Source organism: Myotis myotis, unplaced genomic scaffold (assembly GCF_014108235.1).
Source record: "Myotis myotis isolate mMyoMyo1 unplaced genomic scaffold, mMyoMyo1.p scaffold_m19_p_15, whole genome shotgun sequence".
In the NCBI taxonomy this organism is placed as follows: domain Eukaryota; kingdom Metazoa; phylum Chordata; class Mammalia; order Chiroptera; family Vespertilionidae; genus Myotis; species Myotis myotis.
The window spans coordinates 48121669-48265315 of NW_023416319.1; the positions used below are offsets into that span (position 1 = coordinate 48121669).

The window sequence follows — 143647 nt, forward strand, 5'->3', positions numbered from 1 at the left end:
CACCATGGCTCCTCCAGTGAACTCTGCATCTCAGGGCTGTGTCATCATCCCTGAATCCATTCTGAGTCCATTAGCAGCCTGTGCTGGCGCTGAGGCCCCCAGACTCCTTGGAACCTCAAGAGAGAATCTCCAGGGAGCTGACTCAGCCCTTTGTCCTCCAGAGGCAGGGAAATTGGATTCCAAGCCACAGAGGATGCTGGTCTGCATCGGAAGCCTGGAGTGACAAAGGACTGCTGCCAAAGAGGAGAGCAGTCCAATGTCCCCATCTAGAGCAAAGGTGAAGCTGAGGAAGGGGGGAGGGAAGAGGGAGGAAGGATGGGAAGAAAGCAGGGAGGGAGAGAGGGAGGGATAGAAGGAGTGAGGGAGGGAGGGAGGGAGGGAGGGAGGGAGGGAGGGAGGGAGGGGGAAGAATTGATTTACTGCCTACAATTCCATGGCAGGTGCATGCCACCTCATTAATCCCAACAATGACAACCTTTCAAGGTAGATATTATTATCCCCATTTTACAGCTGTCATAACTGAGGCTCAGACCATGGAGTGACTTATGTAGCATGGTGAACTTGGGGATTTGTCTTCAGATTGTCTAATCTCAAAGGTCATACACATTTCACTGCTCCATGCAGTGTCTCAGGGTTGGCTGCCAAGGAGGGTCTATGATGAGAGAGGAGAGGGGTTCCATGGTCTGGCTGGAAAGACAATCGCCATATGAAAGGCAATTGCCACGTGAGTGGCCCTGGACTGTCACCTGATCTCACCGGGATGGTGCCTCCCAGATACCCAGGTAGGGCTTGCCAGATCCTGAGAAATGTAAACAACAGACCCTAAAAAGGCCCCTGTGGCTGCTGGGCCTGGGAGATGGATGTGCATTTTGCTCATTAGTGCTCACTGCTAACCAACTGGCAGTAATGTTACCCAAAGCACAGAAGTGAGGATCCCTCAGCCCATGGGCACTGTGGGCTAGTCTCATCCATAAAACAAGTGCAAATGTGAAAAATCCCGGCTCATGGGGAATCCCCACTGACCCTCTCTGACTCACCAAGCAGACTCACCAGGATAATCCCCGCCCTCCAGGGAGCCTCGTATCTGGGCCCGTCTTCAGCTAACTGTGCCAGACGTGACGTCTCTCCCACCTGACTGTGAGCATCTTGGGGATAGAGTTTTGTCTCCTCAGCTCCGCAGCCTCCTCACTCCCATGCCAATCAGCACGGGGTGCAACAGAAGGAGCCTAGACCACAGCTGTCCAGGAGACCTTTCCCTGCTGTCCACATGGGGCAGCCACCAGCCACGTGTGGCTGTTACACTTGTGAAGTTTGGTTGTTGCAAGTGAGGGACTGACTTCTTTATTTATTTTAGTTCAGTTCATTTAAACTTAAGTGACTACAGGACTAGACACTCCATAAATATCTGTTGGATAAAAGAGAGAAGGAAAAGAGAGAGAGGGAGAAGGAAAAGAAGACACTGAGGATATAAAATACATAGTCAGAGCAACAAAGAAAGGAGGGAGGGAAGACTGAGGCAGGAAGAGGAAGTACTGATAGCAGCTGCCAGCAGACCACCCAGGGAGAGCTGCAGGCTGGGGTCTGGCCCAGGTTGGAGCCTTTGCTGTTTGCCTTGGAGTGATAAAGACAGACGCGCAGACCAGCGGAGCTCCCCTCCCGACGCCTTCTTAGCCATGGGTGAGCCTAAGGTTACAGACCTCGAACCCTGGGACCTGAGAGGCTCCTGTGTCAGACAGAGGTCCTCTCAGCTTGCCCGCCCTCCTGTTGTACAAGTAGGAAGTGAGCCCAGAGGTGTGGGAGGAGTCAAGCTCCCGCCCCACCCTCACCCTCCTCCCTCCCTCCTCCTCCCTCTGCCTCCATCTCCACATTAGCAATACATTTCCAGGACACTCTAATGAAGTACATCTTGAGTCTCCTTCTCATGGCTAATGAGGAGACAACAAGAATTTGACTAATACCAGGACAATTACTGGAGCAGTGAAGCGAGGGCCTCTGATTAGACGTGATAATTTGCGAGGCTGGGCTCTTCACATTAAGTTTGCAAACAGTTTAAAAATCACTTCCTCTATTTATCCAGCTAATCCCTGTTTAATGACTCCAGACCCAAGGAGAGAAAGGGGAAATGTCTCTTTAAAAAATAATAAATAAATAAATAAATTAAGATACGGACAACCCCACCCTTATTTGCCCATACAGGAGGGATGGCACAAGTGTAACCTGATTGTCATCTTCTCACACAGGCTCCTTTAAGACTGCAGAGCTCCAGAGGAGTTTGCCATCCCCACACCGTCATCCTGCATTTGTTCCGGATGCTCACCCAGCCAGGCCACTCACCCCGCCCAGCCAGGCCACTCACACAGCCAGGCTTGGCCATTCACCCAGCCCAGCCTGGCCATTCACCCAGCCTGGCCACTCACCCCGCCAGCCTGGCCACTCACCCCGCCCAGCCTGGCCACTCACCCCGCCCGGCCACTCACCCAGCCCAGCCACTCCTACCCCTAACAGAACTGCTTGTCCCACACGGAAGGACAGGCTACCTCCCTGTTGAGGGGTTCAATGACATCATTCAGGAACTGCTGGGGGTGGTCGCTGGTCTCCAAATGCTGTGGAAGGATGGACACAGGAGAAATTCCATTCTAGCTGAGGATTCTTTGTAATGTCACCCCTCAAAGTGCGGTCGGGGACTGGCAGCATGGGTGTCACCTGTCACCTGGACCCCCAGATGGGTGTCACCTGAGAGCTTTCTACAAATTCAGAACCTCGGGCCCCACCAGACCTGCCGAGTCGGAATCTGGATTTTCACAAGCTCCGGGGTGAGTGCACGTGCGCCGGCATTTAAGGGCACGGCTTTATGACATGTCATTTGCCTGGCGCAGAGGTGCCCGGAGACACATGGTCTTGTAGATTTCCATCCTATTGATTCGTGGCTCTGCGCTTGTCAGAGTGCCTCCACAGAGATTTACAGCGGGGATTATGCAAAAGCAAAGTGCGTTTGGAAATGCTGGGTTAAATCAAAGTGAGTTTATTTGTTCACTGCAGGTTTTCCGGCCTCTTTATATACCAGTGAGCATTTTGATGCCCATAGGCTGACACTGTCTGCAGTGTTTCCCAAACTCAGTTGAAGCAGGAACTCCTCTTGATGAGTGAGATGCCTTGCAGGTTCCCCCCGGCACCAGCTCAGGAAGCACTACTGCAGACAGTGGGCGATTTCATAAGAAACATGGGCTTCTCTGGCCCCAGACATGGGCGGTCTTCTCTACAACAGAGACATCCAGGAAAGCAAAGCCAGGGGCTCCATGGCTCTGCCAAAGCTTTCCTCTGCCACGCCTTCCTCCAGCACTTTCCACCAGGAAAAGCCACCCAAGTCCCAGGTGCCCAGCGGACAGCATCAGGCCCAGGCCTCTGGGAAAGGAACAGGATCAGGAGGTCGGAGGTGGGGGATGCCACCCTCCTCTTCATAATAATGTGCCTTAGAGGTGGTGACTCTCATGCTATTTCTCCACTTCTTGTTGAACTAAGAACTGATCATGTGGGACATGCGAGGTCACGCTGTGCCAGGGGCTTTCTCTGCTGAGTCCATCAAATCTCAGTGAGAGCATGGAGGTGGCCACTCTCATTGGCCCATTTCACAGGTGAAGAAAACAAAGGCCACTGAGGTTATACGGGTTTTCAAGTTGACCCAGCGAAGCAAGCGGTGGCACTGGGACTCAAGCACAAGCAGGGCTACTAGGCCCTGCTCTCTCCATGCAAAGTGTGGAGCCTCGATTGTAGTTAAATCCTGATTAACTCAAGCACCCACATGCTCCAATATATGGCCCTAATCCCCAAACACTCTTGCATAAAATTTAATTCAGGTTTGCATAGCTACACAAATATACATACGTAGGACAACACGTAGGGACATTTCTTTTGCCTGCAAAACTCTGAAATCACAGAATTGGGAAGAGCTTGGTACAATTTCCAAAGCGTGCAGCTCATTTCATCCTCATTATGCCCCCGAGGGTAAAACAGTCATTCTTATCCCTACTTTATGAGAGGGAAACTGAGGCCAGGGGGAGGAGGCGATTTGTCCAAGATCTCACACTCAACCAAAGGCTCAACATAAGTTTAGCGTGGATTTTAGGGTCCCTGGGGTCTGAGCCCACACGCAGACCACTAGCAGAGGCAGCTGCCTACCTCAGGCCATTTCGGCTTCATACACCAAAAGAATCTAAGAGCCACTGAGGACATATGGGACTGTGACACTCTGTCTCTGGGAGACATAGAAGGGTCCACACCAAGCGCTCATGGAGTAAAGGCTATGGATCTATGTTTAACATTCAGCTACCACACACACACACACACACACACACACACAATACACACATACACACACAATACACACATGCACGCACACAATACACACATACACACAATACACACATGCACATGCACAATACACATATACATGCACACACAATACACACATGCACACACAATACACGCATACACACAATACACACAATACACACATACATGTACAATACATGCATGCACATACAATACACACATATACACAATACACATACACAGATAGTACACAACACATACATACATAAACAGTACACACACAATACACAGACATAAATAATATGCATAATACATGCATAACACATGCACATGCATGATACACATGTAGATGTGTGCAATACACGCATCCAAAAACAGTGCACATGCATACACATAATACATGTGCGTGCAATATACACATGTGGCATGTACATACACACAATGCACACATTACATGCACTAATGGTACATGCTTATACACACATACACACGATACACAGAAACACACATACCCACATACACAAACAGTACACACATACACAGAATACATACATAATGCGCATATGCACACATACACAAACGGTACACACATACACGCACAATACACACATGCCCACACACATACATGTGCACACCGCCCTTGTGTTTTACTAGCACACTGCCCACAGTTATTTCAGCTGCTGATTTTGCCAGGTTTCATGCACAAGCCACCCCGCTCCCCACTGCTGGTGGAGGCCAGTCTTAGCCAATGAGCATTCATGAAAAAGGGGGCTCAGGACCATGGGCCAGAGCTAGAGGAGCCAGGAAATGGTCATCATGAAAGAAGACAAGAGGAAGCTTGAGAGGGACATGCACAAAGTGAGGACGTGGGAAAAGACAGAGCACTGCCAGGTAAGGAGGGTGCTGGGGGGGGGGGGGGGGCGGTGCTGGAGGTGGGGCAAACTGGGCTTGGCCAAACCTCAGACTACAGTTGGGGCCTGGCCGCCGCCCAGTCCTGCGGCAGGAACACTGTGTGGCCTTTCTCCTTTCTCCTGCCACAGGTGTCCATCTGCACAAAGAAGCTGATAAATGGGTCAACAGTGAGCTGCTGGGAGTCTGACTTCAAGTTGGCAGCAGGCAGAAGAGCTACCGTGAGCTTGCAGCCCTCTGACCAGGAGTTCAGGGAAGGAGAGGAATCCTGGGTAGCCCTTCGCCTATGGAGGAGCTCTGGTGCTGGGCCTGGTGGAGAAGTGATCCCTGACCTCAGGGAGCCACTGGTGTGCAGCTGTGTGAGCTTGACCAAGTCACCACCTCTCTCTGGGCTCAGGAGCTCCGTCTGGCTCCTGGAGATGGATGACTAGGTAGCTCTGTCCTCCCCAGCAGTGTGACATCATAAAGAAGGATTCTAGAGGAGCCTGATCTACATTCAAACCCCAGACTTCATCACTTACTAGCTATCCCTTAGGTATGTAACTCGATTTCTGTTCCTCAGTTCCCTCCCCTGGAATATGTGACTGGTAATGACCACATGGGAGGGAGGGAACATTGAGGGAGGCCGTGGGAAGCAAAAGGCATCAGCAGGGCAAGACTCACACTTGGGGCAGGGGGGCTCCTCGGAAACAAATATACAGAAAGCCTGGCTGGGAATCAGCACAGTTCTCAAAGGTGCCTGGGTTTAAAAACTGAAATAACTGTGGCACAACCCCTCCTAACAGGGCTCTGTGCAGACCTCGAAATCACCGGTGTGGAGTGATCTCCAGTAATGGGGGCAAAATGCAAAATGATGCACACAAAATGGTCCTGCTGAATAAGAGATGCGAGAGAGCCAAAATGCAGGCATGTAGCTGCCTGTTTTGCAAATAGAAACACTGGGTGAACAAATAAAAACCATGGGGGCGAGGGGCCATGGTGGATGAAGCCGGCTTGAAGGGAGTATACCTTTCCATTTAGTAATCACCTTTGAGTCACATTCAAAAATAAAATAGAACGAGCTCAAGCTGCCTTATAGTAGGCAAAGGGCCGAGGGACTGGTGTGAGCAGCCAGTTTCTCTAATCCATATGGACAAGCAGACAGACAGATAAACAACCATGAGACCAAAGCCCCTGAGGGTTGAGGAATAGGCAGGCAGCCAGCCAACCACCCCCTGCCCACCCGAACCCCACCCAGCAGGCAGCCCTAAGCCCTCTCACCCCTGCCTGCGGGAGCATTCCACTCCTCAGTTCTTCCCGGAATGAATGCTTTCTCTAAACTCATTGCAAAACATCTTGGCTGGAGCTGCAAAAGGGAATCCAGAGGCACCCCCTGGAGAGAGGTAACCCGCTTCCTGAGGACATTCGGCCTCTTTGAGGGCTGCATCAGGAGCGGGCAGAGCAGGTCAGGCTGCCATTCCCTAGGCAGAGCTTGGGGCCCCACAGCGCAGCCACGCACCAACTGGGTGCCCTGCCTAGGCTGGACCAGCCACCAGGTTCAGGCAACACTGGGTGTTGGAGAGCTTCCCCAACCCCCAGTCCATATTCATCCTTTGGGGCTTGCCCACCGAACAGCCTTAAAGGCTATGCAGGGCTTGCTGAGGGAGAGGAGAGAAGAGACCCCTAATATAAGCTCCATCAGCTCCCACCCACATCTCCCCAAGAATATAGGTAGCATCATGTCACAAGGCAGAGGACTGAATCTACCACCATGATGGGTCATTCAGGCAGGTCTCTTCTCTCTGGACATCAGTTTCCCTACCTGTATCAGGAAGGGGTATCTTAGCATAGAACTCTATTTTCAAATGTCTTACTTAGGACCTGGCATGTAGACAGATCTATGCTGACTCTTCTGGAAGAGCTGGGTGGGGAGCAGAAGCTGCACCCCAGTGCCCACCCAGCCCCTGGGCAGCTTCTGGCACTTCCTTGGACCCCTGGCTTTCTTTGCAATTTCCATCCCCATTCTGCCTCTTCTACACACCTCTCAAGTCCAGGTAGTCACGAGCACCCTGACGCCTGCTCTTGTGCGTCTGTGCACTCTCAGAGAGAGCGCTTGCCCCCACTGCTTCGCCAATGACTTTCAAACCTTTGTCTTGCTGAGCTCCATACCTGAGTGCTCAATGCCTACTGGACACCTCGCCTAGAAGCCCCAGGCATCTCAGACATGACTTGCTCAAGAGAAAAACCATCTTCTCCTCCTATGAACCAGCTCACCGTGGCTTCCCAGCTCAGGATGAGGGGAACTCTAACACTCTGGTCATTCCTCTCCCTCATGCCCTCCCCTATCCAAATCTGTCCGGCCATTAAATGCTTTTAAATCAACTCTTCCTCTTCGTCTCACCTCAGTTGTCCACTTAGAGCTCACCATCAGCATCAGCATCACCATCATCATCTCACCATCATCATAGCCACCATTATCACCATCATCATCACCCTCCTCACCCACCATCATCACCATCACCATCACCACCATCCTTACCACCTCCATCACCATCTCACCATCATCATAACCACCACCATCACTGTCATGAACCTCATCACCACCATCATCACTATTGTTACCATCATCACCACCACCACCACCAGCAAATATCATCACACCATTATCATCATCATCATCATCATCATCACCATCATGATTATCACCACCACCATCACCTCAATATCATCATAGCCACCATCACCCACCATTTTCACTACCTTCATCAATATCATTATTATCCTCACCTCCTCCTCAGTCTCCATCATTTGTATATGCCCTTACTGACCAACACTCTACCAGGCATGTTCCTTCTGAATCACAGATATGACCATGACCATCATGGTTTGTAACTGCTCACTGCCCTCAGGAAAAAAAAAAAAATGCAAATGCCTTGGCATTTGGCCATTCACAATCTGAGTCCAACCTAGTATTTCAACCCCATCTCCTAACAAGCCTATCCTGTACCCCAACACCACCAAACCCTTTCATGAGCATACCTCACCTTTCCCCCTCTGTCTCAGTACATACACTTCCCGCAGCCTAGCATCCCCATCCCCTTCTCTCACTCCTGAATCCTACTATTCCCTCAAGACCCAGATCCAATTTCCTGCCTCTAGGAAGAAAGGCCAATCTCCTCACCTGGGTTCTGAGCCCTTGCTCTAACTCCCACCTGAGAATCCAGTTATGTTCACAGCACCTGACAAAACTATCGTTATAGTCAGTGAGCTCCTGTGACCCATGGACTACACTCCTCTCTTTGGTATTAGCTTTGCCATATTCCATTCCAGCACTGGCCTGACACAAGGCAGGAGCCTGAAGGAAGTTTAATAATTAGGGAATGGATAAGAAAGTTGGCACAAATGGAGGCAGGGGAAATAAGGAAGGAATTTTTCCCTAACTATATCTATAGCAGACACAGTATCCAGCCCAGGTATGAATCAGCCACTTTCTTAGTGCCAAACTCCAGAAGGTAGGAGAAGCTATGGAGGCCACCCCACAGAGAAAAGAAGGTCTCATACCTCCCAGGTTCCTCCTCAAACACAATCATCCTTCTATCGTCCCAGATCATGCCTGAGGAAGGGGCTGCAGAAGGAAACAGAGGGTTCATGGCACCCAGTAGCCTAAGCCATGGTGCTGGCTCCAATTGCCTGAGCTTCCCACAGTGGTGCCATGTCCAGACCCTCTGCATGGAGGTTGTGTCGAATTTCAAATGATGGATTAGGAAACAGAAGCATGTCGAAAATGAGGCTTTTAATAACACTCTCAAGAGCGGGCGTCCATTGTACAGGAACACACGTGGGGCAGGGAACATACCCTATTTATTTAGACCCTCCTCTAGTTCCTCATTGGCTGAGAACTATTTCATCACCTATTTCCTAATAGGTCGCCTAGGTCTTGCTGTCTCCCATTGGGTTATTTAAAAAATGTGTGGGGCCTTCTCTAGTCGCCTCCACCGCCCTTTGTCTAAGGCGGTGGTTGGCAAACCGTAGCTCGTGAGCCACATGCGGCTCTTTGGCCCCTTGAGTGTGGCTCTTCCACAAAATACCACGTGCGGGCACGCATGTACAGTGCGATTGAAACTTTGTGGCCCATGCGCAGAAGTCGGTATTCTGTGGAAGAGCCACACTCAAGGGGCCAAAGAGCCACATGTGACTTGCGAGCCGCGGTTTGCTGAGCCGCGGCTTGCTGACCACTGGCTAGGCTAGGGGAATCTTCCTAGGACGTGTGCTATCAGCCACATGTACAGCTCTCATCCTTTCTCCCCACCCCTACATCCTCTTTGCTCTGGGGAAAGTCAGCAGCCACCTGGCCACATGCTGTTTCTTTTCTATGAAGATAAATTAGAGGCATATTTCTTACTAGGTGAATCCATTCACAAATATTTATTATGCACCTGCTAAGTGCCAGACCTTGAACTAGAGTTCAGCAGAGGTTGACTCAGGCTTATCCTGCCTTTTTCAGTTGGATTTTGAGCGGAAGACCAGACACCATCACTGCTATTCTCACCACCTCCATCACCCCCTTCAGTTCTGCTCCAAGAACTTGCACACCCAGTACCTCCATATATCTCTCCTCAGGAAAGGCATCCCGTGTTGCTTAAACAGACCTTGGAACAGGCTATTGTCACCAACATTCTCAAGTCAAAAGACTTGCAGTTCTGCTCTGGTTCTAGAAAAGACCACCTAGTAGCATGACCTTGGACAGCAGATGTGACCTCTGAACCTTCTGTTTAAAAAGATGTCCTCCCGCCCTAACCGGTTTGGCTCAGTGGATAGAGCATCAGCCTGCGGACTCAAGGGTCCCAGGTTCGATTCCGGTCAAAGGCATGTATGTACCTTAGTTGCGAACACATACCCAGTAGGGAGTGTGCAGGAGGCAGCTGATTGATGTTTCTCCCTCATCGATGTTTCTAGCTCCCTATCCTTCTCCCTTCCTCTCTGTAAAAAATCAATAAAATATATTTTTTTTAAAAAAAAAAAAAGATGTCCTCCTTCCCCCAAACCCAGAGGGTAGCTTGACTCCTACCCCCAAGAGGCCCCAGATCACTCCAGCTAGAGGTGCTGCTGGGAGGCAGATGTGAGCCTGGGCAGGAAGGGGTGAGAAAAGTGTCTCTTCTCTCCAGCCCCGCCCACAGGAATCTGGCCACAACCCTGGAGAGAGGGGGCTCCAGCTGAGGGAAAAGAGGACACTGTGACCTTCAGCCAAGTCTCCTCCCACTCGCTTCCCTTGACCTTTGCACGGCACCCCAGCCCAGTGCGGGCTCCTGGTGTGGATTCCTCACTAAGCAGGGTCCTCCCCTTTAAAAGCAAAGGCCATGTGTGGGTCTCCTGGCTCCCTGAGCACCTCTCTCAGGAGCCTCAGGTTCCAGACCACAGCTATCTAGCTGTCTTGGGACCTGGTCCAGCTCCTTACAACATAATACTGACACTTCAGGAGTCACCAGGGCCCCAGTCTTTCCTGGGCCAAGATGGGGAGGAGACCAAATCAAGGGGCTGGAGGGACTGGTGGACAAAGGCCTTGAGCACAATAAGCAGGCACTGGAAAGATAGGTAAATCAGCTTTAAAATAACCATGGCAAAGGTTGTTGGTCGTGGCTGCCCTCATTCAAGGAGACAGGGCATGAAACCAGGCTGCCTGCATCTCAGAACTCACTATCAGAGCCTGGAGACAGCGCCCATTTGCAGAGGAGAAACTGAGGCCCAGAAAGGAGGACTCTGCTTAAAGCCATTCAGAGATGTAATGCAGGCGAGGCCCTTGGCCAGGCACCTTCTGTCACACCCACCTCTGCGCAGAGCCCGCCCATGTGGCAGCAGGTCGCTTCCCTTCAGAGCTCAAGGCTTCTCATTGGGCCTCTCTGAGGGCAGGATTTGGGTGTGTCCACTGGTGGTGGCGGGTTTGGGGGCACAGCAAGACGGCCTTACCTGTAGGTAGCCCTGAGACACCTGGCTTCCAGCTCAGAGCAGGCCAAACAGGAGAAAGGCCAGGGCCAGGCAGCACCTCACTCAGAGCAAGGGCTGGCCAGGCTCTCAGTCCCCCCATTTCCTACCTCCCACGCCTCCTATGTCCCCATCTGTCCCTCTGTCCCTAGACCCCTTTTTTGACATCTCTTGATTTTCCCAATTCTCCTTGCCTCTCTTCCTTGCCAAAAAGTTCCTTTCTCTCTCTCTCTTCCTCAATATTTCTCTCTCGCTCATATTCGTGTAGTTCTCTCTCCTCATCTTTCTCCTTGCTCTCTCCATTTCCTGCTGTCCATCACCCGCCCCCTCCCCATACCCAGGTCAGCCCTCAGTGGCATGGGAGGCCCGAGCAGAGGGCACACAGCTTGGAGAATGAGGCCCCCCATGTTGCTGTGTGTGTCTGTGTGTGCACACGTGTGTGCATGTGTTCATGTGTGCTTTGTGGGCTGGATTGTTTACGCTCACAGAGCAGTAAGTACAATTAAGAACACATTTTCCCTATTATTGCCTCATTTTCTCCTGACGAGTCTGTGAAGAAGGCAAGGGAAAGGACAGGATGGGTGATTATTTCTGTGTCCAGGGGATGCAGAGGCCCAGAGAGCCTGAGAGACTGTCCAAGGTCACACAGCTATCAGGACCGCCTCCCTACAGAGCATCAGCCAGTACTGATCAGAGCGTCTGTTTGCCCCATGGTCTGTCCTCATAAGCGCCCAGCACTGCTCAGCTGCCTCCTTGTGTGGCTGCAATGAGCTACCTACACCCTGAACTTCTCCGGGCTCATTCTGACCCAGAGTCCTGCAGATCAGCCAGCCTGACTCCTGCGGGACAGTTCCCCGTCCCCAGATGACCTGGACATGCCGGTAACTGGCCGAGCAGTGGTTCCTGGAAGTGAGACTCTGGGGACCATGGCCCAGCCCTGTGGAGGGGGAGAGGCATCTGGTCCCAGGGGGGGCGAGCAGCCGCTGGGCTGCGCTGGTGAGCAGCCCCCGTAGAGAGCAGCTGGGCCTGGAGTGGCGGGTGCTTTGTCCTGGCCTGGAAATTGGCCAGCTGCTGAGCAGCCCATGAGGGACCTGCACTCAGAGTCACTGGGGAGGCAGGAATGACAGCATCATTCCCTGCTTGGCCACTTCCTGTGGTTCCACCGGCACCCCCAACTCCCCATCATATCTAGACTCAACTCCTCCTCCAGCCACCACTCCCGACCCACTCTCCCTGGATGCCCCTTCAGAGAACAAAAAACACCACCACCCAGCAGGACCCCAGCCATCACTCGGGGCACATGGAGGGCTCCTTCAAACCCTTCACCCCCAAGCCATGCCCCATGCGAGTCCCCTCCCCACAGGCTCTCCCTCACCTGCTCTGCTTCTGCGCTGGCCTCCTGCCTGGGCTCCAGCCTCGGCCCTGCCCTCCCTGCCCGTTGCTATGCAGGAGCAGGACAGGAGCCAGGGCACGGGCTTGGTGCCACGGCCAGACCGACCTGTTCTTGAGCTCCCTGACACTTTTATAGTGTGTGACTTGGGGAAAATTACTTACTTTCTGATCATCTTGACACCAGTGAGTTCTCTTTGAATCTGTGCTCATGCTGACCAGGTGACCTCTGATTCTAATTTGACTTCCTCCTAGAAACATCCATGAGAAGAGAGGATGCAGAGTAAGGAGACGCTATTCTACTCCCCATGACAAGTGTAGCTCTCTTCATAACTCATTAGTTGGTATTCTTGTTTGCCTAAAAAATCAAAGAGAGAATAAGATGCCCAAATTAGTTGGAGAAATCTGAGGATATGCACGTAACAACAACAAAAATGATGAAGGCAGAGAAGGAGAGTTTGTATGACTGCACTGCTGTGATAGATAAGACTTAGGTTCATTTTTCATTTTTGCAGCCTTCAGACCCACATGTGGACAGATTTAAACTGAAGTAAGTACTACCTTGCTAAACAAGTAGGTAGTGAGCTGCTTGTCATTGGAAGTATGCAAAAATAGGCTGTGCCAACCTCGGAGGGGATGTTGCAGAGAGGCGTGGTCCTAGAGGCTTCCCTCCTCCTTTCAATTGCTAGCACATCCACTCAGTCATGAAGGACTAAATGATTTAAAGTTGTCTGTCCTCCTTCCCACAGCTACCACCTGGGCCAAGCCACCAGCCCCTCCTACCTGGATGACAACAGCAGCCCTGGGATGCTCCCTTGCATACAGGCTTGCTTCCTCCCCTTCATAATTCCTCACCCAGGAGCTGGAGTCTTTGTCCTAAAGCAGGAATAAACTAGTTCTGTTCACCTATCTCCACCTACCGAAGCCTCCATTGCCCTCAGTGTAGAGTCTAAAGTTCATAGTGTGGCTACCGAGGCCTCCCTACCTGGTCCTGACTACCTCTCCAGTTCACTGTCATCACCACACCCCACACAGGATGCCCAGCCAGACTGAACTCCCTGCTGCTGCAGCTGCCACTGCTGTTACTTCTACCTCCTCCTTGACCTCCATTTCCTTATCCTTCTCTTCCTCTTTCCTCCCCTGATCTCCCCACCATCTCCAGCTCCAGCTCCATCTTTATCATGATCTGGTTCTCCATCTCTATCTGCATCTGCATCTCTCTTCCCCAATTCTGCGTCTAGCCTGCTGCCTGTCTGGGTTTAACTCCTGGCCCCTCACACATATCTGTGGGACTCTGGGCAAGGTCATCGCTCTGTGCCTCAGTTGCCTTTGCTGACACCACTATCTTAGCCTGCCATGCTCTCTATTTCACCCATCCCTGCCTGACTGACTCCTATCTGTCCATCATATCTGAGTCTCCGCCCCTCCCCCAGAAAGTCCTCCTAGGTTCCCCATACACACACCCAGCCTGGGCTAGGCTCCTGGGGAAGCTTGTATTTCCCTGCTTGCAGTCCATGTCACGCTGCATCCTACGTGCCTTCCCCCAAGAAGCAGAATCAGGCAGAGGTCAAGGGCTATGCTAGCTTCACCACAATGCCCCCCCACCCCCTCGCCTGACATGCCGAATCAGTCAGGAGTGGCTGCTTAAGGCAGGCAGGAAGGGAGCAAGGCAGGCTCCATGGAGGAGGTGATGCAGCCAAGCTAAAGGCTACCCAGACGTCCTGCCTGGCCTGTTTTCCTAGAGCTCACTTTTGACCACAAGGAGGGAGAGCTTGTCAGACCTGGTTAGGGCCCCCAAAATAAATTACTGCACTGCCCCTTGAACTGCTGACTGCCCAGGGGTGCCATGTCGCCATGCAGCAGAGGCCAGGTGGGAGGGGGGAAGGCTGTGTGCGCCTCAGCCCATTTCCTGGGGGTCTCAGGCTCAAGCAACAGTGCCAGGCCCAGGCCGGTGCCCAGCTGCTCCTAAGCACCGAGGCCTCTGAGCACCATTTGGAGCCCATCACGGCCCCGGCTGCGCGGAGCACTGGATCTGGCTGACATTACCGCGAAATTTGCAGGGCCTCACATGTATCCCCGGCTGGTTCCTGGGGAACAAGGACACAGAGACAGTCCACCTCACTCTGCATGCACCCACCAGGGGCGGCCTGCAGGGCTGAGAGGAAGGGAAGGATGAAACAGGCTGGACCCCAGGCCACAGCTCCCCATCTGGGCCCAGGCCCTGGGCCTTTAAGCAGGAGCCAAAAAAAGCCAGAGTAACCACCCAGTCCCCTCCTCAGACCCAGTGCACTCCATTATGCTACAGCTACCACTGATTGGCGCGTAGAGTGCCAGACCTGATCTACACAGTTTATGCTATAAATGTATTTACCCTACAAGAACCCTATGGAGTAGATGCCATCATTAACCTTGTTGCACAGATGAGGAAACTGAGGCACAGAGCGATGACCTTGCCCAGAGTCCCACAGTTATGTGTGAAGGGCCAGGAGTTAAACCCAGACAGGCAGCAGACGAGACTCAGACTACTGTTTCTGGACTTTCCTTAAGCACTATAACCAGAATTAAAGGCCACAGCCAATGTTGAGTCCTTCAAACTTGGGCAACGACTGGCATTCGTGGGCACTTTTCTCAGCCATCCTCTATGGCAGGGGTCCTCAAACTACGGCCCGCGGGCCACATGCGGCCCGCTGAAAACATTTATCCAGCGCGCATGGGGGCTTTTGCTGCCGCTGCTTATTGCTTAGCAACCGACTAGTTTTTTTTTAAACTATAGTCCGGCCCTCCAACGGTCTGAGGGACAGTGAACTGGCCCCCTGTTTAAAAAGTTTGAGGACCCCTGCTCTATGGGATCAGCACCTTGCTAGGTGCTAAGAACTGAGAGCAGCCGTCAGCCTCGGGGGCTAAGCAGTTTACAGTCCCGCAGACACCCGTGGGCGCCGTGCTGGGGCTCCCCTTTCTTTAGCGTGGCAACGCGGCTCGACGGTCACAAAGGAATGATCAGAAAGACAGGGATGGGAGGCAGCAGTGTGATCCCGGCCTCGCCTCCGTCTCACCAGTTCACAGCCCCAGGCTGCTCATGGCACTGCACTGAACCTCAGCATCTGCCCTTGTAAAGCAAAGATGAAACCAACCTCCTGGTGAAAAGAGAGAGAGAGAGAGAGAGAGAGAGAGAGAGAGAGAGAGAATGACTTGGCCAGTGCCTGTGCAGAGTAGGCCCTTGGTCAATGTGCAGAGGTCTGGATGTGAGAACAAAGTGGACACAACTTGCACCCCTCGGCCCCCCTCCGCCCGGGCAGCCGGTGCTGGAGAAGAGACACGGAGAGCTGGCAGGCTGTCCATGGGGAAGGAGGCAGCGAGGCCCTTGGAAATGGGAAAGCCATGGAAGGGGAGGGGACAAAAGCCCACAGGTCCCCTCTTGGCTTTCGGCCACCTTTGAAGAGTCGTCCGAGAGCCCATTCAGCCGGTGGTTTTATCTTGTGACAGCCGAGGGAAGGGAGCTGCAGCCCATTATCCTCCACCCCACTCTCGGCTCACAAAGGAAATGTGGTGTATCGGGATTGTCCATCAGGGCTGGTGACCAGGAAAGGGGGGAGCCTGGATCGCAATCCCAAGGGGCACTTTCCAATGCCCAGAGGAAAGGCGTGCTCGGCAGCTGTGGGCGCCTGCACACAGGAGGCAGGGGTGGCCAGAGCCGAAGGTCCTGCTGCAAGTACCGAGATTCCCCCCTCCCCGCCACTCTCCCCCCCCGCCCCCACCCACACACACAACACTGAACACAGGGGAACACGGGGCCACAGGGAAAAGGACCGGCCAGGGCACCCGGTGACGTGGTGTCAGAGCCGGGTCTAGTCCAGGGCCGCCCAGTCAAAGCCGTCTCCTCCCGCCAAGGAAATAACCCCTCAGGGGAGGACCCCACAGTGGAGCTTGAGAAGCAAGTCTGTGCGCTGAGGGGATCCCAGAGGTCCCCTGCCCAAAGCTCGGAGCTGTGGGGACCGACAGGGAGACTGCCCCACGGTGGAGAGAGGACGGGGTCTCAGGCTGCCTACTTCCACCCCTGCCTCCCCCACCCCGGGAGAGGTGCGCCAGAGCCTAGTACCTCCGCCCTTGGCTTCCTCGTCCAGCAAAGGGAGGAGGGTTGTTGCTTCTGAAAGTTTCTGGAAAGATTCATAACCTGCAACAAAGCACATCCCGAGCCAGCGCCCAGCCTATGGAGTAGAGCCGATGCTGAGCGGATGGTTCCCACACACAGCAGGTCCCACTGCGTGCCCGGCGGGCTGGGGGTCCAAGCCAGGCACCTGCCTAGACCTGAAGGGGTGCTTTCTCCTGATGGTCCGAAGCCCAGCCTGCCAAGGACGGCATCCATCCTGCAGGATGGAACGGTGCAGCAGAACGGGCACTGAGCCAGAGTCAAGACATGGTTTCCATGCGTGAGCCCCGAGAGTGGCTTCCCCTCTGTGAGACTCTGGTCCCCGCTCTGCAAAAGCAGATGTCTGCCTTTCACCCTCTTAAAGTGCCATCGCTGCTCTAACATCACAATATAACCAGGAAACCACACTGCTCCTTCCTGAGCCTCAGTCTCCTCCTCTGCAAAGTGGGCGCAGCATCACCTCCCCCTCAGGGTGGTTCTGCTCCCAGCTGCTGTTGATGTGGGGGAGGGCACAGCCCTGACAACACAAGTGTTGTGAGGGGCCCTTTCCTTACAAAGGCTGCTCTTAGACATCTCCCAGAAGATACCAGGGACAGTACGGCCCACGGGCGAGGCTGCAGAGGCATCAAGGCCTCCGCCAGCCACCAGACCCCCCATAGTCCAGAACCCAGGCCTCTCCACCATGCTTCCTGGCGCTTCTCACACCAGTGGGGCCACCTGAGCAGGACGCAGCATGCACAGTGCAATGAGGAGGGAACCAAAAGACAGGGCAGGCACTGCCTCAACTCTTGTCTGGGGACCAGGAGGGCCTGTCCAAGGCCCCACTGCCACCTCAGTACGCTGGTGCCCAGGGGTCAGTCTCCCTGAAGGCCAGACCCCTCATCCAGCCACCAGTGGGCATCTCTTTCCACCTGTGCCACAGACAATTCACACTCGGCTCAACCAAATCCCAGCTTCCCGTCTGACCCAGCCTGCCTCTCCTTCTCTCTGTCTCTGCCTCTCCATCTCTCTGTCTCTCTCTCTCTACTCTCCATCTCAGGGGCAACTCCACCATCTAGACACAGGACAGTCACTCAGAGTTCCTCTCTCCCTTATGCCCCTCCTAAATGAACTAAAGATGGTCCCTGAATTAGTATGGTTCGACTTACAATTTCTGACTTTATGATGGTGTGAAAATGATACTCATAATAAATTGCATGAGATATTCAACTCTTAATTATAAAATGGGCTTTGTAGTAGATGATTTTTTCCCAGCTGCATGTGTTCTGAGCACATTTAAGGTAGTCTAGGCTAAGCATGATGCTCCATAGGTTATGTGTATTAAATGCATTTTCGACTTATGGTATTTTGAACTTACTGTGGGTTTGTTGGGATGTAATCCCATTGTGAGTTGAGGAGTCACCAGCTGGGGTCCATTCTGTGGACGAAAGGGGCCACATGCTGACCTGACAAGCTCAGGGAAGGCCTGCAAGGCGGTCTTGCAAACTCAGAGACCTAAAGTAACCACAAAGGATGGTCTGAAATTAAACTTTAACTAAAAGCAGTTATGGTGGGTGGTTATGTCCTAGGCTGGTATCTTCACAAACAAGGTCAACCTTTACCTTAACTGAGCCTGTCTGTCTTTTTGCATCTATGATAACATACCCTTGAAATGTCTGGGTAACTTGTAACTTCCCTTTTTCTGGACCTAATGTGCCTGAGTGCCAGGACAGATACCACAAATTCCTTCATTGTTATTGTGTTAATTGTTCCTGCACCCACCTGAGTGTGTGCCTATCATTTCACTTTTTATCCAAGTGGTCCCCCCCTCCCCCCGACTTTGCTTTCTCCCGCTTCTCTAGTCTATCACCAATGGATTTCATGAACCCACCTATGTCCCTCCTTTGATTGCAATGTGTAAAAATAGAGGAAAATCCGCCATTCTCTGGAGCATTATCTCAATCCGTTGAGGTTCTGCGTCCCGGCAATTGTCCACAGTTTGGCTCAAATAAACTCACAAAAATTCTTTACAGGTTTGAATGTTCTTTTACATTAACAATTCCAATTCCTTAACCTCATCCCAGGCCCCCTCAACCCCTCATTCAGGCCTCATCACACAGTGGCCTGTTTGCTCTACCAGACTGAGAATTCCTGGAGAGATGGGCAATTTCTCACTCATCACCTTACCCCTAAAGCCCAGATCATTGGTATCCAGTAGGTACTTAATAAATGTTTTCTTAATGTTGGAGACACTTAAAGAGACTGTAAAGAGTGGAAGTTAATCCAATGCCCCAAACGGAAGGAGTGTTGAAACCAGGCCCTCTGGCCCCGTCCCCAGGCAGAGGGACCCACTGCAGAGCCTTAGAGGTGTGACGCAACGACACCGGGTGAGGCAGCGGCCAGTCCCTACAAGGCCTTGAAGGCTGCACTAAGGAACTGGTTGGCGGAGGGCTGACTTTATTTACTTTTCTTTTAGATTTGTCTTTTAGGCAGAGAGCACTCTGACAGCACTTGAGGAAGACAAATTGTGAGACTAGACCAACACTTGGCTCTGAAAATCCTGCCCTGGCCTCTCATGAGATCAGATTTCCCTGCTTTGGGCCAAATGCTTTAAAGCACTTTGGCATTGGGTGAAAGATTGTCAGGGCCGAAGGGCTGGCGGGGGGCAGCTTGGATGACGCCCAGGGTCACACTGGTGCTTTGCCCTGCTCCTGCCCTTCTTCCCATCCTGGTGGCTCCTCTGAAGCAAGGAAACAGGGCAGAAGCAGCTGGACTGGGCACAGCGGTGGCATGAGAACCACGAGTCCCACCCGGCCAAGGGCGCCTGCTGCTGCAGCTGCAGGTGGGTGGCCCGGCAGCAATTGGAAAGCTCCGTGCTTGACCCCTTTGCTGAGTGCCACCAGCTGGAGCAGCCTTCGCCTGCTCTGAGTCCATCTCCAGGATGTGTCGGCAGCCTCCGCCCATGCTGCCTCCTGAAGCATGAGTCTCTCTAGAGTAGACACAAGCAGCCATTAACCACATGGAACGACGCTCATGGAGATGGTGACCCCAGCATCACTTCCCCTTTCATCGCCACCCAGCTGGACCATGCACGGGGCACACACACGCAGCAGGGGCCTTCCTTCCCTGAGGTCCTGGCTGCTCTCCCCCCCGCACCCCTCCCCTTCCTCCCCTGCCCTCTACCAAAGCTCTGGCTCACTGCTCTGAAGTAACTGAAGGACACAGGCGGCTGTGCCCTCACTAGACTGCGCTTCTGGAAGGTGCACCTCACTCATTGGGATGCCCTGAGCCTGGGACCAGACAGGTGCTCAGAGATGTCCCCTAAGCCCAGCACTGGAGCCTATGCGGAAAGGTGGGGATGGTGGCCGGGGAGGAGGGGCCGAGCTGTGGGGGCGGAATAGTGTCAGCCAAACGTGAATGGAGGAGGGCGTGGAAATGACCGGCTGGGTCAGTGGTCCTCAGATTTGCCCAGAACACAGACCCCAACCCAGAACTTCTGATCGGCAGGTCTCGGCTGGGGTCCAGGAACTGCTGATGCTGATGCTGATGCTGCGAGTCCCAATAATTCTGAGAACCTGTCGGGTGAAGCCAAGAATACAGAAAAGGATGAAGAAATCAAAAAGAGGAGGGCTGGAGCCATGCTGTGCAGGGCCCTCCAAGGTGGCTTGGGATGTCACAGCCACAGCAAGGACAGGTGGACAAGGAGACCAGAGAAGCCCTGTGCCCGAAGGCCGCCGGAGGCAGAGACACAAACAACTGTGGGCCTGAGTCTCCGTGCCCCCTGACTCTGTGCGGCATTGGCCAGCTCCCCACAGGGGGCCTAAGTCCCCTCCCGTGTGAAAGGCATGCAACCCCTCCCAGCCCACCTCCTCAAGGGGCAGGTGTGCCTTGCAGGGAGAAAGGCCACAAGAGGGTTTTGCACACTGCAAGGCCCTCAGCAGATGTGACAGTGATTATTATAATCCCCCTCCCCCAGATGGCATGGTTGCCCCCATCTCCGCCTGCCAGGAGGCCCCTCTCAGCAGTCCCCAGGGATGTAAAGGGCCCGCAGGCCCCTGGCTTCCTCCCGGGCCTCCAAGCTCAGTGTGGGCCAGCCTCCAGCTCACAGCGTCTTTCTTCAGGTGCAGGGACCCAAGTAGCTGTCAGCGGGCGGCTCCTCTGCAGGGCACCTCGAGGGGGGGTGTCAGGGGTGGCTCTGGCAACCCTGGAACAAAGGCCGGCTGGGAGCTGGCAGGGCGCCATCAGGGTTCAATGCACAATGGCCCCGGGGGCTGGCGGCTTCGCTCCTGGCCGGCATTTGCATAATGTCTGGGGCAGGAACAGGTGCCCGGTCAATAGGCAATTGTGAGGCTGTTCTGTCAAAAGAGAAGGGGCCTGTATTGAAGGCTAGGCTCGCCTATTGCAATGCAAATAGCATTCAAAGCGGACCAGCCCAGCTCACTCCCGGGAGCTCCAGCTTCTTGAAAGCCACCGAGCCTGCCCGGCTGCTGCCGCTGCTGGTGCCCGCTTTGTCTGAGGCCAAAGGGTGGCATCAGCAGCAAGAGCTGGGAACCCGCAGCAGGGAGCAAGAGCAGGCCAGCCTGCCATCCAGGAGGGCTTCCTGGAGGAGGAGCTGATGGCACTGAGCTTTGACCAAATATTAGAATGAAGCTCTGCAGCTTCTGTGAAGAGCACCCCAGAGTAAAGCTACTACTCTAGCTGCTTTCGCCATGGTGACATACGCAAGGACCCCCAGGCCAAGTCACACCTCTCTTCCCTCTGCAAGGGCCCAAGCCCTGAGATGCAAGGTCCTTTCTGTCATAGCTAACACTCACTGACTGCCTACGTGGGGACATGAAAAGATAATTTTTCTCCCACCTTCTAAGTCCTTCTAGCTGGGCTAATCAAATTAACAGAGATAATTAACAGAAGAAAATCAAATTTTAATGTGTGTGGGGGGTGAGCGATCCACATAAGCATGAAAATGCCAAAGACAGTGAGGTAAAATGAGGTATATATCTCATTTTGAACAAAGGAGAAAAGGAGGGAGGGGTCTGGGATTTCTAAAGGAGAAATAGGTAATTCGCAGGTAGCAAAGAAAGTGGCAAACAAATTCTTGCCAAGCAACTCAGAACCATGGGTCAGAATGAAATCTAACGGCCAGGTTTTTGCATGGACCCTCCCAGTCTACCATACTTAATATGTTGAGGTGATTATGCTAAAGTTCCCTTCCTGAAGCACGTTTTTCTATCTGGATTTTTTTAAGAAGGAAAGGGCGTGCTTTATAAAATAATAATAATAACCTCTTTGATTTCAGCTCAAAATAACCTGCATGCCAGGGGGCACCTCCTGGGTAGACTCTCCTGGCCCCCACACTATATGTAGACCCGCCCTGTTGTAGTGGCTTCATATGGGTTAGCGCCCATCCAATACTCACAGCAACCCTGTGAGGTACAGGCGTTATTATCTCATTTAACAGATGAGGGACTGAGGCATGGAGGAGCTCAAGATTGTCAACTAATCTGTGGCAAAACTGAGGGAAAGCGCCCAGGCAGGCTGGCTCCAGGAGCCACATCCTCACGGGCTGTGCTGGGCCGCCTGTAGGGTCCCCTCACTGTTTGATGCGGGGACGTAAGTCCAGAGGGAGCAGGGACCCTCCTTCCGGGCTCCCCGTACGGCCTGTTTCTTACTGTACAGCTGCAGGCACGTCGGGGAGGTCAGGGCTCAGGACGAGCGGGGACGATCACCTGGATGGCGGGAGCAGGGAAAACCCCGAGATGATGTTCCCCAACCTCAACGGTGAGAGAACACTTCAGTTCATAGAAATAGTCTAAATTGGGGCGGGGGGGCTTCCACTTGGCACGTTGTGCTTGTCTCCCCAGAAAAGAGGGGACCTCGGAAGCTCAGTTCCATTCCCTGCTTTATCACTCACAGGCCAGGTGACCTGGACAACGTGTGTCTGCTCTGTAGCTGTTTCCTCATCTGTGAGTGGGGGATTGTGACAACTCACACTCCAGGTATGTGAGGTGACGCCTCCGCACAGGAGGGCCCTGCTTGTGTCGGCTCCTGTCCCCACACAGTCGGGTCGGCTCTGGAAGACGGAGCTGCAGACATATCCTGCCCCACCCAGTTTCATGTTGACGTGAAGAGGGAGCACAAGCATGCGTGTGGGTGTGAATTCATTAAGTCACTCGCTTGCATTCCATTGACTTTGCAAGATTCATTCCTTTTTTTTTTTTAATTTCGTAAAAATGTTCAGGGAACTCCCCAGTGGAAGACTCGAGTGTCTGCCGCACAATACTTGAGATGCTTGAACCAGATAAAAGGAAACTCCCTATTGCACTGGGAGGACCTAGGGACTCTCCGGGCTCCCCTCCAGCCAGGGCCTCACCCCTGCACCTCCCTTCTCCAAAATGTCAGGGAACATCACAGCTCAGCCAGTTCAATAGACAACAGGTTTCTCCCCCAGCCTCTGTGACGGGTCGGAGGCTGTGTTGAGAAGGATTCTGAAGCAACGTCCAGGTACGGCAGGAAAGAGTGCCGTGACCTAGGGATGAGGTCTGCTGCCAGCCCTGCATGGCATAGGGGCCGTGTCCATGCTCTATACATTTGTCATTCTTGGTAGAGTGACTATGTGGGGAAACAAAGCCAGAGAAGAGAAATGCCATCCCCCAAATCATATGGTGACAATGTCAAAGCTAAAAATCTTAAATTTTTTCTTAAAAAATATCCCCTGAATATTTTACAGTGAGTCTATACTACTTTTAGGATTAGAAATATAATAAAGCACTTTCAGTTGAAAATTAAAGAAAATCAAGACAACCCTACTATGACCATCAGAAAGGAAGGCACAGTGTGGTTGGGCTCCAGTGGGGTCCTGAGGGTGGTATTAATGGCAGGGATGGTTATGTAATTACCACTTTTGCTGCATACACTCATACACACTTTGCAATTTTCAAATCTCATCCACTTAGCTAGTTGGTTCTCCCTAAAATGCTGTAGGTAGGAAAGCAAGCAGGAGTGACTCCCATTTTTGCATATGAAAAAAATTAAGGTCAGATACTTGACAGGACTTACCCAAGGTCACAGAGTGAGTTAGTGGCAGAGCTGAGAGCTGAACCCGGGGTAGCATTTTGGGAAAAGTCAGGAGGAGATCGAGGAAGCCTAGAGGCAGCCTGGGGACCTTCCATTCCCACTGGGAGAGTTGCAAACGAAATCCCGTCCTCCCCCCTGCCCCCCAAGCAACCGAGGAGGACCTGCTCACACCGGGAGTCTGGGCCTTCCCCAGAAGTAGACCAAGCGGCCTCTCCTTCCCAGGCCCCTCCCAACCTCCTCGGCTGACCTCACCAGCTCCCAGGACACAATGCACCCTTCTTCTCCTGGGGCACCCCTCCCCCAGCTCTTAATTAAACTAGTCGGTGATAGTCTTCCTAGCAGAGGCCCAGACAGCCCTTGTTCCTGAGCTGCCCATTGTCTGCCTGCAGCCGGCCCAGCCTCCAGCAGGCACCCACCCTGCCCCGGGGCCAGCAGCGGGCTGATAGCCCTGACACCTGGACACAGTGAAAATACCAGCCTCACAGGGAATCTGGATTTCTCTTCACCGAAAGTCTGTGAAAGAAATCACAAGCCGTTCATGGGTTTGTCTCATAAGAAACCTAATAAACCATATTAATAGCAAGAAAAGGAAGTGGCTGGGCTAGAAAAATCTGGAGTCCAAAGGCAAGGATTTGAGACCTGATTCTACCATCGACAAACCAGGTGGCCTTCGGTGAAGTGTTACCTCTAGGAGTCTCAGTTTCCACATGGAGAAAATGGGGGCGGCTGATAATGCGGGCAGAGAAATGAGAGGAAAATGCAAACCAAATGACCAGGAAACGTAGAAGGCTCCGCTTAATTGGAGCCAAATGCATCTCCCCCAGGCCCATCCGCAGGGAACCTCCTTCTCACCGGCTCCAGCCTGCTAGACGTCTGCCTCTGACCTTTGCTGTGTCTGTAGAAGAGGAAACCAGTCATAAAGAAATTTGCTGCCTCTCCTCCAACGGATAAGATCAAGAGCTTCTGCCGCGGATGACAGGAGCCGATGGGAGAGGGGCAGGGGCCTGGCGGGAGCTCCTTGATAAGAACCTGCAGTTGCAGCCATTGACTTAATTGGCTGAATATTTGAAGTTAAAGGGGCCCGATGCTTGGCCACTGGAATCCCAGCCCTCAAAGCACACATTCAGAGCTCAGGCTGCACAGGCTCCACAGACCTGAGTTTGAATCCTGACCCTAAGCCGTAAGAACAGACCAGTTTACTCAACTATCCTGAGCCTCAGTTTCACCGTGTGTAACAGAGTTCATTGCACCTACCTATCCATTATTGAAGAGGAAATGAGCAAAGACCAGGAAAAGCGAGGTGGAAAATTAGGCACATTTCTTCCCCCCAGACCACTGTCTCCAGGAGGTTCTGCCTAAAAGATGACCTGTGACCCACCCTTGCTTAAAACCCTCAATAGCCCTTTGCTGCAATAAAATCCCAAATCATTCACAGGACACATAAGTCTATTGCATCCATTTCCTGTCTTTCTCACCAGCCACATTTATATTAAGATCCCCCAAAACTATGCTCCACCCACACCCTGCAGACCACGCTACTGCATGTGGTTGGAGCATAGTTTATGCGACGATTTCTCTGGGTACCGGCGCTGCAGGCCCTTTCTCCATCCCTCACCTGACCTGTTATTCGCTGACCTCGACCTGAGCTAAGAAAGGCAAGGAGGACTTCTCCTTCACCTCTCTCTTTTTAAAAATATTAATGAGTTATTTTTTTTAATATGTAATACATCTAAAATAGACAAATCCAAAATGATCCCAGTGGCCAAAGGGGTACATGGTGAGAAGTTTCCTCCTACCCAGGCCCCGACCTCGCAGTTCCTGACTGCTTCCCGGAAGCAGCCATCGTGCCGGTCTTTGTCCTCCCGGAAGTGAACGTATGGAAGCATGTATGCATATATGTACATATGAATATTTAAGGTACATGCTACATATTTTGTATTGTTCATAATACATATATATTCACTTCTTCAGTTTTACACAAATAGTAGCACAATTTGCATTCCATTCCATTGCATGGCTTGCCCTTTTCACTTAAAAATGTATCTTGGAGCTCAGTGCTTACTGAGTGTATACAGGTGCACAAAGCTACTCCCTATAACCTTTCCCATGACTGGGTAGTGTTCGATTATGCAAATCCACCATAAATCATTTAGGCCATCATCTTTGGAGGCACAGAAAACGCTTCGGTGAACAGCCTTATACATGCAGAAGAGTCTTCTACATGCTGAGGAGAAAGAAACTTCTAGAGATAGGTTTGCTGGCTAGAGGCAGTGTTGCGATATTGCCCAATCATCACCAGAGGAGCTGGGTCCGATGAATCCCCTTGCTACTTGTACCACTGCCAACTCTGCCCTGGCTCCGCAGGCTTGAGCATTGTGGCGGGGGGGGGGGGGGGGGGGGGGGGGGGTGCCGCCTCAGTGACATTTCCAGATACACTTCTCTCATCAGAGCGAGAATCGGCCTTTTTCACACGTCCTTGGTCTTAGAGCACTGTGTGTTCCCTTTTTGTGAATAGCTTGTTCATTTCTTTTGTCCAGATTTCTATTGGGTTGTTTATTTTTCTTAATGATTTATGTATTTTTAATTGAATTTATTGGGGTGCCTTTTATAGGTTTCAGGTGTACATACAATTCATCATCTGTATATTGTTTTGTGTGTTCATCACCCAAAGTCAAGTCTCCTTCCATCACCATTTATCCCTCTTCTACCTCCCCACCCCCTTTTCCCTCTGGTAATCACCATACTGTTGACTATGAGGGGATTTTTTACTTAATCCCTTCACCTTTTTCACCTGGCCCCTCATCCCCCTCCCCTCTGACAGCTGTCAGTCTGTTCTCTGTATCTATGAGTCTGTTCCTATTTTGTTTATTAGATTCCATAAGTGAAATCATATGGTATTTCTCTTTCTCTGACTGGCTTATTTCACTCAGTACAATACTCTCCAGGTCCATCCTTACTGTCCATCCAAAAAGTAAGATTTTTTTTTTCTTTTTTACATCCAAGTAGTATTCTCTTGTGTAAATGTACCGCAGTTTTTTGTTTTTTTAATCTACTGATCTACTGGTGGACACTTTGGCTGCTTCCAAATCTTGGTTATTGTAAATAACACTGCAATGAAATAGGGGTGCATATATTCTTTTGAAGTAGTGTTTTGGGTTTCTTTGGCTAAATTCCCAGAAGTGGAATCACTGGGTCATAAGGCAATTTCATTTTTAATGCTTTGAGGTAACTCCATACTGCTTTCTAATCTGCATCCCCTTAATTATTTGTAGGAACTCTTTATTTGCCAAGAAGATCAATCTTTTGCTATGGCTTGACTATTTTTGGTCTTTTGTGGGAAAGCTTCTTACAGAAGGTGAATTAGGCATCGCTCATCCAAGCTATGAGACTCCTGAATGAATGATGGATATGTGGTTGAATGAATGAGTGAATGAATGCATGAATAAGTTTGTTCTGCTCAGCTTGTCAGTTAGCTAAGTAGACAAACCAGAAGGCCTGTGTCAGTCATGAGCAAATTGATAATATGACTGAGATCCCACGGAGCTGAGTAGCTGCCCACCTGAGCTAAGGTTCCCAAGATGGGTCCGGAGCCCCCTGGAGCCCCCTTTTCCTCACCCTCCCACACAGTCCCCTCTTCCCTGGACAGACCTGAAGGTCTGCCTGAGCGCCACGGGGCAGGAGAACAAGGCTGCCTCTCCAATTACAGAATTCATCTCTCTTGTCGGCCTGTCAGAACAGAGAATTTATTGCCTCATTCACTTTGAACAAAACCTGTTTCTGGAGATTTTTATGATGGAGGAGTAAGGAAAGGAGTAAAGTGAGGGAGGAAGTGTCGATGGGTGGGATGTGGCCCAGAATATATAATCTCGCAGAGAAAAGTGTTTCGGCAAGAGGCCAAGTGTGGGCCCCGAGCATCTCTAGCTCCCCTGGCAGCCTCGTTCCAGGTGGGTGGAGAGTCACCTGTCAACGTCTACCAGGGAGAGGTTGGTCTTCATCCCACAGAAAACAAGGGACTCGGTCCCCCCTCAAGCCCTAGAGCTCTGATCGCCCTGTCCCTGTCACTCTGTGTCCTCCCCACTCAGCCCAGCTCCAGGCTGCCCACTCCGCTCCCTCCTGAAGGCACTCCCTCCGCAGGCTCTGCCAGGCTCCTCCACATGTGTGCCAGGCAGAAACAAGGCCAAGAGGGCTGCTCACCTCCTGGAGCCCACAACGTGAAGAGAATGAATGCCGAGTGCTCACAGGGCGCTGGCCCGGGGCTGGCACGGTGTGTGTTAGATCCTGCAATTTTCCAGTGCGTCCTGGGTCCGGACAAAGATGACCCCGCTTACAGCACAATGACAGAGGAGTGGCTGAAAGACAACCAACCTTCCCAAGGTCGCAGCTAGGATTCAAACGCAGGCAGGCTGGTCCCAAGCCATCTATTCAGCCTCTGCGTGCTCCTGCCCACCAGGCATCAGCTGTGAGGAGGTTGCCCAGGGAAGAGCTGGGCACTGCAGGTGGGTGTCCAGGGCAAGCTACCCACACGGGTCTGCTGGGAGAGACCTCCCTGAAGGATATGCAGCTCTGGGAGGATGCAGAGAAGGAGGTGAGGACAAGAGCTTTCACGGCGGTAGGAAAAGCAAGTCTAGTGAGACTGGAAGACAGGAAGTGGTGCCAGATGGTGGCATGGGAGTGGCAGGCATGGGCAGGTGTGAATAGGTGTGGGCAGGCTTGGGCTAGCTGTGCATGGGCCTCCCTCTCTTCTCCCTTGGGTGCCCGTCCCCCCATCTTCAAGATCTGCTTCCATTAGCCTCCCCCTAAAGCCCCACCTTCCCGGATTCCCCACCCCCGGAAGCACCCATTCAGCATTCCTTCCTCCTTCATTCACTCAGCAAGCCTGTGTGAGTCTTGTTTCAAGCCAGGCCCTGCACCAGCCACTGGGAATAAGACCATTAATAAGGCACAGGAATAAATCATGGCATCTTCTAAAAAGAAGAGCCGTTCTAAGTGTTATAATAAAGTGGTGTGTGAGTGCAGAGGAGGGAGCAATTAAAACGTCTGGGAGAAGGAGGGCAACGTTCGGGAAGGCGCGCTGAGGCCTGGCACTCCAGCTGGACCTGAGGGCTGGCAGACAAAGCAGGAGGCGGCTTCACCCAGGGCCAGCTGCCCGGGCAGACAGAGCAGCCTGTGTCTGGGAGCCCTGGGTCCGACGGAGGGACAGAGGTGGAGAGAGGGAGGTGGAGCCGGGGGACCTGGAGTACCCTGGAGGGAGAGGGCTGTTTCTCGGGCCTGGGATTGTTGATGGAGACAAGTGTGTGCTCAGATGCACATGCGAAAATGACCCCTTTCAACACCATAGAGAAGCAGCACCTTCTAACCGTGGGCTCCCTCCCCCTCCCCCCCACTCCGGCTTTATTTCTCTCCATAGAACTTATCACCAGCTTCATACTTTACTTATTAAACTATATTAAATGGCTCTTTTTATAGGTCAAAATGGTGGGTTATTAGCAAGCTCAAATAGTTCAACCTGTCATTTTATTTATTAGTCCTTCCTTTACCTCCCTCCCCAGCCCCCATTAAAATTTGAACTCCACGAAGGGAAAGACTTGAATCATTCTTTGGCTCATTGCTACATCCCCTGTGCGTAGAACAGTGCCTGGCATAGAGTAGCTGCTCATCAAGTATTTACAGAATGAATGAATACATGAATGAATGAATGATGAACGGAGAGAGACTGGGGAGGGGGAGGTCGTGGTTAGCCTCCCTCCGGTCCTAACCATGGAAGCTCTCAGAAGGTAGATCTTTAACTCCGTGATCAGAAAGCAGCAGAACCAGTTCTGTTCTTACTTTCTGCCGATCTCTGGGCAAGTAACTGACTTTTTAAAGTTCTGGTTTCTTTGCCAGTAAAAAGGAACAGGAACAGATGCCTCAAGTGATTGTTATCAAGATCATATCACAAACCATGGGAAATGCCCCACATAGTCCCAGGCATGCAGCAGGCACAACATAAATGCTATTTCCTCTTCCTCCCTTCTTTATATATTAAACCCCGTTTTGCCCTGTCCATACAAAAAGACCCATAGAATCAAAATTTTTTAAGTGTGAAAATTGATGTATTTTGAGTTTGGCAAGAGAGAAAATTCATCCACAATGAGTGGGTTGTAGTGTGATGAGAAGCAGTGGATGCTGAGCCAGGGGTCTGGGTACCATCTGCTTTGCCCCCCCCCACCCCCCCCACCCCCCGCATTGGCTCTTTGGCTCTAAGCAGGTCATTCAGCCTCTCCCTTCAACTCCCGTTGCCAGCTCACTCCATCCCTCTCTTCTGCAGCCACTACCTGGCCCCACTCTTGCGGTGGGAAACCAACCAGCAATGGTGTGAGAAGTGGGAATGAGACAGGAAACATAGGGAAGGGCCAAGGACACTCCAGAATTGAGTAGGCGGGCAAGGGTGTCTGTTGGGCACATTACTAGGAAATAAAGGGCAACAATTTTCATTTTGATGTGGGGACTTCGATCCAGCCAAATCCAAATGTTCCCCTTGTCAGCACACCCGTGCCTTCCAGGAAAGAGCCTCACCCTCTAAGTTTTAGGCAAAGCTGCAGCCCAGGGAATCATCAGGGAAACACAAATCCAAACCACAGTGAGATGACCTCACACCTGTTAGCATGGCTATCATCAAGGAGACAAGAAATCGCCAGCGCAGGTGAGGGCTTGGAGAAGAGGGAGCCCTCATGCCCTGCTGGTGGGAAGGCAGATTGGTGCAGCCACTGTGGAGAACAGTATGGTGGTTCCTCAAAGAACTAAACATAAAACTACTGCATGACTCAGCAATTCCACTTCTTTCCAAAGAAAACAAAAACACTAACTCAAAAAAATATTTGCACCCACCGTGTTCATTGCAGCATTATTTGCAGTGGCTAGTGTGTGGGAACAAATTAAGTGTCCATCAATAGGTAAATAAATTGTGATATATATACACAATAAAATATTATTCAGACATCAAACAGCATCAACAGTATGCATGGGCCTTGAGGGTATTGTGCTAAGTGAAACAAATTAGACAAAGAAAGGCAATATCATATGATCTCACTAATATGGGGGATCTAAAAAACAATGCAGGCTCATAGGTACAGAGAACAGGATGGTGACTGCCAGAGGCAGGGGGTTGGGGATTTGAAAAATTAGTAAATGATTTGGTTTTTGTTTTGTTTTGTTTTGTTGTGTTGTTTTTTTTTAGTTTAAATACATTGAATAAGAATATTTTTTTAAAAAATGATGAAGAGCCCGAGGCTAAGAGAACGTCCCCACATCCCTGAACTAAGCTATAGGGAAACTGGAAACTAAACTGAGTCCCCTGATTCCATATTCCAAATTCTTGTCAACCTCTTGTTAGCCGTAGAAGGTGGTTTATACTAGTGTTGCCCTCTTTTTACGGATTAAAAAATTGAGGCTGAGAGAGTAGAAAACCTGCTCAAAGTGTGTGTACCACTTGCCAGTAGTGGAGAAGAGTCTTTGGACTTGGACCCAGGACAAGGGCACCTTCTGGTGTCCTGGAGCAGAGGTAGTGGCAGCTTGTGGGAAGAGCTGGGGAGCTGACATCAGGGGGAACAAGAATGCAGAGAGCCGGGGAGAGCAAAGGAGGCAGCCCCTGAGGGATGGGAGGGAGGCCGCTGAGGAAGGTGCTGCTCACCTCCCCCAGGAGGCAGATTTCATGGCAGTAAACAGCTCCCCTCTGAGCAAGTGAGCAAGCACTGTGACAGCACAAACAGCTACTGTGGCACCCCAAATCCACCCAAACCCCATGCATTAAGCCACAGGCCCATCCAACCGTCCCTCGCCCAGGTTCTTCTGCCCATCAGACAGATGTATTCGGAGGAGCCGAGAGTCCATGTGAGCCCAGTCATAGCACCCACCCCCTCACTCCCAGCACGCGGACCATAGGAGACAGAACACACAGGGTGGGCAAAGGCAGATTTACAGCTGCAAGTACATGAAACACAACATTTATTCTTGTAGCATTATTTCTGTATTCATTGTTGTATTTATTATAATTATAATAATTATTGTTGTTGACCCACTTTTGCCCACCCCTGTATGTAAGATCACTTGGCGATGGGAAAAATCGTTCACAACATTCTCCAAATAGCCGACCTCCGCTTTGCAGCGATTGCCCCCTTGGCCCAAAGTCAAATCCTGCTGCAGAGCAAACCCATCTTCTCTCTTCCTACTTTTGCTTTTGATGAGATGGGCAGTAAAAGGGGGCATGGACAGAGAAAAAGCACAAAAGGCACAGAATCAGGACCTAACCTTGCAGCCTGGAGCAGACAAAGCAGGGAGGGGAGGTGGGAGGACCCACTGGGGTCCAAAGGGAACAGGTCAGGGTGGCTGCTGGTCTGTGTGCTGAGTCAGGACCCAGCGAACAAGGACAGAAGACACACTTCCTGGCGTGGTGAGTCTTTTACTCGTGAATCTTTTCCTGTGGCTGCCTCGTTAAATGCAAGCAGTGGAGCTTTGATAGCAGCCTGTGGGTTGTCATTATCGCAGCCTGGGGGCCATTAACCTCTCCAGGGTGTCAGAGTGCTCCTTGGGATCAGGAGACATTCAAGCTCCCCGTGCCCCGTAGATGTGGGTGTTTCTCTGGCCCCCACCTTGGGGACCTTCCCTTTTTGCTCTGCATTAGGGTTCTCATACTGGGCACTGCTGACATTTGGGTTGGACGAGTGTTGAGGGGCTGTCCTGTCTATTGTAAGATGTTTAGCAGCATCCCTGATCCCTGCCCACTGGATGCCAGTAGCACCCACCAGTCAGGACAATCAAAATGCCTCTCGACATTGTCACATGTCCCCTGGGGAGAAAATTGCTCCCAGTTGAGACTCTGCATACATACTCTCCTGGGGCCCAGAGGACCAGACCCATCTCCCCTCCAGTCCCAGGCCTCCCCAAGCTCCCTGCTCAGCCCACACGGCCATCTGCCTGTCGGATATTGCTCCATGGGTAACTGGAGGCATGGTCTTCCCCCAGGCCACCTCCCCAACCCTCTAACCACATCCGACCCCCACCCTCCCACTGAACCTCTCCCTCCTCCAGGGGTGCAAGGCCCCTGGGTCTGAGCCACTGTTGTTCTAATAAAAAGCTGATGGTCTCCACTCACCTCTGCTCACAGACTACATCCAATCCACAGTCAAGACCATGGGCACTGCCCCTGGACCACTTCCAAGCTGGCCCCTCTCTCCTCCCTGCCACAGGCTTGGTGAGGGCCCACTTCTCACGCTCTCCCCGCCTCTAGATGTGCCCCCCTCCTACCCACCACCCAGGCCTTCCCCACAGGGCACTCTCCAAAGCACGAATGTTGTTGGGTCTGTCGTCTCAGAGATAAATCCAAACGCTAGGGCCACAGGGTCAGTCCTCAGGCCCCACCTGAGCATGCTCACAAGCACACGTGGCCTCATCAGCCTGATGATGATAATATACTCAGAGCAGCCTTGGGCACACTGGGCACTTTTCTTATCATTTTAGAGAGAGTCTTTTGTTTAAACCTCACAACTACCCTGATCAGCAAATACCCACCCCTATAGTCGTCATTTGCCAGTAAGGAAACTACGCTCCACATCCAGCCCCTTCCCTTGGAACACCCTTCCTCTGTTCAGATCACCATGGTCAGGCCGCCCCTGTCAGCGAAGCCCTCAGGCATGACCAGGGCTCCGTCTCCAGAGGGGGAGGTCTCCCACCGCCCGAGACCCAAGGGTGGCCCCCCTCCTGGAGACGGGACTTGGCCCAGAGAGTGCTCAGCCAATGGGAGCCGATCTGACCTGCCATGCGCACAGGCTGGGCCCACAGACGGTGTCCCCACTCTTGCCGCTGCTCCCCGAGACCAGCCTCCTCGATGCGGGCACCTTCCCTGGACCGTGCGCAGGCCAGTCCCATGCAGACGTCCAGGGCGGGCTTCTCGGTGAGCCTGTCAGCCGGCTTCTGGGCTCCTCACCAAATCGTGTTCTGTTGTTCGCAACAGGCACACTCTTCTTGCCTGTGTTTGCAAGTCTCCCTTCTCTCTCTCTTTTAGAAGGTTCCATACACTTTTATCTACTTTTCCAAATCCTCCTAGTATAACTCAAAGGCCACCAACCTCCAGGACACCTTCTCTGCCCACACAACACAATGCCATTGGTGACCGGAAGCCACACCCACGCAGGCATCTCCTCTGAAACGTGGTGTGGTGTGACGACAGTAACCGCCCCCTAGGGCTGGGGAGCAACAAAAGGATATTGTGTAGGAAAAGGCACCTGTGAGATCATCTGTCTGCCATATTCTGGGAGTTCAATAGACGTTTGTACAAAAATCTTAGAATATTAGGCAATGGCCTTAGGATACCTCCCTCCAGGACAGTTTTCACCCACGTTTGCCCAAGGAACTGGTGGGTGGGATGGAATCCGGCCTATGTAAGAACCAGTCCTGAGGATGTGCCCAGCGCCTCTTTTTGGAACAGGAATTATGGTACAGCCAGCGTTGTCTAAAGTCGGGATTCCCAGCTGAGACTAGGACCCAGCAGAAGCCAGCTCCACAGTCTGAAGCGCGGCCTAAAACAGACATTTTGCTGTAAAGGAACTGTCTTGGTTGTGTGCTCCTTAGCCACCATGAGTTCAAGTCCCATCTCCTGCCCCCACTGCCTTTTCCTTTGCAGAGTAACTGTAGACCCGTCTCTTCCCCTCCCTGGGCCACAGTGAGTGCCCTTATCTATAACATGAGCCGTTGGCCTACATGATTTCAAAAGCCTTTCCCGGAATAATATCCTGGGGGTCAAATCCTCAGCCTGCTGCTTAGTTGCAAGAATGGGATATGTGTATATGTGTGTGTACACATGTATGCAAGCATGTGTGTCTGCATTCATGTATGCAGTGTGTGTGCCTACTACACCTATGCAGTGTGTCTGTGTGCACATATGCAGTGTGTCTCTGCGTGCACATATGTAGTGTGTGTGTGTCTACTGCATGTATGCACTGTGTGTCTGCATGCACATATGAAGTGTGTGTGCCTGGGTGCATTTATGCAGTGTGTGTGCCTGCATGCATGTATGCAGTGTGTGTTTCCGTGTGCATGTATGCAGTGTGTGTGCCTGCATGCTTGCTCAGGGCATGTGCTGCACGGTTTCAATATCCTTTCACTTGATTGATGATGCCTCCCATCAGATGCCAAATATAAACACAGGCTACAGAGACTTCACTTCTCACATCCACTGCCTTCAGAACAGATAAGGTTCGGGGAGAGGCATGCCGCCGCTGACATGCATAAATACGCTGGCAAGCGTCAGAGCCCCTAAGGTCTTTTTTTTCCTGGCAGGTACGCTGGAAATATCCACATAATTGTGTGACAAATATCGCACACAGCTTGGCATAACAAAAATCAGGTGTTTCATTTGCCCAGGAAGGTGGATGTGCCATCTGATAAACAAGCCTAAGAGACTCACGTTTTTTCCTGAGTAATTATATTCTGATGGCTGCATGGACAGACCATGAGGAAATCAAATTATTTTTATAAAGCAAGAAGAAAAGTCTAGTTAAATACACACAAGCACTGCCACTAGAATCACAGGTGAGCCTGCTGGGAACACAGCCTCTGATTCTATGTAAATAACAGAATGATTTGAAGACCCATTGTTCTCCCCGTCATGGTGTATTTTTAGATTAGCTGGTCCCATATCCCTTCTTAGGACGTCATTAAATGTTGTTTTTAAAGCAGGCTATCACAAGAGCCTTCAAAAAATTCCTTTCCTCTCCCCTAGAGTCCACATTCTACCCACAGCCTCAGGAACTGACCTCAAATTAATAATAAAATGGTGCATTCCCTTTCTCAAAAATCACCTCTGGCCTCTACCAGTTTGAAGTCCAAATCCCCTCGTGTCCTTCAGGCCCTCAGACTCTCCGGCTCACCCTCTGTCCTGTCAGTTTCACCCCATCTTCACTCCCAGGGTGTGCTCCTCTCCCCACCAGCCAATGGAACCCTTGCCTGGCCCCCCAACACCCACGCTCTTTCTCTCACACCCCCAGGCCTTTGTTCTGCCTGTCCTCTCCCAGCCCGTTACCCACCTAGAAACCCCTGCCTCTTCTTATGGCCCGGCTCACACGTCCATTCCCCAGGCGAGTCTTTCCCACGCATCCTCATTCACTTGGTCAACAAATATTTGTGGTGGAGCCCGGGTACCAGGTGTTAATGATACAGAAGTCAATAGTGAGGGCGACACACTGAGACAAATGAGAGGTCATTGGGAAACCAGAAGATGTTACCAAGTAAGCAAAGCTGAGTCCCTGACACCAGTGTCCCTGAGTGCAGCGCCTGGCAGCATGTGGGTGGAAGGAAGGGATGCCCCAGGGATGGGCGAGGGATACACCGGGGACGTGGGGAAGCCACGGGGCCCTCTGGGGAGCTGGTGAAAGCAGCTGTGGGCAGATCCCACGTGGTGCCACCAGGAATGTCACCCCAACCCGGGCAACTGGTCTGGCTGCTGGTGCTGCCAAGGCCCAGGAGAAGGGCCCCATGAAGCTGCACAGGGTCAGGAGCTGGCCAAGCAGGCGGAGGCAAGGAGACAGGGCCCATGGGGCCTGTGGAGCTGCTGAGCCTCACCCTCAGGAAGGGAGAGGTGACTCCAGCAGTCACGGGGTGTCTGGGACACCAGTCCACTATCTCCTAAGCAGCAGCAAACGGGCGATGAACTTGAAGGGCCATGAGCAGAGGCTCCTCCGCCGGGCTCAGCCCTGGACGCACCCACGAACAGGCAGCAGCCAGCACATCCCTGCTGAGTGAGGTTGGGAGTGAGCAGCACCTAAACAACGAAGTGGGCACTGCGAGAACCCAGGGGGCATGTAGATACTCCCTCCGTTTCCCTTTAAAAGCGGAGGCTCTCAGGGCCTGTGGCTGAGGACAGTGAGATGGGGGACACATGAGGAGGGGAAATGGAGCCCCCAGAGGAGTGCACCAGGAGCGGCTCTTTTTCCCCTCTGAGGCCAAGAAAGAATGAGGACAAGCCCGTGGGGTACTTCCGGCCTCGGGAGCTGGTCCCAGAGGCACTGGGTGAAGGGGTTCTGACTGCTTCCTTGGGCCCTTTATCTCTGCTGTTGTTTTAAGAGCATGACCTCTGTCCCAACCCCATCCCTGCCCCAGGTCACACTGCATATGCCCTCCCTGCTGTGACTCCACCAGCAAGCTCCTGCTGAGGGCGGTGCCTCTTACGAAATGCTCCTTCCATAGGAAAATGCCATATGTAGAGACACAGAAACCGGCAAAGTGCAGCCGGGAGCTAAGCCTGCCTGGGCTCTGAGGAAGCCCAGAGAGCCCATCCCGTAGAGCCGGCATCTCATTCCTCTTCCCACACAAGCAGCTTGGAAAAGTCCCGCAGGCAGAGTGCACACCGCTCAGGGACAGGATGGGTCCTGGCCTTGGACCAGGGTTCAGGCAGAGGTGAGAGGGAATTAAGACCAGCCCAGGTCCCGGGATCCTGCGAGGGACTCGGGCTCAGCATTCCCTCTGAGCAGAGAAAGTCACGCGGCCACATGACCTGCAGGGTGTCCAAGGAACAGGGAGCAGAGTCAGGGACAGAGTGGGGATGACAGTGGGTAAGCTGAGGACTGACACAGGCTGAGGAGTCTGCCTGAAGTGGACAGGGGCTGGGGAGACAAAGGAGCCTCTGGGACAGAGGAAGTGGCAGCCCGAGGTCAGCCAGAACGCAGGGGAGAGACGGGAGCCAGAAGCGGCCCTCCGAGGGCTTTGCCTTGTCCACAAAAGCAAGCAGGAAGAGGGCTGGCGGTGGGCACTGCAGTGGGCATCGCAGCAGTCTGAGGGCGGAGCATCATTGGCATTCCGTCTGGCTGTAGGCAAGGTGAAATTGGTCTGAAGCCCAGTGTCAAAGTTAACAAAATGCCTGTGGCGGGGGCTTTACAAAGGTTGTTGAATGAAGACTCGCCTCTAAGTCCTGAGCCTTGGTCCCTTCTGGTGTAAGACCTGTCACTGTAATATACTTGGAACATGGTAGGAGCCCCACAAATGGCTTCATTAACTATCCTTCATGGGTAAAGAAAGTGACCAGTAGAACTCAAACTGTGAGAGGGAATTAACACCGGATTGAATATCTGGACCACAGAGTTCTGTCACTTTTATAGCACTTTACATTCCAAAACGTGTTCATGTGGATAACTTCTGGAGGGTCCCAAGCATGTGTGGTTACTGTTGAGACTGCTCCAGCAGAGAGTTTGGTCGTTTGCCTAAAGTCACATGGCAGGTCCATGGTGGGCCAGACTAGGGGCCAGATGCCCTGCCTCCAGCCCAGGACCAGTCCAGGCCTTTACCTTGGCTCCCAGGTGAAGAGCTCAAAGACAGCAGAATGTGTTAGAGGGGCTGTCTTCTCAGCAGGCCAGTCCTCGTGGGGTGGGGGGCCGAGGGGGCTGGAGGAGGGCAAGGCTGGAGAGTGGTGAGCAGATAGAATCCAGGGGGACTTCCTGCAGAGGTCAAAAGGGTGCATCCCTCTTGGCCTTGGTTGAGGTTGGTCCTCATTCCAAGATGGTGACTCCAGCACCCTCTGGGCTATGATGATGCACTCTGGGTTGTCTCTGGAGCAAGCCTGGGCTTTGGGGTGGACACTGGGAGCAGGAATATCCCTTTAAGGTGTGACTGGTATAAGATAGAGAGGGGTGACACAGCTCAGCCAGGCAAGTTGGGGTTCAGAGCTGGGCTCAGGCAGGAGTGCTCAAAAGGCAAACTGAGGCAGGATTTATACCATGCAGTTTCAGTCAATACACCTCACCAGCCCTGCAGATTCTGAGCCAAAAACCACCCAACTACTTCCAGGCCTGCCTGCTAATGGAGCTGAGTCTCCTGAGGTCTCTGGTCCTGTCCGATTTGTGTAGACTCTCCATCGTCAGGGGAAGAGCACGGTGCCTAGAGAAACCCAGTGCTTCTGAGAAGCCACAGCTCATACTACAGGAGCCCGGGGCTAGGTGGGTTTGAAGGTCAAAGAGCTCTGGTCTCTCTTGACATCAGTCTGTAATTCTCTAAGATGTAACCATGGGCCAGGCTGGGTAAAGGACCTCTCTGCACTATTTTGCAGCTTTCTGTGTCTCTAAAATTATTTCAAAATGAAAAGATAAAAAAAATCATGGTGTCATGACTTTGGTCTTCAGCACCTGATGCCACTAACCTGAGGATCCTTTGACAATCCCACCAGCATCGAAGCAAAGACTCCGACCCAGTCAGGACCTTTCAGGAAGAAGCGTCCCAGACTTTGGTCCTCCTTCTCCCACTGCCACTGCTCTGTGTCAGACTTGCATTTCTTCTCATATAGACCCTTCCTACCAGTCCCTATCTCCACTCTCTCCTTCCACTGTCCATCCCCTACATCACCACCAGATGGGTATCTCTGAATCTCTGCTCTACTTCTAATTCTCCAAGGGCCCTTAATCCTTTTGGGATGAAGTCAAGCTCCTTAGAGAGTTCTTCAAAGCCAATCACAATGTGGTCTCAACCACACACCTTTCAGCGTCATCTCCCCACACAGGCCCCACTGTCATCAAAGCCAAGAGCCCCTGCACCAGCCGCACCAGACCTCCAGACAGTCCTCAAACACATGACCAACTCGCCCAGCCAGTGTGGCTCAGTGGTTGAGCATCGACCCGTGAACCACAAGGTCATGGTTCAATTCCCCATCCTCAGAAGCGTGATCAACTCATCCAGCCTCTCCTTCTTTGCCCTAACTGTTCCATCCACCTGGCAGGCCCTCCCTAATCTCTCTCCATCAGTCTTTCTCTTGCTCAATACTTAGCTCAAAATCCTTTGCTACTTTCCTCCCACCCAGTTGAAGAATGCTTTTCTCAAGGTCCCCATCTCTCTAAGGGGTCGGCACCTAAGAGACAAACAGTCCCCTTGTCCTCCATCGGGCAGTTGGGTCCTTGCTATTGAGAGTGATCTGGGAACAAGGCTCAGGTCTGGTTCCCCTTTGCCCCCCTGGCTGTCTTGCTGGATGGATATTTCTGGAATGTACTTTTTGAGGGAAACCCATTCCTCAGTGCAGAGAAACAACATTTGGGTCCCAGAACTGTGCAGGTGTTTTGAAAAGAAGTGGAAATTACTGACCTTCAAAGCAAATTTGAGCTGAGGGTGTGCCTGAAACAAAACACAAAAGGAAGAGGGAACAGGGAGGGGACCCAAAGCTCTTCCAGCTTTATGGTCCCACCAGGAGAACATCTTCCAGAGCCAAGAGCAGGTGGAGTTCGGAAAAGGTGGGAGCAAAGCCTCTTCCCTCCTCCTTGTGGTCTTCAGGATGCTTCTGGGTGTTTCATCGCCTTTTTCTTGGAGTGGGGTAGGGGCTGGCTTCCTCTGAACAGGTTCTCCTGCAAAAGGGGCCTGGGGGACTGGAGGAGGCAGGATGTGAACAGGGCTCGATTGAGTGAGGCCAGCAAAATAGTACGCGGCTGGACAGCAGCATCGATCCACCACGGGTGGGAGGAGAGCTGGTGGGGTGGGCCTGCTATGCTCAGCAGGTATCTCATCTGCTCTCTCCTTGGTCACGCGGCCTTGAGAGTCTGTTTGCAATTACAGCCTGTTTTGATTATTAGGTCAGAATATTCATCTCCATGGGCTTATGATAGAAAGCCAGAGAAAAACAGCATTCCTCATTTCAAACTAGGTCTCCCTTTCTTTGTATGTGTGTGTAGTTTTTGACTTTTCCTTGTTTAACCAATGCATTCAGTTCTTGACTCCAGGAGGGTGGTGGCTGCAAGAGGCACCCAGAGGCAGCGAATGCAGTGGCCCTGTAGGGCAAGAGTGGGAGGCCTTGGCTGCTCCCTCGGAGCCCCACCCAGTGAGGAGGCCAGAGCTGGGCGGGCTTTGACTCATGCAGAGGCAGCTGGCTGCCAAACGCAGGGGCTGATGTTGGGAGAGTCCTAGGAGGCCAGGCCTGGCTGGGAGGGACCTGGAAAGTCAACTGTGGAACCCCCACCAAGTAGTTAGGCAATCATTCTTCCTATTCCTCCAGGGATGAGAAACTCACTACCCCTTGGGCCACCTGATTCATTGGGCACCAATTCCAGAGAGGAAAATGCACCCTTACTTACAAGAGTGGTGAGTCCTTGGCCTCCAAGTCTTCTCCAGACCAAATATTGCTGTTTCTTCAACACACTGAGTTTGATAGATTCTAGTCTCATTATCATCCTGAGCAAATGTAACATCCCCCATGTGATCTGACTACTCAGAACAATCAGGACTTTCACCTCCTTCCTTCCAAATATTATACATCTCTCATCATGGAGCCTGTGCTGCTTCTCAGTAGACTCAGGTCTAGACCTGAAGGAGGAAATGCCCTCACAGGACACAAGTGTAAACACTACCCCTTTCTCCCTCTGAGGCCTTTTATGGGTCCTCACAGCCCAAGCCCCCTAAGATTTATCTTCATTCTGAGACTCTGGAGTGTCCCAGTGTCTTCAGAACAAAGAGGAAAGGGGCAGAAGAGGAGAGGGAAATCATTACTCTCAGTCCCAGCGTAGTCAATATACTCTCCCTGCCTCCAGACATGGTGGCCTGGTTTCAAGGGATGGAGTGGGGGCTGGGGGGAGTCAAACCCCTGTCCCTCCTCCTCGTGATCCTTGGGATGCTGCTGGATGTGTCATCATGTTTTCCTTGGGGTTGGGCCAGGGGCTGGCTTCCTCTGAGCAGGAGAAGAAACAGAGAGACACACAGACAGAGATGGAGAGGTCACGGTCTCCTGTAGAGCCCTTGGGGACTTACAATAATCTTTCTCACCCATGCAATGTCTTAACAACTACGGAAAATAGACACTTATGTTACTTATATGAATCTATTTTGCAAAACTGAGATTCAGAAAGGCAGAGGTCGCCAAGCTAATGAAGATTGGCTCTGAGAGAAAAGATAGAGAGGTTCTCTGAGCCAAAGCTTGGTTGACACCCCTGCTGGTGTGGCTGTTGGTTGTGCATCATCAGGGCACTGAAAGGTCACTGGTTCAATTCCCAATCAAGGCACATGCCTGGGTTGAGGGCTCGATCCCCAGGAGGGAGTGTTCAGGAGGCAGCTGATTGATGTTCTGCTCTCACATTGATGTTTCTCTTTCTCTCTCTCTCTTTCTCTCCCTCTAAAAATCAATAAAAATATATATTTTTAAAAGCTTGTTGACAGTCAGAGGGGCAGACCCACAGAGTGCTGAATTTGTTTTAGATGCATGATGATATAAGCAATCTCATTTATCATCCAAACTGGGTCTTTGGGACTGAAAGGGGGCACTATTAATGTTTACACAAGACACAGCCCATCCCTGGCAAACCAGGATATATGTCCTCCAGCCATAGAGTCCTCCAGTCCCAGGCCCCCCAAGCCACCTCTCTGTTCTGCATGCCCACCTCAGAGAACAACCCAGAAGCACCACTGACTGACACAGTGGTGTCGCTGAGGATGACTCAGTTTCCTTCTACCAGCTCAGACCTTTCTAAGAATCAGATTGTTCCATGCAATCGCCTCTTGGACACCTCCTCCTGGGTGATCATGGACCCCATGCATGAGCCTCTCCAAATGCTGTCCTGTGCGAGTCACAGTTGCATGTGGGCATCTGGTCTACCCCACAAAGCACACACACACACACACACACACACACGCACGCACGCACGCGCGCATGACACAGTATAACCCAGCTCTAGGCACAGACCCACAGCCTTGAGCTCAACTTCACCCAGTGATGCAGGTTACCCAGCAATCCGGACTGCTCTCATCACCCCGGCCAGACCCCTTGGTTTGTTCTGTAGTTGGAGATGGACTCTCATCTCTCATTTTCTTCTCCCGTTTCAGACCGATTCTGAGTTACGTCTCAGTTTTCCTGCCCCTGGCTTCTCTGAGGAGCCAAACCACTGCCCACCTCCTGTCTGACTCAGGTCTCTGCTCACCTATGTCAGTTCCCACCCTCATCCGGGGCTTGATTTCATCATATTCACCCCCACAGTCGCTGCAAGCCAAACACAAACCTGCCCAAGTGGACCCACAACCTCTCCTCAGAACTCAGTTCTCCTCCTGCATTCCTGGTGATAGATAGACCCCGCCAGGCACCTGGTCACCCAGGGGAGGCCTGCTAGTCCCCAGAAGCACAGTGTTACAGCCGTGCACCCCCTGTCCTCATATTCCCAGGAGAATGATCACATGTGTCCAGATGTCACCCACCTCGTTGTGCCTTCTCCCCTTCCCTGTGCACAGTGCCGAGCACGGGGCTGGCCTGCGGTCAGTGCTCAGCCATCCTCTGCTGCAACAAAGCCAGCAGAGGCCCGATCAGGAAACGTGGATTCGTTGTATTCCAGTTGTTCCAAAAGATTGAATTGATTTAATAGGAATGCTTCCTAACGCGTGAACAATTATTATTGTTTTAAATTAGCAAGAATAAAATTCCACCATCATTCTCCCCGAAGCTACTTGCCAAGATGCTGAGCCGTAAATTCACAGCACCCGTGAGGAGCTAGACAAACAGCCATCGGAGCCGCGAGGAAGTGCTGCAACTGAAAAGATCTCCAATCCATATTTTTCCCTTAGGGAAGGGGAAGGAGCGAGAGAGCAGGGAGGAACTTTTTTCTTTTTCTTTTAACAGGAAATCTTATAACTCGCCCCTGTCCTCCTTCTAGCTTCACAAGAGATGCCTGAGGTTGAGCATGTTTGGCTGACTGAGGAGGAAATCACGAAATAAATTCAGCTAAGCGAAGCAGCCAGTGGCCTTCACTGCAAAAGCCGACAGCGTTATGTGGTCTCACGCCCACCTCCCCCCTGCTCCTCCCCTCACTGCATGACCTCAACTCGCACTTCTGACTTCGATTCCAGCCACAAGACTGGGCTTAGCGTACATGTGACAAGCAATTTGAGGTGTACTCTCAGCCCCACTCACTGGGTAAGCCGGTTCCCTCTCTGGCCTCAGTTTCCCCCATCTGTCCACGGTTCCTGACTGTGAGGTTCTTAGCTGATAGTGTCTTTGGTTGGTTTTTGTCCTCTCAGCCCTGAACCCTGCACTCCTTGGAAAAACAGGCACTGTAGTGGTTCAGCTCATTTGCATGTGAATTCCAGGACCCAGCCCAGGGACTGTGCAGGTAGTTCTCATGGACAGAAGCCCCATCTGGAGCTGTGAGGCATTGTGGGAGCAGGCTGGGACCAGGCTGGGACCAGGCTGTGCTCCAGCTTGACCTTCTGGTTACTGCAGCGAGTCCCCTCCCCACAGAGCACCCTTATGTGCTCTGGGGTGACTGGCACAGTCACTCATTTATCCATCAGACTTTATGGACACTTCCCCACATTTCAGAGCCTGAGCCAACCATGGGCGCAGCAAGGACACCCCATGAGTCTGTGGGGCAAGGACAGACACAGGGGCATGGTTGGGCCCTTCGAATGCAATGTGGCAAGTACTAGCATGGAGGCAGGGGGAGGTGCAAGCACAAAGGGAGGATTCCTGTTGGGTCTGGACAAGCCGTCCAGCTGTGGAGCCATCTGAGGTTTAGAAGGGAGTCTCCAAGCTTCCGGATGGAGGTGCACCCGTCCTTGGCAGCGGCCAGCAGGAACAAAGGGTCAGAAAGCACCACGAACTTTCCCGACCTGCCTAGCGGCTGGGACATTGTTCTAACGGCCTCAGGACCACAAGAAGGTGTGACTAGAGAGGTGTCCAGCTGTGGGAGGTCGGGGAAGACACTTGACCTCTGATGCCTCGCTCTTCTCATGTACAAAATGGGAACAAAGAGAGCGTACTCCTCTCAAAGAGGCAGGGGAAGATCCTGATGCCAAAGGATGTCAGTGTGCCCGGGGAAGCCTCTGGTGCACCATGGTCCTGGGAGCACAGTTATTGAATCTAAATGCTTTCACCCACGCCTGGCCAGTGTGGCTCAGTGGCTGAGCATCAACCTATAAACCAGGAGGTCACAGTTTGATTCCCGGTCAGGGCATATGCCCTGATTTTGGGCTCAGTCCCCAGTAAGGGGTGTGCAGGAGGCAGCGATCGGATTCTCTCTCATCATTGATGTTTTGTCTCTCTCTGCCTCTCCCTTCTTCTCTGAAATCAGTAAAAATATATTTAAAATAATAATAAATAAAGGCGTTCACTCACTCCTCTCTCCGAGACTCACCGAGTGTGCTTTGTGCACACGCTCACCCACTCCCGCTCCCACGCACACCCCCGGTCACCCCAGCTCCAGCTTCATCAGGGTCTCCTGGTAAGACTTTCCTTTCAAGCTCCCAGCTGGTGTCTCAGCACTGTCCCCGACCCCAGCCCCACCACGCCCTCCCTGGCCGTCCTGGTGGAAAGTCTTGCTGGGCCGGGGTGTAGCCACATGTGCACATGAGCTAAATAAGCAGGCCAGTGTTGTCTGTGGTCTCATAATTGTGTTTCCTCGGGAACAGATCTCCTGGGGCTGAGGTGGGGGGCAGGAGGGGGTGGGAACAGGGGAAGGAAGGGGGACCCTGGGAGGAGAAGAGTCCTGAGAATGAACCAGTTTGAGTGCGTGGCCCAGGCCGCTGCGTGGGGAATAGGGGGAGGTACAGGCTTCCTTGAACCAAAGGAGAACCCTTCCTGGGGCCATGAAGCCATCCTGCACTTTCTTGTCTGGTCTCTGTCCCTCGCATGGCCCTTCTCCAGGTCCCAAACCCTGAACCACATGGGATGTGGCTCGCACAGTGGGAGAGGAGGGCCTGCCCAGGGCGCAGCCTCCTCCCCATGGGGCTGGCTGAACCCTGCTGCTTGTCACCTGGCTCCCAAACCGGCAGCCACAGCGGCTGTCTTCTCACCCTGCTCAGGTCCACCTTCTTCCACGGTCCACAAGGCCACAAGCAGCAAAACACTGTGTCTGCTGAGCATTGTACCGAGCACAGCGGGACACGGTACAGTGGATGATGTGACAGGTAGCCGGACACAGCCGTCTCCTCCCCTGGGCACAGCCTTGGCTGGGGCTTCTTCTCCCTCCAAGGGAGGCTCCCTCACTCTCCTTCCTCCACGTTCCTGCAGCTCCACCCCCTCCTTCTTCTGGAGCTCAGGGGAGACCCCCTACCTCCTACAAGAGAAGAAAGAAGCGGGGAGAGAGGGTGGGCATTCTGAAAGCCTGTGTGCTTGATTTCACCAAATCTTTCCCTAGAAACATGGAAGAACTATTCCCTCTCTCCAGGGGCTCAGAGACGGAAGAGGCATTGCCCAAAGGTGCAGATTTAGGAAATGGTGGAGCCCGCTCTTTCCACCCACTTACCACCCATTCATTCAAACCTTCATTGCCCTACTCAGAGGCATGCATGGACCCAGAGTCACTTCATAGCAAGCCTGGGAGTGGGGGCTCTGGAGGGCCAGCAGGGGCCGGGGCCCTGCGTCTTTACCTTCCCAGCTGGCTCTGGCTGGCCGCGACGCCACATCTCAGGGAGCAGCGTGCCATGCGCACAGTAAGCTCGGGGAGTTTAACCAATGTTTATAAAACCTCTCCATACGCAGTTAATGATCCTTATTAGAACCGAGAAAAGCAGTCACTCATGCCACGTCCCAGCTTTAAGGAGCGTTTTATTGTTCCACGCCACTCCACAAATGAATGAGAGAAGCCCTGGCCCATTTGTCAGGGGGGCCAATGCCCAGGGATGCTGGCGGAGAGGCCTTTGTCCCGGAGCTGACTGGGCCAAATCTGCCGCTCCACCTGCCCTCCCTGCCACCCCCAGACACCCACCACTGTCGAGCTGCCAGCCCACCAGCTGGCATGCCTGGAAGGGCCCACCTTCAGTCTGCTGGGGCCCAGATCCCTGCGCCTGGAGCCTGAGCCCCAGCAGGCCCCACTGTCTCTTCCCTGAGGCACTGCGGTGAGGTATTTTCATATCCTGGGCGTGGGGGTGAGAAACACAGATTCCTGGCCCCAGCCAAAAATCTGAATTCTTTTCATTTTTTTAAATATATTTTAAATTGATTTTAGAGAGAGGAAGTGAAAGGAAGAGAGAAACATGGATTAGTTGCCTCCCACACCACCCTGATTAGGGTTTGAACCAGCAACCTGGGTATGTGCACTGACCGGGAATCGAACCAGCAACTATTAGGTGTACAAGACAATGCTCAACCAACTGAGCCACACTAGCCAGGGCCAAAATCTGAATTCTTAACCAACCTGAAGACCAACATAGGGAACCCCCAGGGTCTGAGACCTGAGCCTCTGATGACCGTCCTGGCTCCGCCCAGGCTGAATGACCACAGGCAAATCACTTGTCTTCCTCAGTCTCCCTATTTGTCAAATGAGGACGTCCAATCTACCTCCAAGTGGTTTTCATAACGATGACGTCACCCAGTGTGGCCAACGTGCATTTTGCCAGGACTCGCCTGCCTCTGCTGTCGGAATCATGGAATCATGAAAGCACCAAGGTCAGGGTGAAAGCACCCAATGGTTGCACAGTACTGTGGCTAATATTTTATATTATGCAAATTTTATTTCAATACAAAATGATTAATTTTATGTCATGTGAATTTTACCACAATAGGGAAAAAAAACACAAAAGCACCCAAAACAGTTTCTTTCCATCTTAAATAGGACATGCTTACCAGCCTCTGAGCCTTCGCCCAGGCTGTTCCCTCTATTTGATTAGCTCCTACTCATGGTTCAGGCTTCCTTTCGGAAATCATTTCCTCAAAGGCTCCTCTGCTGGCTCCCAAAACGCTGTGTCCCCTCCGGAGGGGACATGACCACAGGCTGTTCTGGGTCCATTTGCAGGCACCTCGCTGAAAGATGGGCTTTGGGGCTGGGGAAGGGCAGGTAGGTCCCTGGCACAGTAGCTGCTCATCCGGGGCAAAGTAGGTCTCAGTATTTACTCAGATGGAAGAGCTGACTCCCACCAGCCCTGGCTTTAGAGACAAAGCAGGTGCAGCCGCGAGGAGGCCAGGCCCTGCCGGCCACACCATCGCTCCTGGGCGCAGGGGCCCTGTCTCTCCCTGTCCCTTCCCTGTCAACAGCTCCCCCCTGGCGGAAGCACAGCCCAGGCGCATCAGCCTTCGCAGCCATCCGCTAATCTGGCCACGGACAGTGTGCCAGGGCCTTCTGTCTGCCCTTCCTGTGTCCCCGGGACACAGCTGTTCATGTTGTCAGCCTTATCGCAAGCAGGCAGGCGACGGCCCGTGTCCTCGGGAGCCTCGTCCCTAGAAGCTCCTACCATCTCAGGGTCTTGGCCACTGGGATCCTCAGCTCTCGGGTGCACCTGCCAGAAACTGCCCACACACAGGGCCTCAGTTTCCCCACCTCTAACACGACAGATGAATAGCCACTGGCTGACTTAACACCGTTGTCAAGGAGGTGGCTAAGGGAGGGGCCTCACCATCTGACCACCTGGGTCTGAATCCCAGTTCCACTCCTCACAGCGGGACCCTGAGCAGGTGATGGCACGAACAGAGCCTCGTTCCCTCTCTGTGAAATGGGTATGATTCTGGGGGCTGCTTCCCAGGTACGTAGTACTCTGCGGCACTTCGACCCAGGCCCAGAGCACTGGAGGCACTATGGGTGCGAGCTCCGATTTCAGGTCCTGCCCCTGCCCTCTGTGGCCCTTCCCTCACAAAGTGGAGGGAGGGGCACGTCATGGTGCTCACCACCGGGTGACCCAGAGAGTCAGAAACACAGAGCCCATGCGGGGAAACCCTGGGCGTGAGTCCGGCACTGGCATCCTTTAGCCACTCTGACCTCAGGTACACCATGGAAACAAAGAGGGAGTGTACAGAGGAAGAACCAGAGCAGCTGCCCTCAGTCACCAGCTATACAGAGGCCGTGGGGATGAGTGGGAAGCGAAAGAGACAACAATGCAAACGTGGGTCACATGGGGAGAATGCAGCTTGGTGGCCTGGGGGTCACGGTGGGGACAATGCAAGCTTGGGGCAAGGGAGTGGGGTCCTGCCTGTGTCTGGGTGGTCCGACCAGTCCCTGCCCTCCCTGGGCCTCCACCTCCCAGATATAAAGTGGGCACATTAATCCCCACCCTGCTCAGCTTCCAGAAGGGGCGCAGGGAGGGTGAGGGAGAGGCTGTGAGCTGTACCCCCCGGCAGGTGTCGTCCCACTGGAAGGACACACCCAAAGTGCCGCCTCCCTCCAGTGGCCAAGACCCTGAGTTGGTAAGAGGTTCTAGGGACCAGGTTCCCTGGGACACGGGCCGATTCACCACAACGTGAATCGCCTGATTGGCAGCTCTGCTCGGCGTCTCAAAGGCATTTAAAAGTCAATGGGGCCACAGCAGACTCTTCCTCCCCCCACCCCCTTCCATTTCTGCTCCTCTCCCAGCAAACACTTCTCTTCATCATTCACCCAGAAACTCAAGGTCACAAGCTCTCCTCCTATATCCTTCCTTGCAGCAGGGCCTATCAACTCTGCCTTAAAAACAACCTCAAAGCCTCTTCTCTCGTTCTCAGCTGCCAACAACCAGGGCTGAGCCAAGGCATCTTGACCTGGACCCACCTTCAGCTTCAGCTCTCGGGCCCCTACTTTAATTCATGTTAAAAGTAACTGGAGACCGTCTCTTTTCTGTTTAAAACACTCTTAAGTCTCCTCATCTGGTTAGAATAAAACACAAGCCCCTTACCTGCCCCAAATGCAATCTGATAGCTGCCTGCAACTCACTGCTCTCTCTCTGGCCCCGCCCCAGACACAGGGCCTCACTCCTCCCCTCAAACAAGCCCCATCCTCTCCCTCCTGCGTGCTCGCCCCTGCTCTTTCCTGGCTGCCTCCTTCTCATCAGTCTCGCCTCAAGGTGAAGTACCCCTTCCTCATAGAGGATGTCCCCACTGCCCAGAATGGACCTTGTCTGTGACTCAAACATCCATGAGACCCTCTAAGGCAGTGGTTCTCAACCTTCCTAATGCCGCGACCCTTTAATACAGTTCCTCATGTTGTGGTGACCCTCAATTTCATTGTTACAAATTGAGCATAATTAAAGCACAGTGATTAATCACAAAAACAATATGTAATTATGTATGTGTTTTCCGATGGTCTTAGGCGACCCCTGTGAAAGGGTCATTCGACCCCCAAAGGGGTCGCGACCCACTGGTTGAGAACCGCTGCTCTAAGGCCTCTGCATGGAGAATGCTCACCAGCTGACATTTTCTTATTTGTTTGCGTTGTTGTCTCTCTCGCTTTCCACTCATTCCTACGGCTCACTGGTGGGTCCTAGCATGAGCACGGAGCCTGGCACATAGTAGGTGCTGACTGGATGGCTGGAGGCATACGTGGTTGGATGAAACATAGCTTCCAAAGGTTCACACTGAAGGCAGTTTTACCCGAAAAGGGCACTCGAGCCTTAAGTGAGTAAATGGAGGCACCTCGAAGGCAAAGTAACAGAAGCAAATGGCTTTCCACCACCAAGTCTCACCAGCACTGTATCTTCTGCCACAAATGTTCTACTCCCTCTTCACCCGACTGCACCTTCTACTCATTTCCCAGTGCTCACCTCCTCTCACCCTTAACAGCCCTTCCCTGCCACCCCTCAGCCTCTCCCGTGCATTTCTGTAGACCCCTGCTGCCTCGAGCCTGGTTCGTCGTCTGCACAATCTTACAGTCTGTGACCCCTTGGGACCTAAAGCTGAGGCTGAATCACATCTGGGTGCCCTCACAGAGCACAGTGCTTGGTACCATGTTGGCATTCAGTAAAAGTTTGCCCGTTATCCAAGCGGCCAACCAACAAGACCAGGCCAGGCTTTGGGGACGTGGTGAGGTAAAGCTGAGCTCCCTGACCACCAGGAGCTTGCTTGCAACCCACTTGGAGAGACAACGATGATCGTCTGACAAGCTAATTGTTTTCATAAAGATGGGCATAAAAAGTACAGTGGGGTCATAAGAATATGCAAAAATAAATCAGTTATAAAATGGCACATACAGTCAGACATACTTTAGTAAAACTTTAAAACCTGAAAACCAACCTATGTGTTGTTTATGAACATATAAATACATGGCAAAAAAAATAAATACAAAATGCTTGAGAATGAGAGATGCCATTTCTGAAGAAGGAGGAGTGGGGCAGAGTTGTGGAGGTTCACATATGGTACTTTAACCATATCTATAGTGTTTTGACTCTTAAAAAGAAAAATCTGAAGTGCCCTTGGCATAATACTAAGGTAAGATAAAGTTGGGTGGATGGTCTTTGTTGTTTGCTATAATATGCTAGTAGAGTCTAAGGGTTTGGAAAATTCTAAGATCATTTTTTATATTAAATGCAATGTGATTAAAGAGAAAGCATCAATCTGTTGAATGCGTGTTTAATGGGTAGATGGGATGGGTGGGTGGATGGATGGATGAATACATGGGTGGTAGGTGGTTTGAAGGATAGATGAATGCGTAGAGGGTAGTTGGATATGTGAATGGATGGGTGGATTAGTGAATGATGAATAGATGGCAAAAATAATGTTAGAAATTTTCAGGTTTATCCTATTCTCTGCATGTATTGAGTACTTAACCACATGTCAAGCCCCATGCTAGTCCCAGGCCATGTTGCACACAGGATTCTGACAAGTCACTTACCCACAGGAGTTCAAAGCCAGAGCCCAGATTCAGGCCCAATGAAGAGACAGTATTCACTGCCGCAAGAAGTGTGGTCAGAAGTGTGTGTCTACTATGCTAAAGGCCAAAATAAAAAGAGGGACAAGCTCCCATAGGGGCTTCTCCATGAGGAAGCTGAATGTCTGCTGTGTCCGTGTGGATGCCTTGTCCTCCTGGAGACAAAGGTGTCCCAGGCAGAGGGATGGGGCCAGGGGCAGAGAAGTGGGACCATGGAGAGTGTAGAAGAGCTACTAGCAAAGAAAAGGTGATGAGGGGAAGAAAGACAAAGTTAGCGGGGGAGTAAGATCTCCTTGGAAGGGTCTGGATTGTCGTGCTGGGAGGTGGGGACTTCACCCATACGGCGGAGTCTCCCAAATCTAGCCAATTGTCAGAATCATCCGACTGGCCCAGAAAGGGGCTAAGGCCAGGAATTCATATCGATCAAAATCTGCCTCTGTCATCAGCCAAGTCCCTTCGCTCCGCCCCACTCCGGTTCCTGAAGGAGACCAGTGTTAACCGGCTCAGCCGCGGCCTGAGGAGATGGCAGGCGCCCTCCCTGGGCCCTGCCTGTGTCCCTCTCCCATTGGGTTTGACGGTCCCAGCACCTGGCCCGGGTCCTCAGGGCCCGGCAGGGGAGGGAGGAGGAGAGCCCACGTGCACGTCGGCACGTTGACCCGTTGACCCCGATGGAACATGTTTCTATCTCACCAAACAGTTCTCCAACAAGAATCTTTATTGCTCAGCACAGCTAACTGGGAGAGCATTTTTCTAATTACATTTCCCTTGAAATACACCCGGGTTTGAGTTAACACCTCTTCAGTCTGCCAAAACCCAAGTCATTTTAAAATTAGTTCTGGAGGTTTTGCAAAAACCCCACCGGGATGCAGCGTGCCTTTCCCACCAAGCCGTGTGCTGAAAGCGCTCCCCAGATGCCAGGGCGGTTCTCCTTAGAGACGGTGGAGAGCACCCGGGAAAGCCCACTCCTGGCCCTCCCGCCTGCCTCTCTCGTTCAGACCGGCTGAGCAGCCCTCCCGGTGCTGCAGGATCGATGGAACCATAAATGCTTTCTGCCCTAAGCAGTCTCGCTGATACTTTTTAAAAACCATACGGTGGGAGGGAAATGTGATCCATATGGTTTTGAATCATTAACACTTAAATCGTCAAAATTGAGATTTTTTTTTTTTTCCTGGAGAAATTTCATAGCCAAGGCACCCTTAGCGGCTCTTTAATAAACTGTTTAAAATTCTGTTGTTCCCCCTAAAACACGCAAGCACATGGCCACATATGCAGTACACGTATGCACACTCCGCTAACTCAGAAAGGGCAGCATTGAGGAACACAGCCCATTAGACACCATCCATCCCCAAACAGGGAGGGTTAAAAGGCGTGAGAGGCACCTGTGAGCACTAGTGGTCAATGACATCCACTCAGTTCAATTATTCAGACGGAAGAGTTCCACCGAGCTTTGGAGCTCATCTGGGCCAGCCCTTTGATGGTGAAGATGAGAAAGCTGAGGCCCAACGGAGGCTCAGACTCCTGAAGAGTGGGTGGAAGTCACGGAGGAGTATTTTAGGGAGTGGCAACTTCCCAAGCAAAGCATCTCCTATTGTTGCCGCATGTGACTACACGGTAGAGTGTGAGGTAGGAATACGGGTGGGGGGGAGAGGCTAGGGCTGACCATGGAGCACTTTCCATGGCTCCCACTAGCTGGAATACAGCAGCCGCCTCCTCTAGCCCATACATCAAGTTGTGGGAGAGGGGACCACCTTCTCCATAAAACACAGGTCAGGCCCTAACTCTTGAAACAATGGGAGGGTGGCTCAGGAAGACAGGTGATCACCTGAAAGGGCATTGCAGAAACCCTTGGGAGAAGTGATGACGGCCTGGGCTTGCTGGTAGAAAGAAGGGAGAAGACCTGGAAGACGTTTTGGAGAAACATTTGATAGGACCGGGGACCTGATGAGTGTGACCAGTGATGCAGAAGCAGCATCAGGATCCCATCAGTCCCTGTGGCTGCTCTAAAAGATGCCCTTAACTCACCAGCTCAAAACACAGTTTATCCAAATGTACAGTTTTAGAGGCCAGAAGTCCAAAATGAGTCTTCCGGGGCCAAAATCAAGGTGTCAGCAGGCCCATTCCTTCTGGAGTCTTTAGAGGAGACGCCATTCCTTGCCTCTCCCAGCTTCTGGTGACTGTCAGCAGCCCTTAGCCTGTGGCTGTGCAACTCCACCCTCTGCTCCCTGGTCACATCGCCAGCACTCACCCCGACCCTCCAGCCAGCACTCACTCTGACCCCCCAACTCCCTCTTAGAAGGATGTGCAACTACATCAGGCTCTCCTGGGTAATCCTGGATGATCTCCCCATCTCAGATCCTGGGCTTAATCTCATCTGCAAAGGGATTAGGATGTCAATATCGTGGAGTGGGGAAAGGCATGATTCGGCCCATCACAAGAATGAAACCTGGATTTCTTCCTTTGGCAAGTGATGCTTTCAACCAAGAATGGAGGAGACTGGTGAGAAGATGATGATGAGCTTGATGTAGGAGATGCTGATTCTAATTAGAACTTGGGGGATGTCCCAGGCAGGGGGTCCCCATCAACAGTAGTCCACGGAGATTCAGAGCAGAGGACTGAGAGGTGCTCTGAGAGTCTCACTTTCAGCTGAATGACCAGCAACAAACAAAGTTCTCCTTCTTTCACACTCACTTCCCAGGCAAAAGGGCCCAGGAAGAAGAGCCAGTTTGGGGCATCAGACCGAAGAGCAGGAATTGAGGGAGACTGAGGAAGGATCAAGTAGGTGATCCAAAAAAGGTGATGACAGGGCAGGGCTGGGGTGGGGGGTCACAGTGTCAGATACAGCACAGAGATCAAATGGGCTAGGACTCGGTTTTGACAACTCATTGGCGACCTCAAAGCTACTGGAGCAGAGTGGACACAAAGGGCTGGGTTGGCAGAGGTGTGAGGCGTGGCTCGCCACAAATCTCTTGGAAAAGTGGGAACAGTAAGAGAGCTGAGGTGGCAGCCTCAGAATTGACTTGGTCTGTGGGCAGAAGGTGGGAAGAGGTTGGTGCTGCAGAAGAAAGGGATCCAAGTGGCTGGAGCCACTGTCGGGGTATCAGAATAGACAGGGGAAGGAGAGGGGAGCTGTCCCTCCTCTTCCTCAGTGTGAGAGACAATGAAAGGAGAGGTGGGCGCCAACGATGGCCAGTGTGAAGTGGAAAGGAGAAAGCTAGTCTCAGTTTTGTACAGAAACAGGAGACGAGGTCGGGCCTGTGGGCTGCAGGAGAGAAGTGCCCAGAGTGACTCCCCGAAGAGCCCAGGCCTCTGAGCTTCCAGTCCCTCAGGGCTGGGAGGTTCCAGGTCTCCTCCCTTTGCACTTTCCTAGATGTGAGCATGAGCAGGTGGAGCTCCTGTAGGGCAGCTCAGAGGCCTGGCCTCCTCTGCTCTGCTTCTTTGTTTGACCAGTGACAGTGACCTCAGGTGAAAGCCAGCAGCTGAGTCTGCAGAGGGGAGAAGGGGCAGGAGCCTAGAGCAGCCTCCTGTGAACCTGAATGAGCCCCTCCTCCCCCCACCCCTACCCTGCCCCCCAAGGACCTCAGCCTCGGCCCCTCCCTTCCCTGTTTCTCAGACCAGACCTCAGTGCTCAGCATGACCTTGGCCATCTCGCTCACTGTCTCTGGGCTTCCCTATGAAATGAGAGACTTGCAGGTAGTGACCGCCAAGGGCCTTTCAGCCCTCGCAGCCCCCAAAGCACAGCCTTGGATGTGGAAGGGCTGTCTGAGTTGCCGCTGGAGTCCCAGCCTCCTTGGAGCTGGTCCCAGGCCTCTGTCATTGCGTAAACACGATGCAGGCCTGTTTGGGGCCGCATAGCTGTGGTTTTCTGTTTTCTCCAGCAGTAGCTCCAAGGCTGGGGCTGCAGCTGAGAGGGCCCAGCAGGGAAGGAGTGGGTGGTGGAGGGCAAGAAAGAGAGGTTTCTCTGTGCTGCCTCCTCTGCTTGGCTTGGAACGTTTGCCAAAGGGAAAAACATGCCTACGTGTTAGCCCCTTCCTCCACCTCCCCCACCAACCCCGAAGAAAGCGAGCTCCCTCGGTAACAGAAGACGCTCCAGGTTGTCTGCCTCTGCTCTGGAGCAGACACCTTCGCGCAGCTCAGCCCTCGTGATCTTGGCCGTGGGCAGGTCTTGGAGCAAAGAAGCACCGCCCAGGGATCAGACGTGGGTGAACGTGGAAGGCTCAGCAGAAGCAACAGCAGCCCCTGCCAGACAAGCCTGGTATCTATGGACACTCAGCCTGCCTGCACCCTTGCCAGCCTGGCACACAGTAGGCCCAGATAGTTTGATGTTCATTAAGCCAAGCAGAATTGAATCTGGGAAGAATCCAAGATGGTTCCTAAAGAGAAGAAAGGGCCCTTGAGGGTGTGACAGATGTGATCGGTGCCCACTCAAACCCCCTTGCTTGTGCATCCATCCCCGGCTGCTGAGGGATGGGTCGCTGAATGCACACAGCACCCTTCTCCACAGAATTGCCTGGGAATTTGCCCATGCCCCCAAGGGGCAGCCCTCCACCCATGACTTATGAATGCTGGAGTTTAAATCCCAACCCCTGCCCCCTGCTTCAAGTTGAGACAAATCTTTGGTGCAATTCACACCCAAGAGCTCCCCATGGGCTAAGACTAAGACTGTGAGGTCACATCTCTGCTAGCTCTTCCCCTCCCCTCCCTTCTCTGCCTCCTTCACTGCCCCACTGCTTCTCCTGCAAATGCCCCTCAGCCTAGCGCTTGCCCTGGAATCCCTGTTTCAGCCTCTTTCTGCTGAAACAGGCCTAAGACAATGGACAGCTTTCCAGACAGGACACTGCTTGGGGTCCTTTCCTAGCTAAAGGCAAGGCAGTTGTCAAGCTGCTCACGAGGCAGCAGGAGAGAGCAGAGGGCACTGGACAGCTGGCATATTGCAGGGTAAGAGCTTATCAGGGCCTCGCTGCACCTGGGGGGTGGGGGTGGGAGGGTGGGGGCTGACATGCAGTAGCAGGTAAAGTTAGAGCCCAGCCCAGCTGGCAGGAGCCTCAGAGGCCAGCCAAGGCTGCGAGGAAGAAGACCCACTAGGGCTTAAGCACTGCTGACCAGTTTGGTTTGGTCAGCTGGGGACCAGCACAAGCAGAGATGGAGCCTGCAGACAACCCAGAGGAGAGCATTGCCAGGTAAGAAACTGGAGCCAATTCTAAAGCCCGGACCTGGCTGACCCCAGAGCCAGCAAACTGCACACATATTTACAACAAAAGCAAGCGCAATATAACAGCAACTACAGTGGATGTCCTGTGCCAAGTGCCATTCTGCCGCCCTTTGTTTCATTTGGCCCTCCTGCCACTCTAGGTAGGTATCTCCATGGCAGATAAGATGGTGGGCACGCCCACTGGCATAGCATGTGTAGTCAAGAACATGTGTAGGTGCACACAACGTACCACCCACATGTCCCTGTTTCTGTTCACTGTGGAAGAATGAATGCTGTGCTGTGCACAGAGCAGTGTGTGAAGGCACCACCTAAGGACAGCAGCAGGAGCTGCCCCTGCCCTTCAGCTCTGGCTCACAGCCCATGCCTCCCCCAGACGCTCCAATAGCTGCTGCCTGGCAGCCCAGGGGGCGCACACCCAGCACCCAGTACACAGCCACCTCCTGCCCAGCTCCCTCTGGTCTCCAAAGCTGCGGCCTCACCCCTTTCCCAGGGTGGGACTGAGGCAGATTTGAGAGCCTGTCGGAGAAGGCGATGGCAGAGGTATGCGTCAATCAACTGCAGCAGCCGCGGGCACATCCAGGGCTTGTGGGCCTGAAACTTACACAATGTAAGGGCCTTCTCTAAGAAAAGCTATACAAAATTACCCATGCAAAATGCCACAGCGGCTCCAACACTGTACACAGGAATTACAAAAATAGACTGCCATGGCCTCCCAGCGGGAGGGGCCAGGGCAAGTGACAGCGCCGGAGCCCACGTCGTTAGCTTCGGGGTAAGTTGGCATCTGCCAGCCTGGAAGTAACACATCGCTGTTGCTCAGCATACACTGGGCAGAACCAGGACCGAGAAGTCTCAGCACAGGAGGCAGGAAGTACGCGGGAGCCCCTGGCACTTGCGGGCACTAACCATCTCCAACAGACGCTGTGTCATGGCAGCTGGTGAAGAAAGGTCAGAGTCACCACGTCAGAGAGTGGAGGCGAAGCCACATGCAAATGCAGAGTTCCAGAATGATCCATGTTTTTGCCAACTTGCCTCCGGAGGATGGCATAAGGGAGGGTGGAGCAGCGGAGCTCTGTCCAACCCAGAGTCGGAGGGCTGGGCGCTAGTCCCAGAGATGTCCTTTCTCAACAGAGAACGGGTGACTCATGCAACTTTCTGGAGCCTCGCTGGCCCCATTGCCCAAGTATGTAAACTGATCCTGACCTTCTAACACTGTCGTGAAGAGAAAACACCATCCAGGACTGAAAAATGCTGTGCAAATGGCCCGGTCTGTGCAGAAGTGAGCACATTGCAAGTCTCTTTAGCAGGACAGCTGTCATCCTTCCTCACAGTCACCTATACCTGGTGGTCCCTTTCCCATGAGCCCTTGGGGCTTCCTGGGCTACGGAGGCCAAGTCTAGGCTCCCCCAGCTCCTCTCTTCTGGCTGTCTGGCCTCACCCCATCTGCATCCCTGCCCTGGGGAGACAGGCGGGGCACGCAGAGCGTACTCAGTGCTTTGTGAACGTACTGTATGTCTAGGGAAACTCTAGAATAGGGGGCTCCAACAGCTCTCTGGAGGTCAGCTTATCCATTTGTGGGTGCTGGGAGTGCTCAGCTCCTCCAGGGCGTCCCCAGCAGGTGTGGGTGGTCAGCACCCACCCCGCAGCACCCCAATGGAGCTGTTTTTAAGTATTAGCGTGCCCTCCCCCCGCCCTCTCACTCTGGAATGTCAAACCACATCAGAATGAACACATCAGGATTCATCTGCACCCCCTCAAACCTCATTTACATGTAACCTCACAGGAGCTGAGATGAGTTGACTTTAACAAGTTGACATGCTGTAACGTTTCACACATATTCAATTAAACATCAATTAATTTTGGTTTTGCAGTCATTTTTTGAAGTCAATGATTTTTTTAGGTATCTGAATAGTTTTGGAAGGATCGAAACTGTAGGGCTTGGGGTGCCCGTGGATAAACCAGCCCCTGGACCCCACTCTCTGTCCTTCCAGCGGATGTGACTGCCAAGGGGCTGCCCACCTGTGCCATCCCCAGCGCAGGCTGCTGGTGCCTCTCAGAGTCGGGCACTGGCCCCGGCTCTGCCAGGTGAGGGGCTGAGAGCTCATGGGTCCCCTGGCAGCTGTGAGGCTGTGGGAACTGTGGCCAGAGCAGAGGCGGGAGGAGGAGAGTCCTGTCTCGGCCAAGACCACAGAGCTAGCTCCCGCACAGCCCCTGCCTCCCTGCTTCCTTGTTCCTGGCTCCCAGAACCCTTCATTTCCTTCTAGAAAGTGTTCCTGCTGCAGCCGTCATCCTGGCCTGCCGGCCTGGCCTGTCTGCCCTGGGCTCCCACGGAAGGCACTATTGTCCTTGAGAGCAAGACCCGGAACTAGGCGACTCTGCCCTGAGGCATCGGCCGCCTGTGAGTCACACCTTACACAGGCCCTTCCCTGTCCTCCCTGACCCCAGATGACACCTGGGAGGTGAGCGTCATCACCCCCATTTTGAAGATGAGCTAACTGAGGCCTCCCAGAGACCAAGTGACACGTGAGAGGAGAACCTCCGTTAGCTTCCCTGCCCCACACAGAAAGGCAGGTGGAGTGGGCCCTGTGGGCGTGCCTCTTCCCTGGACACATCTTTCCCTGGCTTCCCCCGTGGCCCATCAGGATCCAGAGTCAGGGAGGAGTCAAGGTCAGTGTTTTTGTGCCAGGCAGCTGGGAGTGGGCAGTAGCGGGGAGGGATGGCACAGAGCCGCAGCTCTGGGTAAACCAAGTTGCTGAGAGCCATGAACGTGTCGGGTCTCGCCTTAGCCCGATGCTGCCGGGATTAGCAGTTACAGTCCCGGAGCCAAAGAGCCATCTCCTCAGAGCAGCGGGGCAGGGCAGGGCAGGGCGGGGATGAGGGAGCTACTCCTGGGTGGGAAGTTTCGGGTGGCCCTGCTCCAGAGCACTTGAGGTCACCGGTCCAGGCCCCTAGTCCCAAGCTGGGGCATCACTGGTCCTCTGAGTCTCATAACCCCGCTGTGTCTGCACCCAGACCACTTGCCAGGCACACTCACCACCTTGCCCACTCCTCACAGGAGCCCTACAAATGTTACTTTCATGGCCATCATGTGGATAAGAAAACAAAGGCCTGGGAAGGTTAAGTGACTGGTCCAAACACACACAGTGAGTTGGAACCAGCAGCAGAGAACCCGGCTTCCATCCAGCTGGTCCCAGAAGAGCCCAGGATATGGTGGCCACTGGCATCGGCTGTGTGTGAGGAACTGTGCAGGCGCTTCTCAGGTAAGACCTCTTTTATACCTTCCAACGAACCGGTGAGCACAGGGCACCACGTCCATTTTGGAGAAGAGGACAGACTCGGAGTGGTTCATTTGCTTGCCCAAGGTCACAACATCAGAAGGTAACAGAGCTGAATCCAAACCCAAGTACGCCCGCCTCATAAACACCTAATGCAGCCAGTTGCTCTTCCTAAAATACACATCTAATCAGGCCTGGCCTCTGCTCCCCCCTGGTGCCTGGACAACCACAGCCTTAACCTGGCATCCAAGGCCCCACCACCTGGCCCTGAGCACTGCTCCCCTCCTCCGCCCACCCTGGCAGCCACAGGGCCACGGTCCCCTGCACGTGCTATGCATTTGCAGAGCTCTGGCCTTGGCAAGGCAGGGTCCATCTGCCAGAAATGCCCTCTTCTCTGCCTGTCAGATTCCCATGTCACATGGTGGAATCAGAGAAAGTGTCCTAAGGAGGTATCACTCGAGTTGGAGTCAGCTAATCCTCTGGGTTCATGAAACCACTTTCGCATTCATTACAATGTGATATTGCTGAAGAGACACCGGTGTTTATTTGAATAGCTGGGCACTAGACTGGGAACACTTGGCGGGCTCTCAGGGTCCAGAGATGGTGACCTATTCATCTCTACATCCTAGCAACCTGCACACGGCCTAACCCAGTGCAAGTTCTCACCTAGAATTTGTAGAGAGATGGATGGATGGATGGATGGATGGATGGATGGAGAGATAAATAGAGACATAATGTAATGGATGGGTGGATAAATAGATGACTTGAATGGAAGATGGATAAATTAATGGAAGGATGGATGGAGCTTGGAAGGATGAAAGAAGAAGGAATGGGTGAATTACTCACATCAACAAAACTATTCAGTATGGAGGGAGTGTATGAGCACCCGTTCTACTCTCCACTCCACCACACTCTGCCAATAACTCGAGAAGCCTTGAGCTTACATGCCTTACAAGCCTTTGTCCCCGGTTGAAAAGGGCCTGGCAGGCTCCTCTGGGCCAGGAGCAGACAAGTGTCTACGATCGGTGGGAAAGGACCCCCACCCTCCCCTCCGGCTGAGCTCACATCCTGGAAACCCATGGCTGCACTCTAGGAAGAGGCAGTCCTGCCCGTCCCCTGAGATGAGCTAAGCAGGGAGGAGCCCGCAGTTCCATTTTTCCATTAGCTGAAAGCCCTTCCAAGCCTGGCCTCTCCCAGCTCCGATTCCACTGCCCGGGATAATTGGATCTGGGGCCTGAGCCCAATGTTGCTTCAATCCCAAAACCAAAACCACACTGGCCAGAGGAAAAGGGGCCTTGGGGTCAGCATCCAGGAGGTGCAGGGACAGAAAGAAACTGGACCTATAACTGGCAACAGCTGGAGGCAGTGGGGCCACCCTCAGGGGTGGTTCTGAGAACAACAAAACAGCTCTGAACACAGGGCAAAGGGTGTGAGTCCTCTCCTCTCCTCTCCTCTCCTCTCCTCTCCTCTCCTCTCCTCTCCTCTCCTCTCCTCTCCTCTCCTCTCCTCTCCTCTCCTCTCCTCTCAGGAGCACGCGGGCCAAGGCGCGGGATCCTCCTGAAGCGGGGCAGTGGCGGTGGCTTCGCTCTGAGTTCCACCCACCCATCAGCATCCCCACCCACCCCAGCAGCCTCACATCTGCGAGCAAGGCCCTGCCAAGTAAACAGCTGCAGCCCACGCTCCAAGGCTCCCCAAACCCCAGCACACCCACAAAGGCCAAAGCCACATCCCATCTGTCCCCCAGCGCGGCCCGAGGGAGGGGAAGGGCTCATTAATCACAGGGAACGGGCTTCCGGTGGCCTCGAAGACAGGCTGAGGAGACCCGAGCTGGGCAGGAGCTCCCCACAAGGCCCCCAGGGAGGTCAGCTCCCGCTCTGACCCGGCACCGAGTCCATCAGCGAGGGCTTTGCCTTTCAGTGCCTGGGACTCCCTGAGAGCCACCCACCCACCCAGGTTGTGGCCTGGGAATCGGGAGGGAAAGGCCACGTGTGCTCTGCATCACACCATCCTCCATCTGCGGAGGCATCAGGCCCAGCCTCTGTGGTCAGAGAGGGAGTCCTGGTCCTTTGCTGGGCTTTGGCTGGTTGTGTGATCTTAGGTGAGTGATTTTTCCTCTCGGGGCCTTGGTTTCTGCTGAGTGGGGCAAGTACCGTGGCCCTGTGTTCGCATCCTAAAATTACTCTTCACACTGTGGGAAGGCGCCTGCAGATGCCCACACCTACCATGCCCAGGGCCACAGGAGAGTCAGCCATGCCCCTTGGCCCAATCTAAGTCACCATCACTGGCAGATGGGTGTGACGGGCCAGCTGGATGCTTTTAAAACTTATGCATTTGAATGTCTTTGGGTAGGACCTGCAATTTTCAGTCAGACACACCCCCCTCACCATTGCACATGCTTGAAACCCATCCCTTCTCATACTTAACTTGCCTGCACAGCCCCTGAAATCCATCAGGATGGACTAAGTTTTGCTGCAGAAAAGCCAATCTCCACCAAAATCTCAGTGGCCTACCAAAGCCAAGTCAACTTTCCACTCCTGGCACATGACGGACCTAAGACGGCAGGGTCTCTGTATCCGCAGGCCGACAGAGGCTCCATCTGCCTTGTGATTCCACAGCCACCAAGGCAGGGAAAGGAAAGTGGCAAGTGGAACTCCCACTCCCACTCTTCCCGGCTTCCACGCAGAACTGGCACCCTTTGGTTCTGCCCCCCTCCCATTGGTCAAAGCAAGTCACACAGCCTCACCTTCCCTCAGAATGGGATGGGGAGAGCAGTCTTACCATGTGCCCAGCGGAGGGAGGACCACCCGGATCTCTGGGCAGCGCTCATGACTACCGTATCCCGGGGGTAACAACACAGCCTCTCGTAGACTGTGAAGGCCCATCCTGCAACATGCAGAAGCACCGAGGGCAGCACACCCCAAGCAGCTAGCAACCCTGCTGCAGCGACCCCTGAGACGCCCCCTCCCTGGGGTGGCTCTCCTGGGCCCAGAACTGTATCCCTGGGATGCTGGGAGGCTAGGCCCTGGGAGGATGCAGCGAGGAGTGGAGCAGAGACCCAGAACTCCCTGTCTAGTTGGGACACACATCACATTCTGGGGCACTTTCGGTTGAGTTCTGTCCCTGTGGCTGATTCATGATAACAAGAGGAACAACCACCTCAGCCATGCTTTTCCTGGTCCCCCAGCCAGAGGAGATGGCATTCAGGATGAGTTCCGAAGGAAGTGTAGATGTCTGTCAAGTGGGCACATCAGGGAACAGCAGCAGTAAAGGCATGAGGAGTCACGGAAGGATTCGCGGTTTGGAGTGGCTGGAGTGGAGTGGCCGTCAGGGAAACAGAGACATGCGCCAGAAGGAAAGGCTGGGCCACATCGATCAAGACCTTGGCCATCATGCTAAGGATCCATCTCCTCTCAGAATGTATCCTGGGGACAATCTGTGAGATCCTTGAGCGGGAACTCCAAGCTTTGGAGAAAAGAGAAGGAATTTTGACCTTCTGAGCACTTCCTCTGTGCTGGCCACATGCTCAGCAGATTGCAGTGGCCATCGACTTGAAGTCTCGAGCAGCTCCAAGCCAAGGGCTGACCATTGTCCCAGTTTACAGTGGGGAAACTGAGGCCCATAGGCAGGTACCCAAGACAACACAGGTGGAAAGTGGCAGAGCTGGGACTGGGTCTGTCTGATCCGTTAGGGCACCCAAGAGAACCCAGGCATAGAGGCTTCACAGATACTTTATTTTTCCCCAGACCACATCTGGCACGCATCACCACCCGTATTTTACAGGTGAGGGCATTGAGGCCTGGAGAGTTCACCCAAGAGCAAGTGGTTAACAAGCTGGCAGATCTTGGTCCGTTGGGATTGGGACCCAGGTCTGCCGGTCAGCAGAGCAGTCTTGGCAGTGGGGATCACCCTGTGCAGTCCTGGGAGTCTGAGCAGGAGTTAGCCAGGGCAGAGGCAGGAAGTCAGTGCAAGGCAGGAGTGAGAACAGACGTCTCTCAGAAGCTGGTTTCTACTCATGCTACTCGGACCAAGCCCCATTTCTCCATCCTTGCCCTGTCTTTGGTGCCAAGGGCTGTGACCTCCTCCTGGAGCACATGAACCTGCATGCTCCACAGGGACACACCTCACTGGGCAACCAGGAGCTCGTAAGCCATCAAAGCTGGAGAAGGACCTGCTGACCCTGAACCTTCCCATGTGATGACCTTGGGCAAATTCCTGACCCCCTCTGAGGACACTGTGGAAAGAGGGCATAGAGATTCCTGGTGCCTCTTCACTAAGGTCACTGGCATTCCGGGGTCAGCCAGCATATAGGTGGGCTGGGCTGAGCTGGCCATCTGACCCAGCAACAAGAGGCACACAGCCCAGGACAGCCGGGCAGGGCTGATGGGCAGAGCATGGGGGACCTGGGGGGCTGCAGCAGGAGTTAGGCCCCCCACAGGCCAGGGAGAGGGGATGGGGCAAGTAAGTTTTCAAACAAATCTCTGCTGTGTCCTTCCCAGTTACCAAGCTTCACACTGAGCCACTGGCCGCATCACCACTGCACTGTGAGGAACAGGTGTGACCAGGTCCCTCCACTGCGGAAGTCACTGAGGCTCAGCGGGGACAAGAGGCAGGTGCAAAGTCACCAGCTTAAGTGTATAGAATCCAGATTTTTAAACTCCATTTCACCACCACTTCCCTAGGGGTCAGAGGCAGGACCCTAAGGACAAGAAGAAACCAGATGGGTCCCAGGCAGAGGCACCATCCCAACTCCTGACTCTGGAGTTAGAGAACAAGGCAGAGGCTTTGACTCTTGGAAGAGGGCAAGCTGATCTCTAAGTCTCACCCAGGCCCAGGGCTCCTTGCATTTTGCATCCTGTGGGCACCTCAGGCACAAGGGGTAGATAACCAGGGCTCACTCTGCACAAGAACCCCCCCCCCCCCCACACACACACACACACACATACTCTTTGGGCAGTAATATCTTCAGAGGGCGCTCCCACTGCTTGCACACGGCCACTTAAAGAGCTCACACCCTCGGAGCAAATTCTGCTTTTGTTCTTGGTTTTGGGAGAAAGGAGCCAGGGATGGAGCGGAGGGATTGCTCTCCCAGGGAAAGTGGGTGAGATGGTCTCCGAAGCCTGTCCTTCTCCCCTCAGCTTCCAGCTTACCAGGCACAGCTCCCAGGTTGGAAACCATGCTTACTAAAGGTCCTACCTCCCAGCAGGTTCGAGATCCCAGGGCTGTGCTGTGACTTCTGTCTCGCAGCCCTCACTCGCCCCAGCATAGACTGCTCCCGGCCTCCACTCTGATTTTCCCCCAGAAGTTTGATTGTTGATTTGCCCGTGACCTTGGGCAAATCCTTCCCACCTCTATGCCTCAGTGTCCACATCTGTCAAATGGAGGAATGATCTCTAAATGTGCTCCCTTCTCACTGGCAAAGATTCCTCAACTGCCATCTTCCAGATGGATGTAGGGACAGGGTATGGGTCAGCTGGGCCCCTGGTTGAGGCAGGAAAGGGAAGAACAGACCCCAGGCCCACTCGGGTGCCCATTCCATCAATGCCTGCTTTTGTCTGCAGTGCTCAGCAAGCAGCTGAGTTCATTTTCCATTAGGGACAATTATCTCTTCATTTGCATATGCTAAATGTGACATTTAAGGGAACAGTTCCTCCCCACCCCAAACCGGATAAAAGTCCAATGACAGCCAGGCAACCTGCAGTTTGGGGCCGAGGTGTAATTGGCTCTTATTAAGGGAAGACATGGGAGATACAGGTTTTGAAATGCAAATGGCAGCATCCCTCCTCCACTAGGGGAGATGGGGAATGATGAAGGCTTCCCAGTGCCTGTCAGTCTACATCTGGGAGGGATAGGCCTCCTGACCCACAGAATAAGAGAGAGAGAAGGGGAAGGCTAATTCTACTGGGGGAGCAGGACAGACCAGCACCTGACCCTCCTGCAGCCTCACCCTACCCTGGAGTCACGCAGACTCTGCTCCTGATGTGGAATCCGTTAGCATGTCCAGCCTTGGATTAAGGACCCCTACCAACAGCTTCATCTGTGGTGAAATCTGCCAAATTTCAGCCACAAAGAGGAAGGCAGGGGGCCCATAATACCCCACCTCCCACTGAGCCATGGCCATTCTCAGTGCTTAAGACATGCTTCCCTTCCCGCCTCTCCACCCAGCAAACTCACTCTTATCTCAAACCAGCTCAAAGGGCACCTCTTCAGTGAAACCTGCCCCAGAGGCCCAGGCTGAACCAATGGTGGCCTCCACCCGAGCCCTGGCTGCCCCACCAGGATGGAGAGCCCCAGGAAGCAGGTGTAACTCTGACTCATCTGGGTGCAAATATCTGCTCAGAGCTGGCTCCCCAGAGGAACTGGTGGGCTCTGTGGGTGCACAGAAGAAACCCAGGTGGGTAAAGGTGTTTGTGCGCTTCATCATAAGGCTTTACCTTGCACTTGCCCTGACGATGACTCATAGCACCTGCCATGTTGCATATGGGGAAAGCAAGGCTGGGCGAGATAGAGACTCCATTCCCAACTCAGTGAGGGAACTTGGATAAGCAGGGCCTAGAACACCGGTCCTGACTCCACACTGGCAGGAACCTCACATCTGGCCACCCCACCGCGTGGTTCTCACCAGTCAGCATGGCCCCGGCCTCCGGGCCTCTCAGACCTAACCGCTGAGACAGCTGCCTGAGATGGTCGTCCCTCTCTCACACGTCCAGGCTCCCACCTGATTGCTCATACGTGAAGAGAGTGCGGTCAGAGGCCTCCCCAGCTGCCACTGCAGGATGGAACCCCAGACCCCAGGACAGGGAGCTGCTTAAAACCCTCCTGAGCCCCAGAGCTACCCTCTGCTTCAGGAAATGGCGGGGGCAGCAGGGAGGAGCAGAGAGAGCAAAGGTGCCCCCAAAACCCTGACTCCAGCCCCCAACCTGCCTGCCTCTACTGAATTGTGCCTCCTGCCATCTGCACGGTCTCCTCCACGCGCTGTCCCAGCTTAGCAGGCAGGGTCAAGGTTTAGCTTCCAGTTTGCTGTCCGTGAGGCCTGGGGCAAGTTTGGAACCTTTCAGAGCCTTGGCCTGCTCCTCGGAGGTCAGGGAAGCCAGGCCTTTCCACACAATCAGTCTCCCTTGGTCAAGTTCATCCTGTGAAGGCCCTGAGCACAGGGCACCCAGAGGAAAGCCGGGCCTGTGGTTGACTGCGAGTCCCCTGTGCTGGGCAATCAGTGAGGTCACAGGATGGACAGCTTCCCAGCCTTTTCCTCTCTTGGCCACTCATTCGAATCACCTGGGAGCTCTTACATCTCACAGAACCAACTAACTCAGGATGCCTGGCTTGGCACGGGACATCAGAATGTTTTAGGATCCCTAGGTGGCTCCAGAATGCCTCAAACCTTGGGAACCGCTGGGCTACATGACAGGTAGTAATTGTAGGCAGCTGGCCAGACTTGACCCTGTTCAAAGCACTTTCTTATCCATCGCCCCGTCTGGCCGTCATCTGCCACCAAGCAGCCTCATCATTATACCCATTGTGCGGAGGAGGAGAGGGAGGCTGAAGACATTGCCATGTCTCCTGAGACAAAAGCCAGGCCTTCAAGCCTGGGCTCTTCCTACATCGGCACAGCGACAGTGGGCCCTTGGGGATAGTCACAAGGAGACAGGACCCTGACTTCCAGGGCTCATGGGTTCTGGGGACACCCCAACTCCTCCTGGAAGGAGGTGCTGGCCGTGGTGGGCAGAGCAAAGCAGGAGTGGCCCCGACGCAGGAGGGTGGGGCTTGCAGGCTGGGCGCCGGCCAGCGCACTGGGCCAACTCATGCCTTGGCCCCAAGTAGCTCTGGCTCTGGCCCAGGCACTTCCCCCATCTGACTTCACCCTGGGGTGTGTGGGGGTCTATTCCGGGATGATGGGGCCCAGACATCGCCTTTTTATCTGAGTCTTTCCTGACACCCTCTGATAACAAAGAAGGAAGCTTAACTGAGAGCGGAAGGTTTACTGGGGATTTCAGCTTCTTCCTTTAGGTCTGTGTTGAAAACACAGCCATTCACATAAAGCCCAAGGCACCATTGGCAGGGAATCAGAGGGTCCACGTCCGCACTAGGGCTGGCTTACCTCCCACCACCCCCAGTCCTCGAAGACTCTCAGCACCCACCCACCTAGCCCACTCCCTCCTGGGCCCATCCATTTCAGGGGACAGAGGAAAGTAGTGAAGATGAGACCAGCCAGTTTTCCTAGTGCAGAGGAAGGCACTGCTTACAGCCACCCACACCCAGTCCAAGCGCCATCTCTGCTATGTCCTCTTGCTGTGTGATTTTGGACAAGTTGCTAAACCGCTCCACACCTTGGAGCTTTCATCTGTAAAATGATGGTGATAATAATCCTCACCTCCAGGTGAGACTAGGGTTAAACACCATCCATGCTTGCTGTGGGCTCCTGGACCTGTTATTTTACCTGCCTTGCCTCGGCTAACCCATCTTTACAATGGGAACAATAGTGCCTATTCACAGAGGTGGAGGGAGGATTAAATCCACTCAATGAGTTAATCCACATAAAGTCCTTATAACAATGCCTCGCCTATCCCCAGCGCACAGTGCTTGCTCCCCCTTACAGCCCTCCTAGCATGGGGCCTGGCACTCAGTAGTTCCTTAAGAAACATCTGCTCCCTTCCTCCCCTTCCAGCCACTTGCAGGACGTGGAGTGCAGTCAGCTGCCTTCCTCTGATGCCTAGAGACGGGCTCTGAGCCAGCTCCTTAAAACGTTGGAAGCGTTGCCCACCTTCTCTTCTCCCTTTTCATGGAGTGATCACAGAACAGAGGCATTGACCTTGGGCAACCTTGCACTGGAATGTTTTCCAAAAGGCAAAACACTAGCAATCACTGCAGGAGAGCTTGGCACACCATGCACGCCCCGCCTCCCGCAGCCCGACCCACTGGGGAGGGGTGGCCTTGTGGCCACTGTTTTTCCTTATGGAGAAGATGCCCCCCCAGGGCAGAGGGAGCTGTGAACACCTAGGCGCCTTGGAGTAGTGAAGAACCTTGGAGATTTTTGTTCAGACTCAAACAACACGTATGAAGCAGCTGCCTGTGCCAGGCACCAGACCGGGCCCGCTGGCAAGCGTTTCCTCTGGTCCAGGGCAGCCCTGGGGGGCGCGTTCCCAGCAGTTCCGGAGGGAAAACAAGGGTCAGAGCCTTCAGGGACTGACAACTGGCCTTGGAGAAGTGGAGCAGAGGGAATCAAACCATGACCCGCACTCTGTGCCGCCCTCCTGTCCTCCTCAGGCCACACTCTTCCAATTCCAGTAGAAGCTCCTGCAGGCAAGGTGTCAGTGTGGGGCGAGCAGGCCCCAGCAGAGTCACTGCAAAGCAGATTTCAGGTCTGAGTCAGCACCACATCCAACAGGCCAAAGGGCCCAGAGACGCAAAGGGCTGCCTCCGCAGGCAGGAGCTCCCTGGCCCCCGGGGAGTGCAAGCTGGGGCCCAGGAGGGGTGCAGAGGAGTTTCCATGACACAGTAAAGACCAAGGGCCCTTCTGACTGGGCGTCTACAGCACCATGAAGTTCACTCATTTCACAAATGTTCCCGAGTGCCCTCGGCTCCAGCAGGGCTCTGGGCACAGGGTCGACAGGAAGCAGCCTTGCGTTTTGGAGCTTACATTCTCGTCGGGGCAGTGGGAGGACAACCAAATAACTAAGAGCTCCAAAAATAGCAAGCCAGGGCGATGGGAGAGCGAGTGCATGGGGTGGGTGATAGCAGACCCCGTGGTCAGCGAGGGCCTCTTGAAGGAGTGTCGCTTGGGCCTAGGTGAGAAGGACAGGCCGCACAGAAACACAAGGAGAGGATTCCAGGGGCAGGAACACCACACAAGGGTCAGGAGATGAGAGGGGCAGGGACGTCAGGGAGGAGAGAGATGTGAGCCGAGGCACAGTGGGCTGGGAGGCGTGGGAGGTGAGCAGGACCAGGTCCTGCAGGCTGTACCCACTAGATCCATGGTGCAAGTCCCATGGGGGCAGGGGGCATGCTCTGAGTTGGTTTGGAAATTTCTGGCAGCTGTGTGGGGAAGGGAGCAGAGGGCACGGGAATGGACTCGCAAAGCCCCATCAGGAAGCCGGTTTAGTTTTCTGGTGGACAAAAGATGAGGTGGGGACAGGAATAGTGACAATAGAGATGAAGAGACAAGGAGAGATTTGGGATCTAGGTAGAGACAATAAAACGTTGTTGGGTGTAATGAAAAGGGGGGATCAAGAAGGACTCAGGGTGAAGTGGGAGCATTAGAGTCCAGGTTAAGCCAGGATCATTTTTGGATGGGTTACCACTGAGGGTCTGACCAGCCATCTGGGTGAATAAATGTCCACCTTAGGCCCAGGAGATGTGGGACCTGATGCTGGCCCCCCACAGGAGAGAGCTAGAAGGGGGAGCCCCCCTCGTTCTGGGCCTGCTCAGAGCAAATAGGTTGGACCAGGACTGCCTATGGGGCAAGGCCAGTGCTTTGCCCAACCCACCCCCCTCCTAGTGAATCTCTCGCAGAGAAAGAAACCAAGAGGCAGGCTGATAGTGGCCAGTGTCCCCAGTGAACCAGGACTGGAACACCTGGCTCCCAGCTGGCTGCGTCCCCGTCCTCACCCAGGCAGCCACGGTGTGACCACTGTTCCCAGCAGAGGTGCAGAGGCCTGCTGGCTCCACCTTACACTCTGCCAGGAGCTGACGGGATAAGCCACACACCAATTCTAGACAACAAGGCTAAAGAAAGGACAACCAGGACAGTTGCCCTCCACCACCCACTTCCCTCCTTTAGACAAAGGAGGTGATACCCTCCTGCTCAGGACACCTGCCCGCCTCCAGCCTCATCAAAGAGGGTCGGTGGCACATGGCTAGCAGGAGCCTGGAGAATGTAAGGGTCCGGAGGCATTTGCAGTCAGACCGATGAGGGTTCAAATCCCAGCTCTGCCACTCACTCAGGGTGTGATGATAGGAAAGCTGCGTGTGTCTTTACCTGCCAAGCATTACTCTCCTCATCCATGAAGTGGTGAGAGTAGCCACCCATCTCACAGGGTTCCTGTGGAGATGAAACACCCAGCTCACCCCAACTGCTCTCAGTGATTGCATCTCAGAAACTACCCTGGCTCCCCGGAGTGGAGAGAGCTCCTGCTACATTGTCCCATCCTAGAGTTTGTCATGCTGCGTGTTGGCTGACAGATCACATGTATCTCCTGCTCTGACCATTGTGTACATCATCATAACCCCGGAGCCTGGCACAGTGTCCAGCATGGCAAATGCTCAGTAAATGGCTGAATGAATGAGTGAATAGATGATGAATAAATGGACACATGAATGAATGAGTGGATGGGTGGATAGATAGATGAGTTAATGATGCGATGAATAAAAGAGTGAGTGAATGCAAATTCCAACTCTCTGAAGAAATGTCCCTCAGGGTCTTGTCACCCTGCACATTCCATGCAAGGCTCTGAGGCTGGGCTGGGCTAAGCAAGAACCTCAGCTTGGACCTAATTTGCATCCGATCATTTGGAACCTTATATAATCCCACAATGGCAAAGAAGCCGACCCCTAGGGTCTGGGCTGGGAGAAAAGTTGCAGCTGGGAAACCTCCCCCAGCCAGACCCTGTGCCAAGAATCAGCAGTAACTGGACAGAAGTCTGGGGCACAGAGTCCAGCCTGCCCACTGCACAGATGGAAAACCTGAGAGCAGGCAGGCAGGGCCTTCCCCAAGGTCACAGTAGTGTCGGTGGTAGCTAGCACTACCGACAGGCTGGGTTTCTGGGCTCCTGGGCCCTGGGAGGTGTGTGTGGGACAATTAGGGCCGGAAGCCGGCCTCCCCATGGCAACCTGGGGCCTGACAGGCTGCCCAGGCCAGAGATCCGCCTCCAAGGCCTCCTCCAGCAGCCACGGCTCCCGCAGGCGCCCTGCTGCCTTTCGGAAGCAGCCAGCTCCAAGCAGGCAGATGGCGGGCGGGCCCCTCGCCCAGCCCTCGGGCCCAGATGGCGGCCTGGGCACTAGGTGGGATGTCGCAGCAGCAGCAACAGGAAGCCTGCTGCCCGCCAAGGCCGCGCGGCCATGGAGAGGAGAGCACGGCTCCAGCCATGGCGCCCTGCCCTGCTTCCGACCCCACACCCAGAGCCCAGGTCGAGCCACGCTGTGGGGGCCTCACCTGGGCACTGCCTTTCAGAAACCGGCATCTCCTCCCGGGCCAGCCCCGCCCCACCCCACTGCCTGTTGTCCACATGCAGAGGAACCGTGCCTCTCACGGAGCCCAGACACGGAAGAGCCCCTTCAGAGCTCAGCATCACCAGCAGGACATCTCGGGGTCCTGAAGAATGATTGTAACAGTGATAGTAATTGCTAATATTTCTTGAGGGCCTGCCATGCGCTGCATGCTCTTCTAAAAGCTTTGTAAATACAAACTCAAGCCCTGCAACGGCTCTGAGGCAAGGCTATTACAATCCCATTTTACAGATGAGAAAACGGAGGGTCAGAGAGGAGAACTAACTTGCCCAAGTCACACAGCTAGGATGTGGCAGAGCCAGGATTCAAACCCAGGCAGCCTGGCTCTGGGGCCCCCCTATTCCTAAGCATCACATCGTTCTGGCTGGCTCGCATGGCGCGTCTACACAACACCGTGCCGGGGGCAGAGGCGCCCCTGCTTACAGTAGTGATGGGGAGGTGATTTGCTAGGCGCCTGCCCACCGTGGCCAGAGTTCTCCATGCAGGGGCCTCCTGCGAGGGCCAGGACCAGCCTGGGGAGGCCCTGAGAGGCAGATGACAGGGGCTGCTGGGGACAGGCTATAGGTGTTGCTGGGAGGAGGCATGGGGACCTAAAACAGCCAACACACTGACACACTGACACACACACTTACACTCCAACGGTGGCACCCTGAGCACAGACTCCGACACATGAGTGTGTGCACGTGCACGTGGCACAGACACACCCGGGCAATTCTGGGGGAAAGTGAGATGCCTGGGATGACCACACAATGAGCCTGGGCACCCACAGACTGCCAAAAGGGGGTGCCTCATCTTGATGTTTGTCCCCAAGAAAGCATGAGGTAGCCCCCTTCCTGTCTCTGAGCCTCAGTTTGCCCACTGGTTTAAGGAAGGGGTTGCCTGAGGTCATCTCCAAGGTCTTGGGCTCCATGCTGCCTGGCCAATCACCTGTGACTCTCTGTCCCCAGAGCCTGGCAGGAAGCTGTGACTCAGCAGCAAGAAGCCGTGCAAGAGTCTCCCTGCCCCCCTCCCCCCACCCCACCTCTTTGCCCAGCACACACAAAGGGCATCTTGTTACTGCAACCTGCCAGCAGCAGGGCAGAGAGGGCTGGGAGGGGAGAGGCCAGGAGCAGCCTGTGTCAGCAGGACGGGGAAGGGCCAGGGAGGGCTGTCCAGGCAGGGCCGTTGGCCCTCGGCTGCGCTGGCCCACAAACAGCGGGACAAGGTGCTCTGGGTGGGCAGCCCCGAGTGGGTGGCCACTTGGAAAGGCTGCCCCCAGGGCCTCTGCACTGCAACTTGGTCACGAAGTTCCCCTTTTTAAGTTACAGTCTGAAGGAGCGTGGCTCTCCTCACAGCAGCTGCAGACGCGGAATTTCCCACGGTATGAGGCAGAGCCCACAGCCCAGGGCCTCAGCTCTGAGCCTGTGAGTTTCCATTCTGTGCCGTCTGGGATGTGGGGACCCTGTGAAGGAGCGCATGGCCAGCCCGTGCCCTCTTCCAGGCAGTGTTCCCTGTCTGTAAAACGGGGTGCTATGCAGGGCAGCCCCAACACAGGTACAGACTCAACCCCTGTGACATGTGACCCCTGAGGCACACCTGCTGCTCCTGGCTCTGCCACTGCCCTGCTGTGGGCCCTGGGCAAACACATGCCCTCTCCGGCCTGTGCCCCAGTCTGTGAAATGGTGAGGTAGGAGGAGACGATGTGAACTGTCCGGGTAGACAGGCAGGTATGTCCCATGATGACTGTGTCCATACTGTGGGCCATCGAGGTCATGGCCCAGGCAGAACAATGGAGGGCAGAGGGTTTCCAAGGCCATGTCCTCGTTGCTCGGGGACTGTCTGGACACTAGTGACTGATTTAAGAAGTTCAGATAAGTTGGGGCTCTGCAGCGCGCACTGTCAGCTGTCCGTCTGACCCCGTCCACGCATGGCCACCTGGCTCTATGCCAGGGGTACACCGATGAATGGTGTAGCCACATGAACGGTGGTGCCTCAGAGTTGCACCCCATCATGGTGCCATGAACCTTCACATGTGGGTACATCATCTCCCAAGAGCCCATTCGGCTTCCATGTCTCAGAAAATGGACTCTGCATTTGGTCAGGAAACCTTACATGACAAGCGATTACGAGCTGTAACGTGCAGTGCAAGCTGGTTATTCCATCAGACCCTAAAATGCCACCCATCTCATAAGGTTCTTATTCTCATTGACAGATGCAAGAACTGAGCCCCAGATGAGTGAGAAAGATTTGCTGCGTGGCTTGATAAAGAGACATCAGCACCAGGTTTGTGGGCAGAAGTAGACTCAGGAGCCAGACACAGCTGGGAGCGGCATGCAGAGCGCCCTCAGAAGCCCAGGCTGAGCCAGGAGCACAGAAGCTCCCTCATGGCTGTGGACTTTGAAGCAGCCAAAGCCCCATCATCAGGCCGAGGAGACCAAGCAGCCTGTGTGCCGATGCTCTGTGTGCCCAGGATTGATCCTGGGAGGCCCTGGGACACTGGACTGCCTCTCAGGCAGAGACCAACCTTGAGGGTTCAGGCTGCAGGCGCACCTCACGTGGCCTCCCCTGCCTACTCTGCATCAGGGCCTGAGAGGACAGTAAAGCCCAGAGGGGGGCCGGCGTTTCCCCGGGGGGGGGGGGGGGCAGGCTGGTGCAGGATAGACGCAGAATTTTCTGCCACCAGAACATCCCACAGGCAGCCTGAAATGAGGAGAGGTCACGTGGCCTCTTGAGTCTACATTAGATGAGAAAAGGTGCAGTTCATGTTCGAGGCATTTTAAATGTGTTATTACCTAACAAATATTCACTGAGCGCCTTTGAAGTGCCAGGCCCTGGCGAAGTCCTGGGGATACTCGCCCCTTCCTTCACGGACCTCACAGACTAATGGGGGAGGTCAATCCTAAACAGAGACCCACACATACAGATAAGAGCCACTGGAGAAGAAATTCCACACTGCGGGGAGAGACAGGAAACAGTGGCCAGGGAGGGCTTCCTGGAGGAGGTGACATTGATCCCAAACTTTCTAAAGGATGAACAGGAGCTATGAGGGCAAAGAGGGGAAAAACCACTCAGGCAGAGAGAATCTGGAGGTGAGGTAGGAGGTGGAGGGAGCGGAACCTTAGTGCCTGTAATTCCCACAATAACTTTATGAGATGGGAACAGGTGTCCCATTGTATAATTGAAGAAACTGAAGCTTCAAGAGGTTGAGTTACCACAGACCCCACACATCCAGCTGGGGTGCATGACCCGGAGCGTCCAGCCACGCCATGCATTTCCAGTCCCCAAAGCCTGGCACCTGAACCCTGAAGCTAAGAAGCAAAGGTTGTGGAGGGAAAGGCCCACACGCATGCAGGCGAGTGAGGGCTCCCCTTGCAGGGGGAAGACCCAGCCTGTTTTCTTGCCAGGGCGGGTGGGGTCCCATGACAGAGCCAGGCATCTCCCCTGAGGGCTTTGGAGCTGCTCACAAGGTCCAACGAGGCCTCGTCCCAAAGCCGCGGGCCCCTCACCACCCGTATAGCCGCATAAAGCACAGTGGCCTCCACGTCTCACAGACACTCTTATGAGGACAGCAGGTCCGGTGGGGACAGCAATGGGACAGAAGGCAGGACACACAGAGGGCCCAGGCCTTCTCCATGCAAGGCTTCCTGGAGGAGGTGGCCCTGGAGTTGAGCCTTAAGAACCGAGAGGATTTCAAAAAGGTTTGAATGGAGCAGAGCGGGAGCCCCAGGCATGGAGAATGGGAAGCAGGGCACGGCTATGAGATCGCCAGCAACATTCGGGGAGCGATGAGCAGTGCTCAGTGCCTGGAGTGTCCAGTCCTCTCAAGGACCACCAGGGCCCGGCTCTAGAACTGCCCAAGTCCCCTGGTGTCCCCAATCTAGACAGCAGAACCCAAAGGATGCAGATAGAAGACATGGCGCTCCCTTCAGTTGGTGTAACTCCACTGTGTACAGGGCCTGGCACTGGGCCTCTCTGCCTGAGCCCCGCCCTCATGAAGCCCCCGGTGCCACAGAGACCACAGGTGCTCAGCAAGCACAAAGCACGACAAGCTTGCAAGAGCAGTGCCGTTCCTTTCATCCGTCGGTCATTCCTTCATTCCGGGTGAGGCACCAGCCACAGGACTGTGAACAGCAGACTGTGTGGCGGGGGCCATCCTCATGGAGCTCAGAGTCTGCAGAGTTGCACCCACTCCCTGCTCCATCCCAGAGCCTGGGCACCGGGCCAGCAGAACAGGACAGGCAAGCAAAGGGTCATGGGAGCTTTGACAGACATCAGCATCTCTGTGTGTCCTCCTAACCACCACAGCTCTGTCAGATACATTGATGGTTCCAGACACAGGTATCCACACTTAATTTCCATAAAAGCTTCTGTGCTTACAAAGGGACCCCGGCTGTCTCTGCTTACAAGGTGGCGGGGAGGGGGTTGTCCATGTGCTTTCAGGAGGGTGACACTGCAGCCTGGGGGGGGGCAGGAGGTGAGGTCTCAGGTGGCTCTGCTCCCTCATGTCCTCACTCTCAGGAGACTGTGCCAGCCCTTGGGGATCCCTGGCAGGACCCACAGTCTCCTCTTCATTCCCAGAACCCAGCTGTCTCTGGGTCCTCCCTTCCACCCCATAGCCTCCCACCAGGTGCTCCCTTCTTCAGTGGACACTCAGCAGGATTCTGAGCTGATCTGAGTCCCATCTACCCCTGGCCACTCACTGTCGGTCAACTTCCTATAGCTCTCTTTTCATCAGCTAACTGACCAGTCCAGCCCCTACCTCTAAGCCCAGCTCAGGTGCCTCAAATCCCATCTTAACTAAGTCCATGTCCAAAGTTTCTATTTATTTGGAAGGCCACATGAGACCCATGTGATAATAGACGTGTTCCTAAAACAGGAGTGGCTAATGTCACCCCACAAGTCAATCCAACTCATTAGCATCAGCCTCCTAGAGGTCTATATTGAGAAGGATTCTGATGCCATATGTGGACTCAAGGGGAAAGAGTGTCATGATCGATTAGTGATGTCTGCTGTGAGCACCTTATTAGAAGAATGCACCACTGGTTTGCCATACCAGGCAAGATTCTTTAGCCATTTAAGGAGATGCTAATATGGGAAGTATCAATTCCCAGTTCGGTGCCCTAGCATCTATGGACCCCTAGCTCTGTGCTCAGCCTTGGGGCATACATGTGAGGAAAGCCAAGAGGAAGAGAAAGTTCTGTCCTTTGACACAAGTTATTGACAGAGGGACTGGGAGTTGGGAAGGGGGCACCCAACGCACTGGACTGAAGCACTCAGAGTGGTCCCGAAGGACCTCAGGTCCAGAGAGACTAAGTAACTTGCCTCCTGAACACACCCATGGCACTGGGCGGTAGAAGAGGAAGACAGCAGTTTGAGCTGTGGTCCGAGGACAGAGCACACGCCATGCGCCAGGTCAGGAAGGCTGCGTGAGTCTGTGGAAGGGGGCTGGGCTGGAAGGCAGTTAGAGTGATAGAACTAGGGGAGGCCTGAGTTATGACCTGGGCCAGGATAGAGCCCTGCAGCCGGCTCCATCCTCAGGGCAGATTCAGGCTGCCTCCACCCAGGATCCCTTCTGCTCCCTGACCTCCTCTCCCCACACAGGCTGGGGGCCTCAGAGACTTCTCCTACCACTCAGACTAAGGAGGTCCCATAGACCCCATTGTTCTCCATCCCAGCACCCTATTGGTATTAGAATTCACCATTCCTTCTTTTATTTATCTGTTTAATTGGTTTTCTCTGTCTGTTCTGGTGTCGCTCTGTCAACAACTTGAGTCAAAGGGCAGAACTTTCCCTTCCTCTTGGCTTTCCTCACAGCCTACCACCCAAGGCTGGGCACAGAGCAAGGGTTCCATACTTGCTAGGGCATGGGACTTGGAGTTAACACCTCCCATATATGCATCTCCTACAATGGCTAAAGAATCTGGCCCGCGATGGCAAACCAGTGGCATCTCCTTCCCATATTGTGCTCACAGCAGACATCACTAATCAATCATGACCCTCTTTCCCGTTGAGTCCACACATGACATCAGAATGAGCACGTGATGGTGAAAACTATGCCTATCTTATTCTGTCTCCATATCCTAACACAGTCAGCAGCTGAACTGGTTCAAATCAGGGTTGTTCAATTAATGAATAAACTGTGGAGGGCAAGAGCCACACACTTGAGCACCTGCAGGGCCAAGCAGATAACATAATGAGTGAGAGAGCCACGTGTAAGAATACGGTGCAGGCAGTGCCCATGTTCCCCAACGCATCCTCAGGGACACATAGATGCAAATGGTTGACATGTAAAATGAAAGGAACATCCTCCGTTTTCCCCAAAGAAATACAGACTTCTCCATTTGCTTGAAAAAATGATATTTTGTCTTTTTCTATCTTTCTACTTTTGCTAGAGTTCTGAGGACAGAGAAATATCTCCCTATTCCCTAGGGAAGCAGCAGGCCACGTGTGATGATATATGGTAACCAACAGTTGGCGCCAACATCAGGGAGGGGCAGGAGAAAGTGGGTCCCTGGACCAGCAGCATCCGCATCACCTGGGAACTTGTTAGAAATACAAATTATCAGGCTACCCCCCTCCCCCAGCTCATTAAAATAGAAACTCTGGGGCGGGACCCAGCAATCTGTTTTACCAAACAGGTGATTCTCAAGTATGAGAACCAGTGCAATAGGGAATGGTAGGGACTGCGGAAAACTGGAGAGCACACATCCTGCTTGAAGGGGCCCCACTTCTCAGCTCCAGTCCCTCGTTGCCACATAGAAATGTGAGTGCAGTGTGGCCAAATCTCCCAATTATTCCAAGAAGTTGAAAAGCCACATTTTCATGTGAAAAACCTTCATTCTTAAGTACTGGCTGTTATTTTGTTGTTGTTGTTATTGTTTGTTTGTGGTTGTTTTTTTTAAGTCCATGTAGACCAATGTGTCTACAAGTCAAGGCCAGCCCAGGCACTCTCTGAGTGTGCCCTGAGGATGGAGACTGCTCCCCATAGGGAGAGCCCCAGAGATACACTGGGTCCCAGCTGACCTGCCAAGATGGGCCTTGCTTGGAAGTCCAGGCCCAGACCCTGCCCTGCCCAACAACTGTGTGGGACTGCCTCTGAGCCCCCAAATTCCAGACAAGATCCTGGCAAGTCTCTGGATCCGAGGACGAACAAGATTGGGCAGGTGAATTTCTGGGCCCTGATGGTCTAGGTCAGTGATGGTGAACCCTTTGAGCTCGGCGTGTCAGCATTTTGAAAAACCCTAACAACTCTGGTGCCGTGTTACATATAGAAATTTTTTGATCTTTGCAACCATAGTCAAACAAAGATTTATATTTTTGATATTTATTTTATATATTTAAATACCATTTAACAAAGAAAAATCAACCAAAAAAATGAGTTCACGTGTCACCTCTGACACGCGTGTCATAGGTTCGCCATCACTGGTCTAGGTGCAGGGCAGGGCTAGGCGTGGACAAAGAACACACTCTCCTTCTCTGAGCCCCTAATCCATGCCAAACTGGTGTTCAGGGGCCTTAATATTTGCTACCACCTCATGAGGTAGGGGTCAGTATGCACATTTTAGAGATGAGGGAAGAGAGGTTCCAAGAGGTTAAGTGACTTGCCCTAGATCACACAGAGAGTGAAGAAAGCCAGGCTATAACCCACATGTACCTGCCTCCCCACCCATGTTGACCCAAACTTCCTGCCAGCTGAAGGATGGGCAGGGGGCTGGGAAATGGCCAGGGTAGGCCTGCTGCCACCAGAGCCTGCCCTCCCTGTCAGGGCCACAACCAGCCTACGATTCCAGTGCCAAGAAACCAAATCCAGCAAGTAGACGCTGGCGGTGGTGCTGCAGGAGAGGGCGATACTGGGGGGTGACAGCAAACTCCCACCTGCTTCTGCCTCAGGGGGGTCTGCCTCTGCACCCAAATCTCTAAGGCAGAGCTGGAGAACTGTAGGAGCTGGGCCGGGCCATGGACAGGAGCAGGGCCAGAGCTGTCGGGGTTCTGAGCCTGGCCAAGCAGCAGGGCCTGGGCTGTACCTTGCGTCACAGCCTTGCCTCCCTCTCATCAACCTTCTTCCTGAAGGCCTCTCTGTCAGCATTGGCCCTAGGGGACCTCTGTGAGGGTGTGTGGTTGCCAGGGAAGCCAGAAGAAATGCCGGACTCCTGCCCCTGCCTCTGACCCCATGGGGCAGGCACCTTTCTGTGCCCGAGGCCTCCACAATGCCTGAGCTAGCCCAGGCCTTCTCCCCAAGTGTTAGAGCTCGAGGGCCCCACAGGCCTGGCTCAAAGTGCCCTCCCCACAGCGGGCTCACCAGGCCTGAGCTCTGGTCAGACTGGGCTCTGCTCTCGCCAAGCATGAGTCAGCGCTGTAAGCCTGCGTGTGGCCACAGCTGGCTGGACGCGAGGGCCAGCCCGGCCCGGCCCTGGAGGTCTGCTGGGGCCCTGGGGCCTCACTAATGGGGAGAGATGGCCCCAAATGACCCACAGGATCACACAAGGGAAAGGAAAAAGGACCAAGTAAAGAACTGAGCACAAAGCAAGCTTCTCTAACCTTAAAGTGGCAGAAACAAATTCAGAGTGAAACACACACACACACACACACACACACACACACACGAGATGGTGCCACTACCCTTATGTAGACACACTCTCGTGTGTCCCAAACACCATGTGCAACACACACCATGTACACGTCCTCCCTGTGTTCCTGCGTCTGCAGCACACACCAGACACCTACATGGGGGAGAAACCTCACCAACAAACCCTGGGCAGGCATCCCAGAGCGCCAGCCCTGCTTCAGCCTCAGGGGCACCTGCCCCTGCACACGAATCTCTAACCCAGAGCCTGGCCTGTCTGTGCTGCGTGCCTTTTGTCAAACCCAAGGCAGCCAGACTCACAACCCTCAGCATCGAGAACAGATAGGTTCGGGGACATCGGGCCACACTCACTCCAGCTGTAGGAAGATTGTGAGGGCTGTGGTCCAGGCCAGGCCTGGTAATTGGGGCCTGTGCAACCTCCCTGCCCCCTCTCGCCACCGCGCTGGGCGCCCAGACAGCCCTCGCCCACCCCGCCAGCCTGGCTTCTGTGCCCGCCAGGAGGTCGCAGAGCTGAGAGCGGCCAGGAAGTCAGCTCGGAGTGACAGCTCCCCCACGCTGTTTGTTTATTCATGACTCATTCGTCTCCACAGACTGGCTCTTCTTTCTTTCGGGAGGAGGGGAGAAGGGAGAGGGAGGGAGGGCGAACGCGAGGGAGGGGGCGGGAAGGGGGAGCGCAGACTCCACAATAAACAATGGGGCAGCTGAGCCGGCGGGCGGAGGAGCCCACGCGGGGGCACAGAGCAGGACGCGGGGCCGGGGCCTCCTGGGGGACAGACGCCCCCCGACCCAGCGGCCAGCCCGGCTGCTGCGCACACGATCCCGCTCTGCCCGCCCCGCCCGGCCCGGCCGCCCCGCCGCCACCCCCTGGCGACCGGGCAGGAGCAGCGGTAATTGGATCCGCGCCGCCTCCTCCCCGCTCCCGGCCCCCAATCGGGAAGCCGGATAAATGCCGGGTACCTTGGCACAACAGTCGGATCCGAACCTATTATTTGGCTAATGGGCTTCCCTCGTGCGGCTCGGCAGCACCCTGCAGACCCCTCCCCCACTGCGAGCGTCCCGCGCCCTCGGAGCCGGTCCCGGAGGGGCTGGGCGAGGGCTCCGGATAACTGGAGGGAGCGCGGTTCGAGGCTTCAAGGGCCTCATTGTTCTGCCTCGAGGGGCACATTGAAAAAGCTCCAGGATTTGCTTCCTGTGAAAACAGCCTGGGAGGGAGGGGGCGATCCGCGCTGGAGAGACATTATCCTCCTGGAAGCTGCCCAGATTACCCAGGGAGAAAAGGGCTGTTTGGATTCTTGCTGCCTCTTTCTTTCTTCCTTTTTCTTCCCTCCTCCCCCCCCTTCCCCCCCCCCCCCCCCCCCCCCGCTCCTTCCCTCCTTTGCTACCCTCTCCGGGCCAAAGATGAATCTTTACAGCTGTTGAGCAAGTTGGGAAGGACGGGCTGTTTTCTGCATTAAAAGGGCTGGCGAATGGCAGGGCCAGATACAAAGTCTGATCAGAGAAAATCAGAAGAGCGCAGGGGCGATGAGGTGGGCACATCCAGGAAATCATTTCCCCAGCGTGCCCCTCTGAGTCACATCTTGCACCATGAGGGGAAAACACATCACGCCACAGTATGTCACATGCCTGCAGCAGAGGAACAAGCGCGGTGCCGGATGCTCAGCTCCTTCCTCAGCCTGGGGCAGCCCATCCAGCCCCCCCCCCCCAGGGTCAGCTGGGAGGAGGCAGGGGTCAGCTTTGCCACGGGTCAGTCCAAAACCTGCTCTCCCCCCTCCTACCGAATGACCTTGTCCAGTAATAATAGTCACAGTGAATGCTGCCACGGCTCCTACTCTTGCTGTGCCCTGGCCTCTGGGTTTCACATATATTATCTCATTTAATCACCACACCCCCTATAAGGCAGATGCTCTTACTATCCCTATTTCCAAATGAGGAAGCTAAGGCCAGAAAGGGTAAGGCTCTGTCTGAAGCCCAGCCAGCAGCTACTGAGGGGGGAGGAGGCAGGGCTGCAGGGGGGAGGGGGGGGGGGAGCAGCCCTGCAGGCTGGCTCTAGGGTCCAGGATCTTATGCTGACACTTATGCACCTCACACTCCTCACCAGGAAATGGAGATGATGACACTGACCTCATTAGGGGGTGGGAGATGCACCGAGAACATCCAGGCAGTGTACAGGGCAGCACGGAGCTCTAGCTCCTTTTGATTCTGCTCCTTTTCATGTAAACCAGGACAAATGCGACGGTTCCTTCCTAACTCCCAGGCTCGTCATGGGGGCTTGCAGGCACTGACTAAAGGGTCCATCCCTAGCACTGTGCCTGGCACAGGCAGATGCCACGATATTTGTTTTCTTGTCCTTCCTTCTCACATCACCTCTCAACAACCTGGAAGATACTTCTTGTCTAAAAATCCTACTACGAGCCATCCATCGGGGTAACCATACAGGTGCCCCTCCCCACTTCCCTCCGCTACCTCTCGCCCATCCATATCAATCCACGTGGAATCTTCCGCAGACCCAGACCACACCTAACCTGGGCTACTCTGACCACCATGCCTGCAATTTCAACCCCCTGCCCCAGCCCCCTGCCCTGCTCCACTGGGAACTCCTGGCCCGTCCTGTACTGCTCCGCTGCTGCTTTTTCCATAGCCTCCTCGCCCTCTCACGTACTCTCAAATTTACTTCTCATCATGCTATTTTTCTGCCCCCCCCCCCCATCTGCCTTTATTCCCCTACTCACCCTGCAGGTCCCTGACTCTCTGAAACCTGGCACCTGCTTCTCACCCCTTCCTCCACCCACCCCCTAAAGGCCAGGCTCCCCATTTGCAAACCTACATTTCCAGCTTGGGCCTCTCCTCTCTCCTAACCTCCAGACCCTGGCTTTCCAGCTGCCTCCTGGGATTCTGTCGCCACCTTAACACCTCACAGGCACCTAAGACTCCATTTCTCAACCTGAGGTCAGCCTTGGGTCTCCCAGTTCGCCCCGCCCCCTAAGATCCTGGCGGCTGGGGTTGCAACACTGCTGAGCTCCTGACTCCACCCCCACTCCCAGCAGCCCAAGGTCAAGCCCTCATCTTCTCCTCCTGGGTGATTGCAACAGTCTCCCTGCCTCCTGCCTCTGCCCCCTCTGAGTCAGCTGCCACACCACTGCCAGGGCCAGCATTTACAACGCAAATCCAAACAAGTCACTCTCTCGCGTAAAAAACCTGCAGGGTGAACTCAGACTGCTAAGGGTGAGTGGTCAGGCCCCATACCTGGTGCCCTGCCCCAGCCCTCCTGTGTCCTCTCCCTCCACCCTTGAGCTGGGCCGTGGTTTATCGCAGCATAGAGCAGTAATCACTTACAGGGCTTCCTGCCTCCTGGTTTTCTTCACGCTGTTTCATCTACTGATAGCACCCTCTCCCTTTTCTGCCCTTGAATTCTCTCTCAGCTTTATGGTTTACCGCAGGCACCTACTCCTTCAGGTAGCCTTCGCTGACGGCCCCTCCCACCATCCCAGGTTCGGCGCTGTGCTCTGTGTGTCGGATTATTCTGTTGTAGGTGCTTGTTTAGCCAGCCCTCTTCTCCATCGGTTACAGAGTCTTTCTTGACACATGTACAGCACCGGTTAGGTGCTCACAGAGGTCAGATGGAGAAGAGAAGGATCCTGGGCGCATATCGGGTGCCCAGCTAATGCCTAGTTCTCCTCCTCAGGCCTTGCCCCAGGGAGAGACCAAGGGCAGCTCCTCCTCTGAAAATATTTAAAATGTTACATCACGTTCTTAGATTGGACATCATCTCTAGTGCGAATGCAGGTGATTTGGGGGGCACGGTCCAGGTTTTAGCATGAGTAATGGACAGTGTTTGACCAAATCTAAGCCAGACCTTCCCCCAACACTCAGTCCCAGCTTAGCGTTAGTATCTCGCTGCCTCTCCCCCTTTTCCAGTTCCATCCTGGCTCCAGCATCTCCCCTCCAGCACCGCCCTGACTCAGTTTGGTCCCCATGCACAGACCCAGCCCGGGGCCAGGAAAAACACCCCACCAGGCAGCAGGAAGCAGGGTTCTACTCCTGGTATTGCCACTGACCCAGGTGTGATCTTAGCTGGAGCCTCCCCTCTCTGGGCCTCAAATACCTGCCCCCCAGGAGGGCGGATAAAACCAGAGGACCCCTGGGACCTTTAAGTTCTGCATGTAAAATTCCTGGAGGCCTAGAGGTCACCGAGGGGCTCATGAGAAGTCTGTACCCATTCACAGGAACCCCTAGACACGCCACTTCTCTTTATACGTCATGCACTTCACCTCTGGCCACACAACATCTCCAGTGGTTAAAAATAAAAACAAGCCAGAGCCACCAGACCCGGCTACGACCGCTCTCGAACGCAAGGGAGAAGGGGCTATTTTTGTTGCACTCACTAAGCTTGAGTCTAATCCAGGGAGCCGGTCTGACCCCAGAGATGTAGGTCAATCCTGTGGTGGCATTTGAGAGACTCATGCCAACATCACAGAGTGAGAGGCGGAGCAGGGTTCATGTGTGCTCGGATGGTCAGCGAGGTTGGGTGGAGGACACCAGACGCACAGCTCACACAGCCCCCGGAGAAAGAGGGCTGCCACCACGCTGGGCGGCAGCCACACCTGTGCCTGCCACCATTGCTGTCCTGAGTCGGGGGACTTGGAACACTTGAGAGAAGCTCCACAGAGCGGCAGGGTTTGAAGATGGGGTGAGCAGCATGTCCAGAAGAACTAAGGCGTGCTTTTGATCATGTCACTCTCCTGCTAAGAGCCTGCCTGGGCCCCCACTGTCAAGTAGATAAAGTCCAGACAACTTGGGCTGATGTGCAAAGACCTTTCCACGCTGACCCCGGGGTGACCCCTCCACTCCAGCATCCCAGGACTGTGCCCCGCCCGCCCCTCCCTCACATGACCTGGGCGTCAGCCTCTTCAGCGTGCTGCTCTGTAAACGTGCCAGGTTCTCTCGCTCCCTGGTGGCTCTGTACATGCCATTCCCAGTGCCTGAGGCACCGTGCCTGCCCCTCCCAGGCCCCGCCTTTATCTCCTCTCCACGGAAAATGCCTTCTTGTTCCTTCAGGCCCACCTCCAAGGTCCTTTGCTCCCCGGTGCCTGCCCCAAGCCTCTTAGCAGGATCCAACGATTTGTCCTCCAAATCTGCGCTTTATATTCAAAACAAACCAACCAGCAAATAAACAAAGCTGTGCTCTGAGACAAAAATATTCCCTGTCAACACCGAGCCTGGGCCACCCTGCTTCCATGATGGCACCCACCTGATTCCCAGTCTGTGAGGTAGGAAGGAAAGCAACCTGGCACAACCGAGGAGGAGGCACCTGAGGCTCACAAGCCTCAGGGGACTTGGCCAAGGCCACTGGGCCTCTCTCTAGACTCACCGTGTGCAAGGTCGGCGACAGGTTCTATTCTGATTCTGTTTGCCCATCTTTCTACTGCTGCTCCCTGTCTCCTCAAGGGATCCCCTCCCTCCTTGAGAGCAGGGGCCTCGCCCACGTCACATGGTGTCCCTAGAGCATGTAGCTCTGTAAGATGATTTCCAACAAAGGAGCGGAGTCTGAGCGGTGCAGGGGGTGGGGGCAGAGAGAAGGGGTCCCCTCTGCGTTGCCGAGAGCAATGTGTCGGGGACAAGTGATGGGCAGACTGGGCAGGCAGGGCGAGACCAGCCAGGCTGTTCGTGCCGATGCCCCGCCAATGGGGAGCCATTGGAGGATGTGGAGAGAGGGCTGCTTTAAAGGGACTCCTAGCCAGAGCCTAAAGGGAGGAGCTGCCACTGTCCAGGGGATTTCCCAACTCAGGCCAGAGACCCTGCTTCCCCCTGCTCAGCTGCAGCCTTGTAGGGGGCCAGGCCCAGGAGGGGCTGCTGCCTCCCCAGATGAGAGACCTTAAGACCATGCTGTGAGTGTCCTGGGTCCCACATGGACCCTGGGAAGAGAGAAGGGGCAGAAGTGGCAGAGCCCAGAGCGGCACCCTAAGTGTGCCACTCCCAAGGGCTTCCTGCAGCCCAGGGTTGGGAAGGCGGGACTCCCTGGGAGGCTAGGCTCCCATCCCCAGCCTTGCGAGTCCCCCATCCCACCAGGCCCCACAGGAGTGGGGAGAGAAGCTCTCTGTGCCTGGGCCCAGACACACACAGGCAGACAGCTCCCCTTCTTCCTTGCGCCAGCTTTGCTGAAGGCATGGAGGAGGGTCTGGATTTACCCAGACAGCAGTCTGCCAGGATGGCCAATGGGTGGGAAGGCAATGCCTCCGGAGGGCTTGCTGGGCGGCAGCCTTGGTGCCCAGCCACGGGGGCACCTCTGCTCACTGGACTGCATTCCTCACATGCTGCAGGGAGTTCCCCTGTCAAGGCCAGGGGGCCCTGGACTTGCCCTCCCCTGGCCACCAGCACCACTCATAGACTGAGGTTCCAGCAGGGGCCCCAAGTCCTGCTGATGCCCAGATACCTGCCAAGAGAACATACACCAGTTCCGTTGCGGGCCCTGCACAGCCAGCATTGCAGCCTAGCGGGGCTCCCACAGACACTGCACGTTTGACCCCAGCCCCGCCCCCCACAACCTCTCAGGCTGATGCCTTCCTGGATCCCCACCTCCAGGCCATTCTCCCAGCTTGGATTAGGGTGGCCAAGTAAAATGGAGGACGCCCCCTTAACTCTGAATTTCAGATTAACCATGAATGTTCACATGACACACTACTGTGTGGGACACGCTATATAAAACTGGGCACCCTGTATTTTTATTTGCTAGCTGTGGCACCCCTAACTTGGACACCTCAATCCCTCAATCCCACCCATAGTGACAGGTGCTCTTCCTCAGCTACTGGGTGGGCCCTGCTGGCTCTGCCTCCGAGGTTCTCCGTCTTCCATGCTGTTCCAGTTTATATGCTATGTAATAAACTCCTCCAAAATGCCGTGGCTTACAACAAAAGCTGTTTTACTGCACCTCACAATTGTGTGGGGCAGGAATTCAGGCAGGGCTCAGCCGGTGACTCTTTCCAGCCAGGGGATGTAGTGGAGGGCCCTCAGGTGACATTCAGCTGGGAGGTGGGCCTGTTTGAGGTGCCACATGGACTTCATTCGCAGGTCTGGTGCCTTGGTGGGGACGCCGGGAGGCAGAGCTCAGCAGGGTCTGTGCCCCAAAGCACCTGCATGAGACCTTGACAGTATGGACGCCTTCGGGTAGTCAGACTTCTTCCACAGCAGCTCGAAACTTCACATGGAGTCTCCTGGGGGCCCAGGAAAACTCTGAGGTTTCTTCTGAGCCAGCCTCAGGAGTCCCACACATCACTTCCGCCTCATTCTGTAGGTCAAACAAGTCCCTGAGGCCAGCTTCTACTCAAGAGTCCGAAATCAGACTGAACCTTTGGATGAGAGGATGGGTGGAGAGTGCACAGCCGTCTGAAATCAAATATATATTGATTTCAGAGAGGAAGGCAGAGGGCGAGAGAGATAGAAATATCAATGGCGAGAGAGAATCATTGATCGGCTGCCTTCTGCACACCGCCCACTGGGGTTCGAGCCTGCAACCCGGGCATGCGGCCTGATCGGGAATCACACCGTGACCTCCTGGTTCATAGGTTGACGCTCAACTACTGAGCCACGCTGGCCGGGCTGCACAGCCGTCTTTAACCTGTCAAACATCACCCGTCTCTGTCCCCTCCACACAGCCCTAGCTCAACCTCATCTCTTACCTGTAGTCTTTCCAGTCTCCTTCTGACCAGCCTCCCTGCTCGGCCTTCTGAACCATCTTTCATTTCAGCTACCATCAGACTCGATTTGTCCAAGATCCCTGCCTGGCCGTGTCACTCATTGCTCAGGCAGTTTCGGTGGGTCCCTTGTAGATTCTAACCTCCACAAGCCCTTTTTGTTTTCACCAGGGTGTACCCAGCACCTGAAACAGAGCCTGATACATAGTACGGGCTGAGTAAATATTAGTGCAATAAATGTCTGAATAAATAAGTTACAGGATAATGTTCAAACTCCATAGCCTGACATGCACAAGTGTTTGCGACATGCCATCACCTATCTTGGCACCCTGCATGCAAACTACAGGAAGAACTTCTCAGTGTTCCTTAAACACTCTTCACTCAATGACTTCTCATTGGCTGTTCCCTTGGTGCAGACTGTCTTTCCTCTCTGCCTACCTTGTAAACTCCTAGGCATCCTTCATTGCCCTACTCAAGTGTCACCTTCTATCTGAAACCTTTCCCAACCTTCCCTGCCCCAATTTCCATTACTTTTTTCATGTCCATTGATAACATAGGAGTGGGCAAAAGTAGGTCTACAGTTGTTCATATGGAAAGATATGCAGGTGATGATTATTACAATAGCTTTAGTAACTGGGAAGAATGACACAGTGCAACTGTAAGCCTACTTTTGCCCACCCTGGTATATTTGTTCCAAATACAAATTACCCCCTGGGATCTTGCTTTCCAAATACCCAGCAGGGGTGAAGAAATTCCTGAGATTAGAGACAGCCTTCCACTAAGTCAAGCACATAAGTAAACATTTATGGAAAGCCATTAAAATGCCTTTCCTTTCTCTCCACCTGTGCAGCGTCCTCTAAGGTTATGATTAGGCCTCACTTCCTATAGCAAACTGTTCCTGAACTCCACTACCCACAGATGCGCACGGTGGAGTCAGGAGGCCCTGCCCTCCCTGTATGGTTAGCCTGCACTCATTGGACACTCACTGTATGCTGACAGGCAGCTCCCCTCTCACTAATATTCCCCGAGCACCTCCTGCACTGGGTAGCAGGGACTCTCCCCTGCTCATGGAAGTCACCATCTGATGGAGAAGATGGACAAGTAAACATGCAATACCAATGCAGAGCCCTGCGGTGTTTGTAAGGGCCTCGCCTCCCCCCACCCCGCCCAGAGGGACCCCATCCCAACTTGGGTTGGGGGAGGTGGCCAAGGAAATGAGGCCTACCTTGAGACAGACCCAAAGGAAAGTACCGGTTAGCACAAGTGCTTCTGATTGAGAAAACAGCTTGGGCTTAGGTCTGGCGGTAAGAAACCAGTTTAGGAAACAATTTAAAGATATATTCTGGCTGGAGCATAAAGCAGAGAGGGTTAAGGTGGGAGAGGAACCCAGGACTGGATATTGAAGGGTTTTACCTATAAGACATCAAGAGGACAATACTACTAATCCTATATAATAAAAGGGTAATATGCAAATTGACCGTCACATCCTCGTACAAGATGGCCACCCCCATGTGGTCAAAGATGGCCACCACAAGATGGCCGGCAGAGGAGGGCAGTTGGGAGGGACCGGGCCGGCAGGGGAGGGCAGTTGGGGATGACTGGACTTGTAGGGGAGGACAGTTAGGGGCAACCAGGCCTTCAGGGAAGGGCAGTTATGGGTGACCAGGCCAGCAGAGGAGGGCAGTTAGGGACAATCGGACTGGCAGGAGAGCAGGTAGGCATCAATCAGACTGGCAGGGGAATGGTTAGGGGGTGATCAGGCAAGCAGGCAGGTGAGCGGTTGGGAACCAGCAGTCCTGAATTGGAGAGGGTGCAGGCTGGGCTGAGGGACACACACACACACACACACACACACACAAATTTCGTGCACTGGGCCTCTAGTTAATAATAATAATAATCACTGTCCACTGCTGAGCAAGTGCCATGTGCCAGGTAGCTTACCTAGAGTCAGTCCTCCCCCCACTCTGTAATGGGCGCTGAGATAATCACTCCCTTTTTGCACAAGAGGCAGCCAAGACTAAAGTTACTCTACACTTCACCTGAGGTCACCTGCCTGGGAAGAGCCAGAGCCAGGGTTTCAGCCCAGGGACCCTGACCCAGAGCCTACACCCAGCCCATCCTGTTACTGTAGGGGGAGTTCAGTGCATGGGGGATCATCTCCATTTGCACAGTCATGGCCTTTCATCTTGGCAGGACACAGCACACCATCATTGGAGCCAGAGAAGGCCTGAAAATCCCCTAGTTCTTACTGTGCTGCCTCAGTTTCCCCATCCATTAGATGAGGTGACTGGACGACCTGAACCCATGCGAGTGTGTGATCTTCTCCAAGCCCTCCCTCCACTCCTGCCCACTGGCCCCCCAGGGCCATGCCCACACTCCCACTGCCCCTGGGCTCCCCAACGACACCAGAGAGAAGGACAGGCCCCTGCAGGGCCTCAAGAGCATTCGGTCTGACTCCGCTCCACCAAAGCAAATTCAAAGAATCCATCTTCCCTTTCTTATCAGGTGCTCTGAGCAAGCAGATGCCCTCACTACACAGCCCCTGCAGGCACAGCAGGGAGGAGGGATGGGGTTTCCCAGCAAACACCAAGGTGCTAGTGCCCAGAATAGCCAGAGGTTCTGAGAGGGGACCATATGGCCCAGGTCACATGGTGGGTCAGCAGCACACAGCGTCTGGGTGCAGGCAGCCCCTGCCTTGCCTCCTCCTGCCAGCAGTTTTCTCTGCTCACACCTCCTCAGTGTGCCCACAGAGAGGCTGCCCGTGGTCCTCTCATCATCTGGTCTTCGTCCACCGCACTGCTGCTGCCACCCAGGCATTCAGAGAGAGGAAGCCACAGCCTGCCTCTGGCGTCCACAAAGCACTCTGCCGAGGGCCCCAGGCTGCCCTCGATAAAAGCAGGAAGCTGCGGTCACCGCTAAAAGCCCTTGAACAGGAGGCTGGAGGGAAGAAAGGTGTGCAGCTGGCTGGGTCTGGGTTCAAACCTGCCCCGCATTCCTAGCTGGGCCCTGGCTGTTTCCACACTCAGTAGCTGTGACAGTGGCCCGGCAGGTTCTGTTGCAGAGATGCACGTTGAAGTACATGAAGGTGGTAAGCCACGCACAAAGTCTGGGGTTTGCTTCATCCCAGAGCTGCTCCAGCGCTGTCACCCATGCAACCTACCCGCGCCCCCCACCCCACTCTAGCTGGATGGCAGACTGATTCAGTAGGCCTGGGGCGGGGCCTCGGGCTCTGCATTTCTGACTAATCCCCAGGTGACACCCCTGCTGCTGGTCAATGGACGATGCTTGGAGGAGGTTTAAGATTCCTTAGCTACAGCAGCAACAAAAAGGAGGGAAGCAGGATGGGACTTGATAAGGATGGAAGCTGGGATAGGAGTTCTGCGCCCTCTCTACTGCTTTGCTATGTGGGGGAGGGGGGCAGAGGTGACTGCCAGTGGGCACAGGCTTCCTTGGGGGATGATGAAATGTCCTACAATTAGATTATGGTGCTGCTTGCACAACTCCACAAATACACTAAAAACCATTGAATTGTACACTTTAAATGGGTGAACTTTAAACAATAAAGCTCTTTAAGAAACATAAAAGAGCAGTAACTCCTTCATGGGTTCTTGTGTGGAAGAAATGAGGGTATGTGAATGCCTGACTCCCTGGGAGGGTTCAGTAAATGAAAATCCCTTCCCTCGAAGTTGCGTTTTCATAGACTGGGAGTCTCTGAGGCAGGACCCACATCTAACTACAGCTAAAACCAATGAGGCCTTGGAGCTCACTGCCAGGGGTGATGGGGTGATGGGGTGATGGGGTGCTGGGGTGAGGGGGTGATGGGGTGATGGGGTGATGAGGTGCTGGGAGGCCACTGGAAAATGCTGGGGACTCTGACTCTGAGGCATGGAGAGACCCGAGAAATAGCCTAAGCCTGGTGGTCTGGTCCTCGTACAGGAGCAGGTAGAGCCCACCCACCCCAGAGCCTAGCCTCCCTGCCGTCCTGCCCTCCCCTGCAGCCCAGTGATGGAATCCCGCTGCATCCAGGGTTCTGGTGGCCTGCTTAGCTCTTCCAGCAGGGCCAGCAGGAAGGGCTCCGCTCTGCTACCTTCTGTGTCTAGTGCCAAGGAAACCTCCTCCCAGAAGCCTTCCCTGACCTCCCAAGTCCCTCTTCCTTAGAACAGGGACCAGTCCCCCCAGTCGAAGCTTCTAGGTGACACAGGCTGATTCTAGAAGATTCAGTGGGCAGGTGGCACTTACAGAGTCCCCACAGGTGCCTGCTCTGGCTCTCACTGTGGGGCATACATCGGGGATCATTTCCTCACACATGAGTCCATTCATCCCTGGCTAGGCCTGCATCTGAAAGATCACTGGCCAGGCGTCTGGTCGGTGTCACTCACCTACAGCGTGCAGCCTCCTTGACTTTCACCGGACTCTGGGGCAGGTGAGCCTGCAGAGGTCCCTCAGGAGCCTCTGCCACCTGGTGTCCTGGGTACCCTGGCTGAAGCTCAGGGCTGGAAGCCAGGAAAGCCGGGTCTTCTTCGGCCAGGTGACTCGGGCGACAGGCTTCACTTCCCTGGGCCTCAATTTCTCCATCAGTGGAATGGGGAGAAAAGCCTTAGCTGCTGCCCTCCTGGGGCTGGTGGGAAATAAGAAACAAGAGCCACATCTGGGAGCCCACTCAGCCTTTAGAAATGTGCTCCCACCTGTGAGGTCAAGTAGCCCAGGGGCAGAGAAAGGGGCCTGGACTGGAAGCAAGGCAGCCCACTCTCTTCCCCTGAAGAGCCTCAGTTTCCCCTTTGTCATAAGAGAATAACAGGTCCCCCTCCCAGGACTTCTGGGAGGAGAGAAGCCCGCAGGACCTGCCAGGCCAGTAGAGTCAGAGCCTGCAATCAGGAGAGGAGAAGAATGGGGGAGGCAAGGAGGGCGCATCCTGCACATGTCATCTGGGGAAAGCAATGAGGGCTGGTATCCAGGACCCAGCAAAGCAGGGTCAGGGCGAGGAGGCAAGTGGGCATCCCTCCTTCGGGGGCTTGAGAGCATCGACTCTGGTGCACAAAGTCCCTGGGTTCAAATCCCAGAGCCTCACCACTCAGCAGCCGAGGGATACTTAGACTCCAGAACTGGTTCCTCACCTGTGAAATCAGGAGAATAGCACCCCCTCATAGGCTGTCAGGAGGAGTTGTTCTGTTACGATAGGTAGTTTCGAGCAGGGCCTGTGCCTATAAATACCATGAAGTGTCAGCTACCACTGTTCATTTATTCATCAGGCACCTGCTGCTCTAGGCACTGGGAGCACAGCCAAGAGCAAGGCCAAAGGGGTCCCACCTGCACGGAGCTGAGTGTCCAGCAGGACAGACAGACCAAACCAAACACTCATGAACGGAAAGACAATGGCAGAGTGTGAGAGTGCCAAGCAGGAGGTGAGTGAGCTGGCAGAAGAAAGAGGGGAGGTGATGCATTATGTGGCAGTCATGGAGGGCCTCTCTGTGGAGGTGTCCTTTCAGCTGAGAACTGTAGGGCAGAGAAGAGCCAGGCATGTACAGTAAAGAGAAACGGAAAGGGTGTCCAGGCCATGTGGATGCATGAAAGACCAGCACACCCAGAAGGGAGCCGAGGCAGAGGGACCAGGCTGCCCCATGGCACATGCAGGCAGAGCCAAGCTACCACCTGTCCGTACTGCCCGCCCCCAACCTTGCCCCCTCTCGCTCGGGGCTTTGCTCTCCAGACAACTCCAAACAAACAGGTCTGACCTTGGGCCTCATGATCACTGATTGGTCCTGGGAGGACAGGAGTCCTGGGCTCTGTGGAACATGCCAGGACATAGAAGGGCTATGCCAAGTGTGAAGGCTCGGGGCAGGGAGCACCCAAAGCAGCCCAGCCCAGCCAGCTGCATCCCTCAGGGCAGAGCCTGGAGAATTCTGATCTGGCATCACTCTCCCCACAACAGCCTCTCGGGCTAGGAGGACGCTCTAGGAATCACCCAGGCCAGACTTTATCAGGTTCCCATGCTCCACCAAGGGGGACCCCGCAGAGGCTGTCCACCTCCAGACACACCTCCAGGAATGAGCACTCATGGCCCAGTCCTGAGCTTGGACTTGGCTTCCTCCAGTTCTGCCCTTTAGGCCCCAGAGCCCCCATCTCCTCCCTCTGCCCCAGGGTAGTCCCATAGAAACATGGTCCCACCCACTCCCTGCCAGGGCCAACCCTCTGAGACAGAGCAGCCAGGCCCCTTGCTCACCGGGGATGCTGGCTCTGCTGAGCTCTGCCTTGCCTCCTCCCTCACAGCCAGTCCCCCAGCAGGTGGACGCCCGGGAGCCATCATGCCTCTGCTGTACCTGGTGGCCCTGGGCTCCGAGTCTTACCAAGTGAAAACCTATTCTCAAGTGAGCATTCCTTGTGGTGATGGGCATGTGCCTAGCTTGATTAGGTCAATGTCAATGCCCCTGTTGTGATATTGTACTGCAGTTTTACAAGATGTTACCATTGCGGAGATTTAAAGGAACAGAGGACATCTGCATTGCTTTTTAAAACTGCATGTAAACTTACAATTACCTCAAAATAAAAGGTTTAATGAACAATAATTTATAAAAGAATAAAAAGCATAACAATACCAAGTATCATTGCCATTATGATGGCTCTCCTGGGTTTTCTTCCTCATCTTCCCTCTCCTCATCCTCCTCCTCTGTCAGGCACATGGTTTTCACAGATGCACCTCCACAGAGAGGCCCTCCCTGACTGCACACAATGCAGACTTTTGAAGTGACTCAGTGTCCATGGCCACAGGTGTAGCCCCTCAGGTTCAGCCCAGGGGCCCGCCCTGGCTCAGGCTTTCTCCTGGGTCATGGCAGAGAGAGTTAAGTGCCCCCACTGGGGAGCGCTGAGGCCCTGGAGGAAGGAACGGCTCCCCCAGATCAGGCACACAGTGTGTTTGTGGCAGGGCTATTTCTGAGTTAGTCTAACTCTAATGATCAAGACAATGTCTAGCCCAGAGCATGGCACATTTAGTCTCTTCCTCCTTCGGTCATCCCTTCCCTCCCACTGCCTTTCCCCCTCCGGCTTTTCTTCCCACCTGAGTTCTGAGACTCAGAAGGCAAATACTCCAGTTAGCTGGTTCTGTGAAACAAACCATCCCAAAACCCAGTGGCTCAAACCAACAGTAGCCATTTATTTTGCTCACAAATCTGCATTTAAGGCAAAGCCCACCACCAGCCAAAGCCACACTGGGAGGCTGGAGGATCCACTTCTGAAACCCATGGCCGGCAAGTCGATCTCTGCACAGACTCTCACACAGGCCTTCTTCCACGGGCTGCTTGGACTTCCTCACAGCATGGCGGCGGGGCTCCAGGAGCAAATATCCCAAGAAACAGGCAACAGTCGCTGCTTGTTTCTAGAGGCCTGGAAATTGGCACAGCATTACTTCTGCCATAGTTTATTGGTCAGGAACTCCCAGAGCCAGACGCAAGGGTAGGAACATACACCCCATCTCTCAGTAGGAGGAATATCAAGACATTTTGGTTTTAAAACCACCACCACATGTAAATGGATATTCAAAAATCAATTGTACTTCTACTACCAATGGACAACCTAAAAGTAAAATTAAGAAAACCAGTCTAAATAGCATCAAAAGGAATAAAGTATCTAGGAATAAATTTAACAAAAGAAATAAAATAATTGTATATAGAAAACTATAAAATATTGTTAAAAGAAATTAAATAAGACCTAAACAAAAGGAGATTTAACTAAATGTCCAGGATGGAAAGACTCAAAATTGTTAAGATGGCAAGTTGCCTCAAATTGCCATTAAAATCCCTCTCAAATTTTTATCAAAATCTCACAGGCTTTTTTTTTTTTCCCAGAAATTGACGAACTGATCCTAAAATATATATGGCAATGAAAATAACCTAGAATAGTCAAAACAATTTTATAAAAGAAGAACCCAGTTAGAAGACTTGCACTACTAAATTTCAAATTCTACTATGAAGCCACAGTAATCAGGACAGCGTTGTATTAGTATACAAACAAACATACAGACAGATCAATGAATGCAACAGAATAGAAAATCCAGAAATATAACCACATGTGCATGATCAATTGATTTGAAACAAAGTGCCAAGACAATTTAATGAGGAAAGGAGAATCTTCTCAACAAACAATACTGGGACAATTGGATATATCCATATTTTAAGAAAATTAGATTCTTACCTTACACCATATACAAAATTAACTCCAAATAGGTAGTAGATCTAAATATAAAAGCTAAAACTATAACTTCTAGAAAAAAAGAAAACAAGGGAAAATCTATGAGACTTGGATTAAGCAAGATTTCTTAGATATATCAATACATGATTCGTAATAGAAAAAATTGATAAACTGAATTTTATTTCAATTTAAAACTTTTGCACTTCAAAAGACTATTAAGAAAATGAGAAGATAAGCCACAGGCTGGCAGAAGAATGCTTATAAATCATATATCTGATAAAGGATTTGTCTTGAGAATATATAAAGAACTTTTATAACAATAATAAAACAAACAACCCAATTAAAAGAAACAGACTTGAATGCACACTAAACCAAAGATATATGGGTGACTAATTGGCCCATGGGAAGGAACTCAGTACCATTAGTCATTAGGGAAATGCAAATTAGAGACACTCCTATATATCCAGTTGAATGGCTCTAATAAAAATGATAGACAATAACAAGTGTTGGAGAGGAAGTAGAGAAACTGAAAACTTTATGCATTGCTGCTGAGGCTATAAAATGATGCAGTCACTTTGGAAAACTGTTTGGCAGTTTCTTAAAAAGTTAAGCATAGCCCTAACCAGTTTGGCTCAGTGGATAGAGCGTCAGCCTGCGGACTCAAGGGTCCCAGGTTTGATTCCGGTCAAGGGCATGTACCTTGGTTGCGGGCACATCCCAGGAGGCAGCTGAATTGATGTTTCTCTCTCATCGATGTTTCTAACTCTATCCCTCTACCTTCCTTTCTGTAAAAAATCAATAAAATATTTTAAAAAAAAGTTAAGCATACACTTAGCATATGACTCCTAGGTATCCACCCCAGAGAAATAAAAACATATATCCACAGGAAGTCTTATCTGCAAATGTGTGAGGCAGTATCATTTGAAATTGCCCAAACTTAGAAGCAACCCTATTCTCATGACCTGGTGAACAGATAAACAAAAGGTGGGGAAGCCATCCAGGAGAACACGACTTGACAATAAAAAGAAGGAAGTGCTGACACCTGACACAACGTGGAGGTTCCTGAAAAAATGATGCTAAGTTACAGAGGCTGGGCTCAAATCATGATATGGCATGATTCCAAAATTTCTAGAAAAGACAAAACTATAGAGAAAGAAAGTAGCTCAGCAGTTTCCTGGGGCCGAGAGCGGGAGCGGGGATTGACTGAAAACAGGCATGAGGGAAATTTGGAGAGTGATGGAAATCTTCTCAAACGGGATTATGGTGATGCCTGTACATTTACCCTGTACATGACTACAACTCAAGCTGACTGTGCATTTCCAATGAATGGCTTTTATAGTAGGTAATTTACACCTCAGTACAGCTGGTTTTTCTAAAAAAGCCACAGCAAGGTGCCAGAGTATGGCAGGACAGCGGCAGGCCTGGGGTAAGGCTGGCTGTGGAGAGGCAGAGCCCTGGACTCAGACTCCGGAGAGCTGTCAGATCCAAGGCTACAGACTGATTTCAGCCCCAGAGAGCCCCTTAATCCAGCCTGACCCCCTAGACCAGTGGTTCTCAACCTTCCTAATGCCGCGACCCTTTAATACAGTTCCTCATGTTGTGGTGACTCCCAACCATAAAATTATTTTTGTTGCTACTTCATAACTGTAATTTTGCTACTGTAAACAATATGTAATTATATATGTGCTTTCCGATGGTCTTAGGTGACCCCTGTGAAAGAGTGGTTTGACCCCCAAAGGGGTCTCGACCCACAGGTTGAGAACCGCTGCCCTAGACCCACCAGAGCCCCCGGTCCTGGACAACTCCGAGGCCTCTTTCCCAGCAGACCCGAGCCATTGCCCACTCAGCCGTGGGGCCTCCTGGCCCTGTGTGCTGCCCAGTACCTGGACCCCCAGTGCTGTGTGGCCAGGTGCCCACTCCCAGGAGTCCCTGAAGAAGGGTGTGAGCCCCTCAACAGGTCATGTAATTTCCCGGGCCTCAGTTTCCTCACTTGCCAGTGTGGTAACAGCTGCCTGCTTCTCACGGGTAGGTGGGGGCAGTGACAGGATCCCTCGGGAGGGGTGAGATGATGCGTGGAGAACTGGCTAGTCACGAAGTAAATGTGGTGGAAAATTAAACCACTGAGCCACAAGGCATCCTGGGACATGGAAGAGAGGCTTCTGACCCCACGTCCCACCCCAATTCTAGACCCCAAACCTCCAGCTCGCAGACGTCTGGTGAGGGAGGAAAACCCTTGGAGACCCCCATCCAACTTGTACCTCATCTGTGTCCCTCCTGGCACAGCCTAGGGCTGGTAGCCCAAACCAAGCTTGCACCCCACTAGCCCCGGGGACTTCCTGCTTTCTAGGCAGCCCTGGCCTGCCTGAACATCTCCAAAAGTTCAAAAAGCTCCTCCTGCCCTGAAGTGGAACATGACATCCCCGCCACCTGGGGCCAGGAGCCCACGGTGCATCTGATGCCCCAGCCCCAGCAATGGTCTGGGCATTCGGATTCTGGGTTTGGGCTGAGGCCCAGGATGTGTATTTGGACAAAGGCCCCCAGATATATGCCGTGCACACACCAACATGGAGAAGCACTTCCTAGGACAATGGGTCTCCATGTGTGGCCCTGGAACCTGCACCATCAGCCTAACTGGGAACTTATCAGAAATGCAGGTGTGGCCCCACCCCATACCCGCTGAACTGAAACTCTGACACCAGGGACCCCCAGCTCAGGGCAACGGGCCTCCAGGTGACCCTGATGCATGCTGAAGTCTGAGAATTACTGTTGTCACAGAAAGAATGATTTGAAAAAGAGATTTTGCCTGAGCCCAGGATGAAGGCCCCAAATGCCACCCACTGACCCTCCCAGTTCCCCTCAGCGGCTCTTGGTTCGAAGGCCACCAAACATGATGCTTTGGGGAGCCATTTCAGTTTCCCCACTAGGAAAAAACCATTTGATTAAACAAAAAACCCAACCTGAAGCTCTCTCTCTCTAAGAGAGGTGATGGCAGTGATGGCAGCCCGTCAGTCCAGGTGACGAGCAGGTGACAAAACATCAGGGTGGGCCAGGCAGGCCGAGTGTGTGCCCTACACTTGTCAGGCCCTGCCCGGCAAGCCCACCGTGCCCAGGGCCAGGCCACTAAGGCGGTTGGGGGTGCCGGGTGGCCATTGTCCCTGTTCAGCCTCCAGCAGGCATAGCATCCGAGTAATGACCCTGGAGTCTGACAGCCTCCGAGGAACCTTTTTGTGTGGCAGCCACGGCCAATGCCCATAATTGATATGGATTGCGGGGCTGCCACCCTCGCCCCGGCTGGCAATTAGCACTCGTGTTGCTGGCTGTCAGAAACTCCTGACGTTTGGGGGGAGTGAAGGCTTGTCAGGCTACTGGGCCCACGTGGCTCGTTATGCCAGGGGCACGGCACCCCTGCCCCCAGACCCCTTTGATCCTCTGGGGGGAGGGGTAGAAGGGCAGGTGAACTGCCTTGTCATTTCCACTGTCTTTTCAAGAAGGTGGGCTGAGGCCACTGTGACAGCTTCCCACCGCTTTCCCCTGTGGAATCCCTGCATCCTGCACAGGTTGAGCCAGAGAGGAGTGTCTGTGAGGGCAGATGGCCTGGGACATTGTGACCTTGGACCCTCCCAGCCTGGGGGTGGGGCTGGTCAGTCCTGTGTGGCCTTTGACACAGAAAACTGGGGCGGTGGACCAGATCAGAATTATCCAAACTGCTGCTCACACCCATTAGTGGATCGTGAAACTAATTTAGTGGACTAAGAAACAGTTTTTAAAACTCATAATACAATGAGATGGGATGGGAAGGGATGGGATGGGATGGGAACTGGGATGGAACAGAATGAATAGAATAGAATAGAATAGAATAGAATAGAATAGAATAGAATAGAATAGAATAGAATAGAATAGAATCTCAAACATGCATGAAGTATCATTTTCTAAATTTTCATGAATGTATCATATGCTTAGCGGGGTGCAATGTAAGAGCTTTTCTTATGTCAGGTAACTAGAGTTTGAAAGCGGCCACAGTGGGTGAGCCCCTAGGCTCTAAATGTGGGCTAGACACCCCCATTCCAAATGCCTTGTGGGGCAAGAGCCTGGAGAAGGGGAAGGAAGGAGAAGGTCCAGACTCTGGCTTTGCGGACCTTCTAGTCTCATTGGAATAAAAGGCAGATGAATAAGAGGGGAGGTCATGTAAGGCCTCAAGGGCCAGGCAGGGTCTCATTGACTTGCTGAGGCTCCCACCTGCCCACCCTTGCCCGATGCCTGTCACCGAGGGCCCCTGAACATACCTTTCATCCCTTCTACCCAGGACCAATGTGGGGGAGGAGGCGCCCTCACTGGCTGTTTTCTGTGTCTGCTCCCTACTGCTTCCTCCTGAGCCCATCCAGCCTGAAGCAGTCACATGGGCTCTCCTGGGTCTATGAATCCGATGAAAAACGCCCAATGGAATCCACGGTATCACATATGATGTAGTTCATGTGCACAGAACTTGGCAGCACGCGCTATCAGAATTGGGTGCTTTGACCCACGTGCAATACACCCAAAAACCCAACCGTGTGAGGCAAGGGCTGCAGTCACCTTTACCTGCTGGGCCACCTTCAAGAATGATCCTTAACTGACCCCCCCTGCACCTGATGCAAAGCTCTTTCTCATGCACTCCTGCCCATGAGATCAACATCCCCACCCCAGTGACAGGTGAGGAAATCCCAGCTCAGAAAAGTGCAGGAGCCTGCCCATGTTCACACCAGTTCACACCGCCAGCAAGCAGCCAAGCTGGGAGACTGCCCAGCCCTGGGGGGAGGGGGAGGGGCTGGCCTGTCCCCTCCCCCATCCACCAAGCCTCCCACCTCCTGTCAGTGTGTGGCCTAACAGCCCCTGCTATCCCTCCCCTTTCAGACAAGTGCAGCTATTTCAGAAAATCCTTGTTGAGCTAAGTCAGGTTCGACTGGGTCCAATAAAGGCTTTATCTTTTTCTCTTTGCTATTAAATCATATTTTATTCAAAAGGCTACAGCCCCACAAATCACCACTAAAGCAGCCTGCCCCATGCTGCTAGGCCGGCATCCATCATATCCTTCTCGCACTGGGATATGCAGATGCCACTCCCCCCCCCCCCCCGCTCCCCTCCCCCTGCTTTACTTAGTGGGGATGCATCTTATGACTATTATATTGTATCTGTCTTAAAAGCCAGCCCCTTTGCAGACACAGACACTCCCCCGCTCACATTTATCAGTTTTATTCCTTTAATGATTCAAACTTGGGCTGTGATGTGCTCCTCGGAACGAAGGATTTTATGGATTTAACAGTTTTATTAATTTAAGAGGTTTCCACTGAGCGCCAGAATGGCTCAGTGTGACAAAGAAGGTATCATAAATGAATTGATTTGTCACGTATCAGAATGCGATCCAGCAGTGATTTCATTATTGGAGTTATTTTCCTCCAATTATCTGCAAACTTCAGATGCTAAAGAGCAGCCCCTTTGCCCCACCCCCAGCAGCAGCCAGCCTGGTTCCTTTAAGCAGGATATAAATGCCAATCAATGGCCCAAATTTGCTCCCGTGCCTCCCTCCTCCCCTCAGCCCTGCCACCCCGAGAAAACAAAGCCCAAACAAAGGCATGGGACAAAGGGTGTCTGGGGAGGCCTGTGGGCAGAGGCCATCTGCAACCCCTGTGCTGTGTCCGGGGACCAGGTCTCCTCCTCAGTGGGTCCCAAGGCCTGGGGAAGCCTTGACACCCATCCCATTCATTCCCTCGTGCGGTACACAGACCGGCCAGCAGAATGGCATCTGGCCACATCCTCCTCTGGCTGCCCAGGCTTTTAGACGGGTTGGGCGGCGGTGGTGAAACACTGGACCACTCTGTGGCCCAGGCAGCTCCAGACCCCAATAAACTTTCCACATGTCCCAAATGTGGCTGCACGCTCTATCATCAGGACCGCCATATGCTCTCCCTTCTCAGCCTAGAAGATGCCTGTCCCACCCCGCCCCCTCCTTGGCCTCCCACCCCTCGGCCCAGCTACCTGCTGCTCGGCATCTCCTCCTCCACCCTGAGCCCAGGCTGCGCCCCCACAGAGCTCCCAGCTCTGGGCCTTACCCGCCTGCCCGGCTCCAGCCCCCTGAGCCCTCTGCCTCCCTGGGACTTCTGCTTCCAGGCCTCAGTTTCCTTGTCAGCAAGATCAGGGTTGGAAAGAAGTCTACGTTCCCAGCCAAGAATAACGCCCCTGACTCTGCCAGCTCCCCGAGGCCCTCACCCACTGATGAATTCACTTGTTTATTCTGCAAACAGCCACCACGTGTCAGGCAGCCATCAGGGGCTGAGGAGAGAAAGTGATGAAGCAGAAGGCCCCTCGTCAAAACAGGGACCTGGAGCCTAAAGCTGAAGTGCCTCGTGCCCTCACTGGGCCACTCAACTGCTATAGAAATTCAGACAGGGTGGGCCTGGGGGCTCTGGCTCCCCTGACTCATCTGCCGCCCGGGCTCTGTGCTCCTCCTGCCTCAGTTCCTCTCGGACCAATATGGGACCATCTGAGCTTGCCATAGGGCCCAGACAGAAAGGGAACAGCAGGGCTCAAGGTTAAGTGTTGGGAGTGGGGTGTAGCATGCCAGAATTCTTCCAGCAAACTGGCTCCCACTTTCCACTTTTTTCCTGGCAAAGAAGACCCAAGCCAATTCCAGTTCGCTCGGTTTTAAGGGGGAGGGACAGGAGCAAGCACCACCAGATGTGACCTGCCTGCTGAGCTCCAGAAAGCTGCTGGCCTTCTCCTGCCCTCTGACCTGCCCAAGGCCACCCAGGCGACCCTGCCCAGGTGTACAGGGATGACCCAGAAGCGCTCCAAAAAGACCACACTCCTATCCCCACCTCGCTGCCCACTGGCTCTCAGCCCCTCAGCATGTACCCGGCAGAGGCTGCAGAAGCAGAGAGGAGACATGGGCACAGTCTCCCCTGCGGGGCACAGGGCCTCCAGACCAACCCAGCTCAGTCCCATGCTCGCTGCCTGCCTTACGTGGGGCCCGCCCTCTCTTCATCTGTCCAAGGCGCTGAGCTGCTGCCAGGAACAGGAGCTTCCTGAGCAAGGGGAGGGACAGTCCTTGCTGGACTGGGAAGTGCTGTGCCTGTTGGAAGCAGGGTGCCCAGGTGGGAGCAGCCTGGGAGGCCAGCAGGCGCTCTGGGGCATTCTCCACGTCACTGCGTGCACCGTGGCAGCACACCTGCCTCCCTCCACTGTCCCATGAGCCACAGGAGTGCTGTGAGGGGAAGGAGACTCCTCGACACCTTCCTGTTTATCAGGGAAGCTGGGACCCTCACAGCTCCAGTGTCTCCTAAGAGCCACCAGAAGATCAGACAGTGGCAGCCTGGGAGGAACGGGGTGCCTCAAAGGGCGCTCCTGAAGCATCACCAGCTGAGTGGACAGCCCCGGGAGAGGGCCAGAGACCCAGAGCCAGTCTGATTCCCTGCCCAGGGGAGCAGGGCCCAGGGCTAGGGGAGGCCTTGAGCAGCACCGCCTGGTTTCCTGGGCAGCAGCAGAGGTCTCTGCCCTAAGCTCCCCTGGCAGGGGGGCCGACACCCAGAGGGGACAAGGATTCACCCCATCACCGGGCAATGCTGGAGTCTCAAGCAGCAGCTGGTCTCCCCATCCCGTGCAGAGGTTCCGACCTGGGATCTGGAAGCTGAGAGTCCGCCCCGCACCTCCACAGGGTCTGTCTTCCTTCCAAGATCCCTACCAAAGGGCCGGCGGCCGGGGTCCCAGTGGGCACCTCAAATGACAGAGCTCACGGCTCCACAGGGAGCCCGTTCTGTCGTCCTGCAGCTCAATGAGAAACTTCTTTGCATGTGTACCTGTGCACGGAAACCCACTTACTTTTCACGCACAGGTGTGCACATACAGATGAGGTTGCACACACATGCACCTGTACACACACTCCTACACGTGTGTGCACACCAGTCAGGCTCCAGTGCGCACCCGGATCAGATCATCCATGCAGACCCTCCTTCTGCCTGTCCCCCACCCCCCAACACACACACACAGCCCCATTCTGAGTGCCTGATGCTGGATCAGGCCGTGGGCAGCGCCTGACAGATGAGCTGACACGGTGAGAACACGGGGGAAATGACCAGACTCAAAGGGAAGCGTGACTTCTTCCTTCTACCTTCCATACTTCATTGCCTCCCTGACCTCCAATGGCTAATGAAGGTGTCTAATTCGTGCGGCACTAAAATAGCCTCCTAATGTGCACCAGGACTATCTCTTCAAATTAACACCGTGACGAGTCGTGAGGGTCTCCATGAGCTCATATCTGCACGTGGGAGTTCTCATCTTCCCGGAGTGGGCTCATGTGTCTGGAAGTGCCCCTTCGGGGAGCCTGGTCTCGGAAGGCACTAGAACTTGTCACCAGAGTACCACAGACGAACACTGCCACAATCACTCAGGATAACAGTGTTGACCGAGAGCCACTGGCAGCCCTGCCTCAGGAAGGACAGGCAGGCAGGAGGGTTCACCGTGTCCCTTAGCTGACCTGGGGGAGGGCGTACAAATGCGCCCACGGTGGGACGAGGTGGGGAGTCATGGGTGTTCCCAGGAGGTCTTAACTCACTTAGCCCAGGGGAACTCCATGAAGGCTTCTCAGAGGAGACCGTAGGGCCCAGCCACCCTTATTCCATTTGGTGTTTGCATGAACAAGATTGGAGAATTGGATGGGGCCTCCATCTTTGCACTCTTTGATAGTGACGCTAATTTCTGGGATTCCTCCGAAGATACATTATCACGTCTGATTTACGATTCAGGGCACAGCCCCGCCCTCCAGGCCGGAGCCCCTGCCTCTCCACCATGCACCCACACACGTGCTGGTCGAGCTCTGACTCTCACCAGCTCCCACCAGACTTCCGACAGGCATGGCTGGATGATGCCAAGCTCGCCAGAGCCATCAAGTGCTTCCTCCCCGTCCCTGACCTCCACCCTGAGCATCCGCCCTTCCACCTGCATCTCCCTGCTTTCTTCCAGGTCTCAGCTCAGGGCCTTCTCTGGCCGAGGTGCGCATCGTGTGCTTCCACCGCCCTGCCCTGCCTGCCACAGCCCCTGTGCGTGGCATTCTCTAGTCTGGCTACCAAGCTGACTCCTCGCAGACCAAGAGCTTGTGAGGGGGCCCAGCAGGAGTGCTCCTGCCGTCCCCGCACCCGCAGCTCCCTGATGCCTGTGGAAATGTACCGCCATTATCCTATTTGATCCTCCAACTGTCTCAGGAGGTAGAAAGGTTATTAATAAGATTCTCATTTCACAGATGGAAAGACTGAGGTCCTCTGTGGTGGATCCTGAGGTCCACGGAAGCCATAGAGGAACTGGAAGCCAGGAAGGAGGATGCAGTGGCCCAGCATCACTGACTGGTAACAACTGACAACTGGAGGGTTGCCACAGAGACCTCTTCATTGATGCCAAGCCTGGTTCTTTCCTGGGGCCTTGGCACCCTGGAGTCAAGGGCTGGGCCTGAGGCAACTTCCCATGCAGAGGGACTGATTCATCACAAATCTCTGTGCTGCATCAGACCTGTTTTCTGAACCAAAGCTAAACGTAGGTGCCCCAGCTTCCCGGCATGGCATATCCCGTACCAGCCCTGCCTTTGCGGGTGGTTTTACAGAAGATGCAGACCCCTCCTCATTCATCCATAAAGTCATCGGGGACATCCCTGGGCCCCTGAGGAGAGAATCGTGGTCCCTTCTCCACCCTGCAGGATGCCCTCTCACTCCCGGAGGGCCAGCTCTCCAGCGGCCATTCTAACTCCTGTCTGTGTGTGCCAGTTTCCGCCAACACTTGCCCATTACAAACACCGCTACCATCTCTGCATACGGGGCTCCTGCACATGTGGGCTTCCTCTCTGGGGCATCAGGGGCTGCTTATCTGGAATCAGCAAAGCCACTCCTGGATTCCCTTTCCTGTGTGGATGCCGGCCTGCTGGCCAGCGGTATTTCCCAGAATGTCCACACTGCATGAATATGGAACAGCCCCACGGTTCTGCTTCCTTTCAGAAATCCTGAGGCACAGGGGGGTGGAGGGTGTGGAGGGCACCTCAGAGAAGATCCTGGGTGCTATTGACCCAGAGCACCTTTCCTGTGAGGCCTATGACATGGACTCTCAATCATCCTTTAGCCCCCAGCCTAGTTGTTGCTTCCTCCAGGAAGCCTTCTCTGATTCCCACCATGGCCCCTGACAGAGGCACCTTGTAGTTCAATGACATGACTCAGGATTCATGCCCAGGGTGGCCAGAGGCACAAAAGGCTTCACCAGACATGCTCCGGGATTTGGACTTGATCTTGAGGTCCATGGAAGCCACAGAGGAACTGGAGGCCAGGGAGGAGGGTCAGCTCCACTGTGCCTTAGGAAGATCCCTTGGTCTGAAAGGGGGAGATGCAACCAGAGGGTATCAGAGGAGCAGCCATAAGACAATGGCAGTGACCCAGCAGGCCAGAGGGGGTGCTGGCAGCAGGGAAGGGGGCAGCAGCGTGGGCAGGAAGCAGGCAGGAGTGAGGGGCACTAGGAGGCAGAACCTCCCAGTGGCTGATGAGATGAGGGGACTTGGTGACAGGAAGACCCCAGTGGGCCCCAGGAGCTCGTCTAGGGGACATAAGTGTGTGGCCGGGTGTCACTCAGCTGGCACACCCAGGGTGAGGTGAGGACTCCCTGAGACAGCTGGGAAACTGCGTGTAAACCACACCGTCCTGCTCCAACAATGCTCCCAGAATTGTGTTAAAGATTCCCACGGCGTGCCAAGTCCAGCTAGCGATTCCCAGGCCAGCTTCCAGAGCCCCTGTGCCCACAGTTCCCTGATGACCCCATAGCCCTGCCTGACTCTGAGTCCCAGCTTCTCCCTGCCTCCTCCAGGAAGGAGGCTGACCTCTCACCTCTCAGAGGCTCCTCCTCCTGCCTTCCACCGGACCCCTGTGGTAGAGAGCCAGCCACAGAAGTCACCAAGTCCTTTCTCATTCATGGGTCACCCGTGGGGAACACCACACCCTTTTCACCCACCTAGACTGGGGAGGCCTGGGCCGGGCCTGGCTGGGACTCACACCGGTCTCCAGCCAACTGGTCCAGGGCTCTCCTGTGGCTGTATCCTGGGGGCAGGGCAACATCGTGGCTAAGAAGGAGGCTGCGGCCGGGCCCCAAGTGCTCAGACCTGGCTTTGAGACTTACTCGCTGATGCTGTGAGGGACTTGCGCAACCTTCCTGGGCCTCAGCTTCCTCATCTTTGAGAAAGGGGGTGGTAACAGTAGAAGCTACCCACTGGGGGGTCTGAGGAGCAAATGGGTGGCTACAAGAAACTGCTCAGCCTGGTACTGCCCTGCAGTAGGTGTGTGGGGTTGTAACAATGATTGCTGTTGAAGTTTCTATAGTGCCCAGGGTCCCTCCCTGGCCTGGGTGAAGGCAAATAGTCACTGAGTCTGGCCCACACTCAAGGAGAGGGGGATTAAGGGGAACTTTTAGAGAAAGGGGTGTCAGAGAATAATGGGCACATTGTAAAAGCACCTGTGTGGGATGAAACGCACTGAATTGTTATTTGCCAGGGCTACAGCCAATGGAGTGCCAAGCTGGCCTCGCCCCAAAAGCTTTGCTCTTACATAAGATTCATGATACCCGCGAGACCATGTGGGTGACATCGCACGCCTCCTCTCTCCAAGGGCAGCCGCAGGAACCTTTGTTACGCCAACACCCCTGTGCCCAGACCGAAAGGGTACCAAATCTTAATCCTCCAGGGCCTGCTGGGGCCGCCCCCGCCGTCTGCTCGCTGAGTGCGCACTCCGAGTCCGAGAGGTGGCCTTGCCCGCCCAGCCTCCGAGTGCCGATGAAGGAGGACACACTTCCATTCAAGGGTGTGCACTGGCCCTTACCCCGAGGGGAGTGGCGTCTGCGGCACTGAGCACAGATACCGCTCGTGGGTCAGCACGCCCAGGCAGGCAGGGCGGCAGCACAGACAGACATTGCCTTGACGAGGCGGCCAGGCAAGAGCAGAAGGAAACCAGACGGAGGGAGATGGGCCGGTGCCCTGACCAGGTGCTGAGCGGACACACCAGGCTTCAAGAAAGGACATCTAAGAGGGAGAAAATGGTGGCCTTGGTCACAAAAGGGATTGAATGGCCAGGGACCCGCCATACTTGTCAGGGTCGGTGGCGTGGCCTTGGCTGGCTGGCCCTGCTTTCTGGATAAAGGATGCTCTCACAGATGTCAATTTGCCAAGCTTCAATTGGCTGGGAAGCTGTGCCGGCAGGAGGAGGCAGGTGACAAGTGCCAGAAGAGAGGCTTCAGGCCCCAAATAGGCCTGAACTTGACCGTTGTCCATGGGAGGGGGAGAGAGCTAGAGAAGAATATGACTTGGCGTTGGGCTCTGACGGAGCTGAGTTTGAATGACCTGTTCAGGTCAGGCCCTTCTCCCCACCAGGTCTGCTTCCCCCTCTGTCAAGCATACAGGACAATCCCTTTTATGGAGAGACTGCTACATGCCACCTAGCATCCAGGTGTTAAGTCAGTTCATCAGCCATCATACCGGGAGGCAGCTGCTGGTATTGTTATCAGCATGCTGCAGATGAGGAAACTCAGGCCCAGAGAATTAAATACCTCTTCCCACTGTGAATGGCACACCAGGGATCAAACACAGGCAACCAGGTTGTGTCTAAACCCTCAGTTGTGTCTAAACTCCACTTCTCTGCCTCTTGCCATGCCATACGTGCTCATCATTCGGGGCTTGTAAGGTTTCAACGAAATGCACTAATAACAGCAAACTAGCATCACAGTCATTGTGCTGAAACAGTAACCAGAACTTCCCACGAGTGAACTCGCTTGATCCTCACAATAAATCTCTCAGGCAGGGACTACTGGGGTCTCCATTTACAATGAGGAAACCAGGAAACAGAGAGGGTGGGTTACTTGCCTAAGTCGCCAAGCCTGGGAGTAGCAGAGTTGAGCCCAGGCAGTCTGGCTCCAGAATCCTGACCTTGACCCTGTGCCAAGGCATGAAAGGGCCTTGCTCAGTGCCCAGCACATGGCATGTAGCAGCGCCCAGTGAGGGGCCTTTCTGCCCCGGGGCAGCCCTTCTCCCTGAAAGGAAACCGAATGCAATAAACACCAGGAGGGCTCCTGCATGTACCCACTGCAGGCCAGGCTCTGGGTGGGATCCGGGTGTGCCTTCAGGATCCAGGGCTCCCAGCCAGAGTGTGGAGTTAGAAGACTCAGAAACACATCTGGGTTGGGGAAGACGTGGGGGCTTCTTGGTGGAGGTTAGCTGACAGGCGGGTAGGTGAGCAGATGGGGTGAGTCTGAGAAGAGAGAGCACATGCCTAGTGAGCAAGGAGACTGGAATAAAACCTGAGAGGTTAGAGGCTATCAGATGTGCAGGGCTAAGGGAGCAGACAGACAGGAGGGATTGGCAGGATCTCCCACCAAAAAGTCCCCCAAATGCCTGCTGGCCAGGAATGTGGTCAAGGGAGCAGAACAAGTGGACAGCTTCAGCAGAGAGCCACGGGAGGGCAGGCAGCGCCGCCAACCTGGCATGCAGGCCCAGGACAGCCCTGCCCCTGCCCAGGCAGGAGCCCCAGCCTCACTCCTAGGAACCTACCCTCCTCTCAGTACTTTTGCTCCCATCCTCCAGCCGCCTGGGACCCCACCCCTTAAATCATCCCTCCAGATCATTAAGCTGGAAGTCCGTAATGCTGACACTCCCTCGGAGAGCATTTATCTGGAAAGCCATAAAATCACACCACGAACGTTAATTAACGATTAGAGATGTTTATCCCTCAGCCATCTCTGGCCCGTGGGAGTCTGTCGTGGGGCCAGAGGCCAGCTTCTCCGCCCAGAGTGGAGGTGGGTGGCTGGCTGCCGCTGCTGGGTCCGCCATCAGAGCTGTGCCAACGGTGGAGGACAAGTCACGCCTGTAGGCCCTCATTGAGATCCTCAGCAGCTCACCAGGCCACCTTGCCATCAAAGCCACTCAGGCTGGCTCCGAACACTCTGCCCTTCCTGCCTCCACGCCTTTGTGAGCTGGGCCCCTCACCAAGAATACCATCCTGCCCACCCCTTCAGGCCCGACACCTCCACGGAGCCCTCCCTGACCAGTCGGTACAGATGTGCTCCCTCTCAGAGCCTCGGGGCTCTGGCCTCCTCTCACATTCGCCTGGACTGTGGACATCTCTGTGTGTGTCCTGTGGCTGCACCTTGGTCCTCAGCCAGACTGGATGCTCCCATAAGATACAAATTCACTGTCCCCCATGCTCCACCCCTCCCAATCCCAGCACAGAACTCTGCACCCGGTGAGACCTCAGAAATGAGCCATGACAGAGTGTTAGAGCTGCAAGAAGACCCACTCCATTCCTCCGCAGCACTGCACATGCACAGGCATCTGCATGCAGCTCTGAGGGGCAGGCCAGGCTCCTTTTCACAGGGGCTGGGGTCTCAGACAAGGCCACGGACCAGGGCACGTCAGCTTGGAAGTGGAGACCGGGACTAGCAGTTAGGACAGTGATGGCGAACCTTTTGAGCTCGGCGTGTCAGCATTTTGAAAAACCCTAACTTAACTCTGGTGCTGTGTCACATATAGAAATTTGTTGATATTTGCAACCATAGTAAAACAAAGACTTATATTTTTGATATTTATTTTATATATTTAAATGCCATTTAACAAAGAAAAATCAACCAAAAAAATGAGTTCGTGTGTCACCTCTGACACGCGTGTCATAGGTTCGCCATCACTGAGTTAGGAGCTGTCTTATGCTCTGACAGTACTGTGGGTGGTGGAGCCAGAACTTGAACCAGCGTCTTCAGACACCTAGGTCTGGTTCCCCAGAAAGTGTGCTGGCCCACCTGACGTCACCTGGAGGAGGGAGGCTGAACAGCATCCAAGGCTCCAGGACCTAGGCCGGCTCTACCCTCAACAACCTATGCCACCCCAGGTGTGTCCCTGAACCCCCGTGCTTCAGGGTGCAGATGGTGAGTAGATGATAAGTCCACGGTGCACGGGCAGGGTCTGAGTAGAGGAGCCGGCCACCGCGTCCATCTAATCTAAAACCGGAAGGATCTGGGTTGGGAGAGGGCTCTGGGGGCTCAGCGGGCTCTCATTTCTCCTTGCACACAGGTGTCAACACATATGCTGCTCCTTCGCCCAGCCTGCCTGGTGGCTGCTCGGGGAGGAGGTGAAGGCCAGGCCAACTCGCCAGAGCCCTGGTCCCCCAGCGCTCTCATTCACCCACCCGGGCCCAGTGCTTCCTCAGACTGAGCCAACGCCAGGCAGCAGCCAGTTTGACTCACAAGTGTTCTTATCTATTCTGAGCAGCCAGCACCCACCACCCACACACCACATGGAGCCTCCCTCTGACCTATGAGTCACTAAGGCCCAGTATTAGGTCATCTAGCCCAGCTTCGCCTGGAGGCTCGCCCCAAGACGCTCTGTGGGGGTGAAGAGGGCCTGGTCATCAGGAGAGCTGTGCAGCAGAGCTGGCCGAGGAGACCAAGAGCCCGAGGCATGTAAAGCTCAGGCAAGGCTTCAGGGGAAAGCAAGACAAGGCTCTCAGACATCCTATGTCTGTGTGCATGCGTTTGCGCTTGTTTCACGAGCACGGAGAGGGATGGGTAGACACAGCCCAGGCTTTCGCATCGCTCTCTCTGCGCAGTGAGAATTCGGAGGGTGGTGGGTATTGGCATTTGCTTTATATAACCCTAAGCTCCTGGCTGATCACAGTGAGGATGCATCTCATTTTCATTAAATCAATTGTTTAAGTAAAGTGTTAGAAAAAGAAAACGGTTAAACGGCTTAACCCAGCATTTCCCCAAATCCTTTGGCGATGAATTGTTGTTTGTGTACTGCCTGGAACTGGCATGTGCGTGGGATTTGCTCTGGAGACAGGCAAACTTGTCTAGTTTTTAGTGGAGAAAACCACGGTCCCTTGCCTCAGAGAGCCAGAGAGAGGAAGGGGCTTGCAGATGCCTCATCAGTATCAGAGCTAGACTGTGGTCACAGCTCCCTCAGCCCCTCCCACGCCCTGCTGCTCTGCCTGGCTCCCTCTCTGAGTTGGGGTAAGCTGAGGGCGGGGTGGCGAGGGAGTGTAGCAGTGACAGGAGAAACATCTGTAGAGAGAGTGACAGGGTCACAGAGGAGCCAGCACTGGGCACAGCACACACAAGCCCTCTTGCAAGGAGAACGGAAATCAGGTGGCGCTGCACAGCCCCTCGCATCCTGCCCTTGAGGGCCAAATCCCTGCTCCTGCCCCTCCCGGCTCTGTGACCAGCAGGCTGCTGGATGCCTCTGCCAGGACGTGGGGCTGGTGAGATGACCTCTATGGTCCCTCCAGCCCCAGGGCCCAGGATTCTGGGCTTCGCAGTGATCACGGTAGGTGCAATCCTGTGGGTGATCTCCACTTCACAGATGGGGTAACAAACTGAGACCCTGAAAGGGTAATTGGCTTCTTCGAGATCAACTGAGAAAACATGGAACCCAACATGGCCGTCCTGCCACCGGCCTTGCCTAAGGGAGTGCTCTGCCTCGTGGCCTCAGGAGCTGCTGCCGTGTCCAGCCAGCCCAGAGTCGGCTACCTGGACCTCAAGTACTGGCTTCTCCACTTACTGGCCGCATGGCTTGGACCTATTGACTAGCCACTCTGAGCCTCCGTTTACTTCTCTGCAATTGAGAATACCACCTCACTGATTCCATTCAAATCCAGCATGGGGCCCTGAACACTCAGGTCTTGGAAAATGAGAATTATTATTGTCCCTCTAACTCTAAATCATCCCACAGTTGAGAGAAGAAAGAGAAGTAGGGTTTGATCTCAAGGATGCTGGCCTGGGGGTCCAGGGACTTGTGTGCCCCAGACAGACCCTGGCCTGTCTTCCACAGACCGAGCCGACTCCCAGGGCAGCAGCCAGTTTGCTGCCCATTTCAGGCTCCCATTTGGAGCCTCGGTTTCCCCCACTATAGCAGAAGGGGCAGGATGGGTGACCTCTGAGAGCCACAGCCCCATCATCCGAATGGGGTAACGTCTCCATGCAGTGCTCTCTTCCCACCATGGGGAACTGTGCCTTCAGCAGCCTGCCGTCCTTTCTGGAAGGGGAAGACGGGGGTGTGCATGATTCACGAGGAAGAAGGGCCAGGACAGGCCAGAGCTAAAGAGAACATGAACGGGTGCTTTCCATATATCAGCCACTGCTCCAGGAGCTTCCCACAGATGACATCCTTCTGTCCCAAGAACAAGCCTATGAGGCCTAAATCATTAACCCATTTTACAGATGAGAAAACTGACATCCAACGAGATTCAGTAACATGCCCAAGCTCACAGGGCAGCCTAGGCACATTTTCAAGGAGAGGAGTGGGAATCCCATCCGGGAACCAAGTTTGCCTCCATTCAGGGTCTGTTGAGTCTCAGGGTCATTGTGCCCAGGTCAGGAAATGCAGAACCCTCTCCCTGGGGGGTTGCAGAGGGTCCCTGCCTTCCCATCACCAGGAAGGAGGTGCCTGCTGGCCTGAGAGAGAAGCTGGACCTGAACTGCTTTGTCCGGTGGCCACTGGGCCAGGGAGCTGCTCCGTCCACCATGGCCCTGGTCACTTGAGTCCATGGCCCCCACTACAGCCATGCACACCAAAGCAGTTTGCTCCTCGATGCTGCGTGTGGAATATTTGTCAGCTCTTGACACTAATATTATTTAAGGCCCAACGTCTAATGTAAGGCTTCCTTTTAGCAAGATTGTCTCATTTAATAAAACTCCCTGTCTCGGTTCCCCCAAGGTAATCACGTTGATGATCACGCATTCCCCGTACTCTGATTTGATCTGGGAATAGAATTATCACGCAGGCCTGCTTTGTTGTCAGATCAGAGGTTTGATGGTTTTCCCCTAGAATAGATGAACAGAAGCCATCCAGGTGAAAGGCAGTCCTTTGCTCACCGGGGGCCTTCATTGCTGGCCTCCTTACTGGGCCACACCCTGTCAAGAGTCACTCTTTCACTCATTCATTCACTCACTCTTTCATTGATTTCATCGACAAACGTTTCCCCAGTGCCAGTACCCTAGCCTATACCCAGGCTCTGAGATAGGACGTGGGCTAGACTAAGACAACAATGCCCCACCCTGAAGGAACAGAGGGCTTAGTGGACTGGCTCTGTCCCTTGTCTTCCTGCAAGTGTTCCCCACCTGAGGTGGCACCAGTACGGCAGCCAGGAAAACATTTGGACACTCAAACGGAGGTGACACTGAGAGGAGACCTGGGCTCAAAGTGGGCCCTGGCCCAGCGTCACTGTGGTCTAAGGTGAGTCTCCTGACGCGCTTGAGGCTGTTCGTTCACGGGAGGGAAGGACATAATGAGACCATGAGCTCAGGGTCGGACAGAGCTTCAAATCCAAGCTCTGCTTCTTATTAGTTGTGTGACCCTGGTGTGGTGCCACCATCGAGGCACGACCTCCTTCACAGAGACGTTGTGGGCAGCGCCGGGATGAGAGGTGCATCTTTAAATGGACGCTCACCCAGGAGCCACTCTGCACTTGCACAGCCCCGGGAGGGCAGCCTCCAAAATGTGTGCACTCGGAAGAAGGAGGACAATGAGATGAGAAGATGTGGGACAAGGGCCCAGCTGGTGGCACATGCTCTGTAAACTCCTGTGTCATCATCATCACTCATCAAGTGAGAAGCAAAAGCTGTTTAAGACCTCTGGGTGTGCAGAATGGATGCTGGGCTCGGAGTTCCCGTCTCCCATGCTGGTGATGAAGGGTGAATCCCTTCACCTCTCCAGCCTAAGTGTCCAGCTATGGCCTGGTGACCCAGTGGGTGTGAGCAGGTAGGGGGCATATCGCACACTCTTCTGTGCACTCTGCGCTGAGCTAGTTGACCCAAGGAAGGCCAGGGGTCTGGTGAATCCCAGAGAATCCCCGAGTCTGGGGATGCATGGATAAGGTTGAGAGCTGAGCCCAGGAGGCAAAGCTCAGCGTGCTTGAGGGCTTCAGAGGAACCGGGCTCCGGGCCTCAGCTGGTCCAGCTGTGTGATGAGCATCTCCTGACTCACTAGTGGTGCCCTGGAAACAGGCACAAGACATGGAACCAGGAAACCCTGCCTCCTCCAGGCACTGACTGTGGGACTCCGGCACTTGGAGCCTAAGCTTTCTTCCATGGCGTTTGGTGTATCAGCCACGGTCCTGGCTGGAAATGGCCCTCAAGAGAATGACTGAAGAGAGTCTAATGAAGGGGCTTCTAAAAAGCATGGGAGCTGCTCCCACCCCTGGACTGAAAGCAGAAGGGAAAGGAATGATTCCAGAGCCCTTCTGTGGGGAAAGAGAAGATGACACACCAACAGGAACTGTGGCATTTGGTAGAGGAGCACGATCATTACTAAGCCACGTGGGGAGAAAGCCACGGAATGTGTGCTGATTGACTCACTGAGTGAGTAGGTGAATGAATGAATCTTACCTCCTGCTGATGCATCCTGTGGCAGATCTCATTCCAAATGACTGGTCTAGTGTCTCCCATCCCACACACTCTTCTTATAAAGGGACTTCAACACTCGAATCTGAGCACAGCTGTGATTCCCGCAGAAGTGACGTGGTGTGACCCCCGTTGGGCCACAAAAGGCGAGCCAGCATGGCTCTCTTTGGAGTGCTCACTCTTGGAACAGCCACCATGCCATGAGGAAGCCCAAGCAGCCACAGGGAGAAGCCACATGCAGGGGTTCCAATGACTGCCACACTGAGGTTCCAGCCCGTAGGTCAGCATCGACTGTGACACCTGTGAGTGAGTGAGCCCTCAAAGCATCCTACCCTCAGCCTTGGAGGTTTCCCACCCCAGGGGACCATGACACCATGGGGCAGAGGCGAGCTGCCCCTGCTGTGCTTTTTCCAAATGCCTGGCCTATAGCATCCATAGGCATAACAAAAGGGTGGGCGCTTCAGGCCACAGTATCTTCAGTAGTTAGTTACACAAAATGTTTGCTTCGGTGCATAGCGGCCAACCTTGCAGAGTCCAGAGCAGGCTGAGGCAGTGGGGCGTGGCTATGAGAGGGATGGAGAAGATCCAGCAGCACAGGTGGGATGTATAGGCCAGGCTGTTAGGACCTGATGAGCTCCGTCCAGCGAGGCAGACTCTGAAATCCTATTCTGACATGAAGGTTCGTCTCCTAATTCACACTAGTGCCTCCGCTGCCTAAATAGCCTTCGCATCTCCTGCCTGTCTTCCCCAACCTGCCCAGCCCTGTGCAGACAGCCCGAGAACCAGCAACCCTCTAGCTGGTCACGCCCTGCCTTCCCGCTGGAGCTGCCCGATCCCCAGAGCACCCCAGCACAAACTCCTTGGCCAGTGGAAGCTCAGCACACTCTGAGCAGCAGGGGAAGGAGGGGGAGTGACAGGGTGCCTGGGGGACTGGCCTGGTCACTCTGCCCTACACACACTAGGCACACGCACACCCTGCCCTACCCCTCACCTGGAACTCCCTCCCCACCACACATGCAATGACACCTTCGAACAGCTAACCCGCAGCTAGGGACTGCATGTTTTGGCCCCTTAAATCCATTTGTTGGGCCCTAATCCCCAGTGTGATGCCATTTGGAGGCAGGGTCTTGGGAAGTTAACTAGGTCATGAAAGTGGAGTCCTCATAATAGGATTAGTGCCCTTATAAGAAGATCCAGGAGAGAGATAGTCTCTTTTTGCCAAGTGAAGACGCAGCAAAAAGGCAGCCACCTGCAAAGCAGGAAGCGAGCCCTCCCCAGACACCAGCTCCCTGATCTGGACTCCCAGCCCAGAGCTGAGAAGTAAATGTTCATTGATTAAGCACCCAGTCGGTCTCCCCAGAAATCTAGAAAGTTCTGCTCTCAATCACATTCCTAACAAAACAACATCCACACTCAGTATTTCAGTCACTATTAATAACGGCATTGCACTCCCGCATTTAATCCTCACAACAACACTACAAGGAAGGTTCTAGCATCACTCCCACTTCACATAGAGGGGAGGTGACTGGCCCTTGATCACCGAGGCAGTGAGGACCAGAGTGGGACACAGAGTCCGTCCGCTGACTTCGAGGCTGCTGCTCTCCCGCCTCCTAACGGGTCCCCACCCGCCAGCTCCAACTCTGAGTGTGGGGCTGGGCACGGAGCAGGCACTCAGTAAATATTTGTGGAACTAACAAAACCTCAACAAATTCTCCTCACACAACTAAAGCTCTGGTACCGAGTAGAAACCAGCCACCTCAGCGAGCTCCTGTTCACACGCCACCATGGGCGCCTGCGTGCTGGTGCACCGATGGCTCTTGTGTTTGGAGGAGTTGCATCGCATTCGGCAGCAAGTCGGCAGGAGCGGGTACACCAAGTCCCCTGGGGAATCCTTTCAGCACAGCATTCAAATGTAAGGCGGGGAAACATTCTAGAACCAATAAGTTCCAGTCATCACAACACCACTGAGAGGGAGGTGGCAAGGACTCAGGGTCCCATTTAACAAATGACAAACTCAGGCCCCAAAGTCAAGGGAGGTCACTCAGAGAGGGGGGGCTGGGGGGGCACCAGCTGCCTTGATGCCCAGGAGGGGCTTGCAATTGCCCGGCTCCCACCACGGCCAGGGTGGCCGGCATTGGACCCCTCAGCCCTGTGGGAAGCAGAAAGGGTGCAGCCCTAGGGAAAACGTGTGGCTTCCTCGCTTGATCAGAGGGCGGGCTCTGGATTCTACATAGGCCTCCATCATCCCCAGATACCTCCTCACCCTCCCCTCCCGCCTCTGCACCCAGCAGAGCATCCGAGCATGCGGACCGAATCTCCTAAAACCACGCAGCTTGGCAGGGGAGGAGAGGAGACTTGGTTCTCAGAGGACTGTGCCCTTGGAAAGCTGTCCTTGCCAGGGAGTGAATGACAGGAGAACCCCCTCACTCCAGTCTCCCCTGGAGTGTCAGGCCCCACCTCTAGGGTGGGAGGAGGTGTGGTGAGGTGGACGCAACCCCAGGCTGAAGGCAAAAGCCCCCTGGTCCTTTGACCTCCTCTGTGACCTTGGGCAAATCGCATCCTTCTGGGCCTGTTTCCCCATTTGTCAGATGGGCTGCTATTACCCTCCATTGGGGTAAGTGCTCTTCTCCAGAGATGAAACAATGGCACAACGTTACCCTCACCTTGTTATTCGCTCCCGACCCCTAATCCTGGCTCAAGCTGTCAATCTGTCCAGCAAAAGGGCAGCCTGGGTGACCAAGTGTGGTTGCCTATGCCAAATGGAATCAGACCGCATCCAAAGGACAAGTCTCGGCTGAGCAGGGAGCCGAGGAACAGTACTCAGCATCCACACAGAAGCGAGATCAGGAACCAGAGAGAGGAGGTTGGTCAGGAAGCCCGCACAGGGAGCCAGCCGCACAGGGAGCCAGCCGCTCAGGAAGAAGGCCATGACAAGACCCATTCTTGTCAGGGAATGGCCACCCAGGCATAGTCCCGGATGCCAAGGATCTGCGTGGCCAGAACCTGGAGGGAGATGGGCCCGCGTGGTCCAGAGCAGGCCCAGCACTGGCACTCGTCAGGGTGTAATTGAACCCGGATCAGCTGAGGAATAGTGCGCGCAAAGGCACAGTGTGTGACTTAGTTGTATCTTGCCTGTTCCAAGGGATTTGCAAGGATACCTAAAGTACAGCAAAGAAACATTCATTAGAAATTAATAGGAAGGTAAAAGGCAAAACCGAGGAAAAGACATTAAATAAACCAGAAACCTGACTAGTTCAAACATGAAGATGACAAAGTCCTAGACATATCTCAAGGGATAAAATGTTAGACCTGAACTTCCTAGTAACAAGTGCAAAAGGGGAAACCTGATCAGTGACATGATGTCCATGAAATTACATATGCCTGGTATATATATGGCCTGATGTTCAGGAAAATCATAACTGCCCCTGGCTGTAAAGCAAGGATTTTTCCTGGCAGCCTTTTATTATAAAATTCTCAGAATAGACACAAAGGCCAGTTTCATGGAGATGTTTTCTGGGGAGTGACATCATACAAACAGCCATTCAACAAAAGCAGTCCTACAAGGACCAAAACAACAAGCTAGGGAAGTCTCCCTCTCCTGGCCTGGCTTAAAGCACAGGCATGTGAAGCTAAGTACAGCGGGTCTCAACCTGTGGGTTGTGACCCCTTTGGGGGTCGAATGACCCTTTCGCAGAGGTCGCCTATGCCATCCTGCAGATCAGATATTTGCATTATGATTCATAACAGTAGCAACATTACAGTTATGAAGGAGCAACAAAAATAATTTTATGGTTGAGTCACAACATGAGGAACTGTATTTAAAGGGCCAGAAGGTTGAGAACCACTAGGCTAAGACATTCTATTTTATTTTTTAATTTATTGGGGTCACATTGGTTAATAAAATGATATAGGTTTCAATTCTATAACACATCATCTGTGTATTGTATTGCACTGTGTTCACACCCCAAGTCAAGTCTCCTTCCATCACCATTTATGCCCCCTTTACCCTCTCCTACCTCGTTTCCCTCTGGTAAGACACTAAGGAGTATAACTGCTATTACTACTAACAGCATTTGCCATTAGTTTATTTTTCTAAAATTCACTCGTGCGACCTGTACTTCCTGAGCACCTGGTTAGTGCCAGCATCATAGGGGGCCTTGGAGAAGCAGTGCTGAGCTGGGCAGGCATGGACCCTGGGCTCCTAGGGCTTAGGTTCTGGAGGGAACCTGTAAGCAAACAGTCAGTTACTGACCACAATGTAATAAGGGTCCTAAGGGAAACCCAGAGCATTATTGAAGGGCCGAGGAAAGGCCGGACACTGCCATCCGGGAAGGCAGCCTGGAGGAAGTGGGGCCTGAGGTGGGCCTATAAGAAAACAATGCTGTCCAGGGAAAGACCTGACAGGAGAAGTGGCTAGACCTCCAGAAGTCAGGAAGCTGAAGAACCCATCATTGCCCAGAGCCGCCCCTGGGAACAGCCTTGGAAGGGCCCCCAAGAGGCCAGGCCTGGTTGGGTCGGGCCCATCCCCAGGCCACACTGGGAGGATCAAGCTCAGGCAAAACGGCAAGTGTGGTGGAGCTGGGAGCAAAAGCCCCAGCACCCAGCAGCCTCTCTGGGTCCTTCCTGGGTGGTACCCCTTCCCTCCTTCTCAGGGCTGGGCCCTGCTGCCCAGACTCAGGGATGTGGGGCCCTCTTGGGTGGTTCACAGTCAGGACAGCCTCAGCTTACAGAGGAGCAGCAGGCAGTGCTGTGGACAAGCCACCCCCCAGATGTGAAAACCAGCTCGATTGTTTTAGAGCCGAAAGGGCCCTTCGCTGTCAGCCAGTCCAACTCTCTCATCTTACAGAGGGGGGACCCGAGACCCAGAAATGGGAAGGAAGTCCTTCAAAGCCACCTGGTGAAGACTCCGGTCCAGGGGCAGAGCGAGCAGAAGTAAGGAGGAGACAAGGCAAGTCAGCAGGGCCCTTAGGGGGTCACAGAGGGAAACTCTCGCAGAGGCTCCATGAGAACAGGAGAAGGAGACCACATCTCAGACCAGGACCATGTCCCAGAGCTGCAGTTTCCTCATCTGTCCATGGCGGTGACACCAACCCTCTCACAGTGTTACTGGGAGGACTGGAGAGCACCTTGCAGGCTGTGAAGTCCTGTGCACACAGAGATGGCGCACGGGGCCAGTAAGAGGGCGACGTGAGGGATGATAATAATGGGCCACACTGATCAGAGCACTCACTGTGAGTGAGGCACTGCTCTCACAACAACCCTCAGCATCTGCGTCTCGCAGACCGAACAACTGAGTAAAGCGCATCAGTCCCCCCTTATCCGCGGGCGATACCTTCCAAGACCCCCAGCGGATGCCTGAAACCGCAGACAGAACCAAACCCGACACATAGTATGTTTTTCCTACACATACACACCTAATAAAGTTAAATTTATAAATTAGCCATGGTAAGAGATTAACAACAAGGACTACTAATAAAATAGAAGTTATATATATATATAATATTCTATAATAAAAATTATCTGAATGGCTTTGGGACCATCACTAAGTAAAATAAGAATTACTTGAACACATGCCGTGAGATACGACGATAGTCAATCTGATAACCGAGACAGCTACTCGGTGACTCAGGGGTGGGTGACGTACACAGCGTGGATGCACTGCCTGAGGAATGATTCATGTCCCAGGCAGGACAGAGCAGGACAGCATGAAATTTCATCATGCTACTCAGAATGGCACACAATTTGAAACTTACAAATTGTTTATTTCTGGAATCTCTCATTTAATATTTTGGATCATCATTGACCATAAGCAACAGAAATGGCGGAAAGCAGAACTGTAAATGAGGCAGGACTATCGTAACTTGCCCAGCATCTCACAGCTTACTAGGGATGGTGCAGGGATCAGGTCTCTTGATCATACACAAGAGGGCCCGATTTGGGTGGCTCAGCTCTGAGAAGGGAACTGAGCGATAGAACCCGGAGTACAGACCCCCCAAGTCTCAGTGCTCTCTGCGTGGAGCAGTGTTTTGCCCTGCCCCAGCCAGCCTCTGAGGGGCCGGGAGGGAAGGATGGTCTGGGTGGGCCCAGATGACCATGGTGGGCCCCAGCTGACATAGCTGTCCTCATTATCTATTGCTACCCAACAAATCACCACAAAACTTTACTCCCAGATTCTGTGGGTCAGAGGTTCAGAGCGAGCACAGCGGGAATAGGCTGTCCCTGCTCCACGGCGGCGTCTCAGGCCTCAGCTGGGAAACCTCAAACAGTTGAGGAGGCTGGATGGCTGGGCTCAGCTGGGGCTGTTGACCAGAGCACCTAGACATGGCCTCCGCATGTGGCTTGGGCTTCCTCTCACCATGGCAGCCTCAGGCTAGTGGTTTTTCTCACTTCTTACTGGGTGGCTGAGGGCTCTAAGAACAAGTGTTAACAAAATGGAAGTTGCATTGATTTTACCTTCTTAGCACCACTTCTGTCATTCTGTGTGGGGTGAAGCAGTCACAAATCTGTCCAGATTCAAGGGGGCGGGACATAGACCCGTCTTTCAATGGGAGGAGCGTTAAAGAATCTGACGTGTTTTAAACCAGCACAGTTGCCACGGGTGGGCCAGCAGCCTGGTAGGAGAACACAGCAGGGACCCATCCCTCCATGTCGGCTTCTCAGAGGCTAAAGAAAGGCATGGTCAGTCAGGGCAGAACCAGGACCCAGCTGGGCCCACCTAAGCCTCCTCTACCTGTGCTCCTGGCCTCCTGCACCCCGCCTTGGACTCAAACATCCTCCCCTAAAATGAGCAGGATGTTAGGCCAGGCACTCACAAAGGCAGGCCTCACATCTCACCTCAACTGCAGGGGGATGGCCTGGAGTGGGTGCTCCTCACCTGCACAGTGGTGATGCTTCTTGCCTCCAGGGTCCTGGGGAGCATGGAAGAGAGCACATAGGTGAGACCAGACACCCAGTCAGCTCCCAGTGAACGCTGGTTTCCTTTCAGGGAGAACAGGGTGGGGCGGGTGCCACATGAAGGCAGAGAATCTGCGGACCTGACTCACCGGGTTCTCTCCCGGGGACTTAACCGGAGCAGCGTGTCTGCACTTGAAGCTGCGGAGCACCTCCAGGGCCTGTGGCTCCCAGCTCTAATTACAGCTTTCTGGACGTTTCCTGTTTGGGAGCTGGCCGGGTCCCCTCAGAGGAGCCACAGATAATGAGCAGCTGGCTGTAGAGCCTCCATCCACAGGGCACTGACCTTGGAGCAGGCCCAAGCAGGCCCACCTTGGAGGGCAGAAGGCTCTCAAAGTTTCAACACTGCCTACACACACACACGCACACACACACACACACACAAACACACCACCATGGCCACAGGTCTCCGCTTGCACAGCTCCAGTGAGAGGGAGCTCACCACTTCACAGGCCACCTGCTAACCTTTGGACAGTGAGGTGGTTAGAAGCACCTCCCAGATCAGCCTGCCCTTCAGCTTCTAGGTACCAGTCCCCAGGTCCATCAAGAACAAGGCAACAGGGAACAGAAGAAAGAGGTGGCCTCTGGGGTCAGGAGGAACTGGGTTCAAGTTTAGGTTCTACAGCCTTGGTTAAGTCCCTCCACTTCTTTGGGTCTCGGTTTCCCATCTGGAAAATGAGAGTAACACTACCCAGTGTGAAGGGAAGCTGGAGGGTGAGATGCCACAGCACCTGTGAAAATGTCCAGCACAGAGTATATGTCACATAAATGTTGCTTCCTCCCCCTTCCCTCTTGGACTCTGCATTAGGTGGCTGCTTTAGGCTTGGCGACCAGAGACACACTCAGATGAAAGCAAGTGACTGTCTTGCAGACCCACTGGGACACCTGCAGAATTAAAGAGGGAAAAAGGTCACCTCCCAGCCACACAGCAAAGCCTCATGGCAAGCTGGGAGCAGGGGGCAGCTTTCCCATTTCAACTTCTAAGAGCAAGTAAATGTTTATCAAATCAAGGGTGGATGGATGGATGGATAGATGGATGATGGACAACAGACTGGTTTAAACAAGTTTCTAAGTCTAACCAGGAAACACTCACCCCCTTTTAGTTCCGGCCCTACTGGATGTCATATTTTTGTGGAGAAAGGGTGTGAGGCAGTGATTTTTTAACTTTTATAAGCATCGGAAGAGAACTTGTAAAACACTGATTCCTGAGTCCACGTCCAGAAATGTAGACACGGTGGGCCTGGGTGGGACCTCAGTCTGTTTTCCTGCAGCTGCCTGTGCGGCTGCCGCTGCTCATGTGGGGAAGGTCTGGAGAGAAGCAGAACAGCCCCCAGTAGCAAACAGGTCCACGGCCAAACTGGGTAAGCTGGGCTGGGGGACTGCAGCAGCAGGAGAAGGAAGGAGCCCCTCCCAGCCCTGGGATGCCAAGGGTGATATGACACCACCTCCACTTCCCATCTCTTCAAATCTCCTCCCATCTCACTCCCATACTTAGAGCAGCCAGCCTGGGCTCTCAGATGCTGAGATGGTTTTATTGGGTTCAAAGACAGCACCTCCTGGCAAGGGGTTCGGGCTGCACAAAACTCCCAATAAATAGGTAAGGTGTGCAGGAGCCAGGCAGGCCAGCCACCCACGACAAGCCTTCAGGCAGGAGGGAAAAACCCTGGAAAGAAGAGAGTCTAGCCTCCTGGTGCCCCAAGACATGCACACATATGCATGCATGTATGCACATGCACACCTGCACGCATGCACATGCAACGGAAGAAGCCCAGCCCCGCCCCTAGACATCCTTCCTTTCTGTGGTTCCCTGGCTGATGGAGCAGAGCTTCCATTCAGGATTCAGCTCAGGCACTGACTTGCTGCATGAAGGGCCCTGACCACGTCCCTTCCCCTCGCTGCGTCTTGGTTGAGGTGGTTGGACTAGGCCTTGCCTAGAGGAGGAACTGGCAGTACCTGAGCCACTGATGCGCTCATTTATTAATTCTTTAGTTCCACGGATATTTATTGAGCCATCCCTGTGAGCCCAGATCTGATCTATCGCCCTGAACAAAAGTGGAATGGAGTTCATGCCTCAGCTGGCCCCGTGGTCTGCACAGAGCTCTATCCCTTCCATCTCCCCCTCACCTTCGCCTTCTCACGGCACCTTCAGACAGCAATGTGAGATGACGTCCTCCTCCCTGCTTTACAGATGAGGGGACTAAGGCTCAGAATAGGTGGCAGAGCTGGGGTTCAGACACTCATAGGGTCCCTGAGCCATCACACAGCCCTGACAGCTCTGCCCCTGACCAAGCCCCTCCATCCTCTGACAATCAGCTGGGTGCAGGGCATTCCTTCAGGGCATCCCCTCTGCCCTCCAAGGTCGATCACTCCACATGGAAGTGGAGGGCCAGAGGCCATGGAGACTGAGCCCACCTCACCCCAGATTTGAGGATTCCAGGCCGGGCCCCGGCTTCCACCACCCCCACCCCGGGGAGGGCAATCCAGGCCAGGCTGTTCAGACCCCTTCCTTGGCAGTGGGTGCCCTGAGTCCCCCGGTGCTCCAGAAGTGCTGGCAGGTCCTCTCAGTCCCCATCGCAACCCCCCCTCTCATCACTCCCCCCAAGTGCCTGCACACGACCCCAGGCAGAGCAAGCCCACGCATCAGGCACTCACTCTACATGACACTGAAAAATGAGGCAAGTTCAGTTTCTACTCACTGGTCTCGTGTTTTGCAATCCAGAAACTAGAAGGAGCTGTTTCACCTTCAACATACAAGGAAGCCTAGTGTCTCCAGGGAAAATAAGCCTTGTTCCACGTTTCTCTGCAGGGTGGGAGTGAGCACCAGATCTTCTCAGGGCTCAGAACCGAAAGGTCTCCGCCAGCCTTGGCCCCGCCTCTCCGCCCCATGCTGAAGTGTGAGCAGTCCCTGCCCAGGGCCTGGGGGAAACTCTCCCCTCTGCCTCTCCAGATCCGCCCTCCATGTGCTTTTTTCCCCCGGAGTCCTCCAGAAAGCAGCCCCACTTTCTCTCCAGTCCCCACGGGCTGAGCTGCACGAAATCCCAGGGATCCCTGGGCTCCTGGGCTCCTGGACCCCACATCCTGCCTCAGGTGGCTGCCCTTCCTAGGGCACTCGTCAGTCTCAGAGGGCACAGCTCACCCGGAGCCCAGCTCAGGCCACACCCGGACTGTCTAAGACTAGCTCCTCCAGACGCTCTGTGAGGCCGAGGCGCTGTTTGCCCAACACACGCTCTCTCTTCTGCAAGTGAACGGATTTTCCAGGGGCTCCGACAGGTAAACGCAGAAGCAGGCGGGACAACCCAGCTGTCTTCTCTTAAGTAAACCATTGAAGAGACTCACAAAAATAGAAAGTGATGGCACTCGGGAGTATTTTTATCTTAGAAAACAGTTATTTTACGTGAAAAACATATTATATCAATAGGTAATGGTTTGCTCTTGTTTTCAAGAATAAATATTTTATGAGTTGTCATTTCTAATTTCTAATGTGGTACATGAACAAAAGCTCTTCAGGTCCCCAATAATTTTTAGATTGTGACAGGGTCCGGAGGCCACATTGGAGAACTCTTGGGTGAAGAGAAAGTGCCCCATCCACTGTAGGTACCGCACAAGAGGTGGGGCCAACCAGCAGGCAGTCCAATCCAGAGTCAGAAGGGGCAGGGACCTGCGGGGAGGTGACCTGGGTGCTGCCCTTGAATTGGGAAATAAGAAGTGAGTTGGGCGGCAGCCAGAGGCAGGGTCTGGGAGGAGGGAGACCTGGACAGAGACCGGGGGAGAGTTGGGAAAGGCAGCCACACGTCTGAGGAGGAGGGACTGCAGCCCAGAGCAGGTGTGCAGAGGAAGAGGGTCACATGGAGTTAGCATGGGACAGAGAAGCAGGGGGCGGGCAAAGGAGGCCCACTGTGGGCAGTGCCTGCACTGCAGCCCCTGGCTCTGCACGGGCATCTCCCTGGGCTGCAGACGGCAGCCCAGCTCTGCTGCAGGCCAAGGAGTTGGCTGCCCCCCAGGTGCCAATGATCTTTCCCTTTTCACTCAGCCATCCCTTACATGAGGTCAGCTGAATATTTCTGTTCCTCATCACCCTCAGAGCCCCAACAAAATAGCCTTGACTTCTGTCCTAGCTCTGGGACCCTGGGCTAGTACAGAGCATCTGTCCACGCGTTGTCAGCATAGAGATGCTGAGTCCAGCTGCCAGAGCAGGGGAGGGCTCATGAGGACTGACTCAAGACACATGTAGAGGGCCTGGCACATGCTCTGCCCTCAACAGGTGCAGCTAATATTAGTATACTTGCTCCTGCCTCGATGGCCACTGTTATTATTAGTGCTGGTATTAATATCCCGGCAGGAAATGGTGCTCAAGGTCACAGAGCTCCCAATGTGACTGAGGGACAAACAGGAAGGCCAGGAGTGGTCAGAGGCAGAGCTGGAGTCAGAACCCACTCCCCTGTCCCACCCAGCATGTCCCAGGGTGACTACCAGCGCCTGGAGGGTGGGAACATGCCAGCACCATCCACACTCCCAACACCACGCATTCCTCTCTCAGCAGTTATTTTTTTGGACACATCTCATGGGTTAGGCACTGTCTTCCCACTAGGCTTGGCCCAAAATTGGTTCAATCAGTGTTTGTAGATCAATCGTTGGCCTCGCCCATCTGGCTGGCCACTGGGCCTCTAGAACAGAGGTGGGTTGTGGGAAGAGTTCTCTGAGCCACCCCTCGGACCATCAGTAACAAAAGCACAGCTGTGACTCTGAGCAGCAGTCGTGCCTGCCACGACTCTGGGGTCCCTCTGAGCAAGACCTGGGTCCTCACCCCCTTTGCAGGGAGGGAAACAAGGCCCAGGGAGGTCCAATGACCATGTCTGAATACACAGCCAGGCCTGGGAGTGTGACAGGGTCCTGAGGGCTGAAAGCACAGTGGAGGTTCCAGGTCCCAGAGCGTGGCTGGGGATGGCCACAGTGGCTCAGGCAAGCAGACAGGGCTCAGGACATGCCTGAGAGTGGGAAGTGGACAGCAGGGTCTCAGGGGTCTTCATGGGCAAAGGGGAAGGTCTAGGAGGGGAGCCGAGTGTCAGAAACCAGGCCTAGAACAGCCACTCCTCCCACTCTGCTCAAAGGAGCAGCTCCAGCCTCAGCTGTTTACTTCCCACTCACATAGCAGAGCATCGGTGCGGACAGAGCCAGCTGTCCTGAAGGCAGGAGGCTGGAGCCTTGCAGAGCCGCCGGCCTAGCCCAGGCTCGGGCATAAAGGAGAGGCAGTGGCCTGGGAATGCTCGCTGGCAGAGCAGCCAGGTAGGCAAATGGAAGGTTGAAGGGAGTGGGGGCCGGGGCACTATGGCAGAGGAACCAGCTTGAACTAAAACTGGGAATCCACAGGCCCCGGGGGAGCAGGGGGAGCCCAGGAAGTCAGGATCAGGGTCAGGGTCAGGTGGGTTTAATGTGGGACCCTTCCCTCCCTCTCTTCTTACCCTGTACTTCTCTGTCCCCTCCAGAGTCAAGGTATGTCTTCCCAACCAGACTTGAGGCTCCTGAAGCAGGCCCAGGTCATCCTGTCCATTTCCAAACCCAGCACCTGGCCCAGAGCATGCTCAGTAGCACTCCTGAGCAGATGCTGCAGGGGCCGGCTCCAGACCCAGGGCAAGCTCAGAAGACAGCACTGCTCTGACAGGCTATCCTGAGTTGTTTTGGGTGCTGAGACCCCATGGAAAAGGGGGTGGCAGAGAGGAGAGCCTGGAGTGGGACAGCCAAAGTGACAGCGAGACTGAGGCGGTGTCAGGTCCCACCCACAGCAGCAGCTCTGCACACAGCTGAGGCAGGGCTCCCAGGCCCAGGGCCCCGGACACCCCACTGTGAGGCTGAGACTGAGGCTGAGGCTGACCTTTGGCCTCCACTAGACTCTGAAGCTGATCTGGGCCCCTGATTGGGGCCGCCTTGGCAGAGAGCGGGATCTGGGGACAAACGCTCCTCATGAGGCGCCGGGAAGGAACAATGCTGCTGGGCCTGTGGCCTGATGTGCCCAGGGAAGGAGGTGGGACCAGCGCAGCCCAAGGACAGCAACTCTTGCACGAATATGGAGGAAGAAATGGCGCTTTGCTCAAGGAGCCCCTGTGGGGAGGAGCAGGAGGGCGGTGGGGCTTGACAAGATCTGCCCTTGGTAGGACCCAGGAGGCCCAAGTTCTGGTCCAGCGCTGTCTCTGATTTCTGGGTCTCCTTGGCCAAGTCAGTGGTTACTGTCTCTAAAGAGCCTAGGAAGGCTCTGCCATCAGGTGAGACCCACAGCTAGGTCTGTACCCCCAATCTCCCTCATACACACTCACACACGTGCATGCACACACAAACACATGCATGCATGCACACACATGTGCACACACATGCATGCATGCACCACAGCACGCATGCCCAGCGTGGCTCCATAAGTGCTCCTGGCCTGCAGGGGAAGGAAGCAAGGAAGCCACAGCCCAGGCAGCAGGCCCCAGCAGGGCCCCTAACAAAGGCGGTGGGGAGAGACGTTGGCAGCCAGAGGAGTGGGGGAGGGCGGCTCTGGCTGGGGAGGGATGTGGCTGGGAGCCTAACAGGCCACCAGCAGCCGCAGCATCTGCTTTTTCTCACCTCTAAAGGGAATCGATTTGTCTCTGACTGATTTCCCTGACGTCTAGTTTTCCTCTCTGCCCGGCTGTCAGCCCAGCCACCGTGTGCAGGGGAAGCGGGGAAGCGCCCTGGCTGCCTGCCTGCCTGCGCTCTCCCCCGATCACCACCCCCACACACTCACATCACACGCCGCACTCACACTCACATGCCCAACAAAGAACCCACACCCGCACCATAGCCACCAGACAGCCACTCCCACATCCAGGCTGACAGACACCACACAGACACACACACACACACCATACAACATGAGCACATGCACACACCACACACACACACACACCTCTGCACTCACATCCCAGCACCACAGAAATACTACCACAACCCACACTCACCTACTCACAAGGTCACACTCACACACCCACACCCACACCTACCTCACTGCCACTCACACCAAAGCGGACATGTACACACACTGTAACTCACCCAGTCTCACACTTCCAGCTAGCACCGACGTGTCCACACACTACATAGTCATACAGGCTACATCCCTGCTCACACAGACACCCCTCCACACACACACACACACTCACACACCCACAGGAACCCCACAATCACACATATCTGCACGCTCCCACACCACATATGTTCTCACACCACTGTCCCCCGCCACCTTGGCCCCACCAAGCTGCTGTGAACCATAGCTCCTCAGAGTCTCCTGGGACCCTGAGTGTGATGAGGTCGCTGCTGCGGCCGACACCTGTGCTCAGCAGGGGAATCTAGTGGGAAAGTCTTGGCTGGAGACGGGCACCCCAGCCCTGGGTGAGGGAGGATGGGCGTGGCCAGAGGAGCTGTGTGCAGGCTGAGGCCTGGCGGCCTCGGGCCTGACGGGCTTGCTGCAGAGCCCCCTGGGTGAGAAGCTAACCCTGGAGGTGCTGGTGACTTGGAGTGTGGGTCGGGGTGCGGGTGTTGAGCCCTCCAGGTTACCAGGATGAGGCCTGTTTCCTGGTCACAGGCACATCGGCGGGGATTCCCAGGGCTCCAAAGAGCCCTGGCTAATCAACAGGAGCAAACAGCAATAATAACACAAACGGACCTTCTCGAGGTTCATGGACCAATTTCACTTCCGTGGCAGCAGCTGACTGGCTCCCGGAAATATCCACTCGGGTCGGCATTATCCCGTCTCACAGATGAGGAAACTGAGGTCTGGACTGGGAAAGGAACTCACCAGGATCCACCTGGCTAGTGAATTAGGCCTCAGGCTCGAATCCAGGTCTCCTGTTCCACGGCCTGAAACTCAGACCAAGCCAGCCAGCTCCACATAACGGTCCATCTGCCCTCAGCAGCCCCGCAAGGCCAGTCCCTGCAGCCCCACGCTGCCTGGGGAACACGGGGGAGCCTCAGCGTGGGCGCTGGCAAGGCGTGTGCGAGGTTGTTCATGTGGGCACACGCACTTGCTGGAGATACGCAGAGGGTGTGTGGTTGTCAAGGCGCGGGACGAGTGTGTGGAGGGAGGCATGTGGGAGCAGGCTCTGTGGGCAGCTGTTGGGAGAGCGTGAGTCTACATACGGTGCATGTGACTGCATGTGAGCAGCCAGGTGTGCAGGGGACGTGCTGCGAGAGGTCCAGGTGTGACTGTGGGCTCTGTGCACCTCGGAGGGCTGTGTGAGGATGAGGAGCTGGTGGACGCGTGAGAGGTGATGGCTCCCAAAGATGTAACCATCTGTGTGAGAGCATGGGGGCGCCCCCATCACAGTGCGTGCCCACCAGGCGAGGGGCAGGCTCCGCTTGCGCCCCTGTCTGTTTCCTGGACCCTGCCCCTTGCTCGCTCAGGGCTTTATCGGGCCAGGCAGCTCTGCTCTCGGGCAAGCAGCAGGTGATTGATTCACAGAACTGGCTCTCAGCTCTTCAAGGTCTGTCCAGAGATAAGAGGAGACAGGAGCACCAAGCCAGAGTGGGTGCTGAAGATTCAAGGACCACAGACGCCCCGTCCTGGGCCTTTGCCCCCCTCCTCTGCTGCACCGCACACCCACCACAGTGACCACAAAAGTCCACACCTCCCAGCGAGCACCTGGGGGGCAGGGCTGAGGCAGGGGCCCACCTCCCGCCACGCCAGGCGCAGACCGAGCCATGCGTGGTGAGTGAGTTAATCCCCAGCTGAACATCTCGTGGCTTCCTTCACGGGTCCATTCATTCTGACACCTGACCGAGCGCCTGCTAAGCACCCAGCTGAGGGGCTCCTGGAGCCCGGAGGCCAATCAGACACAGGCCCTACCGCACAGTATGTGTGGCGAAGGCCAGCAGCAAGACAGGCAAGGAGCCCAGCCGGCGTGGCTCAGTGATTGAGCATCGGCCTGTGAACCAGGAGGTCACGGTTCGATTCGCAGTCAGGGCACGTGCCCGGGGGGCGGGCTCAGTCCCCAGTGTGGGGTGTGCAGGAGGCAGCCGATCAATGACTCTCTCATCATTGATGTTTCTATCTCTTTCTCCCTCTCACTTCCTCTCTGAAATCAATAAAGTAAAATTTTAGGGAGGCTAACATATCCCCAAAGGCTGCTCACATGAGCAGAAGCCGCAGGGCTCAGCTTCGCAGTTGTTCCGGGCCGGGCTCCGGGCAGGTGCCAGGAGGACAGCAGGTTTGAGAACGGCACTGACAGCAATGCCACCCTCCCCTTATTTTCTGTCATGGACCAGACATGGTGCCGCCAAGCAGTTCAGTGACTGTCGCTCTACCTTGTCCAAAGCCTTATGAGGTGAGCAGTTATTACCCAAGCGAAGGGCCTTCTCCGCAGGATTTGAGAGCAGGAGGGGGTGGACAGACGAGGGTTACAAAGCCACGCGTGGTATGTAGGAGAAAGACGATTGTCACCCTCCTGCAGGGCTCCTGCCAGGCTGCCCCCAGCTTTCCCAGGACCAGGTCCCCAGCACGGGTAGGGCTCCCGGGATGAGGGCGAGAAGGCCAAGTGTGGGGGAGGGGACGAGAGGCCTGCCCTTTGCTAAGGCGGGGGGAGGGTGAACTCAAGGTTGGGACTTCTGGGGCCAGGGACCCCGGGCTCCTCCCTTTACTGACCAGCCATGGCCAGTTGGCTGCTAGGAAGGGCTGCCTCCACCCTGCAGGCAGCCCTTCTAGGACAACCCACCATCCTAGCCTGGCCCGACAGGGCGCCCCTCGCTTCCTCAACGTGGCCCCCTGCAGACAGGTGATTCTGAGGATAGTCTCAGGCCAGGGCCTGGGGACCTCGTGTGACTGGTGGGGAAGCTGCAGGTCGCAGAGCAGGTCTGGGATCCGGGTTCAAGTCTCCCAGTGTGCTGTGCTGCCTCACATGGAGGCATCTGACATGAGAGGGAAGTCAGTCCTCCACCCTCTCCTCCTCTTCCTCCTACCCTGCCGCCTCTTCCTCCTTTTGCTCCCCTCCTTCTTCTCCCTGTACCTCCCCTTTAAGTGAAGCAGTGAGTGTCCTCTGCTTCCAGGGGAGGAAATCCCTGTGTGAGGGAGGACCAGAGAGCCGGTGACCTGAGGGGCCGCAGCGGCCATGGCTGGGTCTGACCGTGGAGGGAGGGCCCGGGTCGGAAAGCAGGCGCCCCTGGAAGCTGGAGGAGGAAGAATTGGGTTCCCCACCAGGTTTCAGCCCAGTGAGACCCATTTGGGCGTCCGACCTCTATAACGGCACGACAGTAAATGTGTGTTGTTTTAAGCTACAACTGCTGTGGCCGCTTACTACAGCAGCAAGGGGAAGCCATACACCGTTGCATGTCCCCAGCACCCTCCAGTAACAAGGAACTCCCTCCAGCATCAGCCAGCTGTCCTCATTACCAACCCCTCTCAGGGCGTCCAAAGCGTTCCCTGGGGACTGCTTTCCAGGGACCAGCTCTGCCTGACCCCTCCGTCTTTCCTTCTCTGCCTGGCATCCAGGAACTCTTCTCGGATTGCCCCACAGGAACTCCTCTCAGGAAGATCTTATTTTCTGTTCCCAGCCTTCTTCTGAGTTCTGGGGCCAGTCATGCCCAGGCCAGCGTTTTCAGGGGCATAGACTCCGCCTGTTTACCTAGGAGGCATGGCGGTAAGATGGAGTCATGATTCTGCCAGCTGTGGTCTTAGATAAACCCACACGCCCTCTGGACCTCTGATGTCCCATGTGTACAATGGGGTGAAGCCTAAGGAGCTCCGAGGATGGCCACGGGGCAAAGTGCATCTTACCTGCCCTGATTCCTTTGCCAACACAACTCTGAAGTACCTGTCTTCTCTCCATGTTTCTTGTCATTAATAGGAAAGAGGAGGAAAAGGAGGAGGGAGAGAAGAGGAGAGGAGAGGAGGGAGAGGAGAGGAGAGGAGAGGAGAGGAGAGGAGAGGAGAGGAGAGGAGAGGAGAGGAGAGGAGAAAGGGAGGGGAGAAAGGGAGGGGAGAAAGGGAGGAGAGTGGGAAAGGAGGGGAGGGAAGAGCAGGGGAAGTGAGGGGAGGGAGGAAAAAGGATGGGAGAGGGTGGGGAGGGTAAAGGAGGGAAGAGGAGAGGTGTGGAGGGGAGAGCAGAGGAGGGGAGGGGAGGGAAAGGGTGGGAAGGGAAAGGTAGGGAGGGGAGGGGTGGGGATGGGAAAGGAAGGAAGGGAAGGGGGGGAGGAGGGGAGGGGAGGGTGGAAGGGTGGGGAGGGGAGAAAGGGAGGGGAGGGGAGGGGAGGGGAGAGGGGAGCAGAGATGTAGGTCCCTACAGAAATTGTATTGGAATATTTTATTATGTGCTCTGGCTTGGGCAGCACCTTAGTTAATGGTGTGTCAGATGATGGTACAAATTTATAGCTGAAGGTTTACATCACAGACAGCTGGGATGAATGACAATAAATTAATTTAAAGTGCTACCAAAGTGTTCCCCAAAGTATATGTGCTTATGAGCTCTGGGCTAATAATTTATAAATGCATGCCTTTTATAATCCCGGTCTTAAGTCTTGAAAGCAGCTAGTTAAAAAGCAGTCACATGACATAAATTATTTTTATTAATATCACTAGTGCATGATTAGGGTGGCGGGCGCGGTGGTCACCAGCCCATGGTTTTTGCAGCCCAGCACCTCCTTCCTCCCTGTCCTCCTCGGACCTCACAGCCCCAGGCTCCATCCCATCCCTAGAACCTTTCAGGCTGCCAAAGCCTGAGCTGATGCCCCATCCCTGCTCCCTCTCCCTCCTGGGATGAGAATTCCACTCTATCTCCATATGGCTTCCCTTCCCTCAGGAGTTGTTAAGACATCTACGAACTTCTCAGATTGAAGAGAGCAAATATCTTTTTGTGTGCAATCAGAGAAAGAGATTGGTTGAGCCTCAATTACTTTACCTGTAAAATGGGCATCATGACATTAATTTCAATTTATCTCATAGGGCCATTGAGAGAATTAAGGCCACAAATTAGCTTTCAATAATATGTGTTATTCTTGAGAGCTTCTCTCTACTTACTACTTATCCTACCAAAAGAGAGGGAAAAATTTGAAGTGGTTAACACGACCCAGAACCTTATGGTTGTTGAGCTGCTCAGATCTTCTTGATAAAATATAAGATGACCCTACCCTCCCGGAACCCCACTTCCAGGCCTTCTTCTCTCTCAGTCCTACTACATGTGCCCTGAGCCCCAAGTACTGTCACTTTTTCAGTGGATCCATCAATTATCTTCTTATGGCTTCACCATCTCCTATGCTATATTAAAGATTGCCCAAATCTTAGCAGCACCTCCCATCAAGAGATTGAATATCCTCCCTCCCTTGAATCGGAGTGGCCTGTGATTTGCTTTGACTTATAGGATGTGGTGGAAGTGACACTGCGTAACTAACCAGACCGGATCTTAAGATATCTGCAGCATAGCCCTGGGAGGGTAGCTCACTTGGTTAGAGCATAGCCCTGATACACCAAGGTTGTGGGTTCCATCTCAGGACACACACAAGAATCAACCAATGAATGCATAAATGAGTAGAACAACAAATCAATATCTATCTCTCTCTCTCTCTCTCTCTCTCTCTCTCTCTCTCTCTCTCCCCCGCTTCCCCTCTCTCTCTAAAATCAATTAAAATTACACAAATCTGGAGCCTCTGCTTTGGGGTGGGCATTTGAAATACTCCCTGTTGGACTCCAGCTGTTATGCTGTAAGGAAGGCCACATGGAGGAGAACCAAGAAGCTCCGGTCAGCAGCCCCAACCGAGCTCCCGGCCAACGGCCGCACCAGCCACCAGCCATGTGAGGGGCCATCCCGATGTTCTAGTCAGACCTACAGGTGACTGCAGCCCAGGGGAACAAGCTGAACCCAGGCAATCCAAGAATTGTGAAAGCTAATGGTTGTTGTTTTAAACATTTGTTTGGGGTGGTTTGTTACATGGCAATAGGTAACCAGAGCACCCCTGTCTACTGGCCGATTCCCATCAGCACGTAAACATACCCAAGCTTCTCTCATCTAAACCCTCCTTGGCCCTGGCCGGATAGCTAGTTGGTTAGAGCGTTTCCCAGTATGCCTAGGTTGCAGGTTCAATCCCGCTCAGGTCACATATAAGAAGCAACCAATGAATACATGGATAAGTAGAACAACAAATTGCTGTTTCTCTCTCTCTCTCTCTCTCTCTCTCTCTCTCTCTCTCAAATAAATAAATAAATAAATAAATAAATAAATAAATCCTTCCCTTGATGCCATGTCCTCAACCTCAACTCACACCCCTGTTCACAACCAAACTGCAAGGCAGAGCAGTTGGTCCCCACGATCTGTCCTTCCATCCCTACCACTTACTCCTCAGCCAGGCTTCTGGCTTTCACTCCTCCCACTCCTCCAAGGGACTCAACTCATGGTCACCAGGGACTGGCCATCCTTGAGTCTTGCAGGCCTCCTGACTTGACCCTTGGGCAGCATGTCTCTTAGTGTCCCTGCTTTCCTTTCAGCTTGGTCCCCCTCTGCTCCTCCACACACTCCTTGGTCCGCACCCCTAATCCTCCATGCCATTTCCGTGGTCTTGCTTGAACACCTCTTGTCCTCCTCTTTAAATCCTCGTGTTCCTCAGGTCTCTGTCTTGAGCCCCGGGCCTTCACTCGTTTCCAGGAAAGCTCATACACTCCCTGCTCCATGCCAGTGTCTCCCAAATCTGTGTCTTAGCCATGATTCCCTCTCCAGGCCAAATAGCCAACTTCTCCTGGACTCTCATTTGGATATCTTCCAGGCCCTTCAACCTCAACAATCCCACATTTCCTTGCTCATTGTCTCACACCTCCTGCCCCCTCCTGACACGCTCCTCCTCGAGGGATTAGCACTATCTTCTTTTGGTTGCCCAAGTCTCAAATCTGGGATCTACTCTTATTTCATCCTGCCCCTCTCCCCACAGAAAAATCAGTCATCAGATCCTGGTAAGTCTACCACTAAGTGGGACTATAATTTATTCTTTCATTGTCCTTATCCAGGTCCCCACCATCCTTTACCTGGGTACTTACAACACCCCCTACTGGTCTTCCTCCATGCACTCACACATCCAATCCTTTCTCCACTCTGAAGTACAGAGACCCTAATTAGATCACTTTGCAACTTCAGTTTTTCAATTGATCCCTTCCTCATGTGTCCCCAGACCAAATCTGACCATTTCCCACATTCACACTGGGCTCATTCCTCCAACCTGCTGTGTGCTCTCTCATGTTCTTCCTGCCAGGCATACTCTCCCCTCCTCTGAGGTCCAGCAATCACCACCTCCTTCAGGCCTTGACTTTCCTGGGGAAGCCTTGTCTGCCCCACCCATCCACGCTCACCCTGCCCTCTGCATCTCCCACCTTCACCCTGCCCTGCCCCTCTTCCTGCCTCGCCCTGCTTTCCCTTTCTCCCAGCACTAATCTCCCTTGATGTTACCTGGTGAGTTATTTGTCTTCTCAGCTCAACAGTCAGCTCTGGAGGGGCAGGAATTGTGCATTAGGACCTAGCACAATAGTGGCCATAGAGTAGCTACTCAATCACTATTTGTGAATTAATGAACGATAAATGAGTCTGGAAAAAACGTCATCGCCTTGCCTCCTCCAACCCCTGTCAAAGCTCCAGACTCTAAAGGTTTGGAGAGGCGTCCCCACTTTCGCCTTCCATTCACCCACTTAGCGACTCAGTACCCACTTATTGAACATCTATTGTGCGCCCAGCGATGGGATGGACCCATAAATGTCCACTGCATGGATTAACAAAACACCTCAGAAATAAAAAGGACCAAACTACAGACACACACAACAACACGGACGAATCGCAAAAGCAATGTGCTGAGTCAAAGAAGCCGAACAATAGACTGCACACTGGATGACTCCATTTATAAGACATTCTAGAAAAGGCAACACTATAGGGCCAGAAACCAGATCAGGACTCCCAAGGCATGTGTCACAAGAGGACAAGTCAGGCAGGAGCAGAGCTGTCTTTTGAAAACGAGCCTCAAAAATCACGCAGCACCGTTTCTGCCACTTTCTATTCATTAGAAGTGAGTCACTAAAGCTGGCCCAGATTGAAGAGGGAGGAAATTATGGCCCACCTTTGATGGAAAGAGTGTCAAAGAATTTGAGGACACCATTTTAAACCAGCATGGGGACCACTTGACTGCCAGCAATGCCACGTCCACCAGGCCTGGTGGCCACGTGCACTAACATTCACAGTGTCTGTGGGCATGACGCACCTGGGTGGCCCAAAGGCAGCTCCTTTTCAATGTAAGAACATTATTATTATTATTATTATTATTATTATTATTATTTTAGAAGAGTATTTTTGGAAGAAAAGAAAGTCATCACTATCTGCTACGTGTTCTCTGTGTGACTGTAAGTCGTTTGCCTTCTCTGTGCCTCAGTTCCCTGATCTGTAAAATAGACATAGTTACAGTCTCGCCCACGTAGTGTTATTGTAAATGAGGTCACTGTGTAAAGTGCTTAGAAAAACACACGGCACATGGCAATTCCTAATAACACTGTAGTCTTTTATGAGCTGGCTGGAGGAGCTCATGAGCTTAATAAATGAGATGATCCATGGAAAGAGCTTAGAGCAGGGGCTGCTTGGCACATGAAAATAAATCAATTACATGTTACTGTTATTATAGTTATAATGACTAGCTTTTGTCTCCTTGAGACCTCAAGGGTAATGTGCAAACTCCTAGACTATCATTCAAGGTCCTTTGCATATACATCCCCGCCTATCACCTCTAACACTCCCCTCACATGCGTCCCTGAACTTGCCTCAGAACTTTCACCTATGCAGCCCCTTCTCCTAAGGTGCCTTCCTCCATCTCTTCCTGGTGAATGTCTACTCATCATGAACATTGGACTGGGAGTCAATGATGTCAACTTCTAGCTATGACCGAGTAACTGGTAATTAGACTAGCCCTATCACCATAAACAAAAGAAAAAAAAGGAAAAAAGAAAACTGAGCAAACATAGAAAAACCTATTTTCACATAGAAGCCCAGGTCCGTGATTCCTGAGAGAAGGAAAACAGATTAGGTAGCTCGATGATTGCCTCAGTTTTCTAGTAATTAGAGACATGTTCCAGGCCACTGAACAAAGAGAGAGAATCCAAGTGGAGCACAGCAGTCTCACTGAGCTAAAGTGACAGAGACTGGAGCACAGGCAGGCTGAGGAAGGTGGACTTTGTGGTCAGAATACTAGAGAGGAGGGAGCTAGGCAGAGAAAGCTCTAGAAATCTTCATAGCAGTCTTCCTGAGCCTTACAATGAATTATAAATTATATGTCTCAGATGAGACTTGATGGGGCCAGGCAAAGACCAGCTATCAGAGAAATAATTACTATCAGGGAGCTATGAGTTTAACAACTACCAGAGCTCAGAGAAAGATGAGAGGCTTTGAGTTCCAACCAGTCAGACTAGAGGTTGGATCAATTTCATAAACCTTAAAAATGAGCCTCAAAAGGAGCAGCTTTATCCACAAGTAAACTAACTGCCTGTCAAAGCAATATAGTCAATAATCTTTAAATAAGACAACAAAAGACAAACACCCTGAAATGGAGCATCACATGTCCAGCATCCGAACAAAAACTCCTAGACATGCAGGAAAGCAGGAAAATGAAACCACAACAAGAAAAATAATTCAATAGAAACAGACCTGGATTACAGAAATTATGGAATTAGAAGACAATGAGATTAAAATGGCTATTATAAAAATATTCAAAGAAAATATAATTGAGAAATGGGAACCATACAAAGAAACAAACAGAACTTCTAAAGCTCAAAAATACAATCTTTTAAATAAAAATTTTACAGAAATAAATTAATAGCATCTATAACACTGCAGATAAAAGCTTCTGTGAAGTTGAAGGCAGACAACAGAAATCTCAAGGGAAATTTGAAAGTATTTTGAACTGAATGCAAAAATAAAAATATATCAATATTTGTAGATGCAGCCTAAAAGAGTGTTTGAGGTAAGTGTAGAGCATTAAATATTTATATTAGACAAAATAAAAGTTTTAAACATTTGTGCAGAAAAGAGTTAACAGAGCAAGCCTGAGACTGATACCCTTAGAAAAGCCTGCTTACAAGGTTGACCCTTGACTGACATCTGGGAACATACATTTCAGAAGTGTTCCCATACTTTCTTTATAAAAGTGTCTCACTGTAAATAATGTGGTTTATGCTGAACACCACTTTCTTTCTGGTAGTCTGGAGTATGTGCCCGGTAGAAGGTTCCTGTGTGATGAGCCCCCAGTGAAAACCCTGGGCACTGGATCTCTAATGAACTTCTCTGGTAGACAACATTTTATATGTGTTGTCACAGCTCCGTGCTGGGGTGATTGCGTGCACGCTTGTAGTTCCACTGTGAGAAGGCTCTTGAAAGCTTGTGTCTGATTTCCTTCACACTTAAAATCATGTGCCTTTGCCCTTTGCAATTTTGCTTTGAATCTTTTGTTGTAATAAATCTAAGCAATGAGTATGACTATATTCCTGCAAGTACCCCTAGAAAATCTCTGAAGCTGGGGGTGGTCTTGGGAATTTTAACACACCATGGATTCTCCATAAAAAGTTTGGGGGAAAGCCCAGTCGTATGGCTCAGTGATTGAGCATCAACCCATGAACCAAGAGGTCCCTGGTTAGATTCCCAGTCAGGGCACATGCTCGGGTTTCAGAGTCAATCCTCAGTGAGAGGCATGCAGGAGGCAGCCAATCAATGTTTCTCTCTCATCGATGTTCCTATCTCTCTATCCCTCTCCTGTCTCCTCTCTCTAAAATATATATATTTAAGTTTTAGGGGAGAAAAGACTAAGTTAAACCCAAAGTGAGTAGAAGGAAGGAAATAATAAAAAGCAAAAGTCAATGAACTAAAAAATGAATGTACACTAAAAAAACTAAATAAAACCAATAGCTTATTGTTTTAAAGAGATCAATAAGCATCAATAAACCTGTAGCAAGAAAAAAGAAATAAAACATAAATGATCAATATCAGGTATCAACATGGGTTCATCACTACAGATTTTACAGATGTTTTAAAAGTAATGAAATTATGAACAGCTTTGAGATAATAACTTTGGCAACCTAAATGAAATAATCAAATTCCTTGAAAAACAAAAATTGACACAAGAAGAAATAGAAATCATAAATAGTTTGATATCTATTACAGAAATTTAATTCATAAAATCTTACATAAAGAAAATTCCAGGCCCATATAACTTCATAGATAATTTTATCAAATGTTTAAATAAAAAAAATTAATTAAACAAACTTTTAAAATACAGAGGAGAATAAAACACTTCCCAACTCTTTCATAAGGTCATTACCCTGATATCAATACCAGAAGGAAATATTTCAAGAAAACTATAAACTGATGAAAAAAATAGAGCAGACTTTTTAAAATACAGAAATTAATAGGCTGGTTCTAAAAATTATTTGAAAATGAAAAGGGCCTAGAACACCCAAAACAAATTTGAAAAATAAAAACAAACTTGGAAGATTCACATTGCTTGATTTCAAGTCAATTGAGTGTGGTATTGGTATAAGATAAAACATATGGCACAAAGTCTCAAAACAGACCCATACACCTGTGATCAATTAATTTGTTTTAACAAAGGTGACAAGGTTATTCAATGGACAAAGGATTATATTTGTAAGAAAATGTGTTAAACACATGGATATCAGACTTCCAATTTCTAGCCTGGCATGTAAGGAGCTCTTCTATCATCACTCCTATCTTCATAATAAGAAAAAAAAAAGCTAAACAAACTAAAAATCAACAACTCTTCTTAGATTCGTTAAAGAGTAAAGTCCTGAGTCAAACTACTGCCTCTAAAAGTGAGGAGACAGACAGGCAGATATAAGACAAATACTGAGAATCACACCTTACTGGAGCAGGAACCTATAAGCAGAAACCTCTGTGGGAACCAGTACCATGTTTCTTTTATCTACTACATCAAGTCTGGCTTTCAATGAAAAAAAAAAAATTACAAAACATAATAAAAGGGGGGAAAGCAGTTTGAAGTGACAGAGAAAGCATTAGAAACAGACTCAGATATTTTAGGAATATTGGAATTATCAGACCAAAAATTTAAAACAACTATGATTCATATGCTAAGGGGGAAAATAGGCATCATGCAAGAATAGATGAGTAATATAAGCAAAGAGATAGAAATTCTAAAAAAAAGAATCAAAGTAAAATGCTGGAAAGCAAAAACACTGTGACAAAAATGAAGAATGTCTCTGGGGGGTGGGGTTCATTCTCAGACTGGAAGCAACTGAGGAAAGAATCTCTTATCTTGAGGAGATCTCTATAGCAACCTCTCAAACTCAAAAAGGAAATCCCCAGGATATCCAAGAACTATAGGACAACTACAAAAAGTGTAACATGCATATAATGGGAATAACAGAAAAGAAAAAAGAGAAATAAAAAAAATAATTGAAGGAATAATGACTGAAATTTTCCAAAAATTAATATCAGACACCAAATCACATATTCCAGGAAGCTCAGAGAATACCAATTAGGATAAATTCCAAAAACCTACACCAATATAGTATTCAAAGTGAAAAATACAGAGATAAAAAGTCTTACAAGCCCTGGCCGGGTGGCTCAGTTGGTTAGAGCATCATCCCATACATCAAAAAGGTTGCTGGTTCAATTCCTAGTCAGGGCACTTACCTAGTTTGTAGGTTTGATCCCCAGTCAGGGCAGATACAGGAGGCAACTCATGATGTTACTCTCTATCTCTAGCTCTCGCTCTCTCGCTCTCTTCCTTTCTCTCAAAATCAATAAAAAGCATATCCTTGAGTGAAGATTTGTTTTTAAGTCTTAAAAGTAGCCAGGGTCAGGGTAAGGGTAACAATTCTTATGTATAGATGAGCAAAGATTTTTATCAGACTTCTCAGAAACCATCCGAGCAAGAAAGAGTGAAGTAAAATAAAGTGTTGAAAGAAAAAAAAATCATCTCGCTAGAATTCTGTATCCTGCCAAATTATCCTCCAAAAACAGAGGAGAAATAAAGACTTTCTCAGACAAACAAAAATTGAGGTAATTTGTTGCCAGTAGACCTCCCTTTCAAGAAATGTTGAAAGAAGTTCTTCAGAGAGAAGGAAAATTATATAGATCAGTAACCAAGATCTCCCTAAATAAAGGTAGAACATTAGAGAAGGAATAAGTGAAGGTAAACTATAAACTTTCATTTTCTTATTCTTAATTGATCTAACAGATAATGGTTGTTCAACATAATAGAAACAACATATTTGATTATTATAGCTTCTGGGTAGGTGAAATAAACGATGGTAATGATACAAGGGACAGAGGAAGAATTAAGAATTCTTTGTTATTATAAGGTATTTGCACTACCTGTGAAGCAGTGTAGTTTTATTTGAAAGTGGACTTGGAATACTTATAAACATACATTGCAAACAAGACAACCATTAATAAAGGTTATAAACTGTATAATTGATATATTAAGAAAACAGAAAAAATTAAATCATATGAAATGCTTGTTAAAGTCACAAAAGGTGTGAAACGGGTGAAAGGCAAAAAATAAAAGCCTAGGACAAGGGAAATAATAGAAAACACTAACAATTCTGGTAAATAAAACAAATGGATAGTCATATGGACCTCAACTTTACCTCACTCCATTCACAAAAATAAACCATACATCTAAACATAAAAAGCTAAAATTATAAAATATCTAGAAGAAAACTTAGAAGAAAGCCTTTGAAACCTTGTTGGCAAGCAGCGATTCCTCAGACAGATCATCAAAGGCACTAACCATGCAAGCATAAGCTGATCGGTTGGATTTTGCTCCTCAAATGATACTATTTAAAAAATTA

The 143647-nt window shown here is 53.2% G+C and overlaps 1 long non-coding RNA gene across 1 annotated transcript; it reads right to left on the reverse strand.

Moving 5' to 3' along the window:
• Positions 1-121619: 121619 nt before the first annotated feature.
• LOC118670190 lies at positions 121620-122865 on the reverse strand. Its single transcript, XR_004972253.1, has 2 exons — positions 122735-122865; positions 121620-122270 (listed from the first exon to the last, which is right to left on the reverse strand). It is a non-coding gene; the product is annotated as an uncharacterized LOC118670190 (long non-coding RNA).
• Between the last annotated feature and the right edge of the window lie 20782 nt (positions 122866-143647).